This window comes from Panicum virgatum, chromosome 4N (assembly GCF_016808335.1).
Source record: "Panicum virgatum strain AP13 chromosome 4N, P.virgatum_v5, whole genome shotgun sequence".
Classification (NCBI taxonomy): Eukaryota; Viridiplantae; Streptophyta; class Magnoliopsida; order Poales; family Poaceae; genus Panicum; species Panicum virgatum.
In genome coordinates, this window is record NC_053148.1 from 23,482,075 (window position 1) to 23,625,874 (window position 143,800).

Genomic DNA, 143,800 nt, shown 5'->3' on the forward strand with positions numbered 1-143,800 from the left:
ATACGTGTAGCGATACGAGTAATCAAAGAAGTGCACTCAATAGGTCCTGCCATCTTGAAATTCGAAAGCCATTGCTTAACCAAAGCTTGTGCGGGGGAGATTTTGATCTTGTTGACCATGGCATATAGAATGAGCAACTCATCGTTGCGCACGGGTCGGACATCATCTCTTGAAAAGAGAGTGATGGTCAACCACTTGTGCATCAACTGAAGAGTTGGATTATGAATGTTGCCGCACTGAGGTGCAAACTTGGCATGGACAACTTGACCAGAAATCTGGCCCCAAAATTCATGACGATTAAAACCGCGGCAAGCTTGATCGAGAGAAATTGGCCAACGTTTATTGAAATCGAGGTGGACGGCAAAAGTTTTCTAAGAAAGCAAATACTCTTTCCCGAAAATTCGAAAATAAACCCCATTTTCCACCTCCCGAAGAGTGCTAAGAAATTGGATGGTGATGAGTCGAGAACCATACTCCTCAACGGGAATGAAGTTATCCCATCCAATTGCATGCCAAACGTTAGAGAAGTCTTCGTACATACCTCTTTTGATGAGGAGGTCTGGATCGAACGCTCGGGTGTGGACGAAGCTTCGGTTCTTGAGGATGGCGTAGCCTTGTCATTCACGATCAGCCTGCAAGTCGAGGTACGGGGCATCTTCCGCATCAATCTCTATGACCTCGGCTTCCAGTTTGGCTTGCATCTCTTCGTATTGTTCTTCTTCCTCGTAGTCCATCATGCTTGGTGTAGGCGTAGGTTCGGGTGTGTACAAGCTTGAGCCACCCTGAGAACGGGATGAACTTCCACCCGTCATCTTCTTGAATGCACCGAAGACCTTCCGCCCTAAAACTTTCATGATGGGAAATATACGTGCAACTCGAAACGGGTTATGTTAGTGAAACCGAAATGAACGCTCTTACCCGCGAGTTGCTCCTTCTTTCTTGCATCAAAGAAATGAGAAAGCGAGGTCTCTTGAAATCAAATCTTGAGAAAAAATCCAATGGAAACCCGAGAGCAAAGTTTGAGAGAGAGTGAGTGAATGAGAGTTGAGTGTGAGAGCTCAGCACCCACCTCTCGGCCTCTATTTAAAGAGAGAATTGCCGGGCACAATGGCTAGGAGATGAGCACAATGATGACTAGTTGTTGGAAAAAAGTGGCAAGGAGTCCTTGCCAGGTGGGGTCGGCCAACCCTAGTGTTCGGCCGGCCCCCCTGTGGGCCCACTAGCTGATAGCCAGGGCCTAGGGGCTCCCTAACGGCTATAAGTTTTGAAACTTTGGGTGCCCGGCCAAACTTTGCTTCGAAAGATGTTCAAAATTATTTTTTTCTAAGGATTTTTAATGCTCGGAAATATTTTTTTGGATTTTTGTGAAAAACAAAAAAAGTGCTAGAAAGTTTCTAGCATGCATGAGCGTTTTGAAAATTCAAATATGCAGTGGAAAAAATTGAAGAAGTCGAGAAAAGCAAAATGGTGAAAAGTAAATATGAGATACGTACTAATTTACCTTCGGCAAGGGCTCGTCGTTTTGAGTCTGACAAGTGGGACCTTTCTCCTGCTTTGATTACAATTGTTTGGCTTGTCTTGGAGAATTGGACATGGACGAACTTGCGACCTTACGCCACAACTTCTTGGCGCGTCTTTTCTTTGATCGTGTGGTCATAGGTTCTTCTGGCTGGGGTTCAGGTGCACCCCAAAGTGGACTCCCATCGTGAGCCTGCTAGATCACGAACTTCAGCTCCTTCCTGTAGAGGAATTTAAAGAATATGTCGTCGACCCAGATGCAGAAATGGACTTCTCCAGATCCGACATCGATCCTAGCCTTCACAATATTCAGGAAGAGACGTCCGAGAATAAGATCTAGTCCCAGGTCCCCTTCCATGTTGAGGACGACGAAGTCGGCGAGGATGAAGCAGTTCCTGATTTGTACATAGATGTTTTCAACTATCCCTCCGGGATGTCGGACTGTGGAATCTAGAAGCTGTACGAACATACAGGTATGGGAAAGAGCAGGGTACTATAATTGTTCAAAGATTACCTTGGGCATGATGTGTATGCTTGACCCAATGTCGCAGAGGGCCCGTCTATAGGATTGGTCGAAGATGGAACAGCTAATCATGGGCACCCCTGGGTCTCCATGTAGTTTCGCTATCAGCCCGCCCCACGCATTCATCCTTGGATGCGTGGTTCTTCCTGCATGGTTAGTGCGAGAAATTTGCCGGGGAAGATTGCCCCCACTTTCCTTATAGAGAGCGCGCGCACCACTAATGCTAGCGGCAAACACCTGGGCTGGAGGTGGGCGGGCCGGTCGGTGGCAAGGTCGCTGCCGGCTATGGGTTGCGGTGGGAGGCGGCGGCCTTCTTGTTTTGGGTTGTTGGGGTCGCCGGAGTTCCCCGGCTAGAGAAGGAGGCTGGGGGCGGCGAGGCACGGCGGTGGGGGCGCCACCTGCCGGGCGGTGGGGGACGGCGGTTGGGCAGGTTCAAGGCGGGTGCGAGCTACAGCGATGAGGGAGGTCGAGACGGAGGTGATGAGGGAGGTCGAGACGGCGGCGGCGGCGGCGGGGGCGAGCTCCGGCGATTAGTTAGGGTGGTGGAGGTCGAGACGGCGACGGTGGATCCGGCGGCGTGAGCCGCCGAAGACGGGCAGGGCGGCGCCGGCAGCGGGGGCGAGCTCCGGTGAGGTGGTGGAAGAAGAAGTAGCAAGGAAGAAAAAGAACAGTATACTAGAGGGGATTTCATTCATTGGCGGTGAACGCGCGCCCAGCAGTGTCCCCCAGATTGCCCCACCCGGTAGACACCATATTTGCAGTTTCAATGGGAGATTCGGGTTGCCCCGAAATCTTCCCGAACTCAGAGACAGGAATAGCAGCAGGAATAAGAGCCAGTTGTGTTTCTAACATTTTGTTGAAACTTAGTTGGTTTTTAAGAGTAGAAGAAAGAGTTTCAACTTTTGCATTTATACTTTCCAAAATTTTATCATTGCCCGCAAGCATTTTGTTTAGAGATTCGTTGATTTTAGCTTGGCCAAAAACTAGATCTCTCAAGGAGGGTTGGTTTGAAATTCGAATTGAAATTTGAGTTTAAATTGTTACCTCCTCCTTGGAATGGTGGGCGTGATTGACCCCACCCCTAGCCTCCTTGTGGACGGAATCCGGTGTTGTTGTTGTTGACGTAGGCTGCGTCTTCTCAGGTCTCGGGGCAGTTATTCCCTGAGTGTCCACCATCACCACAAACCTCGCACGATAAGTACGAATTCATGTCATGGACGGGAGCAGGCATCTGTGACCGGTTCCCTTCATCAAGTTTCTTCAGTAGGAGGTCCAGCTTGGCGGCGAGCATGTCCGTCTCCTTGACCGCATGCATTCCGCCCTTTGTTCTAGGCTGGGAATGCTCCTCGTTCCAGCCCTAGTTGGAGACCATCTTTTCTGTCAAGGCCGTAGCCTTGGTAATTGTCAGGTCTAGATAGGCTCCTCCAGCAGCAGCATCAAGATGGGCTCTGGATGTTGTCGTTAGCCCATTGTAGAAGCTTTGGAGCATGAGCCACTCGTCCATCCCATGATGAGGACAGGCGAGTATGTATTCTTGAAGTCTCTCCCAAGCTTCTGGGATGGATTCCATCCCTGTCTGGTGGAAACTTTAAATTCTTCCACGTAGGGCATTTGTTTTGCCCAACAGGAAGAATTTGGCGAGGAATGTCGTGGAACATTTGTCCTACGTGCTGACGGCTTCCTTGTTTTGATAAAACCGTTGTTTTGCTTTTCCCAGAAGGGAGAAGGGAAACAGGCGGAGCCTGATGGCGTCAGCCGTAACGCCCCGTATGGTTACGGTCTTGCATAACTCCAAAAAGTTCTACAGATGGGCATTGGCATCCTCATTTAGCTTGCCATAGAATGGGCTAGCCTGCACCATGTTTATGAGGCTGGACTTCAGCTCAAAGTTCACGTCCCCAACATCAACATTGGGTCCAGTTGCCACATTGGCAGCTGAGGGGACGGAGAAGTCGCGGAGAGTCTTCTCAGCCATGGGTTCGGTGATTGTTGATGGTGCTTGGGAAGCTGGCTCACTTGTCGACTGCGAGAGCGGAGGAGGGACAACGCGAGGTCGGATCCTTCTCACGAGCTTCTCGGGATTTTCAACGAAGTTTATCGGCAAGGAGAAGCTAGACATACACTACCCTATTTTCACCCAATCAGGAGAAAACAAAAAGATAAACACATTAGCCTGTATAAGCAGTAGCTACCTCTTACTCATATTGCCTAGTTTATGTGCTTAGTAAAATCGTTACACCTAGTGCCATCCCCAGCAACGGCGCTAGAAATGCTTATTGACATTTCTTAGCGCAATCACTAGGAACGGGGGTGTCCCTAGCAACGGCGCCAGAAATGCCGTGTTGGTACGTCTTAACATTTACAGAAAGATCCGCAAGTGCACGGATATACCGTTGTAGCATTTCACCCACAAGTATTCAGGGTATCGTTATTTATATTTTCCCAAGGGATGGCGAGGTTGTGTAAAGATATTTACTAGTTCCATAACCATGACATTATGAAGTAAGGTGCAGACTACTGACTACACAGGGGTAAATGATAAATAAAGGATAATCAAGGGTAATGTGACACACACAGAACAGCCAACTCTCATGAATAAAGAATAAACAAGCACACCTAAGGTTAGTGGGAGCATAGGCACAGATCCTAATATACTATTCATGCTAGCAGATAAGTTATGTTAGCCACATGCTTAGAGCTGCAGGTGCCGGGAAATTAGGGACATCGGGGAGAATGACCTGCACTGGAGAACATCCAGTCCCGTTTCATCCTTGCATGAACTCCTACACGATACCCAAATGTTAGGGAGTACGCTAACCGAGAAGCAGCTTCCCGGCGGACAGACATGGCTGTCACCACCTGCGGTCTACACCAGTCACACCGTGGAGCACCGTCATATCCGAGGGATCCCGCATACCCGGGCACCATGCCCGCATATGAGGTCTCTACGCTAGCACCCCCGGATCCCCCACCCTTCGGATGGATAGGTAAGATGCTAAGCCAAGCCCAAAAGCACAATGAACCGATATCCTTACCCAGATCATCTGGTCTAAGCAAGCAACTAGTATAACTTGGTAAGGCACAGATCAAGGCTAAGCAAGCTACGAACATAACAAGATAAACAATAACGAACTCAATATGAATAGCATAACGAAAGTCAGGATACAAAGCCATACTAGAGGCCAAGGATTGCTCGCCGACCCCGAGGATGACTGGATTCGCTAAAGAGATGAAGTACTTGCTTAGCTCCACTACCCTCAGGAGCTCAAGTCACAAGAGAGTGTGAGAAAGAGGCCTTCAAGTGGTGTGTGTGGTGTGAGAGAGGAGAGGCCCCTTTTATAGCTTGAGAGGTCAGTTCTCGCCATCTCCTTGTATGGAAACATTGGCCACCGACTTCAGGAGGATCAGAGGAAGCTTCCCCCAAAATGCACCTGGACGGGCTTCAGGGGGGGTTCGGCCGAACCCCTGGTTCGGCCGGCCCCACCTTGCCGCCTCTACCCACCGTCCTTTTCTGGTACACTGCCTGGTGGGCCCTGGTGTTGGTACGTCAGTACCGGGCTTTGTTGGTCGGTTTGGTCTGTCAAGTGGGCCTCTTTTGCATGTGTTACCCAGGATGCGATCTTCTGGGACATTGTCTGCGTATTCTTCGTGTTTTCTTCTTATTCCGGATTTGTGCTCCTGAAAACATAAATCTTCGAAAACAACTGTGGTGCTAGGTTAGTGATACAAATATGTTAGTAAGAGGTATGGTTTTCCTTCTTTTATGAGTAGAGTTGACGGTCATATTTCGCACTTAACGACCGTCAACAGTTGTCAGTGCACTAGAATCGGCGGGGACGTCTTGAGGTACAATCGATGGCTCCTGTATGCCGATTGATGTTTGCTGAATTACAAAGGATTAGTTAAGAAGGAATAACAATTGGGATTAGAAAGAAAATTGAAGATGTTACCTGAGCCAATGGAGAAGTCATTCTGGGTCTCTTGGAAGCTAATCGTTGTATCTAACAGAGTTGAAAGAACACACATTTTAGATAATGTCAGAAAAAGTTGTGAATGATTACGAGCAGATAATTAAGAGAAGCTGGTTACCTAGACGGTTGGAGATGTCTATGCGGTGGTTTCTGGGATATCTTCTTCATCTGCCCCGATGGTTTGATTGGCAGCTGCATCTTAAGAATGCCGGTTGGTGACGTCATTAGAAAATAGAACAAGGATAATAATTGAAAGTTAGATTAAAAGTATTACCTTCTGACGGAGAAGAGGGGGCATCTATTGACACATCGGCATGAGGTGCCGATGTGATGGCCAAGGCTTGACTGGAGGAGCCTTGTGTTTTGTGGGCTAGTGTTTTGGTACTGGTGATTTTGCGTTTTCTCCCCGCAACGACGTCAGCAAGAGACGGTGCACCGAAGCCGATGTGTGGTTTGTTGGTTGGTTGAGTGTAGTTGATCGGCTGGCCGCTTCTGTTGATAGTTGGGGGAGTAGTACTCTCAGCCTGTTGGTATAATTGTTAGAGAAGTGCGAAAAGGGGTGTTATGGATTGAGAAATCTAAAAGATAGTTTTTTATACATACCTCATCATTGGTTCCTTGGTAATCTTTGTTCAGAGCGATGCAATAGATTTTTACTGATTCACAAAAGATATGTTCCAGCCACTCTGACCACCATCGGGCGAATGGAACAGTGGTGAAGGATGTGATTTTCCAATCGGCAAGTTGTACTATATCGATGCTGGGTTCCAAGTTCTTCAGCCGATTGTAGGAGAGAGCGTCATTGGCAGTGTCTCTAGTCTGGATTCTGTCAGCGAAGTAGGGGAGAGGTGGCACCTAGACAAATCCCAGTTGCCTAGCTACTACTGATGGATAGTAGAACTCGAAACTGGGTGTATCCCATCCGGATGTGAAGTTGGCAGGCAAAATTCTGGGGGTGATTATTTCTTTCATGCTGCTTGTGCCATACTCATCATCTCTCCAAGAGTCAAGTTGGATCTTGAATGGGTTTTCATAATCCTTGTCATCATCATGGTATGGAAACTAGATGGTGGAGTCTTCAGTAAACCCAATATAGAAGCATTTGAAGAAATCGGTTGTGCCAAAGACGTCAGGGTCATTGGCAATCATTATAGCAGCTTCACAAAGGAAGTGCATCGGCGGGTAACCATATCTTCTCCCTCAGCAAATTCCTCCGAGGGAAAGGTCATTTCTTTCAGATTGATTCCCATATTCCGGTGCATATACATGTTGAGCCACAACTGGATAAACTACCAAGGACCCCCGAGGTTGGATATCGGTTGATCGGTCCTAAGTTTGACCGATACTTGATGGAGTAAATGGTATACTAATCCAAGGAGGTGTTTGCCAAGAGGGATCGGGTTTCCATCGACTAAGGTTTCGGCCATCTTCAGAGTATTGTTCGTCAGGCCGACAGCTTTCTACAGAAAATAAATTTCTCAGGCCACATGTTAAGGAAAGATGTGTGCTCTCTGACTGATACTGAACTGGTCTTCGTATTCTTAGTGACATAACGTTCCCGTCCGCCGATGGTTCTGGTCTCTATTTTGAAAGAGGCTTTGTCCAGGAAGGTGAAGGATCGATCAGAGGCGGAGATGTTCAAGCCAGACAGCATCAGAACATCTAACAAGGTGGGCGTCATCAGGCCATGGCCGAACTGAAAGGCATTCATGGCGTCAGACCAGAAAAAGGAAGCTGATATGAGCACCGACTCATTTATGAACATTTTAGATAAGGACAGATTCAGGCACTGGCCAGTATCATACTACTCCCAATCTTCTCGGTAGGTGTCCGCTAGTCTACGGAACCAATTTCTCCACCCGGGGTTGATATTTGGCCAAAATCTGAAAGTTTGGGACCAATTTGAGTTCATATTAGAGGCCTTAAGGGGGATTCTGCTAGTTTCCAGATTGATCAAACTGGTTGGATCTGGATTACCCATAGGACCTAAGCAAATCATTCTGGGTTGGTCGGAGAGGGGAATGATGATCTCGTTCCTAAGAGCCTAAGGAAAATGACAGAAAAAGAAGAAGATGCAGAAAGCTATAAGCTGCATACTTGGGAAATCTCGGAGATGGAAGCCATCGGCGAAACCTTGAAGTGGTGGTAGTGCTCGGAGGAGAGTTCGCTCGGATCTGGAGGGCGGCGGAGCAGATGAGTTCTTGAGGAGAGAGAAAGACTTGGCTGTGGGTGAAGGCCGGTAGAGAAGAAAAGGGGAGCGCACTACTATATTTATAGAATACACCCCTGAAAGAAAGACTTGAGGTTAAATGCGTCACCTGCACTGGATACGACGATCTAGGTGAAGCACCGTTTGAAATGACTGTTTGGGAAGATAATCATGACGAGAGAGAATTTCGGAGTAAAGATGTATATCACTCCGAAACTGGGGCCATGTGTTGATGCTGTTTTTTTACACGTGTCAAGATAAAAAAGGAAATTACTGATTTGGGAAGACAAAGGCAAATCTGGTAACGGGATCGGTGGATGGTTTGTTGCCGATTGAAGATTCTGTTGACCGGCGGGAAGATAAGATTGACCATGTTTTGTGAACTCTAGTTTAGAAGGAAAGTTCTTGTTTGCAATTAGTTTTTCTTTTGCATCAAGGATGTATTTGCCGTGATCGGCTAGGACTCGGTTAGCGCAGGGTATAAATATGTATCCTTGGTGTAACACCCGGTTTATAAAAGGACATAAACCGAGCAATCATATACGTGCCAGGATCAAGTCACACGTATATACAACAGAATGAACAGTATATCACAGCACATATCACGTAAAAAGATATAATAAAGCGAGTACCAATGTTATTTATTACATAAATGACAAAATGTCTGATACAAATATGCGGAAGCGTAAAACAGTACGAAACTTTGAATATATGGGCGCCACAGGGACGTCGACTGGGAGACGACAGCCTAGAAGTCCTCGTACTCCTAGTAGCTCCGGGTGAACTCCTCCGTGTCGGCAGGAACTGAGCAGCAGTAGAGTATCCCCAAAAAGAACAAGGAAAAAAGAGTAGAGTGGGCAAGAATGAGTACACAACTTGTACTCAACAAGTATAACACAAACTATGAGGCTCTAAGGTTGGCTGACTCAACTGCATTAGCTTTTAATCTTGGCAAAATTTTATTAAAGCTATTTACTACAAGTTGATGAGTTACCATACCCCAGTTACATTGTAATTATTCAGAATTAATTATGAACTACTGAGAACCAAACAAAACCACCCAGGGAACCCCCCTAATCAAAGGAAGATAACCCCACTAATCAAAAGGAGGATCTGGGCCGCTCATAACCGTGAGCACGGCTAGTATACCAGTTTTACACTCTGCAGAGGTTGTACATCTTTACCCACAAGTCGTGAGCTACGCTAGTTGTTCATCACACTTCCGTAGGTGAGATGACTAGCAAACTCACTACGAGGCCGCTACAAAGGACCACGTTGGTAAGGTGTAACCGCTAAGGATTCAGGCTCCGCAATGATGGGGTCCACCTGGAGGGGGTACAAGATAACACAAACTAAGCCTCATAGCGCAGGGACCATTGAAGCTCGCCCCCCCCCCCCTCTTGCCCCGTCGGTAAGTTACTCCCGAACCAAAATGACCTAATTAGTAAGCTAAGACCGTCCCATTCCAGTCTTGTGGTAACGCTGTTGTCCCAGGTTATCGCTCTATGAACCGGTCCTTATGGAGAGTGGCCAACCCAGCACTAAGCACCGTGCTGGCCCCCTAAACCATGTTTCTAGAAAAACTAATTTTAACGAGACGTGAGCCACTCAAGCACAGAACACAAAGGGTCACTCTCAGAATTAAGTTGCATATACCATTAATCAAATTAATTAAAAAGGACCAAGTGTGTTATAGCGCGGCACCTAGCACAACAAACCAAAATGCAACCCAAGGGATATATATAAAGGATATAAAGTGGCTAGGAAAGTCCTTATAGGCATACAATATTAAAATGCAGTATGAAAATGTATTTAATAGTGATAGGTGGTGTTCATATTATACTTGCCTTCCTCAAACTGCTCCTACTGCTCGAATTGTCCCGCTGAGGGTGGCTCCTGGTACTCCTCCAACTGCTCAACATCTACTCACGATCGCAATGCCAAAACAAAGTCCAGAACATACACATACATGCAAACAAAGGCAAAAGCTAAGAAACAGTACAACAATATAGAAAAATAGCAAACAAAACTGGTCTAGAACTATTCTACGCGTTACAACGATCGCGTGGACATAAAGAACACCTAAAACGGAGCTAGAACGCGAAATCTAGGGCTAAAACAAGGTTTAAGGACTAAACTGCGAGAAAACTAGGGTTCCAGGGGCTTCTGCGCAAAAACTAGGGACTAAAATGTAATTAAACCTTAGTTCTAAGGGTTAACACGTAAAACTGACCTGCCAGGACTGCGGGTTCTATTTTTAAAAAGGTCAGGGGCCTAAACGTTAAAAACTGGGCTGATCTGGAAATTCTTTTGAACTGTCTAGGGCTGCGGGTTGATTCTGCAAAAGTCCGAGGTCTCTTTAGCAAAAACACCAGGGCTGACCATTATCCGCTTGGATTGACTCGGGCTCGGGTGTTTCTGGCCGTTGGATCAAGATCCGTTGGCTCGGGGCGAAGGGAACGCGGGCAGTGGCGCTGGGTCGCCGGAGTCGAGTTCTCGCGGCGGGGATCGCCGGAGTTGGCCGAAATCGGCCATCCGGGGGTCAAAACGGTCAGGATTTGGGTCAGGGAGGATCTATGCGTCATGCGTCATCCACCCGTGGCATCAGCTGGACTCGGGGTGGCTCAGGAGCGTGGATGCGTCGGTGGCAGCGGCTCTGGGTGCTGGGAGCCCACCGGCGTGGGGTGTTCGGGCCGTGCTAGTGCTGGGTTCAGCGTGCAAAAGGGTCAGGGCACACGCGCAAGACGCGACACCCCCGATGATGTGCTCTGTGGGGCTGATCGTGCAGCGTAGCGTTGGCTCGCCGTGGCGCGGCGGTGCTGGGTTGCCGGTGCGCGGGGTCTGGGCAAAAAGGGTGCGCCACGGGCGATGCTAACAAGCGCAAAAGGACCAGGAGGGGATGCTGGTGCTCACCGAGGGTGCAGATCGGGCTGGAAGGCCGGGCAGAGTCGACGGTGACGTTGACCGGCAGCGGAGCGGAGGCGGAGCTCATCGACCGAGGCGCTGCGGTGGTCCTCCGGGCGTCTGGGCTGCAGGGCTCGACTCGCGGCGTCGCTGGGGAGAAGCACAAGGGGTCAGAGAGGTCCATGGTTCCACAGCAGCGAGCAATTCTGGCGGCGGGCCGTGTTACCTGTGATGGTGCTCCGGTGAAATTCCAGCGCAGGCGAGGACCGGGGTCGGGGAAGGAGGCCTCGGGGAGCTTCCTGGGCTCGAGGCAGAGCTTTGGCGGTGGTTTGCAGGGGCTGGGGTGCAGCGTGGTGGTGGGTTCGCAGTGGCGCAGAGCCCTGCGCGGCGGGACAGGGCGGAGCGGGGTGGAGGCGGCGCTAGGGTTGCGGTGGCGGCTGCGGGATGGAGAGGTGAGACGCAGGGAGGGGTCGGGGTGCGTTTAAAGGAGGTGGCCGAGGATCTCGGGGTGCCGTGCCCGGGCGTGATCCCGGCGAGATTAGCGGGGGCCGTTGGGCGCGGGCACGTCGGGGAAGGAGGAACCGACAGGTGGGGCCGCGGAGTCAGCGAGCGAGCGGGTGAACGGGCGAGCGCTCTACGTGCGGGAAAGGTGCGGCTGATGCGCGGGCCAGTTCTGTCAGTGAGCCAAGGAGGGCGCGCGAAAACGGGCTGACAGGTGGGGGCCGGTTGTCAGCGGAAGGGAAAGCGCGCGCGCGGGCGTGCGCTGGCTGAGCGGCGGGGAGAGAGCGTGCGCGGGCTACACTGGCTGAGCGGGCTTGCGGGCGAGCGGGTTGAGCCGCCAGGGAAGGAAGAGGAGGTTTGGGCCGGACTGGGTTGGGCTGCTGCTGGGCTGGATTCTGGGTTTGGTTTCCTTCTTTTTTTTCTATTTCCTTTTATTTTTCTCAAACTAACTCAAGTCTAAATGAATTCGAACTAAATGTTGAATTCAAACCCTATCCACTCAACCAATAAAAATTTATGCACCAGCATGAATGCACAAACAAGTTTGCCCTAAAATAAATTTTAATTACTTTATGAAGCAAAAATAAATTATAAATGAAAGGCTAAGCAAATTAAATCCTAGAAAATTAAATAAAGCCAATTAAATTTATTATTAAATACTGAAATTTAAATTAGGGTGTTACACTTGGCCATTGTAGAATGTTTGATACACATCCAATACAACAACCCTTTATAATCTCCTGCACTTTTTACGTTTCTTTTCGGCGAATTCGCCACCCCTTTTTCTGCGACTTCTTTCGAGGCGATCACGGATGTCTCACATTTGAGTCACTTGGTTTGCTGGTAAGTTTTTAATTTTACTAAATTTATCTAAATTTTAGTTCAACCGGCGCATCATTGTTGCTTCATTTAGATCTATTCACAATTTACCGATATCTGTTAGATCTATAAGTTTTCCTGTAGTTTTAGCTTTTGTCAAACCTATCTTGCTCATAATACGTTTGATCAGCTGTCAGCTCTTGTGTTTTTTGCATTAAATCTTGTAGAGCTGATTAGATCTGTTGTGAGCTTAGATTTGGTTAAACCCACACATTCGTGGCTTTTTGCATTGTTTCTTGGCACGTGTCGGTTAGATCTAGCCGGTTATCGCCACCTATATCGGCAACATCTTGCCGATTCTCCGTAGATCGCTTTAATGCTCGTTTATCCTATCCGATCTATTGTTTCTTGTATCGGCAACATCTTGCCAATACGCTGTGTGAGGATTATAGGTCAAGTAGACTGGCACGCCTTGGTTTGAAGCAGTTAGTCTGAGCTTGGCGAACGGTGCTCTTGGGCTTGGTGTGTCGATCTTTTGCGTTAACAGTTTGTATCATGATTTGAGTTATAAATAAATGATTTGTCCCCTCACATGAGTTACCCAAAATAGTGAGGTTGAATTTAAATTAACTTTAATGCTTTATTTAACTTCTTGCTCTCACATTTATATGGTAATTTAATTTGATTTGCTTAATTGTGCCTTTTAAACACCTAGGGTGTCACAACTTGTACAAAACTTTAGTCTCTCTCACATGACACAAAATCTGGAGCAAGCATGTGGCCTATGGCCCCCAGTGCAATGGGGCTCGCCGATCAGTGCAACCAGTTCCAAAATCTATAGCATCTCTCCCAACCCATCAATCTCTCCTCATCTCCGACCCATCACCCCATTCAACACCTGTGTACCTACTATGCCACTGACATGTGGGTCCCCTGCACACACCTTATTGGGCCCAATATGCACACCGGCCTATCAGATGCAATAATTTTCTGTGATCCATCAAAATATTGCACCCACAACAAAAATAGGGTCAAGAAATCACCTAATAATATTAATGTTTAAACTTGTGAAAACAAAGAATGCCAACTAGCTCATGAAACAAAAGGTAAACTGAGCATGAAACTGTCATGCCAACTAGTTCATCACACGAAACGTAAACTGGGCACGAAACTGTCACGCCAATGCAACTAGTTCGCGATATAAAAGCTAAACTAAGCACCAAAGATCCTCCGCTTAAACCTCTCTACATGAATTTTTATTCATCTTGCGGAAACTTCCAGTGTCCTTACCTCATCTTTCACTTTATAGCAAGCGGGAGCACCTCCGCCTTAGCATGGATCTGACAATTTACAAGAGAATTATTTAGCATAGGGAAATGAGGGACAGATAGCTTAAGGGGAGGACCAATACCTCCTTGGTGTGCAAAACCTTGACATGGCCCTGCTGGCGCAAACTCAGGACGAACACAAAAGAGCACTAGCACGTGCAGCGAACAGAGGCGTGTGTTGCAGCATCGCTGCTCAGGTCCGTTCAGATCGGTCTTTGTCGGTGTCGGTGTTTTTTAGCACCGGCTAGTGATTCTTCGTGGATGTGCATTTAGGGGCAGATGACAGCGCAGGAAGACACAAGGATTTATACTAGTTCGGGCTGTCGGAAGGTATAATACCCTACGTCTAGTTCGTGCTGCTCGTGTATCTTGCACTGATTTGTAGTAGGGGGTTACAAACAGTCCAAAGAGGGAATGGTTTCCTACGTCTCTGAGATCGGTGAGAAGTTGGAGTGTGTGTGGTTCCCGTCTGGTTAGGGCAGTCACCGGCGAGAAGCTGCGCGGAGCTCCGCTTGCCTCTTTCCCAGCAGTGAGAGTGCGCATGTGTGTGGGACTCGTCCCCTGGCTCTCGTGCTCTCCAGAGCCCGATTGCTTGCTCTATGCTTGGTCAGTTTTTCTGTTTGTCCCTCGGCTCTTGTGGCTATTCTCTACCCTTTATATGATAGGGGAGAGAATAGTGTACAATTATAGAGAGACAGAGATAGAGAGAGACACGGAGAGGAGATAGAAATCCATGTGGCCCCTTCTTCATCGTCCCGCTCTCTGTTGGTCGTCGTGGGCCCCCCTGGCTCTGCCGTCGCCACCCTATCCCTCCGCGGCCGGGTCCACCTGACTGGTGGTCTGCGGAGTGGGATACGAGCCGATATCTTCGATCTGATGTAGCATATCTGGCCCGTACCTTACATCGTACTATGTCGTAGGATGCATTGGGAAGTGGTGCTCCACTTTGCATAGTGGCAGCGCAGGCGGCACCAGAGCACGCCTAGTCGCCTGTCCGCCTGCACTACTGTTAGACCCATTTGCCGCGGGTCGTGGTGGGCCCCCGCTACGGGCCGGGCGTGTCTCCTCCTCCATCCATCTTGACCGCCTGACAGGGCATGCCCGTTCGATAGGTCAGGAGGGACGCGCGCCCTTCCTTTAGGTCAGGTGGAAGGGTTTCGCTCCCTTAGGCCGGACGAGGCAAAGAGCCCTTCGTATATGATGGGGTTAACCAATGATGTTATCATATTGGCTGATGAAGCGTCTTAGCCCTTAACCCTTAATCTTTGGATATCTGGTACATTTATAACCAACAGTAGCCCCCAAGCCTCTAGATAAATTAGGGATTTATGTGGAGGGTCACATTGATATGGCTTGGCTCTTCTCCATCGATCAGGCCCTCCTTATGGAGCGGCCAGTCTTCTTCCTCAACTCTGATGGGTGTGCGTGAGCGCACCCGTTGGGTGTAGTCCCCGAGCCTCTGGGTGAGTCAGGGCCTCATTCAGAGGGTGAAGTTCCGAGGGTGTCACTAAACTCGATGCCTTGAATTTGGTCGTCCCGTCCCGTCAGGCTTAATGGTCACAAAGCTCGATGCTTTGAATCCGGGCATCACGTCCCATCAAGGCACTTGATTATCATGTCTCACGCATGGGCAGGGTGCAAGACCTAGGGGATGGCGCCGAACCTGCAGGACGAGGCCATTTGCCTTGCGAGGCTCGGGGCTCCGCTGGAGCTAGAGCTGGTGGACTGGCGGCTTGGAGCCTGCCGTGCCCACTCGGCAGTGCTAGTGCTGTGCCAAGACGAACCACCCGCCTCATGCTGATATGAGGACTGAGGCTGCTGAGGTGTGTTGACGGTCACTAACGACCTATTTTGACCGTCAACTATCGTGCAAAAGTCGAGCAGCAGAAGGAATAAATGTTAGCATAGGATGATTATTTGACGAATTCCACAGATGCTGGTCTGAGAATGTGTGCAGGTGAATTTGGGCCAGAACTGCAGGTAACGAGCATATTATCCAAGGCATAAATTCCTGGGCCATGCACAAGCAAGCCCAAAGGCCAAAGGGGCCCACTTGGCAGCTACACATGAGAGGGAAACTTAGCCCACACGCGTGACACGTCATCGATCCAAAGCAATTCTACCTCGACCAATCAGACGAGAGCAAGAAGATCCATGGACCCACCAGGGCATGCAACCGACATAGTTTCGCACCAAGTCACCAAGAACCGACCTAAGGGCCCACTCATCAGTCACGTGTCCAAAATTGGGGGCGAAAGGCGGTGGCCAGAGGTCGGCCGACCAAGAGGTCCGACCTGGCACTGGGCCCTCTCGCCTCCAGCTTCCATGTGTCACTTCCCTATTGGCTCTAGAAGGCGGTTTGAGGAGGATTTGCTGCATTCCCGAGGTGGCTCCCTCCTATAAATACAAGGGGAGGGGGTGAGAATAGGAACACACACACCACACAACACACACAAAGCACACCACACACAACACATTCCACTCTTCTCTTGAGTCCTTACTTGAGGTGTAGAGTTGTCTTAGGGAGTTAGGAGTAGAGGTACTCAGGAGGGGCGCCGGCAATGGCGCTCTTCTCCAAATTGTAACTCTACGAGAGTGAGGGAGATAGTCGGGGGATGTGCCGGGCTTGTCGGTGCTCTTCTCCGCTTGTACCTCGACGGATGCTTATTCGGTTGTAAGTGTTCAAGACTTTCTTTTCTTATTTAGAATTAAAATTTAGATCGCAAGTTATCATCTCTGCCTTATATTAGTTGATGTGTATGCTAGCGAGTAGCATTTGACTCTAGAGTTTGGCTCCGGATAGAAAAGGATAACCCTGTACGCCTCTAGAGTTAGTAGGGAAAGGCGTAAACGTGGTGTCTAGGCTAGACTATACCACTCCGTTGTCTGATAGTCCCACGGTTTGTAGAGGTAGCCGGCAGGTGGTGACAGCCCTGTTTGAGCCTTTTAGTAATCCTCCACATTCGGATATTGGATAGAGCATCATATTGGAACTATCGGCTTGTATAAGCCGGTCGATACCTTTAGCTCAAAGTATAATGGCGACGTGATCTCTTCTTCTAAACATAGATTCTAGATCTTAGAAAGTCCTCTCTTTCCTATCCCCCGACATCAGTGTGTGTCCTTGGACAGCCTGAACCCGTAGGTAGTGTACTCACATTCCCTAGTGGATACGATACCCTGGAATACTCTTGGGTGAAAGCTACAGTGATATCCGTGCGCTTGCGGATTTTATTCGTGACGTTACAAAATACCAACAAGCTTTCTGGCGCCGTTGCCGGGGAACGGCAGCTATATTATCTTCGGACTCAGTCGTCCTCGTATCTTTTTTCTTTTCTTTCGTTCTACCTTTACCCCCGCTATCCATGGAGCAGCTATCCTTTCCACAACTCTCTACCCCAATGGGTGAGTTCTCTGAGCCATTACCATCTTCCTCATCTAGCTATGAACTTGACCCAGGCTTTATAGCCATGGTTCGGAAACGACCCTTCTCTGGAGCAATCAATGATGATCCCCTTGACCATTTGCGAGAATTTGAGAAACTGTGTTCGAGCTTGGTAATCCCAGGCATGACACAGGAAATATTGCGGTGGAATTTGTTTCCTTTCTCTCATTAGGAGCGCGGAACAATGGTACACCCTCACGATAGGAAGTATGAATGGTGATTGGGAAGAGTTTCGAGCTGACTTTTGTCGCTCGTTTTCTCTCATTAAACGCATAAACTCCCTACCGATTGACATCCTCAACTTCGAGCAATTAGAGAAGGAGTCTATAGGTGCAGCTTGGGCTAGATTTTTACGCCTTTTGACATCTAGCCCAGATTTATCTATACCCGATGATGTATCATTGAACATCTTTTGCTCGGGTTTAGACATGGAGTCTCCCTTAAACTCGACTTCGCCGCCGGAGGTTCGTTTGCACACCTAACTCCAGTGGAAGGGAGAGCAATCTTAGATAGTTTCTTAGAAGACTCTTTCTTCTCTACCGACCATAGTGAACCACGCCGGGAGGAATCCGCGTCGAGCCATGAGAGTCTCTCAACACCCGAATCTGAGCCTTCATCTTCCACATCTCAATATTCATTTGTTGAACCCTCACCCGAACCACGAACACCGAAGGAAAAAGAAATTCAACCTTCGGAGTTCTCTTCCCGATTCGAGGATGACCCTTCAGGGAACATCAAAAACACCTCGAATCTTAGGCACGAGAAGCCTATGGAATTGTTGTGTCCTTATGAGACACTCGATAAAGTTTTCCGCCATACACCCGCAATTGATTGGTCAAAGGAGGCAAAGCGTGCTTCCGAAGCGATTCAAATTAGCCCAACCTCTGCAACCATCACTTGTTGTATGAAGGGAAAAATCGTAGAAGCTCTTCATGACCCTGCTGCTGCGGTTTGCATCTTACCCGAGTGCCTTTTGGACACTCTCGTTGGTAACAAGCCTTTAACCCCGACTGACAAATACTTTAAAAGTCCATCCGGACTGTACTTTGAATGTCGAGGGATTGCAAGGGACGTGCCTATCACCATAGACAAAATCGAGATGCATTTAGATTTTTACATCTACGATATCCTCGATTTTGATCTTCTCCTAGGCCTCCCGCTAGAAAAACTTCTGGCATCTCATGGGAGCCTAGATGAAAAGCTTAGGGAAACCGGCTCGGCCACTGCTACTCCTCATCTAGAAAATCTTCTGGCTAAGCCACTTCCCAAGCAGAACTCGCTCAAGGAGATGATGCATACATCTCCGTTCATATCATCTGAGCCCGTTCTCTTGGGAGTTCTAGAATCCTCTGAAGAATACGACTCAGAAGATAGCCTTCACTTTTGTGAAGAAGAACGTTCATCCTCACCCTTGATCGAGTTTGAGCCTCTTCCCGATGGCCTAGAATCTGATGTTCTCGACCTTGATTGAGATACAACTATGATCTTTCACGATGAACCTCTTGAGATGGAGAATCAATGGGCCATGGAATTTTGTGAGGCACCGACTCTAGAGTCCGAAGAAAAAGATTCCACAAATGAGCATGGGAGTTTCACTTTTGACATACCACAAAAGCCATGCTCATTCAATGCAACTCCAGAGTCAGGCATGTTTAGTGCACCATGCACACACGAGAACTACAACCAACTCAAGGTCCTCCTCTGCAAAATCTTCAAAAGGTTGGTTTTAGATGTATATGTTTATCGTAAATATTGTAGATTTCATGGGTGCACCGTGGCACTAACCTTGTTGCTAGCTTCAACGATTGATGGTGAAACAATGACCCATCACCAATGATGGCTGCAAGAGTTTTCATGGTCGAGCATATGACTAGAAACAAATCACTGTCAGGAGATAGCCCGGACTATTATATATTTACTTATTTATTTTCTTTTTAATAAAAAGCAAGAGCATGTCCTAGGATACAGTTTTCCTTTGGGTATCTTTGGTCACTAACCATTCCAGGTGGAAATCAAAGAGAACGATGGATAGGCAACACCTACGAACATGAGAGCTACACCGACTACAACACCTCGATATGTTTTGATGGAAGAACAATCACTAAGGAGATTTGAACTCCATACAATTGAAGTTTGGCAAACTCCAAGTGTGGGGGAGGTATGTAAGTATTCCGAAGTAAGTTCTTTTTCTCAGTTCATATCTTGTCTTGGAATTGGTGTATGTCCTCGCATCTTGCTCTATAAAAAAATGAAAAAAATGAGGGGAATTACCATGGTGACAACATTGAGTCTTCAACAACAAGACACCATGGTAAGTACTCTCAATGTTCTGCTTTTGGCATTAAACAAAGCCATGCCGAGAGGTCGCCTGAGAATCACCAGGTTCGTGCTCATGCCTATCTCTGTTTGAATAAAGCTCAATCATACTTCATGCTTCCTTTATCTGTCCTTGTATGTATGCTCTAGTTTGAATCTGTGTCCGGAAATACATTCATAGGCATTTTAAATCAAGCATGGTGCTTGGGTTAAAATGTCCTCTTCAGTCAAACTAGACCTTGTGTCAAGTTTGATTGATTAACCTCAGAGTTGATACTTGTATAGATATTGGTTGCATGTGCGGACTAACCCCTGCAGGAATCTTCAAATCCAATTGGGTGAGTCATTAGCTGAATTTGAATGGAAAGGTAAGCAAGGGTTTTGGATTAATGTTTCCCAACATACTCATGTTGATGCAACCTTAATTCAGCCTTTCTTGAGTAAGTGTCTCGGTGAGATTAAATTTTAGTTTCAATAAAAATTCGGAGCTCCCTAGTTCTTAAAACCGGTAGAGCCATTAGTTTGTTTCCACATTTTTGTTTTTGAATAAGCACTAGGTACAAGAACAAGTGTGGGGGAGATCTCTCGGAACTTTCATGCATATACACTCGAGATCTCCCACAACGCGTGCACAACATCGAACGAACCAGAATGCAAAAAGCCAAGACAAATCAGAGCTAGTATTGGGCAGTGGAACCTCAAGTTTGGCTGACTAGCACTAAGCTCCAATCATCTTCATCGTGACGGTTTGTGCACTCTACCCCTCATACTCTCCCTAACCTATGAGTTTAAATGAAATCTTTGATCAATCATTAAAATTAAACTCAAGGTATCCTCTAGTTCTGTGCTTCTCTATGATTGGCTTGCATACCTTTTATTCTTTGCTAAACCTGAGCTTGTGAATCATATCTTAGGGAACCCATAATTGTTAAGTTGTTGACCAGTACGATATGGTTTGATGGAAGAATCCTTGCTTTATCTGCTTATGTGTCTGGAAAATTTTTATCAAAAAGAAAACCTCCATAGCTTTACAACTCCACGTGTTTGTCCTACCAAAGCCATATGCTGACCTTCATGATACAAATCTTACACATATGTGCCTTGTTGTTGCTTTGAGCTTCTTCAAACTTTGTGACCCTAGTGAGATGTCTTTCCATACTTGTTTGATCAAGATCACGTGCACTCCACCAGCTGAACTTCTACACTGGAAGTTAGCTATGCCATTCCATCCATCCACAAAATAAAACTCCATATTTAATGATCTCTCTCTCTAGTATCCTTCAAACGAGGCATGGGCTATCTAAAAAAAAGAAAGATGGCATGCCTAAGAAGCATGACCCAAAAAAAAAGTTGGACACATGAAAGTCCAAGAAAAAAAAGAAATATACAATAATATAACCATGTCCTCATGTTATCCAAATAAAGGAGAGAGAGATTCATAAAAGGAGTATTTCATTTCCATTTCCACCATCCGCCTTCCACATATGTGCACGATCTTGATCAGCCTGTTTGATTTGTTATCTCCATGGATCCGTTGTTTGATTTTGCAATATATGTGACACAAGTGCATGCTTCCATTTTCCCTACCTTGAGCTCCACATAAGCTATCTTTAGAAGTAGGGTGAAAAGAGGCAAAGCCTTGGTGAGGATATATACACAGTGAGCGATATGAGAGATCCCATGGAGAAGTAAAGCTGTGGGTGGTCTTTGCAAAAATATTTCCAAAACCCCAGTCATATAGCAGGAAAGTGGAGGAGACTGAAGTCAACACCGTTCCGCTCTTCAACTTCCCAAACAATTCATGGTAGACACATCAAAATTTACAGGCAAATGTAAGGCCTAGAATAATTTGTATGTAGGTACCATATCATATGAAGTCGGGTCCGCCTTAGTTCTTGTCTTTACTCGAGGATGAGCAAAGAACTAAGTGTGGGGGATCTTGTTGATGGTCACTAACGACCTATTTTGACCGTCAACTATCGTGCAAAAGTCGAGAAGCAGAAGGAATAAATGTTAGCATAGGATGATTATTTGACGAATTCCATAGATGCTGGTCTGAGAATGTGTACAGGTGAATTTGGGCCAAAACTGCAGGTAACGAGCATATTATCTAAGGTATAAATTCCTGGGCCAAGCACAAGCAAGCCCAAAGGACAAAGGGGCCCACTTGGCAGCTGCACATGAGAGGGAAACTCAGCCCACATGTGTGACATGTCATCGATCCAAAGCAATTCCACCTCGACCAATTAGACGCGAGCAAGAAGATCCATGGACCCACCAGGGCATGCAACCGACATAGTTTCGCGCCAAGTCACCAAGAACCGACCTAAGGGCCCACTCATCAGTCACGTGTCCAAAATTGGGGGCGAAAGGCGGTGGCCAGAGGTCGGCCGACCAAGAGGTCGACCGACTTGGCACTGGGCCCTCTCGCCTCCAGCTTCCACATGTCACTTCCCTATTGGCTCTAGAAGGCAGTTTGAGGAGGATTGGCTATATTCCCGGGGTGGCTCCCTCCTATAAATACAAGGGGAGGGGTGAGAATAGGAACACACACACCACACAACACGCACACACAACACACCACACACAACACATTCCACTCTTCTCTTGAGTCCTTACTTGAGGTGTAGAGTTGTCTTAGGGAGTTAGGAGTAGAGGTACTCAGGAGGGGCGCCGAGAACGACGCTCTTCTCCAAATTGTACCTCTACGAGAGTGAGGGAGATAGTTGGGGGATGTGCCGGGCTCGTCGGCGCTCTTCTCTACTTGTACCTCGACGATGCTTATTCGGTTGTAAGTGTTCGAGACTTTGTTTGCTTATTTAGAATTAGAGTTTAGATCGTAAGTTATCATCTCTGCCTTATATTAGTTGATCTGTATGCTAGCGAGTAGCATTTGACTCTAGAGTTGGGCTCCGGATAGAAAAGGATAACCCTGTATGCCTCTAGAGTTAGTAGGGAAAGGCGTAGACATGGTGTCTAGGCTGGACTATAACACTCAGTTGTCTGATAGTCCCACGGTTTGTAGAGGTAGCCGATAGGTGGTGACAGCCCTGTTCGAGCCTTTTAGTAATCCTCCACGTTCGAATATTGGATAGAGCATCATATTAGAACTATCGACTTGTATAAGCCGGTCGATACCTTTAGCTCGAAGTATAATGGCGACGTGATCTCTTCTTCTAAACATAGATTCTAGATCTTAGAAAGTCCACTCTTTCCTATCCTCCTGCACCAGTGTGTATGTCCTTGGACAGCCTGAACCCGTAGGTAGTGTACTCACGTTTCCTAGTGGATACGATAGCCTGGAATACTCTTAGGTGAAAGCTACAGCGGTATCCGTGCACTTGCGAATTTTATTCGTGACGTTACAAAATACCAACAAGGTGGTGGTGTCAGCTCTGCTTCCCTTCTGGCCCTACTTCTTGTGATCCTGCCAGACAAACCAGAAGTGCTATGCCTACAGCCCCCCCTCTCGTGGAACAAGGCAGATGGTTAGCGAATGGCAATTATACAAATGGAAATCCACATTGGGTAGCGAAATCTCATTTGTATAGCCCATGAAGGAGAAAATCGAAGAGTCATCCGGGCCTTTCTTGAGTGTGTGACCTTGAGTCAAATAAGCCTCTTCGATATACGCGCGATCACCTTCAATGAAAGGAATAAAATTCCGTTCTAAGGCACCGACGCATGTAGCGATATGAGTAATCAAAGAAGTACACTCAATAGGACCCGTCATCTTAAAATTTGTAAGCCATTACTTGACCAAAGCTTTTGCAGGAGAGATTTTTATGTTGTTGACTATGGCATATAGAATGAGCAACTCATCACTGCGCACGGATCGAACATCATCTCTTGGAAAGAGAGTGATGGCTAACCACTTGTGCATCAAACGAAGAGTTGGACTATGTATGTCATTGCACCTAGGTGCAAACTTGCCATCGACGACTTGTCCTAAAATCTGACCCCAAAATTCATGACGATTAAAACCGCGACAAGCTTGTTCAAGGGAAATAGGCTAACGCCTGTTGAAGTCGAGGTGGCTAGCAAAAGTTTTCCAAGAAAGCAAATATTCCTTCTTGAAAAGTTGAAAGTAAACCCCATTTTCCACCTCCCAAAGACTGCAAAGAAATTAGATGGTGAGCAGTCGTGAACCGTACTCCTCAACGGGAACGATGTTGTCCCATCCAATTGCATGCCAAACATTAGCAAAGTCTTCGTACGTACCTGTTTTGATGAGGAGTTCCGGATCGAAGGCTCGGGTGTGGACGAAGATTTGGTTCTTGAGGATGGCATAGCCTTTTGTTCACGATCATCTCACAAGTCGAGGTAGGGTGCATCATGTTCATCAATTTCCATAGCTTCGGCTTGCAGCTTGGCTTGCACTTCTTCGTGTTGTTCTTGTTCTTCCTCATAGTACATCATGCTTGGGCTTGTCGTACATTCAGTGGTGTGACGATTGCTTGAGCTACCCCGTGAGCGGGATGAGCTTCCACCCGTCATCTTCTTGAATGCACTGGAGACCTTCTGCCCTATGTCCTTCATGTTTGAACAAGAACGAACACGTACATCTCGAAATCGGTTACTTTAGTAAAACCGAAATGAATATTCTTACCCGTGAGTTGCTTCTCCGCGTGTGTGGACTTTCTTGCAGCAAAGAATTGAGAGAGAGAAAGGTTTCTTGAAATCAAATTTGAGCAAAAATCCAATGAAATCCCAAGAGCAAAGTTTGAGAGAGTGCGAGAGGGAATGAGTGATTGAGAGTTGAGTGTAAGAGCTAAACACCCACCCCTCTACCTCTATTCAAAGAAAAAAGCCCAGGAACAACGGCTTGTAGACAGGGCATAATGGCTAGTAGCCGTTGGAGAAAGACGACAGAGAGCAACAGTCAGGTGGGGTCGGCCGGCCCCCCCCCCTGTGGGCCCCCTGGCTGACAGCCAAGACCCAGGAGTTCCCCAACGGATCTTTGTTTTGAATGCCTAGGTGCCGGGTTCAAAGTTGCTTCGAAAGATGTTCAAATTTATTTTTCAAAGGATTTTGGTGCTCAAAAATATTATTGGGATTTTTTTATAAAAATTGAAAATATGCTAGAAAAATTCTAGCACGCAAGGGAGTTTTGAAAATTTTAAACATGCAGTGGAAAGAAAAAGCAAAGATGGTGGAAAATTAAATATGAGATAAGTACCGACTTACCTTAGGTAAGAAATCATCGTTTCGAGTCTGACGAGCGGGACCTTTCTCCTACATGATGTACCATTTGTCATCTCGTCCTGGAGAAGTGGATGAGGTCGAACTTTCAAACTTTCGCCACACCCTTTTTTCTTCTTTTTGTATTGTGTGGTTGAAGGTTCTTGATTGGGAGAAGTTGCTTCGACTCCTTCAGTGCCTTGTGAGTTCGGCCTAGACATTGTCTTGATCACCAGACATTATTCCTTCTTGGGCCGGAATGGGAACTTCTCTTCCTTTCCATTGATATTGAAGCGGATTTCTCCAGCCCCCACATCGATGTGTGCTCCAGTAGTGCTCAAGAATGGCCGCCCAAGGATGAGCGGTGTTTCTTTTGATATTTCCATGTCGAGCACTACGAAGTCTACTGGGATGAAGTAAGAACTTGAACTGGAACATCTTCAGCGATCCCCTCCGAATAGCGGGCCGAAGAGTCCACAAGGTACAGGTGTGACACCCCGGCCCAGGGCTTAATAGGATTAATAGGATACTCATACCAATAAGTTGCAACTTCTTTTCCGGAAGCCGGTCTCCAAAGAACTCCGAGGTTAAGCCTTGGCCCGGAGAAATTTGGGGATGGGTGACCGACCGGGAGTTCTTCCCGGGTGCGCACGAGTGAGGACAAAGTGTGCAGAAAACACTGGTGTTGGTCTGTGAGGACAGTCTATGTCCTAGAAAGCAGCCAGATGTAAGCGGGCCCGGCCTCGGGGAGGCAGGACGTTACAGAATGGTATCAGAGCCGACTCTCGCGGTTTCATGGCAAGTACGGGCGTATGTGCACGGGTATGAGCAAGGGCGCGTGGGGGCGCAGATGCTACCGGCATGTGGACGGGCGCGTTGCGGGTCAATGCGCGGGCATCTGGGATGCACCGTTGGCACTGGACGCACGGACGTGGCACATGGACCGTTGGCACTGGACGTACGGGACGTGGCCAAGAGAGGACATTCCTGGCTTGGGATTGACCGACGAGGACGTCGGTCTCTTAAGGGGGTGACCATGTGACACCCCGGCCCAGGGCTTAATAGGATTAATAGGATACTCATACCAACAAGTTGCAACTTCTTTTCCGAAAGCCGGTCTCCAAAGAACTCCGAGGTTAAGCGTGCTTGGCCCGGAGAAATTTGGGGATGGGTGACCGACCGGGAAATTCTTCCCGGGTGCGCACGAGTGAGGACAAAATGTGCAGAAAAGACTGGTGTTGGTCTGTGAGGACAGTCTATGTCCTAGAAAGCAGCCAGATGTAAGCGGGCCCGGCCTCGGGGAGGCGGGATGTTACAACAGGTTCATCGGTGTTGGCGTTAGATGAGTGAAGTTGAGCTTGTTGAAGATGACCTTGGGCATTACGCTGACGCTAGCCCCAAGGTCGCACAAAGCGTGGCCGAAGTGTTGAGTGCCGATCGTTGGGCACCCTGGATCTTCCTTCTTTTCTGTTGGTTGGTTGAGTATAGTTGTGTTACACTCTTCCGTGAGCTTAACGACCTCCGTCGTGGGCAGGGGTCGTTTGTTGTTGATGATGTCCTTGATGTAGAGAGCATAAGTTGGCACATGCATTACATCTAGAAATAGGATGTTAACATTTATCTTCTGGATCATCTCAATGAAACGAGCGAACTGCTCGTCCATGGTGGTCTTTTGTTTTCGAGTGGGAAATGGAAGGAAGCTTGTATCGACGAAATTTTGAGGAGTTTCTCCCTCGGGGTCCTCATGTGTTAGGGGGTCTTCTTCCTCTTCCCGTGGTTCTGTTTTTGTCCCTGCTTGGTTAGGATGTGGTGGATCACGAGTGGACTTACCACCCCTTGTGGTCACCGCATTTAACTTTTCTAAGAACAGAATAATAGCAACTACTTGCGTGAGTCGCATTTCAATCATTTTATTGGAACTCGGTTAATTTTTCAAAAGCAAAAGATAGTGTTTCAACTTTTGTATTTGTATTTCCAAAATGTTATCATTGGCCACAAGCTTTCTTCTAGGTTATTCATCTTGTAGCAAGACTTATCGGATTTAAAAAAAAAACTCATGGCATTGTTGAAGAAGCCTATGATGTGGAGTTTGATGAAACCAATGGGTCTCATAATGAACAAGAAAATCTTGATGATGTGAGAAGCGATGGCTTGAGAAATGCAATGAAGAATATGTCAATTGGTGATGTTAGACCAAGAGAAGAAGATGAGGATGAAGATGGTCCTTCTATTTCTATTAGAGTAAATCCTTCAACCTCTATCTCAAATGATCAAGCACAACCAAATGTACAAGACTCAAGTAATGATGATGCTCAAGTGCAAGATCAAGTGGGTTCATCTAGTTCAACCTTCTACATCAACTCAAGAGCCCATTGCTCCTCAAAGAATTCATCATGTTCGTGCAAAGGATCACCCGGTGGATCAAATCATGGGTGATATTAGTAAGGGTGTCCAAACTCGATCTCGCATTGCTTTATTTTGTGAACATTATTCTTTTGTATCTTTTCTTAAACCTAACAGTGTAAATGAAGCATTGAGAGATCCGGATTGGGTAAATGCTATGCATGAAGAATTGAATAATTTCACCCGGAATCAAGTTTGGGATTTAGTGGAAAGGCCCAAGAATTATAATGTCATTGGAACTAAATGAGTCTTTAGAAACAAGCAAAATGAAGATGGAATGGTTGTGAGAAACAAGGCAAGATTGGTGGCTCAAGGCTTCACTCAAGTCGAAGGTTTGGATTTTGGCAAAACTTTTGCTCCCGTTGCTAGATTAGAAGCTATTAGAATATTATTAGCATATGCTTGCTCTCACAACATAAAACTTTATCAAATGGATGTGAAAAGTGCTTTCTTGAATGGCAAGATTAGTGAACTTGTATTTGTTGAGCAACCTCCCGGTTTTGAAGATCCTAAGAAGCCAAATCATGTATACAAGCTCTCAAAAGCTCTCTATGGTCTTAAACAAGCTCCACGGGCTTGGTATGAAAGATTGAGGGATTTTCTTATTTCTAAGGGCTTCAAAATTGGTAAAGTTCATACTACTTTGTTCACTAAAGGTATTGGTAAGGATTTGTTTGTTTGTCAAATTTACGTTGATGACATTATCTTTGGTTCAACTAACCCAAGTTTTTATGAGGAATTTGGTGAAATGATGTCTAAGGAGTTTGAGATGTCCATGATTGGTGAATTGAGTTTCTTTCTTAGACTTTAAATCAAGCAACTCAAGGACGGCACCTTTGTGTGTCAATCTAAATATGTGAAGGATATCTTGAAGATATTTGGTATGGAAGATGCAAAACCAATCAAGACTCCTATGGCCACCAATGGGCATCTCAACCTAGATGAGGGAGGTAACCCGGTTGACCAAAAGCTTAACCGTTCTATGATTGGTAGTTTGCTTTATTTGACCGCATCTAGGCCCGACATCATGTTTAGTGTGCATGTGTGCACGATTTCAAGCCGCACCTAGAGATTTGTACCAGAGACGTTGCTTCTCTTGTTGGGCTTGATGGTTGAATGGTGGACGGTCCGCCACTGGGGCGCGGACGGTCCGCCGGTCATTTTCAAATTGTACCAGAGACGATTTTTGTCTCTGGTGGTGTGGGACATTTAACCGCGGATGGTCCGCCCCTGAGGCGCGGACGGTCCGCCAGGGCTGTAACGGCTAGTTCTGGTACACAATGATTGCACTCTGACTCACTGGTTTATAACGGCGGACATACCGGTTTTTGAACCGCGGACGGTCCGAGATTTCGCAGAAAATAGTGTAACAGCTAGTTTTTGAGGGGATGGCTATATATACCCAATGCTCGGCCATTGGGAGGCTCTCTTGGCTATTTGGATCACTTTCTTGATACATTAGAGCTGAGCCACCCTCTCTCACACACACTTTCTTAGAGATTGCATTCTTGAGAGTGTGAGAGCATCCTAGTGCATTGCATCAAGAGTTTGAGCTTTGTGGCACTAGGGAAACTTCAAGCAAGCGTCATCGACTTGTTACTCTTGGGAGTTGCCGCTCCCTATACGGCTTGGAGAAGAGGATTTCGTGGAGCTGCTCCAAGGAGATTGTTGAGGAGCCCCGATCTCGGTTGTGAGAGGTCTTGTGCTCACCTCACCGGAGTGGTGAAGAGCAACTCTAGTGGAATCGAGGTGTGGAGCGGTTCTTTGATTCAAGCCGGCTCAAGATCAAGATGTTCTTGATAGAGGAGTGGTTGATTCTTGGAATCCACCTCAACATGGATTAGGGGTGACTGGTAAGTCATCGACACCACGGGATAAATTTTTGTGCCAAGCTTGGTTATTCCTTTGCTCATTTCAATTCTTGTATTTACATTTGAGCAATTTACTTCACTAGAGCTTGAATTGTATCTTGTCACCCTAAGTTGCAAATCCAAACTAGAGATAGTAGTGGCATGACATAAAGCTTTCTTTTGTTAGTTATTAAATTTCTCTAGTGTTTGTGTTTTTAGTTTTAAACCGCCTATCCCCCCCCCTCTAGTCGGTGTTCTTGATCCTACAGACACGTAATCCACCATCCCAACGAACTCGATGTTTGTTGTGTTGACGGACTCGGTGTCCATCGGTCTCGACGTCATGCACTGTGCAGCAAGACGCCTTGTGGCCTTCGCATTGTTGCGCAGGCCAAAGAGGAACATCGCGGGGGTATCTCCGTTCAGACTTCCCGAGGGGCCCAGCCATCACCTAGAGAGTTTTGCCGTCATGATGGCAAGCGAGAGCAGGGCCCAACGTGGGTCATCCTGGGATGTTTGATCATCTCGGGAAGCGTCGGATGACCACCGCTATCGCGGAAGCCGCCGTCCCTCCCTCGCACCGCTTGTGAGAAGGTGATGGTCTTGAGGGAAGGTGCTAGCCCCCAAGGCATCCAACCAAAGCCCCCGTAGGGAGTCGACTACAGAATAGGCACCGTTGGTGTCGAGAGAGCAGTCGGAGGAGCAAATGCGCTCCAATCCACCCTCCGAGTTGACGTTGAAGCATAGGCCACCGAAGCGCACGAGTGCAGCTGGGACCTAATCCTCGGCGATGATGGCCATCCACCACCTGGTAGAAAAAATGAATGAAATGCGCAAAGTCCCCTACCTGGTGCACCAACTGTCAGTGTTTTTAGCACAGGCTAGTGATTCTTCGTGGATGCGTGTTTAGGGGCAGATGGTAGCGTAGGAAGACACAAGGATTTATACTAGTTCGGGTCACCGGGAGGCATAATACCCTATGTCCAGTTCGTGCTGCTCGTGTTTCTTGCACTGGTTTGTAGTAGGGGTTACAAACGGTCGAGAGAGGGAATGGCATCCCAAGTCTCTAAGATCGTGAGAGGGTGAAGTGCACGTGGTTCTCGTCTGGTTAGGGCATGCCGGCAAGAAGCTGCCCGGAGCTCTGCCTGCCTCTTTCCCAGCGACGAGAGTGCGCGTGTGTCCTGGACTCGTCCCCTGGATCTCGTGCTCTCCAGGGTCCGATTGCTTGCTCTATGCTTAGTCAGTTTTTCTGTTCGTCCCTCGGCTCGGGGGCCCATTCTCTACCCTTTATACGATAGGGGAGAGAACAATGTACAATGGTAGAGAGAGAGAGAGGAGATAGAAGTCCATGTGGCATCCTCTTCGTCGTCCCGCTCTCCGTTGGTCGTCGTGGGCCCTCCTAGCTTTGCTGTCGCCTCCCTCTGCCTCCGCGGCGGGGTCTGCCTGACCCGTGGTCTGCGGAGCGGGTTACGCAATGATATCTTGGTTCATGACCGGCCCCTACCCTATGTCCTACTACGTTGTAGGATGCGATGGGAAGAGGCGCTCCATTGTGCACTGTGGCAGCATAGGCGGTGCCAGAGCACGCCTGGTCGCCTGTCCGCCTGCACTGTTGTCAGACCCGTTTGGCGCGGGTCATGGCGGGCTCACGTTACGGGCCGGGCGCATCTCCTCGCTCCATTAGGCCGGACGAGGCAAAGAGCCCTTCACATAGGTCGTGGCTTACCGGTGATGTATCATATTGGCTGATGAAGCGTCTTTGCCCTTAATCTTTGGATATCCGGTATATATATGTGTGAGATTGTCACTCCAGTTTACTTCGCCTTGGCCCTCACCACGACGTACTGTTGTTCATAGCATGCCAGTAGTGGCACTGCAGGTGTCCTCTGTTGATAAGCCAATATGATTAAATGGTGCTATCCTGACTGTACCTTGTATATTTAGAGAGATGCAGTTTTATTATAGAAATGAAGCTAACAAGTCAACTATAACGATATTAATTATTGAATGCCTTCATCTTTAGCCAAATATTACTCATTTTGTATATCTAGCATGTGTGAATCTTTTTGTAATGCTTACTGCATGCGTGATACTGAGCCTAGCATTAAACCAAGACATCACATATGAACGTGCAAGCATCTCAAGATATTACTGATGTACATCCAAGCATTCAATCTTAAAAATTAACACCCTCCTCCCTCAACCCCACTTCTTGTGACATTAATCCTCAAGTATATCTCACAATTGGTGAGACTAGCATTACATCAAGACATCACAAATAAACATAAAAGAGTAATATCACCCAACCCCGCTTTTGGCGAAATTAATCATCATGTGCTCTGGTCGAAAAGATCTAGGACTATGGAGATGTTGGAAGGGTCTGGCTCACCTTAGTGCTACGAGTTGCTAAGGGGCCCCCAACATTCATCCCCGGGTTCCTGTAGCGGCCTTAGTCGCTTGCTTGGAAGCCCAATGGAACGTCCAATCCGACGTCGGGCTTGACGTCCTCGTCGTAGTCCACCACATTGATGACCCGCCATCGTCTCGGCTTCCTATTAGATGAGGGGCCGGCACCACTCAACAACGAGCGCCTCAAGGAAGCAGGGCTTCTCGAGAAGCGACCAAATGCGTCGCATGCCTGCCTCTAGGTGATGTGGTTGCGGCAAACCATCGTCGCCCTATAGGTGGGGGAGAAGGATGCGGCCGACGATTGGAGGGGAGGAAGGCGATGCGGCCGAAGATGGGAGGGGGAGGAGGAAAAGCTAGTCTGTGATGGTATGTTTTGGAAAGAGAAGAGGAATAGGGAAGAGAAAAGTGGGATGTGGCAGCGGTTCGGCTTCTTTCGAGGAATTTTTTGGGGGACACTATAGATGTTTCCATCCAAAAGCGAAAGCCCTTTTGCCTTTGACATGTGGGACCCATTGAAGTTATTGCGCAGGACGCGACGCGGTCACTAGGAGGTGCCTTCCTAGAGTGCAGTTTTTTCTGTGCGACTGACATGCATGGGCCACATGTCAGCACCAGGATATCTTAGTAAGTTCTTCATCAGTTCTTCATGAATATTCGTACTTTGTACTTTGATTCATAATAAAAACTTTAAATATGTCTAGATTTCTTATTTCTTGTCTGAATGAGTTGGTTCTTTTGATTATTTCTTGGAAAATGTTTACCTATCTGATGGGTTCCACCGCGTCGAGTATCTCCAGTTTGATTTTGTACCTTAATAGAAAAATATATTAGCATTGCATACACTAAGTTATAACACTCCAATGAAGGTGTAGTTGCCAATGACATTTGGTGTCTAGGCCATCCTAACCTTCTACAGTCTTTTAAAATTGTTAAGTGAATTCTTCTATGAATGTGAGCGGGATGATGAGTACCTCATCTTATGTACATATGGTCCTTGAAGCGAAATTCAAGGAGAGGAACGTACTCATGTGCTGGTTTTTTTAAAGCTGCATCATAAATTCTATGTGCAGGGAGGTGAAAGTTGTGCTTACACACGAAAGCACATTGCCAAAATACAACTTCATTGGAGAGTAATAAATTAGTGACCGAGATAAGGAAAATTATTTTCTAACAAACTACTAAATGAAACTCATGTAACATGATGCAATGGTCTCATGAGATAGATAAACTTCTTCTAAGAAATTAGAAAAAGAACCACCTGATTTGGAGAACAAATGAGAAATCTATACATGTTTGTAATTTTCATTATGAATAAAATAAATGAGGATGAGGAAACAACTGATGAAAAAGCCACCAAGGTGGGACCCGCATGACAATGGTCTCATGAGATAGATAAACTTCTTCTAAGAAATTAGAAAAATAACCACCTGATTTGGAGAACAAATGAGAAATCTATACATGTTTGTAATTTTCATTATGAATAAAATAAATGAGGATGAGAAAACAACTGATGAAAAAGCCACCAAGGTGGGACCCGCATGGCAATCCCACCGGCGAAACCAGACACAAGGAAGGTGCCACCTAGTCAACATGTCGGCATCCCATGCGGTGTAGCATCTTCTATGCATCAAGATCACTTGCTTGTGGGCCCTATCTTGTCGGCATCATATATCAGTGGCCAAGAGATGGGAACAACTGCCATGTCGCCAATTTCTTTTAAGCCGAACCGCCTCACCCCCTACGCCTATGTGCCCACTTACCCCAAATGTCCCATCAAAAACCACGGTTTTCTTCCCCCTCCCCCTCGCCATATCGCCTTCTTCTCCCATCGCCAGCCACATCCTTCTAGCCCAACTGCATTGCAAAGATATCATGCTGCCCCAACACCGCGATGCTGCATTGCAAAGATACCTTGCCGCCCCAACACCATGATGCTGCACAGGATCGCGCATTGCAAAGTGCCGCTACCTCAGGAACATGGCAAAGTGAGAAAACAAGAATGGGAATATAGGAAAATTAAATCAAGCATCTATACAGACATGGTGTGTGCATAAGGGTTAATAAAACATTAAAAACTGATTGGAGCATGTCTGACTTGCGACAAGCAATCTGCTCCTATAAATTTCTAGATCAAACATGAATTACATTGTACTGGCACTCCATGAATCTAGAATCATGGTTTTAAAGGCGTCGCCTAGGCGTCCGGGCACTGCAGCTTGCTGGGCGTCCGGGCGCTGCAGCTTGCTGGGAGTCCAGGCCGCCTAGCTATCCTCGCGTATGGCGTCCGCCTTCCTCTGTTAGGTGTCCGCCTTCCCCTGTTTGGCATCGGCAGGACGGGCGGACGCTCTACTCATGAGATACAAAATTTGTCGCCCACCCGCCCCCAAATCATTCCCGCGTGTGGAAGAGAGGGTTCCCGTGTGATACTTCCCGCCTGTCCGCTGCCACGCGCAAAGAATCAGAGAGGGATAGAGATTAGGCGGGATGTATGGACGAGAAATAGAGAGAAGCAGAGATGAAAAACCTGGATCGACGAAAGGCAGGTGGCTACTTCTCACCGGCGCATCCTTGGGCACCGGCAGCTCTGCATCTCGCCCTCGGCCCCTCCCTTCCAGCCGCCGGTAGCTCTGCACCTCCGCCTCCCTTCCAGCCGCCGGTGCATCCGCATCCCAGCTGCTCCTCGGCGTTTCCCCGCGCGATGCGTCTGATCCAGCTACCTCTGCGTGTCTCCTGGTGGGTCCACGTGTCTGCATCTCCCTCCGGCCATCGGCTTTACTCGTCGCCGCCCAAGACCAAGCTAAGCTGCTGAGTGATGAGGTACGCCTCTCTCTCTCTCTGTTTGTCTGGTTGCATATAAAACAGAGCAGCTGAGTCTATTCCCGCGTCTTCAGGACATCCCCCTACTCTTTTCTTGAAGCCTCTTGCTCATGGTCTTCAATCCCTTAGGAGTACCCTCGCGAATGAATGTGGGACAAATATTTGAAAGCTCGCTCGGATTAGCAGGGGATCTGCTAAAGAAACATTATAGAATAGCACCCTTTGATGAGAGATATGAGCAAGAGGCTTCAAGAAAAGTTGTGTTTTCGGAATTATATGAAGCTAGTAAACAAACAAAAAATCCATGGGTATTTGAACCCGAGTACCCGGGAAAAAGCAGAATATTTGATGGAAGAACAGGAGATCCCTTCGAACAGCCTGTTCTAATAGGGAAGTCCTATATCTTAAAATTAATTCATCAAGTTGATGAAAAAATTCATGGACGTTCTACTGGGCCCTACTCACTTGTTACCCAACAGCCTGTTAGAGGAAGAGCTAAGCAAGGGGGACAACGAGTAGGAGAAATGGAAGTTTGGGCTCCACTTGCTGCTTCTTTATGCATATAAAACAAAAGAAAGGCACGAGTCTACTACTGCACCATTGCGCTGCTTGCCTGCTTGTGACTTTGTCCATTAGCTGCTCTGCTTTGTACCTTTTGTCCATTAGGATATTAGCTGCTCAGTTTTTTATGCTAATTGCTCTTTTTATATGGTAATTGCTTAGTTTATATGCTGATTGCTCTGTTTAATGTGCCAAAGTGATTCATTTTATAAATCTGTCCTTTTCATATGTAAAACTGCTAGCTGCTCCTGTTGTTTTATATGGTAACTTCTCATTTTTCATACATGCAGAAGATAGCACAATGGCGAGTCCACCTTCCATTGCCAGCGAATATGATCCCAAGAATGATCCAGCAAGGAAACCACAAAAGTCAAAGGATCTGGGGTGGAAGTATGGCTACTGGCCAAACCTTCAGAACAAAGATGAGGTTAAATGCACATTATGTGGTACATCAGTTCGTGGAGGGATAAAAATGTTGAAGAAACATTTGGCAGGTGGTTGTGGAGATGCAGCGCTTTGTGAGAGTAAAGAGTTGACCACTGAAATTAGGAAGGAGATGAGTGCTTACTTGGAAGCAAACAAGAGAAAAAGGCCATTATTCTTAGAAGAAGATGATGATGGAGAATCAGAAGTGGTGGAGGTGACAACTGAACAGGCTTCTGAAAATCGATCCCAAGCCCTCAAGGTGCAGCCTAGTTCTGGAACAGCAGCCAAAAGGAGGCAAGCAACCTTACCATTCAAGGATGTTGGCAACAACAACAAGACTAAAGCAGCTAACACTATGTCTATTGCTGAGATGGTTAGAGAAACACCAGAAGAGATGGTAGATGAGAGACTTGCAGGGTCTTATCAGCCCACAATTCAGTCCAAGGTAAAAAAAGCAAGGAGGAAAAGGACTATGTGGATATGCAGTGGGCTTTGTTTTTCTATGAGTGTGGCGTACCTTTTAATGCAGCTGCTGCAGGACAATTTCAGGTTGCAGTTGAGGCCATGGCACGATATGGTTCAGGTTACATGCCTCCAACACCTCATCAACTTTGGGAGTCATTGCTTCAAAGGCTATGAAGTTAACAAGTAACATGAGGGAGGAATATGAGAGGGCATGGAAATACTATGGCTGCACACTCATGTCGGATGGATGGTCTGACAGGAGGGGACGCCACTTGATTAACTTCCTAGTGAACAGCCCGGAGGGGACCTACTTCTTGGAGTCCGTTAATGCATCAAGTGAAGTGCATAGTGCAAACATGCTTGCTGATTTGCTGGACAAAAAAAATTGAGATTGGGAAAGACAAGGTTGTTCAAGTCGTCACCGATAATGGGGCCAACTTCAAGGCAGCGGGGAAGCTTTTAATGGAGAGGATTCCTACAATATTTTGGAGTCCATGTGTTGCACACTGCTTGGATCTCATGTTGGAAGACATAGGGAACTTGAAGGAGTTCAAGAAACCTATTACGCGGGCAAGGCGTGTGACAACTTTTATCTATCAGCACCTACCTGATATATGATTTGCATTTGTTGTTCTAGTTGATTGGTGGCGTTCGTATGGAGGTCGTGCTATTGAGCTACAGAGGTTTACTAGCTGTGTGGTTAGTCTTTGTGCTTCATCATCTGGTTGTGAGAGGAATTGGTGCACCTTTGAATTTGTAAGTTTTTTCCTCATTTGTTTTCTGTTCTTACCAAATATTTCAGCAAGCAGTTATTCATTTTTGCTGCATTGTTTTTCTTATTTTGTAGATTCACACAAAGAAAAGGAACCGGTTGCTGCATAAGAGGTTGAATTCAATTGTCTTTGTTTCCTACAAAAGGAAGATGAAATCTAGATTCCAAAAATTACGTTTGAATAGGAATAAGAATGAAAAAGACAAGGCAGCCTTTGATCCTTTGGTTATTGAGTTGTTTGATTGGGACAATGAATGGGCTGACTCACTGCATACGGCCCCTCAAGGTGCCCGTGGGTGAGTGTGACCTTACTTGGAATCTTGTTGATGAAGCCGTTGGAGCATCTCAATCACTTCATGGTAGATGTTTTCCAAGAGCAACCCACAGGAACCGTGCTAGAAATTCTACAATAGAAGTGGTTCAGGAAGAGTTGGGTTCGGGAAATGAAGAGGAAGAATATCAAGATCCATATGATGATGCAGATGTGACAGATTGTGAGGAAGATCCCAATGGTGGTGGTGGTGGAGAAGCCACAGATGCATCCAATATTCTTGGAGAGTTTGATGATGGTTATTAACAAATGAAAGATTCAGATTTCCTTTTGCTAATTTATATATGTTGAGTGCTAGCAGCAGCACTAATCAAGTTATGCCATTAGGGCTACTAATGTTATGCTATTAGACTATTCTACTACACAACTACTATATGTAGTGCGCAAGTACTCTAGTAACACTACTTATGCTTATTATGGTCTAGATGCTAATGGCAATACTATGCTTGGATTTACTTCAGAATTTTGTGGTGTTTGTATGGCATCGCCTCCCCTGTCGCCTAGTTCGCCTAGGCGTCCGGGCGGGGGTCGCTCGTCTAGCTTCGCCTTACAGCCTTAAAAACCATGTCTAGAATCACACGACACTGCACTCAATCATTAGGTATCAGATATTAAGCAATACATTCAAGAGTCCATATATCAAACAATTTATTAAATGATAATTCAAATTATTATGAATAGGCTTGTCGGAGTTTGCTGCTGTTTTGTATCGCATTCATTCCATCCCATGAAATATGCGGAATCCATTATTGATACAAGTGTTGAAAAATCTCATAGTACATTAAGATTTATAGATTGATCAGTGGCCATATCTAGCTATCAGCTAAAAGGAAACAAATGTAAAATCTTCATGAATAAAACAAGAGCGAAACGAAGGCTGCCCATGATTGCTTTGACAACCACATTTCTCCCAATAGTGTATCTCTTCTTACGTCAAATGTGAAAGATCTATTGCTGAATCTTCAAGACAGGAAAGGCAATAACATCCCTTATGCTGGCAGAGTTCGTCAAAAGCATTACTAACCGGTCGATACCCAGGCCCTAAGGATGTAAAGTTTAAAAAAATGTTAGTTACAGAAGCAACATGTTATTGATAAATTAAATAAATTGTTCTAAGAACAATAGCAAATTAGCAATCACTATAACACACTATTTGCAAGAAATTGATAAGCCATACCATTCCTGATGCTGGTGGCATTCCATATTCTAATGAAGTTAAGAAGTCTTCATCTAAACAAACTTCATAGGAATAATCATCCTCATCTCCTTGATCCTCAGTAAATTTGACCTTAGCCCTTGCAGCACGTGTAGCATTGTGTTGTTTTATTTGATTTTCAAAACGTCTCCTCTGCAATCAAAGATAAAGTGTTCCTTTGAAACTAAAATGATTTATAGTGATCATAACTTCAGATAGAATTCAAGATATGGATCTAAAAAGCATATATGTAATTTCCAGCTATCTTAACGATCATTAGAAAACGTCCTATCATTCAGGGACTGAACTGTATCTTTTTTTCTCTCCCCATTTTCCAGGTAGGTGCTTTTGCAGGTAACTTTGGTACCTATTTTTCCATCACCGGCAGACTGTTGGAAGTTGATAAGAAACCTTGGTTTGGCATTGCATTCTAATTTACAATCTTTAAAGTATGGGCCCACACTTAAAATAACAAACCGTGTCGATTCCCACAAACTGTTTGTTGCAGATTAGGCATTATGAGTGTTCAGCTAGTTTTAGTTTAACCCAAGGTTTTGGAGTTCTTGCACATGGACCCAAGCTAGGTCAGAGGTCAGTGACAGAGATTTTGACGAAAAATTGTAGAGAGGTAGAGATTGGGGAAACACCACACACCCTATCTGGGGGGTGACCTATATATAGCACGATACTCAGCCTCTGCGCTAGAGCAGGAGACCGTGGTCTGGCGTTTGGAAGACCAAGACACCAGATTGTCGCCGAGGAAGATACAGTAGCCTGAAGTAGACCGCCGGGAATCAGGACAACCAGACCAATCTACATCAGACTAAGCTATGAGGCTATCAACTGGTCCAGCGCTGATGTGAAGACCAGTGGACAGTGTACCCTTCACGTAGCGCAAGATCCGCTTGATCATCGCAAGATGAGGCTCGCGGGGATCATGCATGAAGAGGCACACCTGCTGAACAGCGTAGGCAATGTCGGGACAAGTCAGCGTGATATAGTGAAGGGCGCTGGCGAGACTCCGGTACTGTGAAGCATCGTCAACAAGATTGCCATCTGTGGCAGACAGGTTGGCTCGAGTGTCAACAAGTGTCGTTGTAGAGTGACACACGGCCATGCCAGCACTTGATGAAGTTCCCCCCAAATCTGTCATGGCGAACTCCGAGTGCAGGCGCTCGGTGATGCGGTGAAGAAGATCGGCCGAAGATGTCGTGAGGACGATGTCATCAACGTAGAGCAGCATGTAGGCAACATTACCGCCCTCTTTGTAGACAAAGAGAGAGGTGTCTGTGACCGAAGCGACGAAGCCCAACTGCGGATGTAGCTAGTGAAGCGCTGGTACCACGCCCGAGGGGTCTGCTTGAGTCCATACAAGGACTTCTGCAGCAAGCAGACATGGTCCGGCGTAGTTGGGTCGACGAAACCAGGCGGCTGCTGGCAGTAGACCGTCTCTTCCAGATGGCCATGAAGAAAAGCATTTTTCACGTCGAGCTGATGGACGGTGAGGCTGAGGACGACCCATATCGTCGCCGGTTTGACAACCGGACTGAAAGTCTCGTCGAAGTCGATGCTGTGCTGCTGCGAGAACCCGCAAACAACCCATCGGGCCTTGTGACGAGCAAGGGAGCAGTTGGAGTGGTACTTGTGCTTGAAGATCCACTTGCCGGAGACGACATTAGCGCGAGGCGGTCGAGGAACAAGCCGCCAGGTGCCGTTGTCGATGAGCGCCTTGTACTCTTCAACCATCGCAGCGCGCCAATTTGGGTCGTCTAGGGCGCTGCGATAGTTAGCTGGGGGGGAGGCGTGAGTCGCTGAGATCGCCAAGAAACCAAGGTGGTCCGTTCGTGATGGAAGTGAGCCCGTCTGGGCCCGAGTCATCGGGCGGGATGAAGCTGGCGCGCGCAGCACCGTGACCCTTGGCGGCCCAGTGGAGGGCAGGGCATGGGGTATTGGAGATGGAGCTAGAGACGCCATGAGCCGGGGCAGAGTCGGTGGCACCGGGCCATGGATGTGCCCTGGAGAACGCCGGACGTAGACGCAGAGGGGGTGGTGAACACCGCCTGCAGCAGCCGGCTGGTGGCCGGCCGTGGAGCGCTGAGCGCCGGCTAGTGCTGACAACGAACCGCAGGCGCCGGCGGAGATGCGCCGGAAGCCTGCACAGGTCTGTGGAGAGCCGGTGCAGGGCCGACATGCGCCATCGGGGCGTGACGGACCGGACCATGCCAAATAATGGCAGGGTCTAGGTCGGCCAAGTCCGACTGGTCGGTGGAGGCAGACCGCGTTCGCTCAATGCTAGAGGACGGAGCTGGCGTGGGAGGACGACCCTGCATAAGGAAGTTAAGTGATTCCGGAGGCGGCTTTGCAGCCGCAAACGGAAAATTAGCTTCATCAAACATGACATGCCGAGAGATGATCACCCTACTAGTGGAGAGATCGAGACAACGGTAGCCCTTCTGGGAAGAGGGGTAACCGATGACACGCAGGCTGACGAGCGAGGAGCCAATTTGTGTGATGTCGTGGCACTAAGGTTGGGATAGCACAGACAGCCGAAGACTCGAAGCATGGAGTAATATGGCATCTTGCGATAGAGCCGATGATAGAGAATGTCATTGTTGATGGATGTGGAGGGGCGCCGGTTGAGCAGAACGACGGCGGTTGCTAAAGCTTTCGCCCAATGGGTAGGAGGCATGGATTAGGAGGGTGCGAATTGTATTGTTCAAGGTGCGCAACATGCGTTCGGCCTTGCCATTCTGAGCGGAGGTGTAAGGGCACGAGGTGCGGAGTAGGACGCCACGTGCAGCGAGGAACATAGCAGTGGCGTTGTTGCCGTTATTTGCATGAAAGCATCGAATAGGCAGGCTAAACTGAGTGTGAGCGTAAGCAACAAAATTGACAATATGAGTATGAACCTCTGATTTCTGCCTGAGAGCGAACGTCCAACAATAGTGGCTGAAATCATCGATTATCACAAGGTAATATTTAAAGCCAGAAACACTAAGCACCGGAGATGTCCAAACATCACAATCAATGAGTTCAAAAGGAGCTGAAGTGCTAGACGATGAACTGGTAAACGGCAATCGAAAGTGTTTGCCAAGCTGGCAAGCATGACAAAGACCACGAGTAGTATGAAATAGTTGAAATCTTATTAAGCGAAGCTATGGCGGCGGGCGCAGGATGACCAAGGCGTGAGTGCCACAGGGAGGCGGAAGCAATGGCGAGATGGCAGGCGGCTGGGGGCGGAGCGGAGGGGATGGTGTAGAGGTCCCCATCGCTAATGCAGCGAAGAATCACGGTCCTGGTCTTCGGATCCTTGACAGATAAGCCAAAGGCGTCAAACTCAATAGAACAGTTATTGTCGCGGGTGAGTTGTCGAACAGATAGCAAGTTATGAACAAGATGGGGAGCGACAAGAACGTTATTGAGTTGAAAAATATGATCAGCTATAGATAGGGTAGAAGTGCCACGACTACAAATTGATATGGAAGAACCATTGCCGACAGAAATGTATGACGGTGAATGGGGAAGGCGGGAGAGAAGGATACCATCATTGGAGGACATGTGCGATGTTGCTCCGGTATCGAGCACCCATTGGTTGGCTCCCTGAAGAACCATCTGGTTCAGGGCGGCGATGAGACTTGCCTGGTCCCAGCCACCTGGCGTAGGGTAGCTAGCAGGCGCAGGCGTAGGGGACGAGACCTGCGGCGGCACGAAGGCAGTGTGTGCCTGGGGAAGAGGCGCCATGGGAGGCCGCCACTACTACTACTGTGGGCCCCAGGCCCACGGGTTGAAGCAAACCCATGGGCCAGCGGGCTAGACTTCGAGGTGTGCTCCTCCCTTGGAACCCTGGCTTGGCTGCTGCTACAGCTGTTTGCGACCACCATCGCTTGCCGCCACCGCCCTTGCCCTTGCCACTGCCGCGGGGCTGAGAAGCGGGCGAGGACGACGAGCGGCAGGGTGCAGAGGTGCAAGCCGCATTTGTGGAGGCAGTGAGGGCGGTGTTGGAGGCGAACTTGTTGACGTTGGCGAGGCGGAGTTCCTTCAAGCGGACCATGTTCACCGCCTCTGTGAATGTCGGCAGTGGCCTCATGTGATGATGTCGGTGGTGTTGGCGAGGCACGGGTTGATGCCGTTCAGCAGGTTGAGCACCAGCTGGCGATCCAGGATGGGGTGGCCGACGTCGCGAAGGGCGTCGGCAGTTTGCTTCAACTGCGAGGCGTAAGCCTCGATGGGGAGGTCACCCTAGGCCAAGGAGGCGAAATCCTAGTTTAGGATGACGGCGCGCGGCTCCTGGTTCGCCTGGAACAGATCACGAATGGCCATGTAGAGGGCGCGGGCGGTCTAATTTGGCGCCATGGCAAGGTCAAGAACACCATCAGAGACGGAGTCATACATCCAGCTGCGCACACAAGCGTCCGGCTGATTCCATGTGGGATCAGTCGGACGGAACGCGATGGTGCCATCGATGTGACCTAGAAGGCCAAACTTGCCGCACATGGCGGTGAACAAGGCGTTCCACTTGTTGTAGTTCGGCAGCCGGAGGTCGAGCTCAATAGGGACGTGGGTCTTGACGTTGACGGAGGCGTACGGGTTGATAAAGACCGGGAAGACGGAGTCAGAGGTGCCGGGCGTCGTGCCGGAGCCAGAGCTAGGGCTGGAGGACGACAAGGTGGAGTCTGTCGACATGGCGCGGGATCAAACGATCGACGCCGAGAGAGAGGGCAGCTACGCAGCCTGGGAGCGGCGCGGCCTAAGGGCAGCACGGCTAGAGGAGTGGCTCGACCTGGGGCGGCGCGGCCGGATGGGGCGGTGGATGTGCGGGCTGCGCAGTGGCGCACGAGAATTAGGGCAGCGGAAGGGTTGAGAGACGGGAAACTAGGGCCCGGACTCTTAATATCATGTAGAGAGGTAGAGATTGGGGAAACACCACACACCCTATCTGGGGGTGACTTTTCATATATATAGCCAAGACGGCTTGATGTACAAGTAAAAGTCTACAAGACTTGGAGTACAAGACAAATCGGCTATAGATATCTCTAATAAAAATAATTTTCATACTTCATACTACTAGAACATACCGTACCATGTAGTTTTACAGCTTGTCAACTGCAAAAATTTACAAATATTTGCATACAATCACGGAACTTCTTTTCAATGTCCTTACCAAACTTCACAAAGAATGCTTCAAATGATGGCACTTAGGTATGCAGTTTGAAAGTGGCACATTCTTACCTGATCAATTGGGTCTGTGAGCTCAGAAAATGCGTTGCCAATTTCACGACCACATATAAAAAGTTCAAATCGTTCAGTGAGGCCAGCATAACTACAGCAAGAGAAACAAACTATTTTAGTGAACACAACTTCATGGTACATACTCAAACTCACTAAATAAACAACACAACTAATTTGTACCGAAATGTCGCTAGTATCGAGTAAAGAACATTATATAGTCTGGAACTGTGCACGTGTTAAAAAAAAGTTTTTATGTTAAACGAGCATATAACATATTAATGCAGTGGCCTTTAGCACAGATTGCAGCTGCAATCAACTGTTTCTAGAATGATGAGCACAAACATGTGCCAATGTGATATGGGAGTTGGATTTGGAAGACACTTCAAGACAGGTAGGCTGATTTGGCACAAGAGATAAACAAAATCGCCCTCATGATGCAGGCTCTGAGCTAGGTAGGTTTATACTTGCTTACTTTTCCTGATCAACCTCACGCTTAATTTATAGGGTCTGTAACAATTACAATCCCATGAGCTTAAAACTCATCTCCATGTCTATCTGTAATAAATCAACCCGAACAACGCAAACAATATCTGAAGAAACCAACTCTATCATTACCTCAAAGTCTCCTTCCTGCGCATATATTGCCTGCCTAGAAATGCTGCATCCACAACACTTAACCAAGCAAAGGTTTCCCTTCTGAAACAGCTCATCCTCAAGCTGAAATTTAGGATAATGCTCAGTGAACTCCAGCAAAGGTTTCCAGGTAGCATCTTCTGCACTGTGGCCGACCCAATGGACTGAGACTTCCCACACCCCACGACAAAGATGAGCATGAATGACTCTTGCAGACTCAGGCACAACTGCTCTATCATGTGGGGCCCCAAGTATGAGTGATGTGGAAAGCAGCAGCAGCAGTAGAGTCCATTCAGCTAGTATGGCACCATCATACGCCAATTGGTTAGTTGCAGATAAAGGAGGGTAGTTTAGATATTTGGTTTAGTTGTTCAGCTTGTAGAGATAAACTTGTATGAGGGGAAGAGTATGGCCTATAAATATAAAGACCTTGTAACCATGAACAACAAGCAATAGATTGATTCGATTCTCCCAATTCCTACCAATTGGTTGCATCTCACCATCGCTGGCGTCCAAGCTGCGCCCCCAAGGTCCAGGGCATGTCCATCTACCAAACACGATTACGCCTTACGTTGTCCTCCTCTAATCACCCACCTCCATCAAATCTTCCAAGCTTGATCACCAGCAGCTGAACTGGTGCAACTGGAGGGGTGCCCACAAAACCTATAGGAGCTTCAACCTGAAACAGACCGTAGAACCTTCGTGTCAACTTGCCCACAGATGGTATAGACGCAGCCAGATCCAATCTCAAATGTCAAACTAAACGTCCCAACGAAAGCCATCATATTGGACCTCCTGAGCATGAAGAAGGAATCCCATATCTCAGCAAAAAACGTGCCACAATACACCAGGTGTTTGTCCACCCCCAGCACCTTAGACAAATCTGGCTGGTATGACATCAGAGGAGGCTCACACCCGTAAACAACCTGAAAGGGTGTCGCTTACAATGAAGTTTGATAGAAATCGCATTGTAGCAGTACTCTGCCCAGAAGAGCTATTGGGTCGATTCCTGGCAAGACAGCGCAAATAGACACCCAAAATCCTGTTGGCAACCTCAGATTGACCGTGGATCTGAGGATAAAATGCCGTATTGAGACGAAGCATGGTGCTCTGGAGAGAGAAGAGCTCCTTCCAAAAAGGCGTGGGTGCCTGATGAAGATTGGATCACGGTCACTGACATTTGGGCAAGGTACATAATGAAGACGGACAATGTTGTCGAAGAACACCAGAGCAATCAAGATGGCAGTGAAATGTGCATACTGGAGAAGTGATCAACACCACTGACTTGCCTCCGACTTTGGGAAAACCCTTGACAAATCCATTGTGGTGTCCACCCAAACCGAACTTGGCACGCCTCAAGGTTGAAGGAGTCCCGCAGGATGAAGATGCTCAGTCTTATTCCGCTGGCAAACAGCACAACCCTGAACAAAATCAGGGACCAGGCAATTGGCATGAAGTTTGTAGAATAAGGCACATAGACACTGCAATGTCTTTTGGACGCCTCCATGTGTGCCATGTGCTGTGCAAGGATCTGAGAACCCTGAGGGTGTTGGCCTCGACAACCGTCACAAACTTGTCAAGTTTCTCACTGAGAACCTTGAGGTCATCCTTCGCATGGCGTCGCACATTGTCGGATGGAGCACAAAGCGGTGAAGAAAAGGGTGGGTGAGCTCTGGTGGCTGGGATTTTTTTAAGCAAAGCACAGGAGCTTCGTTAAGGTAGAACAACATGATTACAATCCTTGTTTGCTGTGTCCCTTATAGTCTGGGAACGCATCAAATCTGGTGGCTGGGATTGATGATGTCTGATAGCACACGATCAAAAGGATCTCCGATACCTAGTGTTATCCTAAATACTAAACACTAAACAGTCGGTCACCTACCGTTGAGCTCTTTATTCAGGCTAAACAGCCATTTAAAAGGCTAAACGGTCATTAAGGGCCTGATTAGGAGCACTCCACTCCCAAAAATGCAGCTCCACTCCACAAATTTGGTGGAGCCTTGCAGCTCCACTCCACCAACACTAATTTTAGTACAACTTGTTTGGGAGAGCTCTGCTCCAAAAAAGAGAACTCTGGAAGCAGGACCCCACACGTCAGTGTCTTGCTGTGCTTCCGATCCCCACACGGCATCGGCATCACGAGCGGCGGAGGGCAGATCGGCCGGAGCTCGATTGCAGCGGCGTGGGAGGCCGAGGAGCTCTCGGCGGTGGCGGGGAGGCTCGGAGGCAGAGGCTGCGAGCCTCGAGGGCGGCGGCGGCAGCGGCCTCGAGCCCCTGGGGCGGCAGCAGAGACCAGGAGCCTCGGCGGCGGCGGAGGCCGCGAGCCCCGACGGTGGAGGATGTGAGCTCCGGCGGCAGTGGCCGCGAGCCCCGGAGCCGAAGGTCGCGGAGCGGCGGAGGGCCGGCAGGCGGCGACAGCGCGCTACGAAGAGGAGGAATCGTGCGGAGAGGGGAAGCGCCGCGCGTGGAGGGGAGGGCCGGCCGGCGACGGCCGTGCACGGAGGTGAGGAATCGCGCGTGGAGGGGAGGGCCGGCCGGAGGTCGCGGCGCGGCACGGCGGAGGGCCGGCCGGCGACGGCCGCGTGGAGGTGAGGAATCGCGCGCTCGGAGGCGGGAGCCCGACGAGCAGGTGATGGAGGTTTGCGACGACGGAGGAGCAGGAGCTCGGCGGCGGCAGTACCTGCTCGGCGCAGGGGAGGTCAAGACCATGGTCGGGACAGGCGGCAGACGGGCGGCTGGTAGAGGAGGTGCGGCCCGCAGCGTAGCAGCGACTGGCGGTGGAGGTGTGGCCCGCGGCAAAGGTGCATCTGGCGGCGGAGGGGCGTCCCGCATGAGGAAAAAAAAGCGACGACTTTTCTTTTTTCTTCGCGAAGGGGTACGGAGATGTGTAATCAGTGGCACGGTGGGTAAATTTACCCAACTCCAGTTTTTGGTGGAGCACCTCTTGAAAAAGTTGGAGTGGAGCTAGTTTTTGGTGGAGCACCAACTCCATGAAAAAGTTGGAGTGGAGTTAGTTTTTGGTCGAGTGGAGTGGAGCAGTTAGACCTGTTTGGATATTCTTTTATGGAGTGGAGCTAAAAAACATGGAGTGGAATGCTCCCAAACACGCCCTAAATGGCTTGAACAGGTGAGTAAATGGACACGATTCGCTACCGTGTAGCATTTACATGGCTTGTAAACGGGCTAAACAGCCGTGTAGGCGAGCAGTGCCAATACCAGATGATATGGGACTCGGATTTGGAAGACAGGTAGGCTAATTCGGCACAAGAGATAAACAAACTTGCCCTCACGACGGAGGCACTGACATAATTAGGTTTATTTTCTTGCTTACTTTTCCTGTTCAAATTCCCCTTCGTTATATGCGGTCGGCACAATTACAATCCCATAAGCTTACAGCTCATCTCCATGTCTATCTCTATCAAACCAAACCTAACAAGCAGAACAACTCCCCTAAGCAATATCCAAACAAACCAACTAAATCTGTCTATCTAAAGCTGACTCCTTCCTGTACATATATTATCTCCCCACAAATGTGTCTACAACAAAATGAGTCCAATTGGGCAAAGTGCATGGTTCACATAACTATTGTGTATTTGTGTACAGAATTTTCCATTCATTAGATATTTTTTTCACTGAGTTGCATATCTTTCAAAAGCCCCTACAAAGGGCTTAACCAGAAAAACACCCTTCCATACTGAAATAGTGAAATTTAAGTTCTGTTTTGACTTTTAATTCCCCAAAATGAAACTGTCAGTTAATTTCTTTTATGTTATGTTACCAATTACCACAAACATTGGCATAAGGAATCAAACAGTAAGATTAGTGAGAATTGTGTCACTAAAACTTATAAAAACATGTGGGTACCATGTAAACTGAAACAGGGGCAGTATTTACCTCCGATGTGGTTTTGCCAATGGAGATATCTCAACTGGGTAGTCAAGGACAAATGTTGGTTGTACAAGAGTAGATTCAACAAAAGTCTCAAAAACCTGGCATGAGAAGTAGAATTGTTAAATGAGCCTCTTGACAGCAATGATATATAAAGTACTAAGACACATTGAAATGTTGCAGTTTCGAGGATTGGGTGTCATGTTTGATTACAGTATGCTACTTAGTACTTAAAAAATGACCAAGCACGCCTGCAATATTACAGTCTGAACTTCAAGGCACATAGCTAGATACAATTAACAGGGAAGGTAAACCAAGAAAGCACAATTCTCACTGTAACTTTAGGTGTGCATATCCATTAAACTACACAATATGTAAACTTCATTGGTAAATTCTTAGTGAGCAAATTATTAGATATATTCTAGACAAGGTTTCAACATGCGATCCATATCCATGATTAAATTTGCAACAACATATTGACATTTATAAGAAAGTAAGGAGATAATCCTTAAACACAGAAAGCAGCAACACACAATAACTAATAGAATGTTTACTCAACACACTACTGCCTCTGGTTCCCATAACCAGGAAGCATGTCAGATGGAACCACCTGCAAAATATGAGATTGAGAGCTATATTGGCTGCTGGATTCCATTAGAGGTCTTTGGAGTTTGGTATTAAAAGGTCTTGTGTGTTCTCTCCCATCGTATTACTTGTTCCTTTTCTTTGTCTTGACCTATTTTTACCAGCTTTGCATATAGTAGGACCCTTCCTAATGATTTCAATAAAAATTAGAATCTAAATCTCACCTATATAAAAACTGGGCATTTAGGTTGTTAGAAGCTCAATTTTCACTCTCATTGAGCTGAGAGGATGACACTCAGTGTTGGGGTAATTTTCTGGGTGTTTTTCATTCACTCAAACACAATGCCATGCCTTCCAACGGGAGGGGTGGCCACATATATATACAGCAAGCTGCTGGGCAGCCAATAATGCTAGTCTAAAGCTAGTCTAACTACTGTCCTAGAGAGGACACTAACTGCTGTCCTAGAGAGGACAGTCCAAAATGCTAAAGAGTGCTGCTATGGTCCATGCAAGGACCATGTGCTGCAGCCCCACAAAGACCAAGAGGACACAAGAGTTATACATCACTCTCCCCCTAAGTCTTGTGCGTCGCCTTGTGGGAAAGTTGGACCATTCCGGTCCTGGAGCATAGAGCTCAAGGAACTTGATCCTCCCAAGGGGCTTGGTGAGCAGATCCGCAAGCTGATCCTTGGTGTTGATGTAGCTCGCCTTGATGCTTCCTTCCTCCAAGCAGCCTCGGATGAAGTGATACCTCACCCGGATGTGCTTGCTCCGTTCGTGGAAAACGGGATTCTTCGCCAGGGCCAGAGCGGACTTGCTGTCCACTCTAAGCTACACCGCTTCAGTGTCTCTGCCGAGGAGATCACCAAGCAGTCGAGCGAGCCAGAGCGCCTGAGTCGAAGCAGTGGAGGCCGCTATGTACTCGGCCTCGCAGCTGGACAAGGCCACCACCTGCTGCTTGACCGACTGCCAGCTAACAAGGCACTCGCCGAGGAAGAAGAGGATCCCGCTCGTGCTCTTGCTGGTGTCGATGTCGCCGGCGTGGTCGCTGTCGCTGTACCCGACGAAGTGTGCCGCTCCAAGGCACCTCGGGTAGTGAAGACCATGGTCGAGAGTCCCCGCAACATAGCGGATGATCCTCTTCACGGCATGCTAGTGCTTCGTTGTCGGTCGCTGCATGAACCGACTAACGTAGCCGACGGAGAACACCAAGTCCGGCCGTGTGTGGGCGAGGTAGCGGAGGCTCCCCACAAGGCGCTGGTACTGCGTAGCGTCCACCTCCTCCGCCGTGCTGTCACGGCTCAGCTTCAGCCTCTCCTCCATCGGAGTGAGAGCTGGGTTGCAGTCGGTGAGCCCAGCAAGCTCGACGACACGCATGGCGTAGGTGGTCTGTCGAAGTGTGATCCCGGAGTCGTCCTGGTGCACCTCGATCCCCAGGTAGAAGGAGAGAGGCCCCAGGTCGCTCATCTGGAAGGTGGCCTTCATCTCCTCCTTGAACGCCACCACCTCCGCATCCTTGGTGCCAGTGATCACCAAGTCGTCGACGTAGACACCCACCAGCAGGGCATTGCCGCCATTGCCCCGCCGGTAGGTGGCCGCCTCGTGCGGGCTTTGCTCGAAGCCCATCCCCTTGAGCGTGGAGTCCAGCTTGGCGTTCCACGTCCTCGGGGCCTGCCGCAAGCCATAGAGGGCCTTGCGCAGAAGTAGCACCTTACCCTCCTTGCCGGGGATCGCAAACCCCGGCGGCTGGTGCACGTAGACCTCCACCTTCAAGTCACCGTTGAGAAACGCTGACTTGACGTCCATGTGATGGATGTGCCAGCCCTCCAGGGCAGCCAGCGCAAGGAGAAGTCAGCACGGACTCCATCCGTGCCATGGGAGCAAAGGCATCGTCGAAGTCGACCCCCTCCAGCTGCACGAAACCTCGTGCCACCAGGCGAGCCTTGTGCTTGACGATGGCGCCGACTTCATCTCTCTTCAGCTTGAACACCCACTTAAGGGTGATCGCACGATGACCGCGAGGGAGATCGGCAAGCTCCCAAGTGCGGTTCTTCACAACCGCATCCATCTCCGACTGCATCGCGGCATGCCATGCCACGTGTCCCCTGGCCTCTGCGAAAGACCAAGGCTCGCCGTCGTCGCACGCGAGGTGCAACTGCGCCTCCAGGTCGTGAGGCACCAGACCCGGCGTCGGTTGATCGCCGAGAAGGTCCTCCATCAAGCGGTACCGTAGCAGCTCGCCGTCGTGGTACGCGTCGATGCGCTCCTCGCCGTGAGAGAGCGGAGTAGCGAACTCCACCGGGCTGTGCTCAGCATGAGCAGGTGCTGTGCTAGAGTAGACGTGCTCGGAGGAGTGGCAGTCGGTGCTGGAGTGCATGGCGTCGCCGGCTGTGGTGGTGCAGCCGAGGAACTCGGCGCAGCCGGAGTTGTGGCTGAAGAGCGTGGTGCCGTCGGTGTAGCGGGCGCCGGAGCCGGTGGAGGCTCGGGGACCAAGGTAGGCACGCTCGGCGAAGAAGAGCTGCCTACTCCCCCAGCTCCCTCGAAGTGGACGTACTTGACGGTGAAGTCGTCGTACGTTAGAGCCGAGCCGTCGTCCACCGCCTTGTCCCACGCCCATCCTCGCCCTTCGTCGAACACAACGTCGCGCGCCGTGCGCAAACGCTGTCTCCGGGTCGAGAATGCGGTAGGCCTTCGAGCCCTCCGCATAGCCGATAAACACTCCCGGAGGGCTCCTGTCGTCGAGCTTGCCGATGTGGCCAAGCTCCTTGGCAAACGCGAGGCAGCCGAAGACCCGCAGGTGGGAGACCGCCGGCTTACGCCCATGCCAAGCCTCATACGCGTCATGCCGTCTAGTGCCTTGGTGGGCGAGCGGTTGAGGATGTAGACTGCCGTCACCACCGCCTCTCCCCAGAAGACAGCCGGCATCCCCCTCTGCTTGAGGAGGGCCCGGGCCATCCCCACAACTGTCTGGTTGCGCCGCTCGACGAAGCCGTTCTGCTGCGGGCTGTACGGCGCGGAGTAGTGGCGCTGGATGCCCTCATCCGCGCAGTACGCCGCGAACTCGGCCGCCGTGAACTCGCCGCCATTGTCGGTGCGCAGCACGCGCAACTTGCGGCCGCTCTCCGCCTCTGCAGCAGCCTAAGCACGCATGATGGCGTCCGCAGCCTCTCCCTTGCTGCCGAGGATCATCACCCACATGTAGCGGGAGAGATCGTCGACGAGCAGCAGGAAGTAGCGTCGTCCTCCTGGTGTGGCCGGTGTCACCGGGCCACACAAGTCCCCGTGCACGAGCTCGAGCCGCTCCCTGGCTCGGAAGCTCGCCTGCTGGGGGAAGGGGTGCCGCCTCTGCTTCATCAGCACGCAGACGTCACAGAGCTGCTCCACATGGTCGAGGCACGAGAGGCGGAGTAGGGTGGTGGCGGACGGTGCCACCGGGTGCAGCTCCATGGCCCCGTGGAGCAGGAACAGAGCCGCCTCGTCATCCGGCTGGGCCTCCGCGACGTGGGCTTGGCCCCCATGCCTCCGCTGCGGGCAGTCCTCGGCCCAGTGGCCGGGCCTGCCACAGTTGTGGCAGGCGTCGTCTCGTGCCGCCTTGGGCCTGTAGGCGGCGCCGCCCTGAGCGCCTCCACGGGCGCCGCCCTCGGCGCGCCCTCGTGTGCTTCGGCCTGGGCACCTCCGCGCCCCCTGCGCGGCTTGCCGCACTTGCGGTCACCAGCCGAGGAAGAGGGCTCCCCCCTCTTCCCGTCACCACGCCGGGCCTCCCACTGCTCCTGAGTGAGGTGGAGCTTCCCGCCGATAGAGATACCTCCCGAGGGAGGCTGTGGCTCGTCGCTGTCGACGACCTTGAGGCGACCAATCGCCTCCTCGATCGTCATGGTGGAGAGGTCCAGCAGAGACTCGATCGACCGAGCGGTCTGCCTGTACCTCTCGGGGACGCACCGGAAGAGCTTCTCGACAGCTTTCTCGTCGTAGGTGTCGTCGCCGAACGTCACCATCTTCTGCAACAGTGTTAAGTCGGAGAGCAAAGTCATCGACGTCTTCACCTGGCTGGAAGGCCAAGTTCTCCCACTCCTTGCGAAGTGCCTGCAGTGTGGACTTGCGGGCGCGGTCGCTGCCGATGCGAGCCGCAGCGATGGCATCCCAGGCCTCCTTGGCAGTCACCTCTGAAAGCGAGAACTGCATCTCGGGAGGGACTGCGGCGATGAGCGCATTCAGCACCCGACGGTCCTCGTCGTAGTCGACGTTATCGTACTGGACGGCATCCCACATGTGCCGCACCTGGAGCCGCACCCTCATCACCGCAGCCCACTCGACGTAGTTGGACTTGGTGAGGGTTGGCCACCCGCCACAGGGACCAACGTCCCGGACCACCGCCTGGAGGCCGTGGTAGCCGGGGGCGCCGCCGCACACGCCCCAGCCAGGAGCGCCGCCACCGCCCTGCGCACCGCCGCCAGGGGCGCCGCTGCCTCTAGGCACGCCACCTCCGCCCTGCGCGCCGCCGCTAGGCACGCCGCCGCCGCCGGGCGCGCCGGCCTCCAGGGCGCCGCCTTCGGGGTGGGCTGCTGCCCACTGCACGGCCCGCTCCCGCGCCCTCTCCCTCTCCAGCTCCTCAAGGTCCCTGTCGGCGGTGGTGTCGCCGGCGATGGAGCCACTGAGGCTGCCGCGCAAGGTCTCAACCTTGACCTCCGTCGCACGCGCTGCATCCTCCGCCTCCTCTGTCTCCACCTCCGCCCTGGCCGCCGCCAACTCCGCTGCTGCGTCGCCGCTGCTTCAGCGGCTTGCGCCGTCGCTCGCTTGCGCTCCTCTGCCACGGCGAGCTCAGCGTCTCGCTGACGCCGTGCGCTCTAGACAACCGAGCGCCGAGACGGTGCGTCGGACATGGCGCGCCTCCAAGGGGCTACTGTGTGGAGAGGACGTAGCTGCTCGTCTGCTCGGGTGAGGAAGAAGGAATGGGGGCTGCAGCAGGTGCTGCAGCGCTAGCTGCTGCTGGTGCTGCAGCAGCTGCTACTGCTGCTTGGGAGGGAGAAGAACAAGAGATATCCAGTCTACAGTCTACAGGAAAGTACGGCCCTGATACCAGATGTTAGAAGCTCAATTTTCACTCTCATTGAGCTGAGAGGATGATACTCAGTGTTGGGGCAATTTTCTGGGGTTTTTCATTCACTCAAACACAATGCCATGCCTTCCAACGGGAGGGGTGGCCATATATATATACAGCAAGCTGCTGGGCAGCCAATAATGCTAATCTAACTGCTGTCCTAGAGATGACACTAACTGCTGTCCTAGAGAGGAAAGTCCAAGATGCTAAAGAGTGCTGCTATGGTCCATGCAAGGACCATGTGCTGCAGCCCCACAAAGACCAAGAGGACACAAGAGTTATCCATCATAGGTTCCCCAAACTCTAACCAGTGCATCTAATATTCATGCTACCTGCAGTTCTCGGCTTCAGCCTTCTACTGATGGGTGATGGCAAGGCAACAGCTAACAGAATATTGTTTTTTTTCTCAAACGAGCAGGAGAGCTGCGCATCAATATAGTAAGAAGAAAAAGGGGTTGGGGGGGTAAAGAGCCCCAAAACAAAAAATGTTACAGGATTAAAGGGTCTGTAACACACCCTGAAAACACACCCAAGCTGTCTCTCTAAGGAAAAAACTGAGCAGGACCAGACCACCTGACCAACTCAGCTAGGAGGTAGGAGCCAGAGCAAGGAGTTAGGAAACTCCTCGAACCCCTGCTATAGACCACTGCCTTCTGCTGTCTTCTGTTTATGATAAATAAAACTTCACCTTCTGTTTGCAGGAAAGCTATTTAATCCCACTTGTTAAAAAACCAAAGGATGACTCATTACCTTTATTGGAAACTAAAAAAAATTGTACAAAAAGACCCTAAAGATACCTCATTAAGAACATGTCCAACAGATGAACAGGATTGCAGTGAAGTACTTCCCCTGCTTCCTGTGTTGATCCCTGGCAGTCCTCTTGCAGCACTTTTAGCAGATTCAACATCTTGTCCGAAGATGTTGAAGTCGATTCCAGTTGCTTCTTTGACAAGAGAATGCATGGTCTCCCTCCTCCATGGTCTTTCAAGAGAAATTTCAGTTCCCTGTGTTTTATTAAACAGAACTATGTTAACTAATAATGGATATAAAGGCAGAAATATAAAGCTGTGTATGTCACGGCTCTGATCAGGGAGCCGTGCAGAGAGAAGGGGATTGGGGATTGCAAGGGTAAATAGATGCTGAACCAGACACTTGAGATCAGGCATGCCCACGGTGGCTGCGCGAATCTCAAGGCAGGTTAGATGAGGATCTATCCTGATAATTCTTCCTTGGTTGTCTTTATTGGTACATCTCTCTTTGTATAGAGAGTCTTTACTTGACCCTCAAGTAATATATCCAATTCTATGTCTAACCTTAACCCTAATGGAGGCCTAATAGGCCTAGTGTTGGTCCAGCGGACTGCCCATGATGTTGGTGGCTAATTTCCAACCATATCTGCACTAAAAGGTCAGGAAATGAAAATTCAATAGTAAATTGGTGAAACGGCACAATAAAAACAGATTTTAGGAAATATAGCTGTGATGGCCAGGTTGGCCCTGGCTTTGTGGTCCACTGGCAAGGCCCTAAAGGATAGGGGCGTACTGTTCACGTGGTCACTGTAGCGCTTTGGCTTGTTGGCTCTGCCAGGATTAGATCGAGTTGTTAGTTTGTTAGGGTTATCTGTTAGTCTGGGCAGCTATAAATATCTAGTTGCATCATCGGATACAATCAAACAAGAAGAACCCTAAAAGTAGTCAGAGCCTCCAGAGGGAGGGCCACGAACAGGTTCTTCATGCTATCCCTAGTTCTACCATATCAATAGCGAATCGGGATATAAGCAACAAACTACAGCATGATTTTTCTGTGATAAAGCATGCATGTCCACACAAATCTAATAAAAAAAACATGTGATGTAAGCTGAGAACAAATGTCACGATAAAGATGGATTACCTGATAATCAATCTTAAGCTTGCCATGAGTAGCCATAGTACATCGAACAACAATTTCTTCAGCCATTTTCATCATGCTTTCATAGTCTGAATATGCTTCATACATCTAGTTTGCAAATACAAACTAACAAATCAGATCCAATTTAAAGTAGCCCATTGCACATTTCATTAATCACATGCATATTTGGAGAGGGATGTGTGTGTGCGCAGGGGGCACAGGGTGGCGCTCCTACCTCAATGGTGGTAAATTCAGGATTATGACGAGTAGAGATGCCTTCATTCCGGAAAATTCTTCCAATCTCGTATACCCTCTCAAGCCCTCCAACCTGAACACTTTGTCAATGGTACTCATAACATTGAAAATAAGAAAATGAATGGTGCTGAGGTAAACCAGATGTACAACTCAATGGAACCTTGGCCCAGTGCATGGTCTCATTGGCACCCATCAAATACTTAAGAACAGGAAAAAAGGTGTGATACACCACTGCTATAGCATAAAATCTCAAAGTGTTTCCTCTAAAAAGAAACATAATATGCCCCAAAATGTCCGATTTAGTATTTTAGAAAAAAATAATTGATTTCAACCAGTAGAGACACATGTAGCTAATCTGGAAAAACTACAAATCTTATTGATTAATAGTTGCTTTAACATGCTAAATTAAGACCAAACTGAAATTAACAGAATACCATGGTGTCTGTTATATATGACTTCCCTAAATTTATGAAGATACTACATGCAGCATTACCTAGTAACAGTCTTATCAATTTACAAGAAAGAAATTGTATCACATAAAACGATATTGTCATGGACTGGTTTGAGAATCTACTATGTAGTTACCGAAAACTAAAGAACAAAACCTGAACTGTAACCTCACCAACATCCTTTTCAAATGCAGCTCTGTTGCAATCCTCAAGTAAAGATCTCTTTGAAGTGAGTTATGATAGGTTATGAAAGGTCTAGCTTCAGCACCACCTGCTGCTCCCTGTTTTTACCATTTTGATGTGTAATATTGTAAAAAATACAGTAGTAACAATTCAAGCATAAGCATACAAAAAGGACCTAATTCTTTTATAATCTTATTATGCAAGGTTGCATCACAGCTGCATAGATGTGCTAGCATTGCTTGAGAAAGAAAGACAAGTATATGAATGATATGTCTCTACTTTTCTGATCTTTGGCTTTACAGCCTATGTGCATTATCAAAGATGATGATTCCCACAGTTGGAATCCAATATGCCAATGTTTGAAGCTAGTCAGCCCTGAATAAATTCCAGGCCAAGCAATCTAGTGAATGTAGTTGGTGAAATCCTGCGGTAGAGAGACAGAATCTGGGGGGGGGGGGGGGGGGGGGCTTTCATATATATAGCCAATATGCCTTGGTATACAATGATATAATAAAGTATACATGGCAAGCTACAATCATGGGCTATACATGCCTAATACCCACCTGCAGTCACAACGGGAGGACCACAAACACAAAGACCGGACCTAAAGTCATGAACAAGTAGGCCTTTGGTCATGATGTCCGCATACTGATGAGATGACGAGACATGGACACAGACTTGCCCAGAGCGACCTTCTCGTGCACAAAGTGAATGTCGGTCTCGATATTCTTCGTGCAGCAAGGGTCAACAGGGTTAGCTATCATGTAGTGGTGCTAACATTGTCACCGTAGATGACAGTCGCTGTGGAGATCGAGACATGGAGCTCCTGAAGCAATTGGCAAAGCCAACAACACTCGGCCACAAAGCAACTGCACAGTACTCTACCTCAGCACTGGAGCACGAGACTGTGGTCTGCTGTTTGGATGACCAAGATACCAGATTGTCGCCGAGGTAGATGCAATAGCCGGACGTGGAGCTTTTGGAGTCAAGGCAGCCATCCCAATCCGTGTCGGAGTACGCAATGAGGGACAAAGTGGACTCGGTGCCGATGTCAAGCCTGGGGGAAATGGTGCCCATCAGATTGCGTAGGATGCGCTTGATCAGCAGTTGCTGTGAGGATCATGCATGAAGAGGCGCACTTGCGAATTGCAGATGCCAAATCGGGTTGAGCACCAAGTACTCCAGAAAGACTACTATACTTGGACGGGTTGGCAATAGTTGCGCCATCAGAAGTCGAGAGCTTGGCCCGAGTGTCAACAGTTGTCATCGTTGAGTTACACTCGGCCATGACAGCACACTGCAGCAAGTCGAGGGCATACTATCGCTGGGACAAGAACAGGCCGTTAGAGAAGCATGTGACGACGATGCCCAAGTGGTCCAGGTCGGTCTGTCATGGCAAACTTGAAGTGGAGCCACTCGGTAATGAGCTAGAGTAGAGCCGTCGACAAAGCGGTGAGTATGATGTCACGTAGAGCAGCAGATAGGCTACACAATCACGAAGCGGCAAATACAATGTCGAAGGTCAAAGCAGTGAACCCAAGGTGGCGAAGGTAGGTAGCGAACCACTGGTACCACACTCTGGGTGCCTTCTTCAGACAACAAGTTCTCTGCAACTCCTCGACCATGGCAGCTTGCCAATTTGGGTCGACCAACCTACTGTGGTAGTTTGCCATGAGTGGCGTTGATGCGGAGTGGTTCATGATCTGAGCCTGATGAAGAGTACTGGTTTGCAAATGAGTCATAGGGCAGTGCTGGACGGGAGCCAGCCTAGGAGCAGGATTCGTCTAGTTGTGCTATAACTACCTAGTCGAGGGGATTCGTCTGCATATGTACCTACACCTGTACATTACTCTGATTGGGACATGCAAAAGAGTAGAGTTGCACCTCTAAGAATTTTCACAGGAATAAACATAAAAAATAGCATCAGTTAACCCAGAGAATTTCAGTATACACCTGTAGAACTGGAGTTTCAACTTCAATGAAACCAAATGATTCCATTGTCTTGCGGATTTCAGAAACAACCTGTCAAAAATGTAAATATCCAAGTTAATAGTAAAAGAAGTTGTCATGAATTACCTATTTTGGGAGGACCTAAGGACTTGTTCTTACAATATGATAACATACACATTAATTTCTTTCTCCATCCCATAACCGCACTTTAACATCTAAAGAAACATGTGGTCTATCTCACACGCAATATTTGGATGATATAGGTCCAAATTAAATGATAATAGTTCTAGTTAATAAATAATAACCCATCAGTTATATATATATATAGAGAGAGAGAGAGAGAGAGAGAGAGAGAATTACTGATATTTCATCCTTGTGAGATTGACAATTTTGTACCAAAGGTGTATTTTGAGTATACTGAATTAGTATAGCTATCCTTCCTATGGCACAGCAATCCAATTTTGCTTGGTCCCAAAACAGAATTCCTTTTTTCTCTACTTTGTTCCTTGTCTATAGGGAAATTACATGTTATTCAAGGCATCAATAGAACCCACAAGTTTTTGGGTCCTACTTATTTTCATTGTCTTCAGAATAGTAGAATAATTTAATTTTGAATAGCGGCTAAGATCTTGGTAAAACCTAAGTTAGATCAATAAGATAACTGTATGAGCTATTTGTATTTTTGTATTGCTCTCCAGTTGTGTTCATATTCACTAATTTTTCTGGCACTACTAAACAAATATTTTTTGAACCAAAATTATTAAACAAATATTTAATAGGAGAAATGTGGTAACGGCAAGGCTAAAATGCAATAAGGTGCATTCTCTGTACAAAATGCACCCACCCTGCAATTGCAATCGAGAGAATACATCAATTGCAACTAGGTGAATAGACCAATTGCAATTTGACGGAACTGATTGCAACTGGGTGTGAACTAGTTGCAACTGGACATGAACTAGTTGCAACTCAGACTGACCCGGTTGCAACTGGACGCGACCCGCTTGCAACTCGGACAAAATGCAACCGGTTCGTGTGTAGTTGCAACTGGTCGGTCTGAGTTGCAACTGGTCGCATCCAGTTGCAGCCGCATCGGTCTGAGTTGCAACTAGTCTGTCCAGTTGCAACTAGTTCGCGCTCAATTGCAATTAGTCCCATCTAGTTGCAATTGGTCTATTCTCCCAGTTGCAATCGGTGTAGTCTCTTGGTTGCAACTTCAGGGTGGGTGCATTTTATACAGAGAATGCACTTTTTGGTGTTTGGCCAACTATCTACAAATCGGTAAATAGAGAATACTTTGGCTTTTACTTCACATCTAGTTCACAAGTTTCCGAATGAAAATTCAGCAATCCATGTATACCTTTGCTCTAGTGCGGAATACATCAGCAACCTCAGGATTTGCGATCATGTCAACATACCTGTCATGAATCAAAGATGGCTCAGATGAACCTTCCATTTCACATGAAAATCTTGCGATTGAAAACCAGGACCAAAGAAATAGAAATAAAGATGCTGAAGCGAGAATTCTGAAGGGGGGAGGGGGGCATTTATATCAATTAGTCAAGCTTGTACACTAATTGCACATATTAGAGTATTAAATGGCTACTGGTTACAAAATGAAGAAAATCTAACTTGGAAGGTAGATGAAGCAAGGTCAAAGCCAACCTTTGACGATAACGTTTGTCGACATCAGTTAACCCATGATACTTGTCTGGTAGTGGGAGTAAGGATTTTGTGAGGATCTCAAAATTTTTCGTATAAAGAGATAGTTCCCCTACAGCGAAAACCAACATGTCAAGAATACAAACAATAGGTAAACAACAAAATAAGGATAAGCAATAAATCAATACTATGATATCTAAGATTAAACACTGAAATCAAGCACTATAATCAGGAGTATAGCCCTGGACTCTAGAAGCCCAGGTTGATTAATTGCGCAGTCTGTTATTTAGCTGTTTTACTAATTCTGTCTGCTAAGTGAACCAGGTAAGCTTAGCTATAACTTTTCATTATTCAAATTTCATTTCCATCAGGTGGTAATACTAGGAACCCAATCGACACAAAACAAATTCTCCACAAAGTTAAAGTTTAGGCAGCATAATGCTGAAAAAAAGGGAGTCTAAGAGCAAACTTGATGTTTCAATGTTTACTCGGCCAAATAAGAACAATACTGGCAACTCTGAGCAAATTACTGTAGCTTCGCGAAATTGATATCCTGTGCTTCAAAATTTAGATGAATACTGAACAGCAAAGACATAGAGAAATTAAATATTTAGTTACTGAACCTTTCTCTGTCTTCTTTATGGATCCACTTGCACCTATGATATCACCAATATCAATAAATGCCTTCAGTTGTTCAAATTGGTCCTCCGTCAGGTTGTCTTTCTCGCAGTAAAGCTATCAATAGCCAAAAGAAAGAAATGCTCAGAAACACACAATCAGTACCATACAAGTTATCATATTTGTCTAGCTACTAATAATAATAAATTCAATTAAAACTGCAGAGCATGATCTACCACATTTACATAGTGCACTCGAGAAAGAAGATGCATGCTGGCATAATGAAGACTGTTGGACATATATGGTGGACTGGTTAGGTCGGCCCTTTGGGTTGTGGGGTTCCTGGCTGCACAGGCCTATGTGCCGTGTGCCGGCCCCTCCCAGGATAGCTTTTAGGTCAAGTATCTAGATTAGGCAAGCATTTCCTTGATTGGTATTGTTTCCATAAACCCTAGGACATCCTTGCCTATATCTTGTACATGCGCTTTGCACCAACATCAATCAATTATCCCGAGCCATACTTGCTTTCATGGTACCACGCTCCTTGTGCTCAGCCTGGGCGGTGGCCTCGAGGGTGGCGGCGTCGGGAGGTAGAGTCCCAGCCAAGCACAAGGCCGCTGTTGCTACTGTTCCTGATCCTGATGGCGCCGACGACAACGCCAAATGTCGCACAACTAGGATCAAGACGCCGTTAATGACGCCATGCTTCTTCATGAAGCCGCGGCCCTCCGAAACCTCCATGCTCAGGCCGTCGCCGTTCAGAACATCTAGAGCCTCGTCCATACCGCCCTCGACGTCAACTCTAGTAGCTACTCCCGGTGACACAGGAAGATCCTCCCCGTCATCAGCAAGTACTCCTTCTAGGACCACATTCTCCTTGACGCTCCTACCCTAGTCACCCTTGACTAGGTGCACATGGACTATGTTGCCCGGCCCTAGATCTCCGGATCGACCTCCAACAACCTTCGACGCCGTCCTCGACCGTGACTCCACCGCCGGCAAGGCCTAGCTTGCGATGGAAACCCGGTTCCATGAGAACCACGAGACGCGTACCTTCTTTCTCGACGCAGAGCTCCAGAACTTCATCCAAGGTGATCTTTCCATCACCGATCACAACAGGCGCTTCAAGCAAATGGCAGACTTCCTTCGCGAGCTCGATGAGCCCGTTACCAACAAAACCCAGGTGTTGAACATCCTTTGCTGCCTCAACGAGCGATACACCACTCTCGGGCTGCATCTTCGTCACGGACGCCTGTTCCCCTCGTTCCTGGCATCGACCTCCTCCTAGAGCAACTAACCACAGCACATCGTCCCTCCACCTCCTCCACTTCGCTGATCGCCACTTGGTGCCCCCAAACCCCACCCACCCACCCCCGCCCCCACCAGCCTCCGAACTCCGGCGGTGGTTCCTGTGGCAGCTCTGGGGGTAGCTCCAGCAGGTCCTCCCATCCTCAGCAAGCAGCCGGGATGGCGACACCCCATCCTCGTCATATAGCAACAGGACAGGCGATCCTGCACGCCCTCCTGCCCCAGCGCTAGCGCGTCGGCTCCCCTTGGGACTTGGGCATCCCTCCTAAAACCGCAGACTGAGTCCATCTAGATGTGGCCCGGAGGGCTACATCACATGACCAGGCCTGCAGCTGCAGCAAGCCCTGCTTGCCCAGCATGCACACGCCTAGGCATTGGTAGGCTTAGAAGCCCAGCTACAGGCGCCAAACAGCTCTAGGCGTAGGCCTAGCAAGCTCAACTCCAGGCGCAGTAGGCTGCATGGCCTCAGGCGGTACTGTGGGGTGCTCCCAGCGTCTACAGTCTGATTGTTGGCTTCCCTTCGGGACCAGCAATTCCTGGCATCTACTCTCGGCACCATGATGTTGAACCCTCCACAGATTAATGAATCGTACTTTAGGTGCTTCCTCTCTCATGACCTCTGACACCAGTACTCTATCCTCTGCATCATTCCCATGGTATCCTTCACCGTCTTCAAATGTTGTTGGTAACAATTATGTGATTCCTGTTACCGCCACTGGCACAGCACGGCTTACTAGGATCTTCTCTCTTAATAATGTTCTCGTTTCTCCGAATCTTATTAAGAATCTTAATTTTATTCGCCAGTTTATCTCTAACAACAATTGTTCTGTTGACTTTGATCCGCTAGTTGTTCTGTGCAATAGCTCTAGGCCGCTCTACCCCTTGCAGCTCCCTGCAGCCACCTCTCTTGTCACTAGCAGCACCTTGTCTCTCTGGCACTGTTGCCTCAGTCATCCCTGTCATGAAGCCCTCACCAAGCTCGCTCCTGCCATTCTGTTCTATAATAAAGACACTAGCACCTCTCTCTATCGTACGTTCCAGTTAGGCCGCCATATACGCCTACCTTTTCATACTTCTACTTCAAGTGCATCTAGTCATTTTGATCTTATACATTATGACCTATGGACCTCTCCCATTGGCATTGTTTAGGGTTATAAATATTATTTGGTCATTCTCGACGATTGCTCGCACTATTTGTGGATGTTTCTGTTATACCTTAAGTCTGACACATATTCTATTCTTGCTAATTTCTTTGCTTATGTGACCACTAAGTTCGGCACCACCATTAAGGCAATCTAGTGCGACAATAGTCATGAGTTTGATAACTCCAACGCTACACATTCCTCTTTACGCATGTGGTTCATCTCCGCATGTCCTACCCCTAGACTTCTTCCTAGAACGGTAAAGTTGAACGCATTATTCGCACCACTAATAATGTTGTTCGCTCGCTCCTGTTTGAAGCTAGCATGTCGTCCTCTTACTAGGCCGAAGCTCTTGCCACGGCCACATATCTGCTCGAGATCATGCCCACCAAGTCCAGTTCGCTATGCCGCATTTTGCTCTTTGTGGCACCTTGTCATCATATGCTCATCTTCACATCTTTGAATGCAAGTGTTACCCCAACCTCTCCGTCACAGCTAGCCACAAACTCACTCCATGTTCTACTCTTTGCGTCTTTCTTGACTACTATGCTCACCACAAACGATACCGCTGTCTTGATCTCGTTTCCAACCGGGTCATCATCTCGCGTCAAGTCACCTTCGATGTGGCAATGTTTCCCTATGTCGAGCAGCATACACCACCCGACCTAGCGGACTTTGATTTCCTAGATGATTTCACTAACCATGCGCCAGCCCCATAGGACTGTGACATCGTTTTCCCCCTGCAGTACACATTGGTGGCAACGATTCTGTCACCGCCCTGCCACGCTCGGCCCCCGACACCTACTCTTCACTGCCTGCGCAAGGCACGGCACGGCTGGTCCTCTTGCACGAGTGACCGGCCTGCTGCCACACACGGCCCCCCGATAGGCGTGCCTGCAGCCGACCTCGGCTTCGGCCGGCTCTCAGTCGGGAGGTAGCCAGCTTCGATCGGCCATCAGTCAAATTTTTAGCTCAAAATTGTATAGGATTAGAGCCTGACCCTTGAATTATCGAAGCCAAATTTCAAGGCCCTTTACCACCCCTTGTTCCGCCACATCTACACCCACCGCGCAGTCTGCTCGAGCACCAGTCCCCCACCCTCCCAAAGGGCGCAGTGCCGGTTCCTCCTGTGGTGAACTGGCACTCCATGACCACAAGGGCAAAGCGTGGTTTTCATCTTCCAGCTCTGTACCACACCGCGCCCTTGTCGCCCATTCCGAAAACCTTCTGTAGTGCTTTGTCCAATCCTAATTGGCGGGCTGCTATGGAGGAAGAACACACTGCCCTGCATGAAGAACATGGGACTTGGTTCCTCACCCGCCTCGGATTAATGTCGTCATCAGCAAATGGATCTACAAGCACAAGTTCCTACATGATGGTTCCCTTGAGGGCTACAAGTCTCGGTGGGTTCTTCGCGGCTTCACTCAGGGACCCGGTGTGGATTTCGCCGAGAACTTAAGCCCAGTTGTGAAGATTGCTACAGTTCGCACGGTTTTGCCCTTGGCTCTATCTCTCGAAGATGGTCAATTCACCAGCTTTATGTGAAGAATGTATTCTTCATGGGACCCTATACGAGACTGTCTACTTTGCCCAGCCTGCAAGTTTTGAGGATCCTCTTAACCTATGGGCCGAAACAGGCTCCTCGTGCTCGGTAGAGCAGCTTTGCTGCATATCTACTTAGTTTGGGATTCGTTAAGGCCAAGTCAGACACATTTGTTTGCCTACCGTCATGGCACCGACATCATTTATTTACTGCTATATGATGATGACAATATCCTCATAGCCTCCTCATCAGATATACTCTGGCGTACCATTTTGCAGCAATTCTCTAAGAAGGATCTTGGCGAGCTTCACAACTTTCTGCGAATGCACATTCAACGTTGTGGCCTAAAACTATCTCTCAGCGGCAGTATATGCTTGACATACTAGATCGCACTGGCGTGGCTAAGAAGCCATGTTCTACGCCCGTGGACACCAACCCCGAACTGGCGGCAGATGATCCATGTTCCAGATGCTTCAGATTTCCGCAACCTCAAGTACCTCACTTTCACCGGGTCGGATATTGCTTATTCAGTTTAGCAGGTTTGCTTACACATGCACGATCTGTGTGAGCCCCATCTTGCTGCATGAGAGGAACTCTTCACCTGGGCTTGCTTCTCCATTCGTCTTCGCAGAGTGAGCTAACTATGTACTTAGATGCTGATTGTACCAGTTGTCTAGCCACTCGCAAATCCACCTTAGGTTATGTGGTGTTCCTTCACGACAACTTGTTTCTTAGTCGTCAAAGCGTCAGAACAGTCTCCTGGTCCAGTGCAGAAGCAGAGAATCACGCCGTGGCTAATGGGTTGCAGACACAACCTTGCTGCGACAGCTTCTCCTCGAGCTCCACAATCCACCTCTGCACGCTTTGTTGGTCTACTGCCAACATCAGCATCGTGTACATGTCCACCAACCCCGTACAACACCAACACACCAAGTTCATTGAGATTGATCTTCACTTCATCCGGAAGCTTGTGTTGTTGGATGTCCTCATCATGCATGTTCCAACATCATCATAGTATGCCGACATCTTGACCAAGGCGCTTTCGTCTTCAGTGTTCATGAAGTTCAAATCCAGTCTGAACATCTACCGACAATCAGACTGCAAGGGCGTCTTAGATATATACGGTGGGCTAGTTAGGCGGGCCCTTGGGTTGTAGGGTTGCTAGCCATAGGGTTGCTGGCTGCACGGGCTTGTGCCGTGTGTCGGCCCCTCCCAGGATAGCCTCTAGGTCAAGTATCTAGATTAAGCAAGGATCTCCTGGATTGGTATTGTTTCCATAAACCCTAGGACATCCTTGCCAATATATCTTGTACATGTGCATTGCACCCTAATCAATCAATTATCCCGAGCCTTACTTGCTTTCAAAGACTGTCATTACCTAATAGGTTTGGACCTTTCGTGCCTAATTTTTTTCCTCGGACATGCAAGAGGGCTCTATATCTTTATATTAAGAAAAAAAAAGTAGACAACCCGTACAACATACCCAAGACCACACTTGTTTGCTAAATATGAAAGCTATCACGACCAGACCCAAAATTCACTGATATCCAGCGGTAGGGCCGTTGGTTATGAGATACTTTGGCCCCCCGGGCCAGCTGCCCCCCCCCCCCCCACACACACACACAAATTAGCCCAATTGTCACGGGTACCCAAGGTTACAATATCATCCCCAAACTGCATCAAGCGGCCCTTCATCCAACAATTCATTGTTCCGTTTCCCAATCTGCCGATCGGCTCTCACGTAGACGTGCCAGCAACGCACCTTCCCTTGTGGCCCTACCCTTCTAGTGTTTTTCAGCTCCATTTGCTCACAAATCCAAACGTAGTGTGCTGGCAAGCAAGTAGAGGATGTCAGCACCAATGACTAACGCCCAGCATGTGCCCCTGCTACCTGATCGGCCATGTTGACTCTTGCTGTCTCGAGAGTCCAACCGTCCAAGCCATCTCATGCATTTTGTTTTCTTTCATGTGTTTTGTTTGGTTATTGAATATTGATTAATGCATCGTTTACTTTTGTTAATCTAGTGTTCAAATTTCAAGGAACACTAAAAAAATATTGCTTTTTCAAGTGATGATTATGCATGCATATAATGCTTTTTCAAGTAAAAATTATGGTAATATATGCACTTTGGTCCTTCAAATTTGCTCCAAGGGTCAAATTAATCCCTCAACTTTCAAAAAGATCAATTTGGTCCCTCAACTTATGTTTTTAGGTCAAATTTGTCCCTATACTTATGTAGTGCTCCATAATACCATGTGACTAATGCTATCGTTACCCTTGGCTATTTCCTCTCCTTCACAATCTGCATGTTTAGCAGTGGTGCAACAAGTAATCAAACATGTGCATGATATTCTTATGTGATCTAGACTAGATTAAATAATAAAGGGCATTTCAACAAACACGAGAGACATCAAATCAGCCGACGGAATAATAGATCTATTGTGATCTATTATTGATTGATTACAACTATACAATAATAAAAATTGAGTATGAGAAGGACCTAAGGGTAAAATTGACTTTTCACATCTATCTCATGGTATTATGGAGCATCACATCAATATAGGGACAAGTTTGGTTTAAAAACAAAAGTTGAGAGGCCAACTTGACCTTTGGGGCAAAGTTGAAGGATCAAAGTGACTATTTTGCCTATTTGTGCAATACTATAATTCTTATGTTGCTGTAAACTTATAGTATGAATGGTTATTGTTTCATATTAGCACTTATGTTTAGGCATTAACTAGGATTTTGCACAGGGCCTCAAAATTCTCCAGGATGCTATTGTTTTGTGTCCTTATAAATAAGGTTGAAATCACCCATCACAATCCAAGGTCTTTGACAGGCATCTCAGATATCTCTTAGTTCCTGTAGGAACAGCAGCTTCTCCACATTGCTTTGAGGCCCATACACAAATGTGAGCCACCAATCTTGGGTGTTGGGATGGAATTGGGCGGTCCTAAAAGAATCAACTCTACATGTGCTAGCAGGCCCAATGCAATGCACCAAGCGACAAGGATTACAACATCGAGGCTGGTCTGGGGATCAATGACTAATTGTTGTCTTCCATAAACTGACGGATGGATAAAAGATTATGCACTAAAGAAGGGACAACGAGGACATTGTTCAAGGTAAAGTTAGACGGACTAGTGGGTAAAATGGAATTCACAAGTTAGTGTGACCATTGCTGAAGCGACAAGGATTACAACTGATGCACCATCTGATGGTAGCGCTACGTAATTATCAAAATTTGAACCAAGTCTGGATAGGATAGTTCCATGAGAGACCTCTGTCATTGTTGTCTCCTGAATGCACACCACATCAACCCGGATGAACTCACAGGAGTGTGCTATGTACAAATGGCTTAAAAGTTCAACACTATCAAGCAGCATATCCACTTGATATGAAATTCTAAGGTGAAATAACCATGATAAGTTAGCACAGTACAAGAGAATGCTAGACAAGATCGCATTATATGAGTGTTGACTGCAAACATTAAGCTGACTGAAAATCAAGTTGGCTGATGAAATGAGGCAAGTCAGCTGCAAGAAGCCAAGAACCTACCTGAATAGTCCCAGTATCATCTCTTATAGTCATGAAAACAAGCTTTCCAAATGCCCTTCGGGCAACAATCCTGCCGGCAATGGAGACCGCTACCTCCTCAAAGATTTCACCATTTTCAAGATGGGTGTACTCTTCCTGAAGCTTCTTAGTCGTGTGAGTCCTATCCCACTTGTACGCATATGGCTCATAACCCTTTCCTCTTAGCTCCTCAACCTAACAACCAGACAGACGAACGACCCCAAGCATATCAGTAGCAACACCGACCAAGAATTGGGGGTAACAGAAGTACAGAACGCTCGCACCAAACAATGCAGAACTGAAGACGCACAGCAAAGGCAAACCTGACCTTTTTGAGGCGGATGGCGCGGATGGAGTCGCGGTCGGAGGTGGAGGTGGAAGCATTACGGCGACGACGGTCCTGAGGCAGCCGCGGCGGCGGCGGCGGCTGCTGCTGCTTCTGGTTCGTCGTGGCGGCAGCTGAAGAGCAGCAACGGAGGCGGAGGCGGAGTGGCCTAGCCGCGGAGGCGGCGGTGACAACGCGGGAGGCCGCGAAGCCGAGGAGATTGGAGGCCCTCCATGCCCGCAGAGCATCCATTACTCCGGGCCGGATGGGTGGCTGGAGTCTCCCGGACGACCGAACGAAACTAATCTGGTTGCGCCGGCGGCTAAGCCGCGGTGGGAGAGGGGCCAGTTCACCGCAACGGACAGACAACGCGGGCCCGAGTATAGGGCTCCGCTGGCGCCGTGGGCCCGTGGCTATGGGTGCGTTTGGTTCATTGTCTTATCCTAACATTTAACAGTTAGTTAGTGCGGTTGACGATCAAAATTAGCCGTGAGTCGTGACCTGTCTGACGGGTGTAGTTCTATGATCTGTCCAGCAGGAACCCGATCGGTCTGACCGGTGGGTTCGACCGGTCTGACCGATCCAAGAGGAGTCCGAGTAGATTTAGATTTTTTGTAGATCCAGATCTGTAAAAAAGATTTTTTTGATGGATAAGTTCATCTCACCCTATAAATATAAAAGGTTACGGCCGATTGAGTCATCATCCAATCGATCAAAAACATATCAATCTATTACTTTTCATTACTTTGCATTGTTTTTTGTCTTCCTCAAACCCTAGCTCTTCCAACCCTTATCTGTTATTCTTCTTGCGTCTCTACGACGTTTGAAGGCGTTTTAGATGGCCTGCCGATCCTAGAGCAATCTTACGCGCGCCTGCCCTGATGGGGTCCCTCCCGGGCGAGCGTTCGTCGGACTTCGCCGTTCTGCATCGGCAAACCGGTCTGACCGGTTACCCTGACCGGTATGATTGGTCTAAGCATCGGCGCCGGAAATCGTGCCGTCGCTCGCTGCGCGATCAAGCGCGTTCTTGTGTTGGCCATAAATTTGCGCCAACATATTTTGGCGACTCCGCTGGGGAAGAAAGATCTTGCTTATTATAAACCGATTTAATCTACTCCATCTATTACCATGGTGAAGTTGTCAAGTGGTGACGTTGATGCCAGCAACATTGTTAGGCCGTCTGTTGATGAATTGTCGGCTGAAGATCGTCAAGCGTATGAAGCCTTCATCAAGGAGTGCGAAGAGGAGAACCAACGGCGCAAAGAGAAACAAATCGAAGATAAACATTTGTGGTTCTTATCTCACTTGTCTAGGAACCGGAAGGGTGAAGTCTCCAAGGACAAGGAGGTGGTCATTCTTTCGGATGAAGAAGAACAAGCCAAAACAAATAATAATGTAAGTGCTTCAGCATCGCCTGCTATTTTGGAGCAATTTACTCAATTACTGGTTGATGGTCAAGAAAAGATGCTTGCTACTGTCCAAAACATGATTGATAAGTCATTAGGAAAGCAACCTTTGGCCAATGATAGTAGTGCTCCTATGTCTAGTGTTGCTGGTACTTTTCAAAATCATACTATGCTTCCTGAGTCATCGGCAATACCTGCACCACAGTACGGCATGCCGATGAACTTTTATGATGGTCAGAAACCTCCAGAGCAGTACAATACGAGTGGAGCGGTCAGATCGGTTTCACAAACCGGTCAGACCGGTTACCCAACCGGTCAAACCGGTCTTGGTGCTCTGGTGGCGTATCAGTCATCTCCTGAACCGATTACTAGTATGCTCCTGTTTCAGGCTGATTTTAGCCGAACAAATGGATTTACTGGTTATTGCATTCCTCCATACATCACTATGACTTATAATCTGTATACTATGCCTCCCCAAAGTTCGGGCTATTCATATGGTGCAATGCCAAACAATGGTTATTCGCAGCAAACACCATATACACAGCCGAATCATGTACCACAAATGCCGAATAATTCTAGTACCAATGTTCAAAGGCCAAATGATTCTTATTTTAATCAAATACTTGAGAAACATAAGAAAGATTTGGTTGTTATGTTTAAAGAGTCTTTTGGCATAGAACTAAAGGACAAGACTCTTGTCTGTCAAAAGCCTTATCCTGAGAGTTTTGATTCCATACCATATCCTCAAAATTTTAAGGTGCCAGAATTTATTAAATTCACTGGGGAGGATAGTAGAACTACATGGGAGCATGTTAGTCAGTTTAATGCACAAATGGAAATCTATGGTAGTCTTGATCATTTAAAAATTAGAATGTTCCCTTTGTCATTATCTGATACTGTTTTTTCATGGTTTTCGGCATTATCTCCTAATTCTATCCACACATGGTCTCAATTAGAGCGTAAATTTCATGAGCATTTTTACAATGGTGATAATGAATTGAGACTATGTCATTTAACATCGGTTAAACAAAAGCATGATGAGTCTGTTGCTGAGTATGTTAGAAGATTTAGAGATACAAAAACTGATGTTATAGTTTGGTTATTTCTGAAAATGATCTTGCTGAATTAGCTCTTAATGGTTTGAGATCCCATATTAAGGAAAAATTAGAAGGATATGAGTTTCTAACCGTTAATCAAGTGTTGCAGAGGGCTTTGGCTCAAGAAAGACGAAATAAAGATGCAAAGTTTAAACCCGATCGTCTTAGTATGCATGTGCTACAAGGAGAATCTTCATACGATGAGGGTAATGAAGTATATGCTGCTGAATTTGTATGGTCGTCTAATGATAAGCCCAGCACCTGTGCTTCTTTAAAGCCGATTCCTAAAAATCGGCATTGTCGTGGTGTGGCAAACCATAGCCGGGTGGCGGAATGCACCCGCCTCCGCCTAGAGGGTGAGTACTCGGGGGATAGCTAGCGACTAGTTCGATCTCGCTCAAGAACACGATGAACACAGCAGGTTTAGAGTGGTTCGGGCCGCCGGAGCGTAATACCCTACGTCCACTGTGTGTTGTATTGCCTTGCCTCGAGAGAGTCTGCGAAAGCTTGTGTGTCCTTGTCCTGTGCAGCGAGCGCCTCCCCTTTATATCTCAAGGGAGGCGCGTACATGGCTGCTGGGTCCCCGACAAGTGGGCCCAACGATGTAGTATAAAATAACATACTGTTCATACATTATGGCGTCGCAGGCGAAGGAGATATCTCTCCCGGATATCCTTGCCTGCTCCTAGAGTCCCCCGTTCAGCATGTCCAGGCGCTGTCTTGTCGGAACGGCGCCAGGCGTAGCTAGCGGCGTCGCCTGCCACATAGCTGAACAGGCCGTGTAGCTTGCGGCGTAGGTGGCATGATGGAAAAGTGTCGTGCCGTCGTATCCAATTAACGCGGCAGACGGACGCTGCGTCGGGTGCGGCGCAGGCGGCTGCACTGTGTACCTTGGTAATACGCGGTGCACAGTGAGGCCTGACAAAGGCTGCCCCGCGTGCCGCGGTGGCAGAGTACGCCTCAACCACCCGCATTGAATGCGGTGGTGGGCGAGTCTTCCAGCGGAAGGCTCACGCACGAGCCTGCGCCCGTGCCTTTGGGACACGTGGCGGCTCCGGATCCTCCGGCGGTATGTTGGTTCTACCGCGTGGGAGGTCCAGATGGGGGGTCCGGGACCTCGGCTGTCAGCTCGGAGCTTCCCTTCCTCAGGGACACGTGGCGTCTCCGGACCCGTCCCCAAGCGGGGAACGGGTCCGAGGCCATTGGCCTGGTGAGGTAAGGGCCTGACCCGTGGGGCCCGGCTGCTCCGTCCTTTGGGCGTAGCTACGGATAACTACGCGGGTCCTGACTTGCGGCAGTAGGAGTGGGTATCCCTTCTACAGGGTACCGACAGTGGCCCCCGGGCCCACCTCTGGGGAGATACGAACCCGCAGGTGGGGGCACTACTACGATTTGGCTCTGCTTAGCTTGAAGCTTCTTACTGCAGGGGTCTTGACCGGCTTTGACCATCCATCGGGTTGTTTGCTACCTCATCACATCGCAACGGCTTACTGACTCATGGTCCCCACGCACAGTGGTTCACCTAGTCACGCGCGCGACGCTCGGCATTGTTGCGGCCGGAGTAAATGGAATATTTACTACTGGCGCAGTTCCCGAAAAGCTTGGCCACGCCAGCGCTTAATACGCGCACGTCAGCTCAACTTCCGCCTCGCTTCGCGCGCGGGCGACGGTTCAGATCCCGCCTTTTCACACCTTTGTTTGTTACCCACTCTCCCCGACATGTGGGCCTGGGCCCCCTTGTCGTGGACTGGGCGGTTAACACCAGGTGCGGGCGTCGCTTGGGTTTCAGCGACGGTTTCGGGGCGCGCCGGTTGAGTCAGGCTTTATAATGGGGCGAACCGCATACCGCGGTTACTTTCCCGCATTCGCCTTCTTCCTCCCAACCTTTGCGCCCCTTTGCCTTCGAGCTTCCTCGCCCCTTGCTCCCCCGCGAAGATTGCTCCTCACCTCTACAGAGAGATGGCATCCCTTGCTCATCCCCACCGTTTCCAGTCCGAGGAGGAGCTGAGCACGGTGCGCCGCCTGCTAGGGTGGAGTGCAGAGGAGACTGCTTGGGGGATCCGAGCAGGCTCGGTTCCCCTCGGCAACCTGAGCGCCGGGGAGTTTGTGCTGTTCATCTCGCACATCTCCACCGGCTTGGGGTTGCCGATCTCCTCCTTTTTCCTGCTGCTGCTGGAAGATTTCGGCCTCCAACTTCAACACCGCACTCCATCCTCCTGACGGCCATCTTCGTGTACATGTGCAAGATGTTCGTGGGGGGTGCGGCCCTGCGTCATCCTCTTCCGCTACTTCTTCCAGTTGGTGAAGTCCGGGAAGAGCAAAGACGAAGTGGGGGCATACTATTTCCAAACGACCCCCTCTTGCGTCATACTATTTCCAAACGAGGAGCGACCTGCAGTCGCCGTACATCCCCGGGCTCCATGGCAGGAAGTGGGAGGTGTGGCGCAAGGAGTGGGTCATCGCCACCACTGAAGCCAACGAGCGCCTAGTCATGCCGACCGAGGAACCCGCCTCCGACCGGGGATCCTGGAGGGCCAAGCCATCCCTGCCGCCGGATTTCGACTCCGTGCTGGGCAAGATCAAATTGCTGGCGGAGAGCGGCCTCACCTCGCTGCACGTGCTCGGAGATTTCCTGAAGCGCCGGATCGCCCCCCTGAAGCAGCGGTCGCGCCCCGCTTGGAGCTTCACCGGCCTCAACGACTACAGTAGGACCCACCGCGGAGAGGGGAGCGACCTGACCCAGGAAGCCTTGGAGGTCCTGGTGCGGGCGGTGATGGGGGAAACCTTCGTCCCGGAGCACCTGATTCTCCCCCAGGGCGTCGTCCCCCCTCTGCGAGGACTCGCGCCTGAGGACGGCGGTGCTGGCCACCCTGCCGACGCTCGACGACGGTGGGCTGGCCGCACGCCAGACCGGAGGCGACCCGAACCGTGGGCTCCGGATCCCTGGTGTGTCCGGGGATCAAGCTATGCCGAGCACCGCGGGGTCCGGCCCCACTACGAAGGGCAAGCAGGCTGTGGCAGGCAGCGCCGCCACAAGAGGTCCCAGCCTGGTCCGGAGCAGTTCCGGTGTGTCGTCGGGAGATGCAGGCCGGCGCAGGTTACTCAGGGGCGACGGGACCCCAGTCTCGGAGCCCGCCGCGAAGCGTCAGAGGACCGCTGGGGGCGCGGGCCAGGGTAGCTCCCGGCCCACCGGCCCTCGCGGGTCCTCCGGGGCGACCGTGCCGCCACCATCACCGCCGAGAGATAGCTCCCTCTGGCAGCAGCAGCAGCAGCAGCAGCGGTAGCCGAGCATCAGCAGCAGCAACAACAGGAGCAGTAGCAGGAGCAGCAGCAGCAACAGCAGGAACAGCAGCAGCAGGAACAGCAGGAACAGTCCCGGGCTGCGCCTTCGTCGCCGCCACGGGAACTGCGACAGCAGCAGAAGCAGTCGTCAAGCCTCCGTGGTCGCTGGACACCCGGCGCTTCTGGGTTAGTGTTATTCTGCTTACTCCCCTTGTTCTTGGTGCTCTGTTTTTTGCTGAAGGCTTCTTCTCTTTGTTGCCAGGGCTCCTCGCCCAAGCATCTCTTCCACCATCGCCGGCTCGACGGCTGGTGCCCAGGCGACCGGGGCCTCGGCGGCGATAGCGGCGGCGACGACGGGTGCGGGAACCTCGGGTGCAGCGACCTCTGCTAGCCCGGTGGTGCCCGATGCGGCGGGGACAGGCGCGCCGTCATCAGGCTCAGCAGCGCCCAACGCTGCAGCGGCGGATGCGCCTGTGGCGGACGCGGCGGATGCAGCGGCGGCGGAGACGCCGGTGCTGGGCGCAGCCGTACCCGACGCAGGGGCGGCGGAAGGGCCGGTGCTGGGCGCAGCCGCACCCAACGCAGCGGCGGCGGAGGCGCCGGTGACAAGCGCTGTAGCGGCGAGCACAACGGCTACTGAGGCCCCGATGCCTGCATCGGAAGCTCCCACCTCCAGCTCCGGTCCTGTTGCAGAGGAGGAGTTGGAGGTGGTCTTTGGCAGGCAGTTCCTGCAGCTCCAACCCCCGGAGGAGGAAGCGACTCCCCTCCCCCAGGTGCTGGTCCAGGTCTGGCGGTCGATAGAGGAGGCAACCTCCTCCGCCGAGGCGGCCTTCCGGCGGGAGTGGGCTGCTCTGGAGAGCGAGAGCCAGCGCCTCTCCGACTGGCACACCCGCCTGGAGGCGCACACGAAGGCTGAAGCCTCCCATGCTGCGGAAGCTCGGTCCAAACTCAAGGCCGACCAAGAGGCCTACCGAGCCAACCTTCGGAAGGTGTTTGACCGGGAGTTCGCAGTATCGAGCCGGGAAAAAACCCTGGCGCAGCGGGAGGAGGCTTTTGCGCTGGAGGTTGTTGGCTTCGCGGCTCAGAGGTCGGACCTTGAGACTCGCCTTGCGGCGCAGCGGTCCGAACTCGAGACTCGCAGCCCGGGTCTCGAGGTCCGGAGGCAGGAGCTCGACAATCTCTCTGCAACTCTGCAGGGATGGTGTGAGCAGCTGCAGGAGAGGGCCAGCAAGCTAGCTGTTGCCGAGGCGGAGCTGGAGGACGACAGGAAGTCCCTTGATAGGCGGGAATCCCAGACCGCCAACATGGAGAAGCTGCTTGGGCGCCAGCGCGACTCCCTCAAGAAGCAGAATGAGTGGGCGGAGAAGAAGAAGGCCGAGCTCGAGGAGAGGTCCCGCGAGATAGAGGTGGCCAAGGCAGCTCTGGACACCCGGGTGCAGGAGGCGGTCCAGGAGGCGGTCCGGAAGCACCAGGAGGACCAGCGCGTGGGAGCCCAGTGAATCGCTGACTGGGCAGCCGAAGCGAGCTTAGCACTGGTGCCACTTGGAATGAGCCCAATCCAAGTGGCGGAGCCGCCAGCTTCGATAGCTGATGCCCTCCCAGTGCTGAACTCCGCTTCGGATAGGCTCCGGCATCTGGAGCCGGTCCTTGCTGGCCAGCTTGAAGCCGAGGGCCGCGAGCTGATTCGGATGGTGGCGGAGCACATCCTGACTTGCCTCCGGAGCCACGACCCGGCTATCTCGCTAGCGCCCGTGGTCGATGGTCCTGTGGCGGAGACGGAGGCCGCCGCTCGGGACAGCGTACGGGAGGTCGTCGACTTCGTGGCCGCCTACTTCAAGCAGGAACTTGCAGACTCCTGAGCTGCACATTGTACCTTTGTTTTTCCTTTGCGTTATGTAACAAACATTGTACTAGTTGAAATTTTAAATAGAAGGAAATTTCAACTTAGCTGTTTGTCAGTTGCTGGTTTGCGGTATGCAGTACCCCGGCGCCCTGGCCCCCTGGCAGATAGGTTCAGTTGTTTGGACCTATCTGCCACCCGAGCCGTAGAAGACACTCCGGACCTCCTTGGGCATAGGTGCAGCATAGTTTGCAAGCCGAGCAAGCGTCTTATTGCCTTCCTGTGTAGCAAAAAGAAATACAGAGAGGAGAATCAAACTTGCTTGCATGGTAGTAATGATACTGCAACTTAGCTGTTTCATGCATGCAGGATCGATCGTTGGTGTCTGGCTCAAAGCAAACGGCCCGGCCCCATGGGAGATAGACTCAGTTGTTTTGAGTCTGTCTACCACCAAGACTGGACCTCGATCTGCATGAAACCTTTAAAGCGGATGCCGGGACCTCCTGGTAGGTAGGCTCAATGGTTTGAGGCTGGCTACCACCAGTCAGGGCTTAACCTGTGTACCACTTCAAAGTTACAGCTTAGTAGCAAGCCCGCGGGACCTATTCTGGTCCAGCCCCAGGCTAGTACAAGGTCCGTAGCTCCAGATGCACAGGTCCAGTCAGTTAAGTGTTTGTCACAGATTGGTGGAGTGTGTAGGCTTAGGGTGCGGAACCAGGCTAAGGTGCTACACAGGGCTCCGGACCATTCCATGAGACAACACGATTTTACCGGACCTGGCTCGGACGCTCCAGACCCTTCGTAGCAGTGGGTGGGGTCATCCTGTCGCGCTCGATCCTTTGAGATATGGAGCTGGACATGCCGTGTAGGACTTAGGAAGCCAGCCCTTGAGCTTAGAACGAGGTCTGGGCCCCTAATTACCCAGGTCCGGGTACTAGGGCACTCGTTACAGGGTGGTGGAGTGTGTAGGCTTTGGGTGCGGAACCGGCTAAGCGGCTACACAGGACTCCGGACCACCCCAGGAAACAAGCACCCCCTCTCCAGAGCAGGTCCCTAGGGGTCCGGACCCCTCTCCAGTAGCAAGAGGGTCCGGATCTGTACGGCAGTCCAGCAACTCAATACAGATCTTAGATGTAGCGACAAGAGTGGAAGTCCGCGTGGGGGTTAGAAAAGTAAAATCTCGAGAATTGAAATGTGAAATTAAATTTTGACACAAAGACAGAACTGGGGTAAATTTTTTCTTTGCAACTTAATATACATGGCTTGCGCGATGGATGCCAGAGGCCGGGTTTACGAGGGTGGACCTCTACCGCTCTGGGCCGTGCGTTAATGCTAGCCGACGGTGCGATGGATGCTAGAGGTCGGGTTTACGGGGGCGGACCCCAACCGCTCTGGGCCGCACGCTGATTCTATCTTATTACAAAGGAAAAATTCATTTCCCTGCTCTGCCTAAGTGTAAAACTTACGCAGATGCTTTATGTTCCATGGGTTGGGCAGCGGCACTCCTTCTTCCGTGGCGAGGCAGACGCACCCGGGGCGGCATACCTCTGTAACCTTGAAGGGCCCCTCCCAGCTGGGGGAGAGTTTGTGCAGCCCTGCTCGGTTCAGGATCCGCCTCAGGACGAGGTCGCCAGCCCGGAGCTCCCTACTGTGCATGAACCGTTGATTATATCGCCTGAGCGTCTGGTTGTAGTGTGCATTTCGGATTGCTACTCGCCACCTTCGTTCGTCGACGAAGTCCACATCGTCACGCCGCTGCTGCTCCTGCATGGATTCGTCAAAAGCCTGGACCCGTGGTGAGCCCAGGTGAATTTCTGGGGGAAGGCATGCTTCAGCCCTGTAGACCAGGAAGAATGGAGTCTCCCCGGTGGCTCGGCTAGGTGTGGTCCGGTTGCCCCATAGCACGCACGGAAGCTCATCAACCCATTTGGCACCATGCTTCTTCAAGCAGTTGTAGGTGCGGGTCTTGAGTCCCCTGAGGATCTCTGCATTTGCTCTCTCAACCTGTCCATTGCTGCGGGGGTGTTCTATAGACGCAAAGCATAGCTGGATGTCGATGTCCTCGCAGTACTCTTGGAAGAGTCTGCTTTTGAATTGGGTCCCGTTGTCTGCGATAATGCGGTTTGGGACGCCAAATCTGCACACAATGGACTTGAGGAATGCGACTGCTGACTTTTTAGTGATGTTCACCACAGGGGTAACCTCCGGCCACTTTGTGAACTTGTCGATGGCGACGTAGAGGAACCGGTACCCGCCGACGGCCCGGGGGAATGGCCCCAGGATATCCACACCCCACACAGCGAATGGCCATGAGGGCGGAATCATTTGCAGAGCTTGTGCCGGTGTGTGTATTTGCTTTGCATGGAATTGGCATGCTTTGCAGGACTTCACCAGCTCAGCCGCATCTTGGAGTGCTGTCGGCCAGTAGAAGCCATGCCGAAAGGCCTTGCCAACAAGCATGCGAGATGTGGAATGACTTCCACACTCGTCTCCATGGATCTCCGCGAGCAACTCGCGGCCCTCTTCCTGGGAAATGCACCGCATGAGGAGACCATTGGCGCCACGGCGGTAGAGATCCCCTTCTACCACAACGTAGTGTTTAGCCAATCATACTATGCACTCAGCGGACACATCGTCATCAGGAAGGATATTGTCTTTCAGGTAGTCCCGGATCTCGGAGATCCATGCATCGGGAGCTCCCTGAGCAGGTGGGAGTGGCTCTACGAGGTCTCCAGGATCCTCGACAGAGCTCACAACCCAGAGCGGGCACCAGAGGTGGTACGCCGCCGGGACCGCTAGCTTCGAGGTGCTAGCTTGATCCCCTTCACCCAGTTCTGCAGGCTGGGCGGTAGGTCTCAGCAGCCGTCTTTCGAAGATGCCCTCGGGCACGGATGCCCAGGTAGACGCTCTCGTGGAGAGATCATCTGCTGCTGAGTTGAGTTCACGGGGAACATGTTGCAGTTCCAAGGCTTCGAAGTCCTTCTCGAGCTTCCTCACGTGGATGAGGTATGCCGCGAGCTGGGGATTGTTGCAGCTGCAATCCCCTCGGACCTGCTTGATGATCAGCTGAGAATCCCCCTTCACCAGAAGCTGCCGGACCCCGAGAGACAGGGCTTGTGTCAGGCCAAAGATCAGGGCTTCGTACTCCGCCATGTTGTTGGTGGCCTTGAACTCAAGGTGCACCATGTACTTCAGCCGATCTCCGTTTGGGTCGATGAGGACCACACCAGCTCCGGCCCACTTCTTGCGGACGGACCCGTCGAAGAAGAGTGTCCAGTGGGGCTCGGTGAAGACTGGTGTCCTGATTTCCGGCTCCGGGGGTCCGGCGTTGAAGTCCGGACCCCCAGAATTGCTTCGGGAAGGAGTCCATTCCGCTATGAAATCAGCCAGGATCTGGCTTTTGACTGCATGGCGAGGCTGGAAGTCCAGTTGGAACTCAGCCAACTCTGCTGCCCACTTGGCGATGTTGCCCGTGGCGTTGGAGTTGTGCAGGATTGCTCTTAGCGGGTAAGAGGTCACTACGTCAACTCGGTGTGCCTGGAAGTAGTGGCGCAGTTTCCTGGACGCAATAAGTATCGCATAGATAAGCTTATGTGTATCAAGATACCTGGCCTTCGCCTCGTGGAGGACTTCGCTGACATAGTAGACTGGCTTTTGGATGGTCCGGACCCTGGTGAGCGGGTCCAGCTCGCCTTTATCCACCACGTCAGGTCCTTGGGCCCCCAGCGGTTATGGGTTCCCACTGGTACAAGGCTGCTCCGGACCCCCTTGTCCGGGGTCCGGACCTTCAGGCAGAGGTGAGGCTGACGGGCCCCCGTGTCCGGGGTCCGGCTCGCCATCATTGGCCGGGGAGACCCTGGAGTCCCCCTAGCGAGCTTGCTCCGTCCTCTCGGCGACCAACACCATGCTGACCGCCTCCGCAGATGTAGCAAGATACAAAAACAACGTCTCACCTGGCTCTGGAGCCACCAATTCTAGCAGTGAGGTAAGATGCTGCTTCAGTTCCTGGAAGGCTTGTTCAGCCTCTTCGGTCCAAGAAAATGGACCGGACCAACTCAATAGCTTGAAGAAGGGGAGGGCCCTCTCAGCCAGCCTCGATATGAAGCAGCTAAGAGTGGCGAGAGATCCAGTAAGCTTCTGGACGTCCTTGATGCGGCCAGGAGGCCTCATCGCCTCGATCGCCTCGATCTTGGCTGGGTTTGCCTCGATGCCTCGATGTGAGACCAGGAAACCTAGTAGCTTCCCTACCGAAACGCCGAAGATGCACTTCTCGGGGTTCAGCTTCGTGCACGTGGTGCGCAGCCGGTCGAAGACGAGGGACAGGTCTTCAACTAGTGTGGACCCTACCTTGGTCTTGACCACAATGTCATCAACATACACCTCAACAATATCTCTGACTAGATTACAGAAAGTTTTGTTCATAGCTCGTACAAACGTGGGTAAGACATTCCGTAGACCATATGGCATGACAATATAGCAATAAAGCCCATCTACTATTACAAAAGCAGTATGCTTCCTATCCTCTCTAGACATCTGAATCTGGTGGAAACCAGAGTATGCATCTAAGAAAGACAAAAGGTCACACCCGGAGGTGGAGTCCACGATCTGATCGATACGTGGAAGAGGATAGGGGTCTCTAGGACATGCCTTGTTGAGGCTGGTGTAGTCGATGCACATCCGAAGCTTCCCGTTGGCCTTTGGGACGACGACCGGGTTGGCCAACCACTCGGGGTGGTGGACCTCCTCGATGAAGCCAACGTGTAGGAGCTTGCGGACTTCTTCACGGATGAAGTTCTGCCGCTCCACGGATTACTTCCGAGGCTTCTGGCGCACCGGCGTGGCGTCGGGGTAGATCCTCAGATTGTGCTCGATCACTTCCCTGGGGATCGCGGGCATCTGTGACGGTTCCCAGGAGAACACGTCGACATTTGCCCGGAGGAAAGTGATGAGCGCGTCTTCCTATTTCTCCTCCATGTTCCCCGCGATGCGGGTGGTCCTGGAGGAGTCCGCTCCGATCTACACCGTCTTCACGGGAACATCGTCCGGATCAGACGGCTGAACCCTAGGTGCCTTTGCAGGCGCCCTGGGTTGCGAGGTGGATGGGTCCTCCTCGGAACGTGCAGCCTCTGCCGCCAGAGCATGCAGTCTCTCAACTGCAGCGACGGCAGTGGTGCGGTCACCCCGCACGGTGAGGACACCGGCAGGGGAAGGCATCTTCAGGACCAAATACCCGTAATGGGCAATGGCCATGAAGCGATAGAGTGCCGGGCGGCCAATGATGGCGTTGAACGGGAGGTTCAACTCCGCAACATCGAACTGAACGCTCTATGTGCGAAAGTTCTCCTCGGTCCCGAACGTGACCGGCAGTGTGATGCTCCCCAGAGGGAACACTGGATGTGGGCCCACTCCAGAGAATGGGCGAGAGGGAGTCAGCTTGGACTCCGAGATCTGCAGCTGCTTGAATGCTGCATAGCTGATGATGTTGAGGCCAGCCCCACCGTCGATCAGCACGTGATAGAGCCGGACGTTGGATATGACAGAAGCGGTGACTAGAGGTAGTACACCGGCCCCAGCCATATTCTCCGGGCAGTCGGATGGCCCGAAAGAGATGGTGGTGTTCATCCACCTCTGGTGCGGCGCCGCCTTCGGGACCCCCGGCTTCACCGAAAGGACTTCTCGGCGAAGGGTCTTCACGTCTTGCCGGGAGACAAGCTCCCAGCTTCCGCCGTACATTACGTACAGCTTCTTGCGGCGGTCGTCGTTGTCGGAGTCGGAGTTGTCATCGTGGTACACTCCCTTCTGCTCCCGAGTGGGGGATTGGTACCCCAGCTACTTCTCCTTACCAGGCCGCTGGCGAGGAGGGGGTGAGCCGTCCTTGGAAGACTGCTCACGCCGCCCACTGACCCGCTTCGCGAGCTTCTGGATCTCGCGGCAGTCAGCGGCACTGTGCCGTTTGCCAAGCGCATTCTGACCCCCAGCCGCTGCCGCAGCAACTGGCGCCGCTGCTGCAACGACTGGTCCGCCAGGATGTGGATCCCTGCGACTCCGATTCTTGTTCTTCTTCTTCTTGCCACCGCCCTGAGCGGTAGCACCGGAGCCACCAGCTTTGGCGTCTCCGTCTTGGGGGGCTGAGTGCCATGCGCAGCCCTAGCACACTTGTCTGCCAGGGAGAAAAGCGTGGTGACGCTTTCCACCTCGTGCGTCGCCAGCTTCTCGAGCATCTTCTCGTCACGTACCCCCTGACGGAAAGCAGTGATAATAGATGCATCAGAGATACGAGGAATGGTACCCCGTACCTTGGTGAAGCGCGAGATGAACGCCCAGAGCGTCTCTCCGGGTTTCTGCCTCACAACGTGGAGGTGGGCCTCCACACCATGCTGCTGGTACGCACTGGCGAAGTTCACAGTGAACCTCGCACAGAGCTCCTCCCAGGACTGGATCGCCCCAGGAGTAAGGTTCATGAGCCAAGTCCGGGCTGGCCCGGTCAAGGCTACATGAAAGTAGCTCGCCATGACGGCGTCGTTACCACCAGCTGCTGTGATGGCGGTAACGTACACCTGTAGGAATTCCGACGGGTTAGTGGTACCGACGTACTTCTCCGGCAGGTGCGGGCGGAACTTGGACGGCCATGCCACCGCGCGGAGGTGCTCCGCCAGCGCAGCACAGCCCACCCCAGCCACCGGGGCGCCCGACTGTATCCGGGCGTTCACCGGAGGCTTGGGTGCCACCACGTCCAAGTCGGCGTTGAGGTTGCGGCCCTCAATGTTGAGATGGCGCTCTCGCGCCCTCTCCACGGAGATGCGGGCATCCTCACCAGCGCGCCTGCGGTTGAGCTCTGCCCGCAGGTCTTTCTGTTCGTGCACCCCTTACTGTGGGGGAGCGCACGGATGCCGACGCACCGCCCTGGCGCCGGTGGTAGGGTACCACCGCATTGCCAGGCGGAGGTCGTTGCCCAGTTCTTGCAGAACTGGGGGAGGCCTGAGCCAGATGGAGGAAACGGTCAACGTCATCCCGCCACTGCCTCAGGGCGTCTGGCGAGGCTGCAGCGGCCGGGGGGTTGCGAAGCAACTCCCTAGCCGCTGCCAGTGCTCCGCCGCTCGCAGCTTGTGAGGGGGCTTTCGACGGGCGCCCCGACTCTTGCTGACGAGCAGCACGCGCTGCCGCTGACGGTGGCTGCTCCACAGGCACGGTTGCCCCTGGCGCAGGAACGAGGGAGGCGTGTGGCGTGGAGGACGCCACACCCTCCGTCATCTCCACGTCGTCCACCCGAACCATGGAGACAAGCAAGAGATGAACCGAAACCAGCTACCACCCCCTACCTGGCGCGCCAAATGTCGTGGTGTGGCAAACCACAGCCAGGTGGCGGAATGCACCCGCCTCCGGCCAGAGGGTGAGTACTCGGGGGATAGCTAGCGACTAGTTCGATCTTGCTCAAGAACACGATGAATACAACAGGTTTAGAGTGGTTCGGGCCGCCGGAGCGTAATACCCTACGTTCACTGTGTTTTGTATTGCCTTGCCTCGAGAGAGTCTGCGAGAGCTTGTGTGTCCTTGTCCTGTGCAGCGAGCGCCTTCCCTTTATATCTCAAGGGAGGCGCGTACATGGCTGCTGGGTCCCCGACAGGTGGGTCCAATGATGTAGTATAAAATAACGTATTATTCATACATTATGGCATCGCAGGCGAAGGAGATCTCTCTCCCGGATATCCTTGCCTGCTCCTGGAGTCCCCCGTTCAGCATGTCCAGGCGCTGTCTTGTCGAAATGGCGCCAGGCGTAGCTAGCGGCGTCGCCTGCCACGTAGCTGAACAGGCCGTGTAGCTTGCGGCTTAGGCGGCATGATGGAAAAGTGCCGTGCCGTCGTATCCAATTAACGCGGCAGACAGGCGCTGCGTCAGGTGCGGCGCAGGCGGCTGCACTGTGTACCTTGGTAATACGCGGTGCACAGTGAGGCCTGACAAAAGCTGCCCCACATGCCGCGGCGGCAGAGCACGCCTCAACCACCCGCATTGAATGCGGTGGTGGGCGAGTCTTCCAGCGGAAGGCTCACGCACGAGCCCGCGCTCGTGCCTCCTGGACACGTGGCGGCTCCGGACCCCCCGGCGGTATGTTGGTTCTACCGCGTGGGAGGTCCAGATGGACGCGGGAGGTCCCGGACCCCTATGGGGGGTCCGAGGCCTCGGCTGTCAGCTCAGAGCTTCCCTTCCTCAGGGACACGTGGCGTCTCCGGACCGGTCCCCAAGCGGGGAACTGGTCCGGGGCCGTTGGCTTAGTGAGGTAAGGGCCTGACCCGTGGGGCCCGGCTGCTCCGTCCTTTGGGCGTAGCTACGGATAACTACGCGGGTTCTGCCTTGCTGCAGTAGGAGTGGGTATCCCTGCTACTAGGTACCGACAGGCATGACGAGGTTAAATTCACTTTTGATGTGACGAAGTGTGATAGAATTTTTGATGAGTTGGCAAAGCTTGGGAAAATTAAGTTTTCTCACATTATTCCATCAACAGATGAATTGAAGCGGCGCACATATTGTAAGTTACACAATACTTTTTCTCATGCCACTAATGATTGCAATGTTCTTCGTAGACAGATACACTCGGCCATAAATGAAGGACGATTGGTTGTTCCCGCAATACAAATTGATCAAAATACTTTTCCCGTTCATACACTTGAGTTGTCAAATCCAAAAGTGTTGATTCGGCCACATCAAGCCGAATCGGCTAAAGGGAAAAATGTGGTCATTGGTGAGGAAAGGCATGAGAAAGAGGTACTGCAGAACAAGATTCCTCGAGTTGTAGCAAAAGCTTCAACGCTTGGGGGGCAGGACAAGGAAAAAGGGGCCGACAGCAAGTCGACCGGTCTGACCGGTGCAGATAGCGGTCTGATTGGTCTGACCGGTACTAAGACCGGTCTGACCGATGCACCTAGTAAGTCTGGGAATTCCTCCAGAAGCAAGACAAGGCCGAGTTTTAAGGAACTCTTGGGTAAATATGAGAAGGAGGGGATTACTCAGATGGGGCGATCAAGCAAAGTCAAAGATATGAAGCCCTCATCGAAATGTCAGGAGCAATCAGATTCTCATCCAAGACAAGGTGATACGCCATCCAATGGACAGATTACTCCGTGGTATTGCTGGTTTCCTTACTCTTATATGTCTATGCATTATAGTAGGATTCATATGCAATCATATTATATTCAATATCCTCCTATGTATCCAAATTATGCTTTACCACAAAGACCGGTTATTTCTAGCGACGATCTGGTCAAACAGGATATTGATTGCAGCAAAGCGAATGAGAAAGGCACAAAACAAGACCCAAATTATTTTTAGCCGAAGTGGTGTCCTTCAGGCTTGTCTCATACCCAAAAGAGAAGGCTGCAACGGATGCGCAAGAAGGAGTCCATGGAAAAACAAGTGGAGGTTATACCAGCAAGGTCGGCGACCCTGAAGGAGGTATGGAGGCCTAAGCGAGTTGTTTCATCATCAGCTTGAAGAAGAAGCAAGATATGGCCGATAGAGTTTATAGCCCTTAGAACAAAATATGGCCGATGCATGTTAATCATCGTCCTTAGACAATTTTGGTCCAGCAGGTTGTTTTTTGGCAAGCAAGCTTTACCAAAAAACAGGGGGGCATATGTTGATGACCAAAATTGGTCGTGACCGGTCTGACCAAGCGGTCTGACCGGTCTGGTACTGTGACCTATCCGGTAGGAGCCCGACCGGTCCGACCGGTGGGTCCGACCGGTCTGACCGATCCAGGAGGAGTCCGAGTAGATTTAGACCTTTTGTAGATCCAGATTTGTAAAAAGGATTCCTTGCGAGATAAGTCCATCCCACCCTATATATATAAAGGGTTACAGCCGATTGAGTCATCATCCAATCGATCAGAAACATATCAATCTATTATTTTTCATTACTTTGCATTGTTTTTTGTCTTCCTGAAACCCTAGCTCTTTCAACCCCCATCTGCTGTTCTTCTTCCGTCTCCGCGATGTCTAAAGGCATTCTAGGTGGCCTGCAGACCCTAGAGCAACCTTTCGCGCGCCTGCCCTGACGGGGTCCCTCCCGGGCGAGCGTTCGTCGGACTTCACCATTCTGCACCAGCAAACCGGTCTGACCGATTAGCCTGACCGGTCTGAGCATCGGTGCCGCAACCATGCCGTCGCTCGCTGCGCGATCAAGCGCGTTCATGTGTTGGCCATAGATTTGCGCCAACAAGTGCAGAGTTTTTCTAAATTTCACTCTCTCCAACTTTTCTAGCTCCATTCTATGAACTCGCTGCTAAACACATCCAGCTGCAACAACTCTAGATACGAAGACTCCAGAAAAGATGTAGAGTTGGGGGCTAAGTTCATGTTTTCAAAGAGCTCCTTAAAGGGTGCTCCATGAAAAACCTGTTAGACACTCTCATAGAGTTGAGGTGAAATTACCCACTATTTACAACTTACCGGTTGGGAAAAAAAATGCGACCCTTCTTTCTCCATGCACTGTCCCCATACCCCCTTCCTTCTCTCCCGGCGCTGGCCAAACCCTGGGCTTGCCCTCTGGGAAACGTCATCGGCGGTCTCCTCTCCCATTCGGAATGGATCTCCAAGATGATGCTCTCCCTTCCGGTACAGGTATTGTGGCCTAATTCTTTGTGAATACCCTTCAATTTTCTTCTTCTCCCCTCACGATTTCTTCAAATCCAGCTTGGGGGGTCGGACCCCGTTCATCCTGCTGGTGATTGGGAGCCTGGCGGGAGGAGTGCGCTGAGGACTGGTGTCGAGGTGCTTCTCAAAAGCATAGTTGCTACTGGAGTCACAATCCAAGCCCCTCCTCCTCAGCCCAATCGCGACGGCTTGCAGAGCAGAGGTGAGTGTGATCCGGAGCTTCAGCTTGCAGAAGGCACAGTGGTGAGGGGATCTTACTAGATGCTGCTACTAATGCAACGTCGATGGAAGTATATGGAAGCATGTTGTTGGGTATAATATTATGGATATCCAAAGGCAAGGGATTAGCAGTTAAGCAACCCGGTTAGGCTGACTGATAATTGTGGCGGAACCGGCCGATCTGACTTGCGTGGGAGGACTCTGCCTTGCCCGACCGAAGGAGGGACTCCGCCTCACCTAACCTAGGGGAGGATCCTCCACCTCGCCCAACCTATAGGAAGGGGTCCCACCTTTCCAGGCTGCTGGCCGGGCGAGGAGGACACACCCGACCTAAGGGAAGGGCCCACCACGACCCACACCGCGCGGGGCTGATAGCGGCGTGGTCGGACAGGCGACCGGACGTGCGCTGACACGGAGTACGCTGACACAGTGTATAGTGGAACGCCCATTCCCATCATGGCCTAGAGCGACATAGACCATAGGGTAGGGCATGCTGTGCCTCGACGGAGGCGCCGCCACGTTCCCCGCACCATAGACCGCGCAACAGGATGGACCCAGTAGCAGAAGAGGATGGCGGCGACGACAGGGCCAGGCGGCCCACGATGACTAGAGCGGCGGAAGATGTGGGGACTCTCTCTCTCTCCCTCCCTCTCTCTCTCCCTGTCTCTCTATTGTACACCGTCCTCCTCTCTATGGTATAAGTAGGGAAGGACGGGCCCTGCACAAGGGATCGACCCCAAGATTGCCAACTAGACTCTCGAGCAGCTCCAGATACTCCACACACACACACACACACACACACACCAGAGACTTGGGATGCTTGTCATTCTCTTGCCCGTTTGTAACCCCCTACTACAAGCGAGTGCAAGATACACGAGCAGCACGAACTAGACTATCGGTGTTTTACCGTCGGGTCTACCTAGGGATACCCTTAGGTAGAAAGATGATCGTGGGAGATCAGCAAGATCAAGAACATGATGGTACAAGCAACATAAGGGTTAGACAGGTTCGGGCCACAGATGTTGCGTAAAACTCTATGTCCTGTGTGGTTTGTATTGCCTTGGGTACGCGTAGAGAGGAAGTCTCTATGCGTTGGAGGTTTTAGCTAATGCCTAGATGAATGGAGGGGGTCCCTGCCTGCCCTTATATAGGCCGGGGGAGCAGGATTACATGGAAATCTTAGGTGGGTAGGACCTAAGAGCTTATCCAAATACTACTCGGGTGGTTCTACATACCTCCGACTAGTTCTAAAGCTATCACGACTGGTTACAAGACACGCGAGTACAAGGCGTGATACATCTTATACATGGTCCTGATCCGTGTCACATCAGGTACAATGTGGCTACAGGTCTGACAAACCCTCGAGCTCTTCGTGGCCGAGTATCCGCAGGTCTTCGAGTACTTCCTAATCATCCAGCGATCCCTGAAACTTAACACAGATCGTGACCTTCAAGTTCTATGCGAGCTGCGCCGAGGCCGTGAGGTGCTCCTGCCCGAGTGGTCTTGGAGTTTTTTGAAAGTCTTTTATATATATGGGGTGTGACGAGTAGTCGCACTCCATATGGAGTAGCCCCCGAGCCTTAGGTTGAATCGAAGAATCAGGCTGAGGGTCAACTTTAAATACCTGAGATCAGCCATTTTACCTTCCAAAATTATGTTTGAAAAATAGATCCCTGATGACACGTACCTAGTAGCCTCCGAGTCTTGAGTCCAAATTCCCAAATTTGGTAAAAGGGATTCAAGAATATCGTGGCATACTTGGTTTCATGTTTAATTTTGAAATGCCTCTTTTTTCAGAACAAATTTCTGAAAAAATGACTAATTGACTAACCCGCCCTTAATGGGCTGGCGAAATTGATGTAACTGGTGATGGTTCTTGCAATTTCTCAGGATTTACCCTTTCCACCACTCGGTGGGCTATTTAGCCAAATCGGTAAGCTAGGATTTGGTCACTGGCCTCTTCGTTTCTACCACCGCCATTTCTAGATCTGTGCCCTTGGCACCTTTGCTCTTGCCCACCCCTCTCCTCTGAGCCCCCGAGTTCGAGATCCAGTTGCCGAGTAGGAGATGGCCGGCAAGAAAGGCGCAAACAAGGGGAAGGCGGAGGGAACTGCAGCTTCGAGCACGGAATGGAATAAAAGTAAGTACTCCGAGTCCGATCTTCTCCAACTCGTAGATGAAGGTTTGCTTCAAGCTCGCGAAGTAGTTCAGAGGAGGTAGTCTGGCTGACATGTGGCCCCCTTTGAAAATTGTAACAGTCCGTCCTTTTAAGAGTATGGATTAACCCTAAGTGACTAGGGTTAAGAAAATAAAGAGAAGATACAAGAGAAACAGAGGGAAAGAAGATAGGAAAGTCAAACTTAATCAAACTTGGTCAAAATTCATCCAAGTTTGAAAAGTTGGCAGGTTAAGCTCTCTAAAGAGTGTCAAACAGAAGATTAAGTTAACAAGAAGTCAAACTACAGGTTTGAAATTCAAATTCAAAGAACAAGAGTGAGTATTGACTCAAGCACATGAAAGATGAAAATGGCCAAGTAGCCATGTTTAACAGCCAATAACTTGACATTTTGTTGACTAAGTCAACCTTGGTTTGGCATGAAAAAGATAGTGCAAAGTATCTACTTTGCAATGATGCTATGTTTGGGAAGTTTAAATGATGCTTTGAGAATGTTAGAAAGCTTCAAAGTTTGAAGAAAACAAAAATTCAGCAAAGACAAATTCATTCTGCTAAGTCTGAAAACCGTGATAAATGGCCACGTTTGGAAATGAATAAAATGATATTTTGTACAGAACCTTTGGATGACAAGTACCAAAATGGTAACTTGGATGTTCAGGATTTACAGAGGTACCATTGGTTTCCATGGGAAATGGGAGTAAGATGTTCAAAATCAAATCCAAAAAGGTGTAGTTTGAAAGAGCTTTGCTGAGTATTCAGAAAAACAGCTTAAGCGCTATCGGTTCAGAGCAATAATTGGATAGGTTAGAGTCCAAATCAGCAAAAGTGCCTGAAACAAAAGTTGTAGAGAATTGTCAAACCTAAAAATTTTATTCTTTGAGATTTTGAAGTTCAGTGGAAGAATTTGGAGAAAAAAATACAATGCAAGAATAAGTTTCAGAAACATTCAATTTTAACTCTGTGCAAACAACAATGGTTAACCAAGTTTGGATCCACTTTCTAAACAAATTTGTATGCAGACTTTGAGATGTGGTGGAGTGGAAATAAAATTGGAGTACTAAGAATTCCCTTGGTCAAGTAGTTCAGCAGAAAATGTGAAGAATCATATTTTTAATCAAGGCTCCAAGTTGCAATGTTGAGTCTATCATTGACAGATTGGGTCTGTCATTGACAGATTAGTCTGTAAAAGTTGACTGAACCATCTATGTTCAGAGCAGTTTTTGGCTATGATGGAGATTGAATTTGAACTTGTGCCTGAAAACAAAAATATATCCAAATGTCTGATCTACAACTTTTATGTTGGGCTATTTTGCATTTTGTGAACATAAATATGAGAAAAATCGATTCAAATTCGCAGGTTTGATGAAGTTTGACTGAAAACAGCCTAAACCTAATATATTCAGGTCGAATTTTGGACAACTTAGAGGCTGAATTTGAGGAGGTTCCTGAAAGGAAATCTTTAGATAAATGTTAGAGCTACAACTTTTATTTTGGACGATTTCAAAGTTTTGTAGTGGAATTTGGAGAAATAAAGGCTCAAAGTATGGAGTTTTTCACTGAACAACAATAGATTCAGAACATTCAGTTAGGAACAGAGAAGGGTAGAGCAGAGCAGAGCTGCGCCACGCAGCTACTTGCCGCCATTGAGCAATGGCAGCAGCGCCGTGCCACGTGCCGTGCGAGCACCAGGACACCGCCGGACGTAGCAGCAGGAGGTGGCATGGCGTAGGGCGGTAAGTGTTTGAATAAATACCGAACTTCCGTCACGCGCCGTTTAACCGCCGCCACCAGTTTTACCGTTCCTCCGGTCGCCGGTGAAATCCACCGTCGTCTGGCCACCTCTGCCTGATTCCCTTCACCCAAACCTTTGCCTTGAATTTCTCTACCACTTTCACCAATCCGAACCTCGGTCATCAACAACAGCCGAGTCTTGGCGTGGTTTTCCTTTGCCATTTAGCCGCCGCTGCCGTCCAAGTCACCCAAGGTGAGCTCATGCTTCCCTAGCCGTTCTTTCTTGCTTAACCCCACCTTTAGGTGTTCCAGTACTCTTTGATGCCCATGCTCTTGTTAGTTAGTCGAGGGCAAGCTTTCTCTGCCCGGAACGCCGAACCCTAGCTGGTGCGCCGCCCGCCATGGCTGCCGCACGTGACTGGCCCGGCTCGGGTCATCTCCGTCCGCATTAGCGAGAGCATGTGGTCGCCCTAGGTCCGGTGATGCTCTAGGGCAAGAAGAGAGCCGTCGCCTCGCTGCCGTTGGGCCGGTCGCTATCGTCTATCTTTGCGCCGCCGCCTATACCGCCGCCGACCATCGCTGGGGTTCCTATTTGATGGGAAAAGTAGGGGTTTAGGTTCGCGGGGTGTTGGAGGTGCATTTGGTAGCCTTCCCCTCATCGGAGGAGCTCGCCGCCGGCAAGTTCACCACTGGTCAAGCCCGGCGGCCGCGGGTCAAGGCAGCCCTCTGTTTTTGAACGTGGGTAGGACCGCGGGTGCGGAGAGAGAGAGAAAGAGGGAAGGGGTGGAGTTGTGAGAGTTGGAAAGTTTAGGGGGTTTTGTGCAAATAAATTAGTTTAGATTTCTTTTAATGCTTAACTTGTTTAATTTATTATAAATTGTAGAAATGTCCAAAAATAGTAAGACCAATTTTATTAGGATGGTGTGATTTTTCTTTATGCATTAAAAATGTAAAAGCCCTAGGTTAATTTTAAGGATTTTTATTTATTTATTTTCCTTGTTCATTAAGAGATTTAAATAAATATTTAAATCCTTATTTCATTTAATAGTAAAATTTGGATAATACTTAACCCATTATTATAAATAATTAGGAATAATAAGAAATAGGAAATTAGGGTTTTTTTCTTAAGTATAATAATTCAAGTAGCCTTATTTAAATGTTAAAAATTTGTTTAGGTTTAAATAATAATTAGGATTAAAGTGTGGTGAGGGTTTTTAAGTATGTGAGGTGTTGGATTACAACTTTATAGGGGAGTAAAGTTGTGCTTCAACTCATCAAAAATACTTGCATTCATGCACTAACACTGCATATCATCGTGATCAGAATTCAATCGAGGTCGTCCGAGCTGAGTTCGTCAAGTCGCCGTCCGAGGCTTCAAAAAAAGGAGAAAGAAAGTTGATCAGTATAAAGCTCGTACAAGAACTTCAAGTTGAAACTTCACCTTCCAACTCGGAGAAAGGCAAGCACTGGAGCATCTACGCCTACTAATTTTAATTAACTTGTATTATTACTTGTGTACTGCAATTGAATGCTTAAGTCTAGAAGTTGCTTGAAACCCATTTGATGCATGTTCAGCCTCCTTGATTTAAGGACATCTTTGCCACCTTCTCAAATAGTTAGATCAAACCGAAGTGTTTAAAAGAAACCCACACTAAAAGCAACCAAAGGTCTAGGTTTTACTCAAAGGTTCACTCGATATATCAAGGCAATGGTTGGTAAGTATGGTGATTGTAAGCAGAAGAGGAGTTCTGGCTCTGTCCTCACTTTCAAAGAAAGAAATAAGGAACTATGGTATGTTTGACCGTAGATCAAGCGTTGAACAAACTGGTCATATGCTGACATATGGAACCATTATGCCTGGTAGCTTGGTTGACTTAAATTCTTGAACCAAGTTGTACCCCACTCGACGTGGAATTGGTGGCGGGGTCATAGCCCGAAACTCGTGTTGAGATCAGGCCCGAGGGGGGGGGGGTCCTTCACGGGGATGCAAAGCCGGGTGTTGGTAATCTTGGTTCAGGGTTTAGTTCCTCCTTGTGAAAGGTTGCTATGTGCAGTTTACCTGAAGCTGTACGTGATGTGTGGCGAGTTATCTCCTGCAAGATGTAAATCGATTCGAATCGCTGCAATTCTCGGATATGAATGCCATTTGATCCCTCTTAAACATCGTAACTAATTACGATGCAACCAATATAAAAGTTATTGCTTGTGAACCTAGAGGTATCTTGGTGCTTGTATATTAGAGTTATTCTTGAACTAGTGTCTTTTTGTAAGTCCTTAATTAGGTATAGTCACTGTTTTGGAGTCTAAATGTTTGTAAAATGAACCAGTCCACCAAACACAACCTTGCATACTCCTTGATCCTATTTATTTATATATTATTATTTTAGTCGGTTAAGTCTTGCTGAGTACCTTCGTACTCAGTGTTTGTGCATAACTATTTTTAGCAGCTCAAACGGCCGAAGAAGCCCAAGGGTGATGCCTCAAGGCCCGAGGGTATCTTGAGTCCATACACCTCTAGATGTTTCAAAAGATTATTGTAATATAGCTAGTTTTAATTTTAAACCCTATGACTGTAAGATCCACATGTTTGAAACTCTATAGCCCTGGCTTGGATTAAGGGTTGTGCTTGTTATGTAATAATTCTTGTCTTGTTCTATAATCTATATTGAACGCATGCATTTAATATCTGATGCTCCAATGCAAATTGGTCCTTTATGTATATCTGAGACAGTTGTTCAGTGGATGATTCGGGTGAAACCCGACGGATTACCAAATTTGTTATACCTTAAGAGCGTTAGCGAGATTATCTTTGTAAAAAGGTGATCTGGCGCTCTTAAGCTGGGATAAATTGGGTGGTTCCACCACAAAAATGTCGATGAACTGGTTCCAGCAATTTATCATCGAGCTCGGTCTTGCTCTCCCTATTTCTGAATTTCTTTGTAATTTGCTTTCATTTTACGGGATTCAGATCCATCATCGTCCCCAATTCCATTCTTCATCTCTGCATCTTTGTTCATCTCTGTGAGGCCTTCCTTGGCATTCCACCTCAGTGGAATCTCTTTCCTTATCTTTTCCATCTCAAACCCCAACCCAACAGTGCTAATCCTAGTTTGATTGGAGGCTGTGGGTTCTAGCTCAACCAGGGTAGGGGGTCGGAGTATATAGAATATGATACACCGAGTAGTTTGTCTGGGTGGAAGAATTGCTGGTTCTACATCGGGAACCACGCACCCTCCCTACCTGTTCGGACTCATGAAGCCCTCGTGCCCGAGGATTGTTGGAAATATGATGTTTCGGAAGAAGATATGGCCCAGGTCTGGGGTCTCCTTCAGAAGATCCAGGACCTGAGGAAGGTCGGCATTACAGGCACCACCATTCTGTTGTCGTGGCTGTGGAGGCGTATACAGCCTCTGCAACTACGTACACATTTCGGGTATGAGTATGCCGGGGTTGGTGAACCTTCTCGCATCACCTCAGAAGAATTGGTGATAGGCTGGCCCTGAAGATGCTCAATCGTGCATTTCTCAGGGTCCTGGCGTTGCCTGTCATCCCCGAGTTGTTCAGTGTCGAAAGGCCCCCATCTCCTGTGAGTTCTTCGCTGAAGTCTGAGTACTTTGGCACTCGACTTTCATCTTTTCTTTTTTTGATTTCGGCTTTATTGTATGTAGGAACACCTTGCCTCTTTTCAGAGTCATCCCCCTCACGCTGATTCATCCCATGCGTATTTCTTGAATACGACTACTTTTCCAGATGGGTGGGATCTTATACTCTGTGTTCCTTGATAGGTGGTGTGGAGAAGATATCAGCCGAAGAGGCTGAGACTCGTTCTGGTGGGCGGCCGTCTTCTCGTCCTCCCAAGAAGAGGAGGACCTCCAGTCGGCTTGCCACCGGGGAAGATAATAAGCAGACGGATAGGTTATTTCCCTCCTTGATTGCATTGTTTGGTCCATTACCTTTGCATTTACTAAGTTTATGTTTATACCTTAAGCTCCGGTGGTGGAGGTGGTGCTGCTAGGGCTATTGCAGCCCTCGCCACTCTTTTGAAGCCTGTTTTGGCTGTGAAGCGGTCGTCACTATAAGTTGCTTGTTCCTCTTTGTTCCCCATCCTTCAGGTGGATGTTCTTTGTGCTAAAGTTTTGGAGCTCTATTTCAGATCTGCCGCTTCGGCAAAAGTGACAGTTGCTTCCTCTGGCCAAGGGCGGAGCACGGCCTCTGCATCGGGGACTTCGATCCCTAATGCTATCCCTATTCGTGATGATGGGGATCAAGCCAATCAGGGTGGTGCTCCTACTGGTAATGTTGATCCTAACCTTGGTAGTGAACAGCTGGTGTCAGAGGAAGACTTTACCGAGCTGAAGACGATGTTCCGCCGTATCTACGGCTTTACCATTGTGAGTTGTTCTGATGCATCCTGCCCAAGTGGGATTGGATGAAAAACCCGACACAACGATCCGGATTCCCCGAATCCCGCAATCTTAGCACCGACAGTCGAAAATACGATGCACCGATCCGGCCTTAGGAGTCCACTAGGGCCCAACGACCTGAACCTTGGTAATCTTAGTACCGTACTCCGGCGCACCCCTCGGGGAAAGTCTCAATCACCCCAAAAGACTAGTCCGATAGGGGAAGGGTGGCTCTCCCTTTTAAGGTGGTTTCCTCCTCCCAAGCTAAGCAAGGTGGGATTATTCAGAGGCTCACACGGTTGCCGATAGATTACAACTGGGCCACTTGGCCCATTTTTGTTGTGTCTTTGCCAGCGAGTAATAGTGGAGGATGTCCTCATCATTCCAGCCCCTTAACAAGGGCCCAGCTCTGATACCACTTGATGTAGACGCGGCCCGATCTTTCGAGAGGTTGGGTAAATTCGATTGGTGGAGTACGTGATGTTGGCGATCCGGCTTCTAATCAGACACGAATTCGAAGCCTGCAACCGTTACACCACCGCTCCGTTGGTTATCAACCAAGCACAACTTGATTCATCTTTAGCCACATTAGGGTTAGGGTTTTGTTTAGTTCTAGTTTTTCTTGCGATACTGAGATTGATTCGTTGTAACTGTGGCGACAAATCCTTGTACAGTGATCCAGGGCCCCCGTTCTTGATCTCCTCCACTGTGTCAATTAGTCCTTTGGAATTGAGTTCTTGAACCCCTACTTTACCTTCGCTTCATTCATACTTGCAATTTTAGATTGCATGTTTATACTTTCTTGCTTGTGTTCTTCGATTTGCTTGTAGGAAAAGCCTTCTTGGCGAGGGCAATCAAGTTGTGCTTGGTTGATAACTAACAGAGCGGTGGTGTAACGGTTGCAGGCTTCGAATTCGTGTCTGATCAGAAGCCGGATTGCCAACGTCACGTACTCCACCAATCGAATTTACCCTACCTCTCGGAAGATCGGGCCGCGTCTACACCATGTTCTCCTTTTGAGCTTCGCTGTCTTTATTATTTTCCCTACTAATATCTTGGATTGCCCGAACAAGATCTGGTCGAGGAGTCCGAAAGGAAGTACTTGGACCTCCAATCTGCAAAGGCAGTCTTTGTTGAAGAGCATGAGAAAGTGGTCCGGGAGTTGAAAGAGTTGCAGGATCGCCATCAAGAGGAGCTAAAGAAGAGATCCAAGAGTGGCATCTTGCTGAACTCCAGAAGCTCCAGGACACCAAGCGCAAGTTCCTGAAGGAGCAGAAAGGTAATCTATTCGGCTACTCTGCGGCTCTTCTTATCAAGTACTTGTTGTCATTGTGAAAGTAGTCGCGTAAGTTTTTTCTGCGTCTTGGCGAAAGCTCAAGGTGCTGATCGAATCCAAGGAAAGTTTCCTTCTTGACTTGGAACTTGATGTATATCGTTACACAGATGCCAACAAGGTGCTGTAGAAGAAGCTGAAGGATGCTGATCTTCAGATGGTGGAGTCCATGAAGAAGATTTAGGAACTATCAGCTGAAGTCAAGGACCTCAGGAAGATCCGGTATGCGGCTGGGAGTCTGATTGATTTGGTCGATCCTGTTACTGAGGACTCGGCGGTGGAGCGGTCCCTTTTGCAGGAGGCTCCTAGAGAGATGTCGGCATACATGACGGAGACCACGAAGTCGTATGTCTCGATTGCATTCGGTTGCTGAAGTCCTGATACGACGAGATTGACTTGCAGTTGCTCACCGGTGGGATGGCAGCTGACTGCTCGGACGAGCGCTTCGAGGAATACTTGAAGGAAGCCTGGTCTTTTGCTAAAAAAATGTAGATGATATTGAACAACAAGAGTAGGTCCTGTATTGTACTAAACCATTTCCTTGCTTTTAGTTGTTTTCGTCTCCAAAAATTGTTGGCTGGTTTCTCTTTTGGTTTGAGAGTAGGTCCGGTACATTTACTCGTGGGTCATGCTTAGAGTAACTGCTTTTGTAACTTATCGGTTGTGTGGCGCGTCGTGTACTTGGTTCGTGATAAGTACTCGGAGCCTACCTGATAGGGGTAGTATTGGTATTTCAACAATCTTAGGCGTGCCCGGGTGCCTTGTTCATGACAAGTACTCGGAGCCTAGTGGGAAAGAAGAGTTTAGGAACTTATTTGGCATAGACGTGCCCGGACGCCTTGTTTGTAACAGGCACTCGAAGCCTAGCCGAAGGGGGAGTTTGATAACTCGTCGGGCGTAGGCGTGTCCAGGTGCCTTGTTTATGACAAGCACTCGGAGCCTAGCCGGAGGTGGAGTTTAATAACTTGTAGGACGTAGGCGTGCCCGGGTGCCTTTCTCGTGACAAGCACTCGGAGCCTAGCCAGAGGGGGGGAAAGAGTTTGATAACTCGTCGGACGTAGGCGTGCTTGGGTGCTTTGCTCATGACAAGCAGACGGAGCCTTGCTGCAGGGGGAGTTTAATAACTTGTCGGATGTAGGCGTGCCCGGGTGCCTTGATTGTGACAAGCAATCGAAGCCTAGCCGGAGGGGGGAAAGAAAGAGTTTGATAACTCGTTGGACGTAGGCGTGCCCGGGTGCCTTGCTCGTGACAAGCACTCGCAGCCTAGTCGAAGGGGGAAGGGAGTTGAATGCTTACAATGAATTCTTAGGAACTGGACTTTATTATCTTCTGAAGTGTGTCTGTACATCCAGATGTAGATATTATTACTAAGGATAGAATCGACGTAAGTGTTCTATATTCCAAGAATTTTGGACCTCAATTCCATCTGGGTGCTGAAGGTGATATGACCCTGGCCTTGTTACTCTTGAGATTATGAATGGTCCTTCCCATCTTGAATTAAGCTTGTGAAGTCCTTCATTCTGAATGCGACACAAGACCATGTCGCTAATGGTAAAGGATCTTTGTTGCACATTTGTTGATATTTCGTAATGTCTACTTCAGAAATAAGGTCGTTCAGCCTGGTTTTGGTTAAGGCTTCAGAAATGCCCGGCATCGGCGCCAACAGATGCCTCACATTTTATATAGCAATTACTAATAACCAAACTAATGAACCATGAATTATTCTGCAAGCGGTCGGAATAACCGGCGCAATATTTTACCCAGTGAGTATACCGCGGTGTCATTTATAATTCCGCAGGGAAGGAGTCGACTAAGTTGTGTAGGTAGGCAACATGAACTTATCTCAATGGAATATTTAAATGCATAAATAGGGGTAAGATAAATATTGGATAAAGGTAGTGGGAGAAGACAAGCAACTCTTATTTCTAACAAAAGGGTAAAAGAAGGCAGGGAGCTAGGTAGAAGTTAGTTAGTTAGTCAAGTATACATGACTGAACATTACAAAAGAGATCTAGCAGCGAACCCATACCTATTCCCTGATGAATGTCCGACGACCCGACAACTACTTCATCTAAACTCCACTAGCCTTAGAACTACTCAAGAGAGAAATTGAGAGGAATGCTCTTGCTTGTCTTGCCTTCTCTACCTCATTCTTACCCCCCTCTCATATGTATAGGGGGAGCTCGATGGGTGTCTGGCACCTAGTTGGACGATGCGTGGCACCCTGAACTGACCCTAGGAAGCTGCCACAAAGCTGCCTGCAAAGGGGGTAAGGCATTGGAGCCCGGGCCCACTCGGCCGACCTTGGTGGTAGGCCGCCATGTGTCCCCTAATCACTATTCCATGTGCATGGACCTCTGGTATGTCGGTTTGGTGTTGCATGTGGGCCATTTGATCCTTGTGAGCCTGAATTCTACACTCCGATTGATCGACGATTTTTCCCGTGGATCATAAGGTCCTCATATCCTGCATTTTAGTCCCATTTTCCATCTTTGCATATTTTCTAGGGGCATAGTGGATTTCTTCTTTGTTTTAGATAAAAATGCATATGAATTATTTAAACTAAAGATTTTCTTATCAAATTGACGCTTGAAATTGGTCGTTAGCAAGCGTCAACAAGATACCCCAAGCTGTCCTTTGCTGATCCCGAGCAAAGCAGGACAAATCAGTTGTTGATCATAAAATTACTCTAAGTCATACTTATCTATCATATCAGAGTTTATAACAGAATAGCATGTCTATGTATTTGAATAAGTTGGCTCACATACCTTTGCTTTATCTTGTACTCATCCAAGGGGCTTTTAGCCTTCTCCTCGTCAAGAGCTGTTGAGAGTTAGAACAGTGAATAGAGCTATATTCCTTTATTCATAGATCAGCAATCCATCTGGAGGTTTTTCATAAAAAGGGTTTTGAAAACAAGGCAAAGTTCCCCAAATGACACTCTCGAATCACTCAATGATTATTTTCTTACTTGGGCAATAAAGCCTTTTCCTCTCCTAATAAAGGGCTTTTTGTGGAGCTCAAAAGGTAAGATAAAAGAAAGGGCATACTTGCACTTCATGTATTGTAAAGTCAAAAAGCAGATCCTTGAAGAAATCAAATCATACAAGTGTGATCAAGATCTGTAGGTGTGTATAGAATGGAATGATGGTATGACTAATTCTTTACCATGGATCATTCCTTCTCCTTTATTTTTCATGGATATGAGCTATACTCTCTTTATGTTTTTACATGCTTTGTGAGCATGTGGCATACCTTCTTTGGGCATGCATCTTTTCATTTTTTTACATGCCTTTTGGGCATGTGGCATACCTTCTTTGGGTATGCATCTTTTCATTCATTTTTTTATAGCTCATACCGTTTGTAACATGGAGAGAGTGATCATGGACCAAATAAGGAATTTTTATTGCATGGATGAATGTTGGATAATGCTAATTCCCATTTTAGGAATTTCGCACATGAAATGGATATGTACGTGATCTTGATCACAAAGTATGAAAAGACTCTTACTAGGGTCACAAAATTTGACAAAACTCAATAAAGTAACAAGCAGCATATGGATAAAAATTTGCAACACTGCTCATATGGCTCTGGTAGGTATTTATTATCATTGAGCAACTTTCCTTTATTATTTTGTTGTATTTTGCAAAATGAAAACTCCAGATTTCAAGCATCTCTTAGAAAAAAATGATCATATTGCTCCAATTACCATATCAAAACTCACAACAACCTAGACTTGGATTAAGCACATTCTATGTGGCGGAAGCATCCAAAATAAATTGGGCCCGAGTGCACTAAACATTGTTACTAGGCAACTCTGATCCAACTCGTACTACAACGGTAGTTCCTCGAGTAAAGTCTCGATTAAAGCCACACTTTCCAGGATCGAAATAGACAACACCCACACGAAGGTGAGCCCAGAGATTACAACATAGATTATTTCATACATGTCAGAGTTGTAGCAGACGATGCAGGTTTGCCTAATCTACTTCATTCTTGCTATTCTTGTGAGAAATGATATTCTTGAGAATAGGGCCCAGAGAGTGCCAATCTATGAAGGGAATTCTTCGATTCTGGGTCGGATCATGGGTCAACTTAATAATAGGCACACATCTTCACGGAGAATTCAATTTCACCGGGTCCATGTTGGAGATAGGGGCAATATCTTCTTTTCACGGGTCATAGAACCTAGGCGCGTGCGAGCAACACAAATTTATTCAAGTCTCAACATTGCAGCAGAAGAGGTAAAAGTGACATCTAGCAAAACGATGGTGCCTCGATAAAGCCCGTACGAGACATCAGTCAGTGGAAGAGGTGTCAGCACCAGCTTAGGGACCATCCCACTCAACAGATCAGCCCGGAGGCAAAGTACACGGCCAAATAAGACTCGCAATCATGTCTTCAAAGTTAGTACCTAAAAATAGTGCCACAAGCAAGGCTGAGTATACTAATACTCACTAAGGCTTACCCGCCGATGGATATACTTAGTCCATTTAACTAGACATGCAAGGCTGATTTGGCTCTGGGTTTATATTGCTGAAAAGCAACAAAGGGTAGGTCCTTAATTTCATGTTTTTATCTTTCAAATTCTATGTGGATTAACCATTCTAGGTGAGCACCTATTTCTAAACATACATGGTTGTCCAAACATTTAATCATACAACTTTAATTCTTTTCCTCGTGTCCCACTTGTTACTCTATGTGACAGAAATTATTAAGCAGTCTCAAACCGTGAGAGGCAGACGATTCGAATCGAGTTTTTTAACCTTGCATGGCAAACCCAACACACACATATGGGGAACTACGCCACCCATACGACTTTTCCCCTTTCTTTTCAGTCCATGGATCCGGGGCACTCCCCTCGACTACAAAGTACGGCTACTCTGCATCCGCATGTTGCGCTCATCTTGGACAAAGTCCAAAAGAGAGTGCAAGGTTGTTCCACTCGCTGGACCAATCAGGTACTTAAGCTTACCGATTACCATATTTCTCGGCATGTGGCTAGTACTTTAAATAGTTTAATGAAATGTGCCACACACCGCGATCTTAACCAGTTTCAACTATATCGACGAGGTATCACAACTACACAACCCCGCCCGTAGTCCTTATATTGCAACAGAAAGTAAAGTCAGTCAACTCCTATAATCTCGCGAGAGACATGAAACCACTCGACTTCTACCGTTCCTAGTTACCGGGGTAACTAGTTGACGTGAACCGGGATAACACTACATAGGATGATAGGAACCTAGGAGCATGCAACTACGGTTTCAACCAACTCCAAAGAACATAAATGCGCAAATAAAATTATTACAACAGATAACGAATAGTTAGATATAATTATGCGCGAAAATAATGGGATTGATGCACCGGGGCTTGCCTTCCTAGGCACTATCATGGACAACCTTGGGCTCTTCCGGACGTTGGTCCGGGTCTTGGTTCAATTTAGTTAGATTTAAAGAACACCCCTCAACAACAGAATCGCCGGCAGGAATTAATTCGTACTCGCCGTCGGACATATTGGTAGCCTCTGTATGAATGCAAGATGGTCTTTTTTACAACATGATATAAGTCATTTATTTCCTTCACTATAAAGTTGTAATCCAACAAATGTGCGAGTTTAGTGACGATCTTGTTTAATTCAATTTACATTTACCTTAATTCATAAAATGAGCCGGGTGGGGGGTTTTCATTTTCTACTCAATAAACATAAGGATACTTATGAAATCCAAATCAGATGCTAAGGACATGATCTGGTGCTAAAAATTTTACACAGTGCGGAACATATATTCACGAACTTATGGTAAAATTTTCAGCTAAAAACAGTAAAGAATGCAAGCATGAAAAATGATTAAAACAGAGCATGCTAGAATCAAACTAAATTTGTATAGAATGATATACTATGATTCTGAAGGTCAAAAATTTAACGTAACTCCTACACATGATATTCTTATTACTGTAAAGTTTCCAGAATTTAACTAAGCATATACCAGGAGTAACAAATTTGACAAATTAAGCATGTGCATGGCCAATTTAATTTCTACAGGTGTTTCAAAAGGTTTCTGTGTACCAAAATTTACCAGAGATAATCTTCTCCTACACATGCTTCAGCAAAAAAATATCAGCAATTATTTCAAACAATAAATTTAGCATTGCATTAACTAACATGGGCACATGCAAAATTATTTGGGCTACTTGTTATTAAGTAAATCATCTCAAAATTTCTATACAACATGATGATACAGAATCCAAGCTTTAGCATAAAAATCATAAGCATATATGGAGTATTTTGACCAGAGCTAAAATAACAAAACTAGCCATGTGATAGCATGAACAAAATGTAACTCCAGTTCTACTCATCCTCTGGATTTCAAACTTTTTGGGCAAGTTCATATGACAAAACTGAAGTACTACAAAATTTACCAGATTTTTCTAGGTACAGGAACTATTTATCACAAATAAGTGCTACTTAACATGGATTAATTCATAGAAAAAGATTCTCAGACCTAAAAATTTCCAAACTTGCGCATGAGTGAGCATTTAGCAATCCTAACACAGGGAACAAGTTTCATGCACGGCACTCAAGTAGATCTACCCGAAATAATTCCTCAAGATTATTACTACTTGATCGAGCAAGAGGTGGGGTTTCATCTAGCTAGAGTTGTCCATTGGTGCTACAAATTTTTCACAGAGCTACATTTGGCATGAGGTAACACATATCTAAAAATCAGCTAGATTTGTTGAGTAGAACTCCTAGAACATTTATCCGCTATTTATTCTTGCATTTGACTTAGAGGTAAAACTATTTAGTTTCAGCCAAAGTGGATGTTAACAAAGTTGTAGATTTTAGTTCAGAGAGTCCAAAACATTTGAATTTGCATTTTTAGGACTTTTCTATGATTTTATATCGATTTTATAAGTTCACTGATTCAAATCTAAGAAGCTCATGTACATTTGCGTTTCGACCCCTGGAAACAAGTTTTATAATTACAAATAGGTCCTTGGCCCCCGGATCTCTAGCAGAGCTCTTCTCACCGGCGTTGTTCCAACGAGGTGGGGCCTCGGCGGTGTGGTCGGGGTAGGGGAGAAGCAAGAGGGGGTCCATGCGCACCTTTTTGTGCTCAAAGTTGGGGCTGTGGTGGTCTAAAATGGCCGCTAGACATCGTGCGGTGGCGCACCGGCAGCGGAGTCGACAGCGAGGGTGCTCCTAGGGCTCAGGGTGCCGAGCTTCGAGTGCCTGAGCTGCGCGAAGGCTCGGGGAAGAGGTTGGTGCGGTCGGATTGGGAAATGTGGGTTGGGAATGAGCTCTCCACGGCGAGGTCGAGCTCGCCGGCGTTGATGGCGGTGGCGGAAGGGAAATTGCGGCGAGCGCGCGCGGGCTCGACTTGGTGGCTTATTTATAGGATAGAAGGCTTAGTAGCGAAGGAAGTGAATGAACGGAGAAGGTCTATTCGGCTTGGGAGCGCCGACTGCGAGGTGGTGGCGCGGCGGACAGCGGAGGCGGCGTGGCTGGTCGCAAGGGCGTCCAGGGCACGTGTCGTGTGGGGGAAGTGCCAGGGGTGAGTGGTTTTGGGCAAACCGTGGGCGCGTGGGCCACTTGGTCGCCCAGCTGGCGCCTGAGGACGCTCCCCCAATGTGGCCGGCATACGGCGCCATGGAATAGAGAGGAGGGAGAGAGAAAGGAGGCGCTGCGGACTTGGTTGCAATTTCCAAAAATCCAGGGACTGAACATTAAACTAAGATTTTCTCCCTCTTCCTGGACTCAACTGAAAAATTTGTGAATACCATTTTTGTTCAATTTTTCAAGATCTACAACTTTTGTTTCATGAACTTTTTTATTTGAGCTAAGGTTCGCAAACTAATTTAAATATTCCAATTTGCATAAAAGAGCTCCAAATTTGATATTGTATTGGGATGGAATTTGGCTGAAATCTATTTGAGCACATGTTACTAAAGGTACTAGTTTTTAGCCACATTTATTTTTGTGACTTTCTTGGAATTTGTTTTAAATTTGATACATTTTTATTTAGCCCCTTTACATGAATTACTTACATTGGGAAATTAAGTTTAAATTCAAATGAGTTGACTCCCTTAATTATTTGCTCTCACTACTATGGTGCAATTAAATTGAGTTGGCTTAATTAGGCCTTTTAGACACCTAGGGTGTCACATTCTACCCAGAGGATTGACAGGTTTTTAGCAAAAAGTTTATCAAGCCAACCAACTCAAATTTAAGAAAGCTTGTAAAGTTATAAACTAGACCGATAAAACAAGCAAAACAGAGCAAATTTTCATCCTTTCAACTCTAAAGAGGTTTAAACAGATCATAAGCATATGATAAAAAGGGAAATAAAATTTTAATTTTATTATTTTATTTTGACTATAAAAAGCAGTAAAGAATAATTGACTTGAAGGAGGGAACCTCCCCCAAGCTAGCTCTTGGTTTAGGGTCCGATGAGCAGGACCTTTCTCTATACCTGGTTAGGTTGAGGTCAACTCGTACATACCTGGAGAAGTGGTGGTGGACGACGACGTCTTCTTCTTGCGCCACGCCTTTTTGGTCTTCTTGGGTGTTGTAGGCGGCGCGCGAGAGAGATCTTGGGACGGTTGGCTGTAGGTCTTCCAAGCTGCCTCTTTTGTTGATTCATGAATCTCTCCTTCCTCCCATTCTGGCTAGGTTGGAGGCTCATGAATTTCCCAATCTTCCCAGGCTAGTTTTGTCGGAGGCTCATGGATCTCCCAATCTTCCTAGCCGGGTTCAGCATACAACTCATCTCTCTTGCCATCCTCATGAATTAGGTGCAGTTCTTGTTTCTTGTTTTGGAACCTGAATTTCATGGTCTTTCCCATGATGAGAAGGCTGATCCTTCTAGTTCCAACATCAATGATAGCTCTGGCATCTCTCAGAAATGGTCGCCCAAGAATGAGAGATATCCCCAGATCTCCTTCCATGTCGAGGATCACAAAGTCCGCAATGATGAAAGTATCTTTGACTTGCACTATAAGATTATGAACAATAACCTGCGGGTACCGTATGGTGAAGTCAGCCAGTTGAACACACATCATGGTAGAGGAAAGAGCAAGATAACTGGCTTCTCGAATGTGGCCTTTGGCATAATGTTGACACATGCTCGAAGTAACAGTCGTAGATCGAGCAACTGATCATCGGTGTCCCGATGTCTCCTCCGACTGATGCTGCTAATTCTCCCCACGATCGTCTCTTGGGTTGTGTGAGGTCCTCTATATAACTGGAGTGGGATGTCTTCCGTGGCGGCTTCCCCCATCTCGGAGTTACTACATCGACACTTTCTAAGGTGGACTCTAGTTGTCTAGGAATAGCAGGAGTAGCAACGGCCAACTGAGCTAGTTGAGTCTCAAGCTTTTTGTTGAAACTAAGCTAGTTCTTGATGGCTGATGGACATCCAGATTGGCCTGAATGGTCTCCAAGGATTTGTCATTGGCAGCCAGCTTCTTCTGGATTGTGTCATTGATCTTTGCCTGATCATAGACTAAATCCCTGAAGGTAAGCTGATTGGGGTTGAAATTTGTATTTCCATTGCCTCCTTGATAAAATGGGCGTGGTTGATTCCACCCCTGACCTCCTTGTGGACGAAACCCATTGTTGTTGAGAAATATAGCTTCGTCTTGGGTTTTCGGGCAGTCATTGCCTAAATTTCAGGTGTTTCCACAGACCTCGCATGTCATGTGAGCATCCAATACTTGAAGTGTATGCATCTGAGCCTTATCTTGTGGATACCCCTCAAATTTGTTGAGGAGGAGATCAATCTTGGCAGCTAGCATGTCGGCTTTCTTGACGGAATGCATGCCTCGCTGATGTGATTGGAGTCGGTCATCACTCCAACCTTGGTTGGAAACCATCTTCTCTACTAATGATGTAGCTCTTTCAGTGGTCATAGAGAAGGAGGCTTCACTAGCACCAGCTGCAAAGCTCCAGGAATTGCTGAAGGTGAGCGCTGGCATCCTTATTGGCCTTGCCACAGAAAGGGCGGGCCCGCACCATCGTAATTAAGCCCGTCTTGATCTCAAAATTTTCTCCTCCAGTACTAACATCAGGCCCAACAGGGACATTTGTAAGGATCACCGGGGTGTCCGACCCTAGAGGGGGAGGGGGGTGAATAGGGTCGCTAATCGCTTTTTAACCTAGGGCTCAAACTACTTGCATAAGATAAACCTAACACGTCCTACGCATGCTAGTTATGACTAAGGTTTATCTATGCTACTCTCTACTTACCCCTAAAAAGACTTGCAACCTAGCTAATCCTAAACAAACTTAACTAGGAAAGTAAAGGTATGCGAGGTAGAGTAAGTGCGGAAACGTAATGCGGTAAGTAAAGAGGTAAGTGCAAGAGGGATGCAAACTCCCGAGTAGACACGGTCATGTAATGTGGTTCGGCATAAACGCCTACGTCCACGGGACACCGAGGCTCTTCTGATCACCGTCTTGCACTACGCCACCAATGGCGATGCCGGCAAGCAAAGGCAAGTGCCCACAAGACACCGAGTCTCGTGCACCGCCACCGTCTCTCTCGGTCACCCGGCCGAAATCCACTACGGAGCTTCTCCACCAAGGAGGGGGCCTCCTCTTCCCCCGCACAAAGTGTCGTTGCCACTCCACACCAAGACGGAGGGTCACACGACGGATCACAAGTTGCTTGCCGCAGTAAGACTTCTCTCAAGGGAGCTCTCGCAAGAACTAATCCCTATTACAAGCACTAAGCACTCTCACAAGTGTGCTTAAGCTTATATGATATACAATGAAGCTCTGTGGTGGTTGGAGATGATCTTTAGCTCTTGTATACTTCCTTGAACTCCAGCACTCTCAAATGACCCGGCCTTGGGGGTATATATAGGCAGCACAAGCAAATATAGCCGTTGGAGAAAAGCTGCCAGAAAACTGCGTAACGCCGGTTAATCCGACGTACCCCAAAAGCCATCATCGGTTTAACCGGTGTATGTAAACTGCTACGTGAAAAACTAGCCGTTAGCAATTAACCGGTGTATCGCCGGTTTAACCGATGCAATCAACCGGTGTATGTAAAATTGGCGTCGGTTTAACCGGTGATTGTTACTTCTTCACGTTCCTCCAAAAACCACCTCTCTGGACAACTGAACCGATGCAATTGACCGATGCATCGTCGGTTCAACCGGTGTATGTAATTTCCTCGGTCTTCATCTGCCAATGCACCGACGTATACATTTTCTTCAACGTCGGTTAATCCGGTGTTAAACCCTAGCCCGCAGACCTTCTCTGTGATTGCACCGGTGAGTTCATTTTGCCCTACGTCGGCTTAACCGATGATAGCAAAATGCCTCAATTCTTGTCCCTTGGACCGCGGAACCCCCATAGGGGCGGCCCTTCGGGCCTAGCTACGCCTATCTTCTCTTTGTCATCACTTGAACCTAAAAGTCTGGGAATGTTCATCTTAACAATCATATTAGTCCAAGTGTTGTGTGTGTCATCAATCGCCAAAACATTATATTGAAATATGGCATGAGAGGCCATTTTCGCTACAACATTGTTGGTAGAAGGAGCAGAGAAATCCCGAAGAGTCTTCTGAGCCATGGAGTTAGAAGCAGATGGCGCACTAATGACTGGTTCTGATGCCGAGAGTGTACGCTGAGGAGGTATGACACGAGGCCGAACTCTTCTTAAGAGCGACTCTGGATTCTGCATGAAGTTTTGCGGCAGATCAAAACCGGTCATACACTACCCTATTTTCATCACAACAAAGGAGAAAACAAGCCAAGTTAGCCTGTTTAGCAAATGAATATTCCATTTCCTTTTGTTCATGACCTTGCCTACACAATTAAGCTATGCCTTCCCCGGCAACAACGCCAAAAATGCTTGTTGGTATTTCGAAATGTCAACTTCAGAAACAAGGTTTTTCAGCTTGGTTTCGATAAAGGCTTCAGAAATGCCCAGCATCGGCGCCAACAAATGCCTCGACATTTTATATAGCAATTACTGATAACCAAACTAATGAAACATGAATCATTCCGCAAGTGGACGAAATAACTGGTGCAGCATTTTACCCAGTGAGTATACCGGGGTGTCATTTATAATTCCACAAGGAAGGCGGCGACTGTCAGACCCGGGGCAGTGGGACTGCTTATAGGCATTGAATGTTCTAGAGTAAGGGATAGCACATTATTGTACCTTACCTCTCTTGTAACTACCCGAATAGGCGTAGAACTAGCTGCAGTACAAGGAAACTATCCAACCATATGATTCTAAAGAGCAAATGTGCCACAAGTAATTAATCATCACTAGAAGTCTATGCCACGACATATATAGTATTCTCAACATCTAGTGCTTCGTGATTCAACCATTGATCATTTCAACCTGCATAGTGCAGTGGAGTTGTAAAATTAATCACTTGAACATGCATGAGGTAGCTAGCTAACACTACATATGAAGAAAGATAACTGTAACATACACAAATCAAAGGCCAAGCAATTGGCACTCCTTTGGCATGGGCATCACCAATGGTTCTAAAGCCGGTCATGGGCCTCACTAATAGCTCCTCTTGTACAGTAGGGTGATTGATACGCACTTTGTAGAATTGCTTTCCTATCTCAACTCCACCAGCTTGTGCTTTTGGACTAGAGCTCAGAAGGGTTGCATAGGCCACAATTGTCTTATTTGGATAGTTTGAAGTCTTAAGTAGCACAGTTGATCCAACCTACATTGAATTAACATAATCATTCAATGACCAACCAAGAATCAGTTGAGGTAACAAAATCAGAATACTTTTCACTATGCTTGTCCACCTTGATTGGAGGTTGCTTGTCCACCTTATAGCCTGCACCCTTATCTAGTGTGAGCACTTGTCGTGTCATGGCTGTAGTATCTCGGAGCACTCCTTGTTGATTCTTAGTCAGCTGAAATGAGATGTGAAATAGTCACAAAACCATGCTGAGTATTGAAAAATATATTGCTGAAATAGATGGAGAAGCCTGATTCCTAAGTACCTTCATTTTCTTTATTATTCTACCATCAGTTGGATTCCTTTTACGGGCATCAAGCTGAAATGAAGTGAAATTATTATTATATTCTGATACAGATTGCAACTTGCTTTCCATGACTAATATCCATGACTGAAACAACATACCTTTTGTTGAGTAGATTGATTAGTAGAGAATTGTGGGGATGATGGTTCTGCTCCTTGATATGATACTTCCTTGTAAATAGGATCTTCTTGACAATGCTTCCAAAATAAATACAAGTAATTTAAAACATGAGACCCATGTAAAAACATATAAGCAACTCAGAGTATAGTGTCGTTAAAAGACAAGAAAAAATCATGATAACCTTTTCATTGGACAGGAATAAGTCATCATCCCCATTGTTTTCAGACTCACATGAATTTTTGTTCTAACAAATAGAATAAGATGAATAGCCAGAGTTATTATAATGTGGAGATGAAATGTAATACTTGTACAGTACTGGGATTTACCAATTCATTGCTTTGTTTATTGAAAAGGTCCCCACAATTTGGCAATGCACATTGAACTCTCTGCAAATTTCAAACAATATTCAAGCTAAAAAACAACTAAGTTATGTGAAATTATGAAAATAAAGAAAATACCTTTCTGTTAGAATGCACTACATGGCTCTTGATGTTGCCAGGATTTGTGGGTACCAAGTTATCCTAAAACAGAATACAGAGATTAAGTAACAATTCAATGTAGGGCTAAAAAAAAGGCATTGATACCATTGCTGGTTCTTCACTCTAATGTTTGTTCTTGTGTATGAGTTCATCAATAACTTTGTCTTGCTTTCTTGCATGCTCCTTGAGTTGCTTTATTTCTTCTAGCATATGAGTCTCCACATCTGATGATGATCCATCTACTGTAATTATATTTATGTCCTTGAAATGCCGTGTTGTTCGACCATAGACTTGTTTAGGAACTGGGAGCAATCCCATGCCATGAACTTGTCCAGGTTTCTCTTCTCCCAACACCTGATGTAATGCATCACCTTCCCATGCCACTTTCCCTTCAGTATTTTGTGCCAACTCTGGTTGTTTATCTATGATTTTTTTCTAACTGAACCTACATATAAAAAATACAAATATATAAAATTGTTTTTTTATATAAATTAAAACAATCTGAAAATTGGAAACATGATGCTCATATCATTGTGCATAAATAGCATACCGCAGCAGTAGCCTCATTTGTCCCCTGGACCCTTTTCCTGTGAGTTGCTAAGTAAACCTGAGCTCTATGTGGTTGTTTTTTTTCGGGATCTGCTTGTATCTAAAAATAATACCAATACAACAATGGTGAGAAAGATATACTACTGAGAAGTATTGATCTACCAATAGGGCTCACCAAATCTTCAGACCAATGAGCATAGCTCTTTGTACCCGCAGTATGTGCTATCTTTTTCATTTCACAACTTATTTTGTTCTTCTCACTAAGGGCCTGTAGCAGCAGTAAATGAGTTATATATTGAAAGTTGTCTATTAAAAAAGATATTAGAATAAACATTCATGCGATATTCCTACCTTTCCTTCCACAGACTTCCAATATCTTATTAGATTATCCCATTGGTCTTGATCAACATCATGTGGACAGAGCTTGTACAAATAGGATCTTTTCTTCTTTGGGTTAAATAGTCTCTTTTTTAATGTTGTCTTGTATTTTCTCCAATCGATTTCAAAATCCAATTCTCACATGTACGAGGATACAAAAACTTTGTCTACAATCAGATTGAGAAAATGAGTTATTTTCCTCCTCATGTACTTATAGAGTTCATAAAAGAATATCTTGTGAAATCTTACAAACCTATAGTGGGGATTTCCCCTGCTGTTTCTTTTTTTTAAAAAATAAACTTGCGAACCTGAATGAGCTGAAGCATGGTTGCAGCATTATCCTTTTTGACCTTTCTCCAATCTTTGATATCTACAGGACAATAACCACCATTTCGTGCTACAGTGCCTAAAAATTGCTCTAGCAGACCACCTTCTTTTCCAATCGGCTGACCAAGCTTGTTGCATTTTACTACTATTCGTTTCCCTTCTTGCAGATTCCAAACTTGTGTCAAAACAGTCCCCTTTCGCATATGTAATTCATCACCATCCCCTACAGAAAATAAACAGACAGTAGTAATGCAGCCCACAATATTTGTATTACAATATATTGCAACTACACCTATACCTGATGGTTCTTGGATGTCATCATCATGTTGTTGGTCAATATCATTGGCATATTTTGATTTAGTTTGAATAACATGCAGACACTCCTTGCTCTTTGCACCACTTTTTCCTATGAATAAATGTGGGGCCAAACAATTATCAAGCATTAAAAAAATATAACATCATTTGGTAAGTTATACTTGCAGACAAATCGAAATGAGTAAATGTGAGTTGTGTCATACTCCTTTTAGTTTTAGTTGGTGCGGACTTGGTTGATGCTTTCTTCGACTTAGATGCCATAATGGCCATTCTCTGTTTTGTCACAAACAAGCTAACTTCCTTTGTGGTCTCATTGTCTTTAAGCATTTCCATGACATCATTCTATAGCAACCAAACTATCTCTTCTCTTGTAATACAAATAATCGATGGATGTGTACCCATTGTCTTTGACAAACTCCATCAAGTTGAAGAAACATATCATATCCTTGTCCATTTCCCTTTGCACATGTTCCTGTCCTGGAGCTGCCCCCTCGCATTCAAGATGGAGAGTCCAAACATCCGAAGCCATGGTAGCGCAATCTAGTTAAAATTGAACACGAAGATCAGATAATATGGTTAGTGAAATCTGACTAACTAAAATTGATAATTCTTTTTTTAGATTTGGATGTAATCTGAAAATTAACTATCAAAATAAATGAAGTACTTCGTTCAGATTTGGATCCTTTATCTCCTACACCAGACTTGCTCGGAAACTTGATGTATCAATGAAAGAAAAGATTGGTGAAAGTTTGAAACAGCAAGATGCATTTTTGTGGGCAACTGCATAATACAGATTTCTTTAGATTTTGTACCAAAACAAAGAAGATTAAAAAATATATATATAACAGATGTTCTATTATAGTACATAGGACACCTGTCAAGTAGAAACTATTTTCTTGAAAAAGGCACACTATACAAAGCAAAGCATTTTGATTGGTATGCTTTATTGATTTCAATTGTCAATGTTATCTGTGCAAAACAAAATTGGCATTTCTTTGTTCTAATTTCAGTGTAGATAAGAAGTACTTGGGGCCAATTCATCCTCCATAGATGAAGCCTGATCAGATTATTTCAGTAGTTCAACTACAATGAAGCGGACTGTGGAAGCTACTACAAGTTTCTTTCTTTTCTGCGCAAATCATTGTGGAAACTAATGAGGCAGAACAACCTACCATATGACTATTTTTCCATGATCTTCTATGTCCATGCAATCTAACAACTTCAGTTTTGAAACCAATGATAGCTTTTTAGCTTACAGACAATTGATTTACAGACAATCTAACAACTTCCTGTTTTGAATAATTGGAATAGTATTTTTGAATATGACTTACCGGAAGGGATGATATACGCCCTATGATTTTAGTGCCTCCAGGTAAAAACAAATTATATCAAATATTGATGCATATAGCTCTGCTCCAAATATGGTACTGATTTAATTATGTGTATTGGATATGCTCATTTATATGCTAATATCTAGCTATGCAGTCTGCACATGCAATTCTACAAGGATTATAAATATTGGATATGCACATTTATAAAATGGCTAAAGGATTAAGGACTCCCCATCATGCTCTACAGGACTCCACATTCTTTTTTACTTACGATGCAGATAATTGATCTTTAAGCAATAACGGTTTATAGTTGATGCCTTATTGGAATCCTCATTTGCTCGCTTATTATGTGAATATCACTTCTTAGTCTGATAATCAGCATTTAGGCACTAACAATTATGCAAATGCTCCATAGTAGATTTCTTACCGGGGGTTTGTAATTTTGGGGTGCAGAGGACTTGACTTGTTAGCTCTGAACTTGCACTGTAACTTTTCAAAATGCTGAATAAGCTAAGAATGCATTGTCTTTGGTCACTATCTCCCTTGCAGTTACATCTTCAGGAGACATGCTAGATATTAAATTTTGAGGATGCATGTAACGACTAGCCATCCAATTGAGAAGGGCTAGGGATTGCATACCGGTGGGGAAGATGCCACTGATCGTCAGACGACCTGACTGCCTGCTGAACCTGGGGGAATTGAAAGCTAATACATCAAGAGCAGCATGACCAGATCCGATGGAAAATCTGGTACTCACCTTCAGAGGGGAATGGAGTCGGAGTGAGGCATCACAGGGGAGAGGGGATCAGAGTCCGAGAGAGGAGGTGTCGCAAGGGAGATGTGAGTCCGAGGGGGGAGTGGGGTGGGGCGCAGGGGAGATGGGAGTCCGAGGGAGGAGGGGTCGCAGGGGAGATCGGAGAGCTGGGAGTCGAACTGCCTCCCTTGAGAATCGGTCAAAATATTTTGTTCTGGTGTTTTTGGTGGCGGGAATTTTTGGTGGGAACCAATTCCGTGGAAAAATTAGTGTGAACCAACCACATTGAGAAGTAAAAAACTTTAACACAAAGGCTGCATGCAAAAAGGCACGAGCGTAATCAAATTTTACACACACTTTGTGAATGTTCATGTATAGTAAAAGTATTATTTCATTAAAAAGTCTTTATGAAAGGATCCACACTATTTTTTGGGCACGGATTGTATGAGATCCTATATTTTTAAAAATCTAGATTTTTGTGGTGACCGGCACGGCGGTGACCGGCCGCACGCTCATCCTGCTGACTACGCCCAAGTGCACAGGGACCCACGCCGGGGTACTCAAGGACCCACACACTCGGTCCACCGATCGTGCCTTGGTGTGATGGGATCCGTGCATAGTTGGGGATGGGTCGTAATGGCGGCCCGAGTGACCACACGTCGGTCGTGTTGGGACTAGTGGTAGTAGCCGGGGACGGGTGACGCCGACGTGGCCGCACGAATGGAATAATGGGGAACATAGGATCCCAGCTCCTATGTTTATAGCCGTTCATCAAGACAGTGGATCTGCGACATGTGGAGGAGGAGGAGGCAAGACTATGGAGAGAAAAATAGAAAGATTAAAAAACTCAACTATGTTTATTATTCAGATCGAACGGCTGCGCAAATAGGAGCCGCGGAACATGAGTTCCCAATTGATTTAGTGTGGCGGGGCTAGACGCGGTGCACCTGGCAATCACACCCAGGGATTGGGACAAAGCCAGGGTCGGCTTAGGAGAGAGTGTGTGTGGGGTGGGGGGGGGGGGGTGTGCAGCCAGTGCAACTGCCGGGGCCACGGAGATGGGGTCCAGACCATATACTCCCTCTGTCCTGTTTTAAATGTCGTTGAAGCGATAGTACGATGTCCTGAAATAATAGTCGTCGCCTATGAGCATAGTGTACGTCCGTAGCTCTAGCCTGTACCACAACCATCGTTGTCGATAAAGCAGTGTTGTCCCTCCCCTCCCTCGTAGTCTCAACACCACACACAAAAAAAGAAAAGAACGTCATTCATTCGTACGTTGATGAGGACATGCCCCTAGAGGCTACTCAAGTTACACATAAACATGTTTATGATGGACCAATTACACGAAGCCGTGCAAAACTACTCCAAAAAGAGGTGAGCTCATTCCTATCTAAAACTAACTTCAATATATTTGAGGATGTTATACTGCCTAAATGTTCTACTTTGATTCTACTTAGACATGTACATAAAGAAGATTGAAACATCAAGCAATTAGGCAACCAATACACGTCAACCAATTCGGACCAGTCCGAACCAGGTCGGACCGCCAGATCGGACCAACCAGATCGGACCGCCAGATCGGACCAACCAGTTCGGACCGCCAGATCGGACCAACCAGATCGGACCAGCCAGTTCGGACCACCAAAAGAAATGTCTCCTAATTCCTGCAACATCTGAAGGCCCATGAGTACCCGTTGGAAATCTTATGAAGTCTACTTTCCAACCCAACAAGTTTCACGTCATTTAGACTTCCCAATAAGGATTTATGATCGAATCATTGAAGACTGCTCAGAATGTCAAGAGTCTGCCTAAGGATTTATCTTGCTCAACTTAGCGTGCAAGACTGTACCATTCTACAATGTCTCATGGTGCATGCCACACATGGCTGCAAAGCTTATCAAGTCTAGTTTCACACCCAACAAACGACTTATCATTTCGACTTCCGAGTAGGGAGAAATGGTCATTTTACTAAAGACTGCGCAGAAGCCCCGGAGACGCGCGGGATTGAAGACCATCTCGTGAATGATTCACATGTTGGCCTTCCATCTTCCAACGTGGAGATTTCAGTTCATACCTATCTAGGACGGTTGTTCCTAGTATAAATATCCCCTATGTGCACTCAGAAAAGAACTTTTGATCATTTGATAAACCGATATGGTATTCCAGCTGATTTGCTGATGAGTGTCTTACATCTTTGTTCTTGCGAGTTTTTCTTGGACTTGTGAGGAAGATCTCTCTGAGGTCCCCTACTTCGTGCTTAACAGTTGCCAGTTCGACTGCGCCGTTTTGTGTGGATTAGTCCCGGTTTGTGGTTCTGCAATCGTTCAGAGATCGAGTCGAAGTCCTCAAGGTTCCGGTGCCTCTCTCCCCGTCGCTTGGTCGCATCCAACCTTGGCAGGTATAAAGCTATTTACCCGCTATTCGCAGGAAAGTTATCCTTGTTCTTGAACCTACTGTCGTGAAGATCAGGCCATCCTTGTGCTGAATCATATCGGCACCTATCATGTGGTAATCAGAGCTATTATTGTCACGGTAGGTTTGTTTATCATCCACTTATCTATCATTTGTTTACCATCTATTACTGTTTTCATCCATCATATATATATATTTGTTTTACCATATCCTATAGTCCACAGAAAAGCCATACAAAAAAAATCCTATAGCCTTTTGTTGGTACTGATTATCTTGTGTTGTTTGCACTCATCTTGTTGCTTGCTACTCACCATCGTTGTTCTTCCACCGTACTCTTGTTAATTTTTTTCCCACCCACCCTCCTCATATACTATCTTGTGTATGCTGAAAAAAAGAAAGAAAAAAAAGAGAAAGGAAAAAAAGGGAGATAAGAAAGAAAGAGTTGAAAAAAGTAAAAAAAAGAAGAAGTTGAAAGGGGTTATATTGTGAATTCTGTAGCTGCAAATTTAATTTCAGATTTTCAAGTTTGTGGTGTCAGTGACAGCAACATTTGCATCTTTTTGAGGGCTTACACACTTGAATTTTCAGTACCATAAGCCTCCCTTGAATAGCCACCTATAGCTCCACAAAACCTGAAACCGGACCTCTCGTCTTGTATCCTTTCGATCGCTTAATCACAGTTACAGTACTTCCACATTAGCACACTCGTATTCCTTGAGAATGAGTAAGAACATTGGTAAGTAAGAGGTGAGATTGTGTGACTCCACAAATTTTACCTATTCCACTTTCCATTGCATTTTTCTAACATGGCAGGATCTGATTCGAGTGTTCGTGGTGGTCATCACGGTGAGCAAGAACTTCCTAATGCACGGGCTGAGCTACACCAACTACAAAACTCATTGTTGGAGGCCATGGAGAGGATGTTCAATGAACGTCTTCCCGCAGCTGGTGGTCGAGGTCCACATCAAGAAGAATCTAGAGATGAAAATTCTGGTTTTGGTAATGGATTTCATGACCGTTTCGGCAATGGTCATGGTGGTCGTGGTGGTGGACGGCGTGCTGATTTTCGTGATCAGCGTGGAGGAGGACATGGACATGATCGTCATGTGCATTTTGATGATGAAAATTCAGGTTTTGGGGATGGATTTCATGATGATTTCAGAGGTCATGGTGGTGGTAGGTGTGCTGGTCACAATGATTGGCGTGTTGGAGGAGAACGCAGACATGGTCGTCGTGTTCACTTTGATGATGAAGAGGAAATTCATAGTGGATCTGAAAATGGGGAATATGATGATAATGACAACCGTTTTGCTGACCATGGGTGTTTTGGACAGCATCGTGATCGCCGTTGAGGTGCTGGTCATGATGGAGGACATCATCGTGGTCGTCACAATAGGGATGATCCGGATAGCATTGCTCGAGTCAAGTTGAGTGTCCTCAGTGGTAGAGAAGATGCAGATGCATATCTTGAGTGGGAAGAGCAATGTGATCAGATTTTCAGAGTGCATAATCTCTCTAATCAGAGATGTATAAATCTTGCTTCCGTTGAGTTCTCTGGTTATGCTCTCACTTGGTGGAATCAAATTCAAGAAAATCAGCTTGTGTTGGGACACGATCATATCAACACATGGGATGAGATGAAGAGAGTGATGAGAAGACGATTTGTGCCATCAAGCTATTATCGTGACCTTCGCAATAGGTTACAAGCATTGAGACAAGGATCAAAATCAGTTGATGATTATTTTAAGGAGATGGAGTTGCTCTTGGTGAGATATGGAATTAGAGAAGATGAAGAATCAAAAATGGCAAGATTTTTGAATGGTCCCAATGAAGAAATTTCAGGTTTTGTTGAGATGTTTCCATATAATAACTTGCAAGCTCTTGTGAAGCAAGCCATGCGCACTGAGAGAAAAATTCAGCAAGAGGGCTGACGGAGGTCATATGGTAGTCAATATATTTCAGCTCCATGGCGTCGACAACCTACTCCATCTATTGGTGCTGCAAAGATGGCGGTTTCTACTGCATCTTCACCTGCAATTCAGCAAGAAAAACGATGTTCTAGTACAAGTACAGCAGCCCCCTCTGTTGCATCAGCTACTGCATCATCTTCACATAGCCGAAGCATTGTTTGTCACAAGTGTCAAGGTCGTGGACATGTTGCTGCTCAATGTCCTAGTCGAAGAACCATGGTTGTAAATGAGCTTGGTGAATGGGAATCTGAAAGTGAAGAAGAAGATGGACCACGCTATGATGAGGAAATTGAAAATGATGAGAATGAGATCCAACCTGAAGAAGGTGATGATAAATGCTTTATTTCTCGACAAGTGCTTAGTGTTACTGCTGTGAAGGAGAAGAATGTACAGCAGCACAATCTTTTCCATACTCAAGGCATGATCAAGGATAAATTATGCAGAATTATTGTTGATAATGGCAGCTGCAATAATATTGCAAGTCAAGAATTAGTTGAGAGATTGGGATTAAAGCAGTAGCGCCATCCGTCTCCATACAAAATGCAATGGTTGAATGAATGTGGTGCGCTGCGTGTGACCAATATGGTGACCGTTCCTTTCTCTATTGGAAGGTACAATGATCAAGTGGAGTGTGATGTGGTGCGTATGCAAGCATGTCAACTGCTTCTAGGTAGACCATGGTTGTATGATAGAGATGCTCAGATTTATGGCCGTTCCAACAAAGTTGTTCTCATGTACAAAGGAGAGCATATCACTTTGCTTCCTTTGTCACCGGAGGAGATTTTGAATGATGATATAAAAAGAAAATAGCGAGAGAGTGAGAAACAATTACGAGTGACCCACAAATATAGTGAGGGAGTATTTCCAAAGCCAAATAAAACTCCACAGCTGCAAAGAACCGAGCCAAAGGGAAAAGAGGGTTTAGTGATGATGGCTAGGAAAGGGGATTTAAAAGAATTGAGTGAACCCAATGCCATGTTCTTTGTACTCCTGTACAAGGACAATTTTCTTTCCACTAACGACTTACCCTCTACTTTTGCCTAGTGCTGTTTTTGATGTGCTACAAGAATATGAAGATGTTTTTCCCAAGAAAGTACCACCAGGGCTGCCACCAAAGAGAGGGATTGAACACCAAATCGACCTTGTTCCTGGTGCTCCACTTCCTAACCGTGCACTATACCGCACCAACCCTGAGGAAACAAAAGAAATTCAGCGCCAAGTGCAAGAGCTCATCAACAAGGGGTATGTGAAGAATGCGTGTTGATTGCCGAGCTATAAATAACATCACAATAAGGTATAGACACCCCATACCTAGGCTTGATGACATGTTTGATGAGCTTAGTGGTGCTATTATCTTTATAAAAATTGACTTAAGAAGTGGCTATCATCAAATCAGAATGAGAGAGGGAGATGAGTGGAAAATAGCTTTCAAAACCAAGTTTGGGCTCTATGAATGGTTGGTAATGCCTTTTGGATTGACTAATGCACCTAGTACATTCATGACATTGATGAATCATGTGCTTAGGAATTTCATTGGCAAGTTTGTTGTTGTTTACTTTGATGATATCTTGATTTACAGCAAGTCTCTTGATGGACATGTTGAACATATAAAATGCGTGCTTGCTGTTTTGAGGAAGGAATGCTTGTATGCTAACCTTGAAAAGTGCACCTTTTGCACCGACAAGGTAGTCTTTCTTGGCTTTGTTGTTTCAGCTCATGGCGTGGAGGTGGATGAGGAAAAGATCAAGGTTGTTCGTGAGTGGAAGCCTCAACAAAATGTGAGCCAAGTGCGAAGCTTCCTTGGACTCGCCGGCTTCTATCATCGGTTTGTGAAAGATTTCAGTTCCATTGCTGCCCCAATAAATGAGTTGACAAAGAAGGATGTACCATTCCAATGGGGTGAAGCACAAGTGAAGGCATTTAAAGAGCTGAAAATGAAGTTGACAACAGCCCCACTCCTTGCACTTCCAGATTTTGGTAAGACCTTTGAAATTGAATGTTATGCAAGTGGTGTAGGGATTGGAGGCATGCTCATGCAGGAAAGAAGGCCCATTGCATACTGCAATGAAAAGCTAAGCGGTTCAACTCTAAATTATTCTGTTTATGACAAAGAACTTTATGCTCTTGTGAGGAGTTTGGAAACTTGACAACACTACCTTTTGCCCAAAGAATTTGTGATACATTCAGACCATGAATCTTTGAAACATTTAAAGGACCAACTAAAATTGAACAAAAGACATGCTAAATGGAGAGATTTCATTGAGTCTTTTCCATATATTGTCAAGTATAAAAAAGGGAAAGATAATGTTGTTGCTGATGCTTTGTTTAGATGCCATGCTTTGCTGTCCCAACTTGATGCTAAAATTCTTGGTTTGGAAAGTATTAAAGATTTGTATGCAACTGACACATGCTTTGCTGAACCATTTTCTAAATGTTGTGATGGCAAGGGCTGGGAAAAATTCCATTTGCATGATGGATTTTTGTTTAGAACTAATAAACTTTGCATTCCAGATTGCTCAGTTCGTCTAAAGCTTTTGCAAGAAGCTCATGCCAGAGGACTTATGGGCCACTTTGGTGCCAAGAAAACGGAGCAAGTGCTAGCTGATAATTTCTTTTGGCCAAAGATGCGTCGAGATGTGGAGAGACATGTTCTTCACTGCGAAACCTTCCACAAAGCTAAGTCACGCTTGAACCCTCATGGTCTATATACCCCATTGCCTATTCCTAGTGTTCCATGGGAGGACATTTCTATGGACTTTGTTCTTGGTTTACCTCGAACTAAGAGGGGGAGGGATTCAATCTTTGTTATGGTTGATCGTTTTAGCAAAATGGCACACTTTATTCCTTGTCATAAGAGCGATGATGCTTCACACATTGCAGAATTATTTTTCAGGGAAATTGTGCGTCTACATGGAGTGCCACGTACCATTGTATCGGATCGTGACACCAAGTTCTTAAGTTACTTTTGGAAGACTTTGTGGGGTAAACTTGGGACAAGGCTGCTGTTCTCCACAACATGTCATCCACAAACTGATGGGCAAACCGAAGTTGTGAACCGCACGTTGTCAACAATGCTGCGAGCTGTTCTTAAGAAAAACATGAAACTATGGGAAGAAAGCTTGTCTCATGTGGAATTTGCATACAACAGGGTGGTACACTTGACCACTAAATTTTGTCCATTTGAGATTGTATATGATTTCAAACCTACTGTGACACCTCTGGTGTCTGTGTACTAAAATCCAGATCATTTAACTCAAATAAATTATAGAAGGGGTTTGGAATTTAAATTCAAAAAGAAAAGGTTGAATAAAAGTCAAACTATACATTTGGAAAATATAATGGGGAGTCAAGGGGTTAAACACATAATCAAACCCTATTAAAAAATATGCACAAAAATAAGATTGGGTTGTAATTGGTACTTTAAATGACATGTGCTGAATTCAACTTTCAGCAAAATCCCATAAAAATCAAATAAAAATCAAAGCCCTTTTGTGCAAGTTTGAAATTTTAAAATAGTTCAAAATGTGGACATCAAATGAAAATTTGCATAAGACAAAAGTTGTAGATCTCGAAAAGTTACACTAGTTTGGTATTCAACACTTTTCCATTTGAACCCAGGAAAAGAGAGATAATTTTAGTTTATCGAGAGGTCCCTAAGATTTCAAAAATTGCAGAAAGGTCCCTATCTCCATCTACCCCTCTGTTTCCACCGCCGCTCGCCCCTACGCCGCCGGTGGACCTTCTCCACGGCGCGTCCGCGGCCAACTGGACCCAGGAGGGCCCGTTGAGGACACCTGGCTGGCCTGTTGGCGTCTCGTCACGCCTACACGCGTCCCTGGCCACTTGGGCGCTTGCCACGCCGCCCGCCATGCGCCGCGCCGCCTCCTCCGGCCTCCACCTCGCCGCCGAGCGCTCTTGGCCCAGTCCGACGTCCCCCAGGCACCGGCATTGGTAGGTAGCTCTCGAACTCCTCTACCCAGCGTGCCTCCCAATCGCAGCCCCGGTAAGCCCTGCCTAGCATAATACCAGCGGCAAGATGCGGCTGCGGAGAAGGCCGACGAAGGACCCGGTTGTAATTTTTCTTTTTCGCTTAAGGGCCTGGATGCAAGTTTCTCTGAGTTCAGTAGTGAACTTCAAAAATGCATAACAAATCACAGAAAAATCGTAAAAATACAAACTCAAATGTTCTGGAACCAATACACTGAGATCTACAAGTTTTGTTACACTCAAATCTTCAGAAACCATACCCATTTTAAATTATGAAAAAGAATAGCAAAAACACCTAATGTTTGTTCTGGAAGTTCTGCTCACAGAATGACCTTGATTTTCGGATATGTTGGTTCTGGTAGAATATTAGACTTATGGTAAAAAGGTGAGACCTGGTTGAATCTATTATCTTGCCTATACAACCCTAGATTCTCAAATCTTCTACTGAACTTCATGATTTAATGCTGGAAAACATGGACATGATTTAGCTTTGTAATTTTTCTTGGATGCATATGTAACTGAAATCCTGTTGATCCAAAAGTTTAAGAAGTGTTGGAACTAGTTTACTATATATCATGTTTAATGCTTGTTTAATCAACTTAATCCACCATATATAGTTGTGGTGCTTAGAAAAGTCTAGATTTATTTCTGGAGCCTTGTTTTAGTTCTGGAATCATGACTGCAAAGTTTGGACTCTATTTATTGAGTATTGCTTCATTTATAAATCATGCTTAGTATATCATGGCTAGGTTTGTTATTTTTGTTTTGGGTAAACTAAACCATATTTGATCATGATTTTTGGACATGTTCTTAGTTAGAGTACATGTTTCCTATGGAAAAAGTTTTACATGCAATACGGATCATCTTAAGTCTTGAATTAATATGCAAGCTCATGGAAAGTTAAATGCATAATTAATTTATCTGGTAGAAATAATACTTGATAATTTTTTGGAACATGTTTAGACCATATCTAGGTTCTGGTAAAATTTTGAGATCCATAATTTGTACAACTTTATGTGGAATTTACCTTTGATAATAGCTTGATGATTTTGTTAATTTTAGAACTCCTGATACGTAAGTATATAAAATCTGGAAAATTTACAGTACTGAGTAGATGATGTCTAGATGTTCCTGTAAATTTTGTAGCACCAGGATCCATGCCCATCATTCTGTGCAAAATTGTGAAGTCTTATAGTGATCTAATTGCATGATTTTATATGACTAAATGCTTAATGGTTAGATGCTGAAATTTATACAGTAGATGCTAGATTATCTGAGTAGTTCTACCTTAAATTTTCATCCCTAGTTCATGAGTAGATTTTCTGTTATGAATTTGTGAACAAATGCTATGTTTTGATGCTAGAAATGGAAAACAACCACACACTCATTCATGAAGATACTTAGTTACAAATACTACTCCATAAATGACTGCCCAGTAAATAAACTCACAAAGATTATCCTTAGGTTAATTTTGTTGGACTGCAACTTTATCGTGAAGGAAAGAAATTATTTATCCTATTGTAACCATGAAAATCTTGCATTGCATATAGACGCGGTTAATCTCGCCGACGGAGATTATGAACTGGTTCCCGCGGACTCTCTCGTTACTTCGGAGGTTAATCTTAATTGTGCTAACATGAATCAAGACCTGGGCCAAGCCCCAGAGGACTCTCAGACTGACAGTGCCCAGGAAGGCAAGCCCCGGTGCATAATCCCAGTATTTTAAGTTTTATATTCATCTAACTATTGGTATATGTTGTAATAATTTTATTGTGCATTTATATTTTCTAGGCGTTGATCGAAAACCTTAGATGCATGACCCCTAGGTACCTATGCTTGATATCCGGATCTTTTTATCGACTCGTTGCCCTGCTAATTAGGAACGGTAGAAGTCGAGTAGTTTCCTGCCTCTCGCGAGCATATAGGAATTGACTGACTTTAAATTACTCCTGAAATATAAAGACAACGGGTGGGGTTGTGTATTTGTGATACCCCGCTGGTGTAGTTAAAAATGGTTAAGGTCGCGGTGCGTGGCTCATTTCATTAAGCGTTTGAAAGTACTAGCCACATGTCGAGAAATGTGGTAATCGGTAAGCTTAAGTACCTGATTGGACCAGCGAGTGGAACGATCTCGCACCCTCTTTGTAGAAGTAGGTTTTATTTTTGTCCGGACGTATGGGTGCAGAGTGGTCGGACTCTGTAGTCGGGGAGGGTGTCCCTGATCCACGGACCGGAAAGAAAGGGGAAAAGTTGCATGGGCGAAAGCGGCATCGATCCCCATGCGTGTGTGTTAGGTTCCCCTGGCCAGGTTGAAATTCGATTCGGAATCGTCCACCTCTCACGGCATGAGATTGCTTAATGCTTTCGGTCACACAAAGTAACAAGTGAAACATGATGTTGATAATACTGCTGTATGATTAAATGGTTGCTCTTCCATGTTTGAGTAGAGATAGATGCAAAACTTAGAATGGTTAATCCAACTAGAAAATGGCTAATTTAAAATTTGAAATAAGGATCAAATCTTAGTGGCATTTTTTTTTGGCAAAACAACCCCTCAAACCAAAAAGCCTTGCATATCTAATTATCGGACTATGGTATATCCGGTGACGGGTAAGCCTTGCTGAGTATTAGTATACTCAGCCTTGCTTCTGGCACTGTGTTCAGGTACTAACTTTGAAGATTTGATTGCGAGTCTGACTTGGCCTTGTACTCTGCCTCCGGGCTGGTCTGTTGAGTGGGATGGTCCTTCGGCTGGTGCTGATCACCATCCTACTGAGTGACGTTTTCATACGAGCTTTATTGATGCGTCACTTCCTTTCGTTAGATGCCTTTTACTGCTTCCGCTGAGACAATGACACTTGAATAATTTGAGTAGTTGAACTCTGTAGTACTTTACTATTCAGAACATGGTTTGTAATAAATTTACCTTCCGCTGCAAAACTCTGAGATGTATGAGATGTTCTGTGTTGTAATCTCTGGGCTCACCTTCGTGTGAGTGTTGTCTGCGTGATCTTGGAATAGCGTGGCTTTTATCGAGGCTTCACTCGAGGAACTACCGGTGCGTGCCGAATTGGGTCAGAGTTGCTTAGCAACGAAGATCAGTGCACCCGGGCCCAGTATTTTGGGTGGTTCCGCCACAGCTGGCATCAGTGCTCGCCGACAGCCTACCAGAGATGGCAGCCACCATTTTCTAACAACAAATTAAATCTTGACTTCAAAACTACTAAGTTTTCAAATAGTTTAGGATCTCCAAGGACAAGTCTAGAACGTAAAGCCCTAGGGGATCTTATGGGTATAATCAGGTGGCTTATATTGTATGGCTAACTTCCAGCACATTACATTCAGTATTTAAATTCCACAATTTAAATTCTGCAACTACATCATCGCCACAGAGGTATGCTTGCTCAGTCAGCTGAGGGAGTCTGACCTTCCTGTCGGTGATGCGAGCCGAACGCTTGTGCTCAAGCAGTGGCCTACTTGAGCTGCTACCCATATACCAACCTCAATTGATTATATGGGGAGTAATGGTTCGAAATTGGAATTCAATTCCCCGTCAAAGACGGTACTCGGTCAATACATTGTTTCGATAACGTATGCTTAACGTTGTCCATAAGGCGGGAATTGTATGGATGCCGGTTCTATAGTGATCGATAATATATGGGAACGCTTTCGTGAGTGCTGGCACGAAAGGTTTATTTTATATACTGTCAATTTTATATCGAGTAGTTGTATAGCCAGAGACGTATTATGTATGCCACCGAAGCTAACTGCGTAAATCCAAGGTTACTTGGCAATTCTTTTCTTTGGTGAGGACGAATAGGATTAGCATTCATCCTCAAATCTTCAGCAAGAAACCTTTGAAAGAAATCGTAATCGAAAAGTTTGAAACACAAGTTCTAAGGATCATCTAGAAAATCTGTGAAATCTGGAAATATTGTTTTTCTCGAATTTTTAGTGTATGAAGATCTTCTCAAATCAAGTTTGGCCTGGAAGATAAAATGAAACTACATAAATTTCCAAACTCCTGTAAAAATTTGGGAATTTTTGAAGCCCCCTACCCTAGTGTTTTTGAATTTATAACAACCTTCTGCAAACCTGTCAACTTGGAGCAGTCTGTCTAAAGTGAATTTTTCGACCATTTTCAGTTGCTCATTTGTAAAATCATACAACATGAAAGTTTTAGGTAACTGGATGAAGAACTTACCATAAAAATTTGAATTATCTTGGTCAACTGGTTTGGTAGTTCTGGTCAAATTTCACCCTCTCTGGACAAACTGATTTCTGGTGTGACATCACTTTGAAAACCTGAGCATATCACTTTCTTAGGATTTGAATTGGTCTTAGGGATGACTAGATGAAATTTTCCTCACTACCCTAGGTATCTTCTGTAAATTTTTGAGAATTTTCGGAGCATGTTATCTATCGTTTCGGTTAATTTCTTTAGCTGTCCAGAATCAGCCATTCCTTGTTTAACTATCAGCTGATCCATCAGTCTTTTGCTGGGACAGATGGACGAGCTGGTGGTGATCGATGCACAGGGGCACGTGCACTCGGCTTGTTTGCACTAGGACGGACTTCCTCGCCGTCTCTGGGAGCTCTTGAGTGCAGCTGGTTACCCCCAGCCACTGCTCTACGATGGCCACAACTTCGTGGAGAGCGGGGTTCGCCGTTGCAGCGTGACGATGGTGATCCCACAGCACCCGCTCAACGGGTGGGAGCTGATCGTGACCCAGGTGATCGGCCACCGCTTGCTGGACACTTGGGAGGCCACTGCTATGAGGGCGATGACCACTTTCTTCTCTCAGCACCCGCTGGAGGTTGTTCTGTCCGCGTTCAGGTTGTTTCCCGCACACGACCCGGCCGACCCACTTTGGCGTGACAGGATGGCCAACGTGGACAAGGTTGTGACACTCGACCAAGTCGGGGCACTCCGGATGACTGTGTTGTGCTTGGACGGCCTCTACCATCTCCAAACTTTCCAGAGTCAGGCCACCACTCAGCTTGTTGACTTGGCTCAGGATTTACACCTGACCGTCTAGCTGAGAGACGAGCAGCTTCGTGAGGCCAGTGACGAGCTCGTGAGCAGGGGTGCTCTGATCACCCAGCTCCAGAGCCAGGTCTAGGAGCTTCAAGACATGGTGATGGACCATGACACCACTCTCCACTTCCTCAAGGATCAGTTCCACGACCTTTATCTTGACATCGACGACGCCCAGGAGCAGCTCCACCAGATGCAGGTTGCTCTTCACGCACCACCCGGCCCGATGCAGGTGGATGGTGAGGAGGAGCCCCAGGAGATCCAAGGTGTCTCAGAGATGGACCTTGAGGAGCAAGCGCCACAGCCCCTGCCGGTCGAGACACTCTCTTCTGCAGCGAGCGAGGCGTCGGTCAACATGTAGACCGAGACACACTCTCCCGCAGCGAGCGAGGCGTCGGTCAACATGTAGACCGAGGCGCTGTTTCCTAACTTTTGTAGACTCCTCTTAGTGTGGCCTAAATTTTGGATCATGGGCTACTAGGCTAACTCAGAGTTGAGTAACCCCCTTAGTATTGATGTTAGAAGCACTCAAGTAGAGATGAGAAGTTGATGGATGTAATGAACCTTTAATGCTACTTATGTAAGATGTTGGCAGACTGTGAAAAGCTGAATGCAGCAGCTAGTTCGAATTTTTATCCTTACTTCCTTCCCGAATTAGCTCGTGCATTGAATACAAAATTTGTTCCAAATTTCGTCATCTAAATGCTCACAAAATTTCAGCTCAAACGGATGTGTACAGCAGGAGATATCCGCAAAATATAGAGGCACTGTTTGCTGTAAGATCAGAAAACCAGATAGGAGGAGTAATTGAATTTTTCAACTAACTTACTCTGGGAATCTGACTTTTCATTGACTACCAAAGTTGTAGCTTATGAAATTATATATCTCCTATAAACATTTCAAGTCCATATCTTCCACATAACTCCTGTTATGCGCTTTTTTGTACCGACGGTTTTCTGTGTAACACGATTTATGCAATTCATATTCTTCCATTTATGTCTTGAGTTGTATATTCCCATTTGAGATGACGAAAATGTTGAGCCTAATGCGAACTACTCATGTTTCAGATGGTTGGATCAACTTGAGGCAGTCCCAGTGGTTTTGGAGCAGGAGGGAATGGCAATCCACCTCCACCTCCTCCGCCCGCAGGTATCGCAGAAGTTCTTGCCGCTCAAACTGAAGTTTTGCGTCAGTTGGTGCAGGCTCAGCAACAGCCGCGAGGTGGGCATCACGCTCATCAAGTGCAAGAGGTGAGCTACCAGGACTTTCTCAGTACGTAGCCCCCGCTATTCACCAAAGCGGATGAGCCACTGGATGCGGATGCTTGGATTCGCATGATCGAGTCCAAGTTTTCTTTGTTGACGGTTCCTTGTTCTGAAGCAAACAAGACTCGGTATGCCGCACAGTAACTTCGTGGATCAGCTCGTATGTGGTGGGATCGTTACCACGGGATGCTACCGGCTGATCACGTTGTGAATTGGAATGAGTTCAAGGATGCCTTTCGAGCTCATCATATCCCGGCTGGACTTCTTGATCGTAAACTCAATGAGTTTTTGGCTTTGACTCAGGGCACTCGAATCGTACTCCAGTATGCCCAGGCTTTTAATCACTTGTGTCAATATGCTGGTCATGATGCGAATACCGACGCTAAGAAGCGTGAACGCTTCCGTCGAGGCCTCAGCACCAAGTTGCAGGAAAGACTCAATCTTGTCCGTGCTGATTCTTTCAATGATCTGGTGAATCTGGCTATTACTTAGGAGGATCTTATTTCGGCACATCGCGCTGAAAAGAAGCGCAAGGCACCTGCTGGACCCTCGAGTGCCTCTGCACCGAGGTATCGTATTGTGCAGAATACTTCAGCTGCACCCTGTCAGAAGGCCCCTCAGCCAGGGCGTTGGGTTATTCGGCCTCCTCAGCAGCAGCAGCAGGCTCGGTTTGTGCCACCTCAGCAAACTCGCTATGCTCCACCGCAGCAGCAGCAGACCGGTCCTAGGCCGAATTTTCAGCAGGCCGCTCGCCCTGACATTAACAACCGCTGTTTTAAATGCGGGAGCCCAAATCACTTTGCAAAGATGTGCCCTCAAGCGGGACAAACTCAAGGGCAGGCTTCTCGCAGAAATGATCAGAACAAGGGCAAGAACAGACCATTCAAGTCAGGCAAGGCCGACTTAACTTCACCAATTTGGCTGATCTTCCAGAGGGAGCACTAATTATGTCGGGTACATTCTCTATAAACCATCACCCCGCAGTTATCTTATTCGATTCTGGTGCATCTCATAGCATCATTAGTTCCAAATTTGGAGCAAGAATTGGGTTAGATTTTTGTGACACAAAAGGGTCATACATGATCTCTACTCCGGGTGGTAAATTCGCATCGAACCAAATCGTTAAAAACGCACCACTTAAGTTGGGTAGTAAAACAATTCCCACCATTTAATTCTATTACCACTCGAAGGGATGGATGTTATTTTAGGAATGGATTTGATGAATAGACATGGGGTACTATTAGATATCTCTTCCCGAGCTGTCGAAATCAATTCACCTACCTACGGCCACTCGGTTCTATATTTACCTCAATCAGAACATGTCAATTCTTGTGCTTATGCCATGAAAGATGTTCGTATCAAAGATATTCCCGTAGTCCGTGAGTATGCCGATGTATTTCCGGATGATCTGCCTGGTATGCCACCAGACCGGGATATCGAATTTGTCATTGAACTACAGCCTGATACAACACCTATTTCAAAAAGGACGTACCGAATACCGCCCAAAGAGCTAGCAGAGCTGAAAATCCAATTGCAAGAACTTTTTGACAAGGGTTTTATCCGCCCAAGTGCTTCACCTTGGGGTTGCCCAGCATTGTTCGTAAAGAAGAAGGATGACAGTATGAGGTTGTGTGTCGATTACCAGCCTCTCAATGTGGTAACAATCAAAAATAAATATCCACTTCTCCGCATTGACATACTATTCGATCAGTTGGCTGGAGCAAAGATCTTCTCCAAGATTGATCTTCGTTCGGGGTATCATCAAATAAAATTTAGACCTTGTGATATTGCCAAGACCGCATTCTCAACCAGATATGGTCTCTATGAATATTTGGTTATGTCTTTCGGTCTCACAAATGCTCCCGCTTATTTCATGTATCTTATGAATTCGGTATTCATGCCGGAACTTGACAAGTTTGTTGTTGTTTTCATCGACGACATTCTGATCTATTCCAAGAACGAGGCAGAACATGAACAACATCTGCGTATTGTTCTTCAATGCCTCAGAGATCATAAACTGTACGCGAAATTTTCCAAGTGTGAATTCTGGTTGGACATGGTAAAATTTTTGGGTCACACAATATCCAGTGAAGGCATCTCAGTTGACCCCAGCAGGGTACAAGAAGTGATGGACTAGAAACCTCCTACTTCAGTTCATCAGATTCGCAGTTTCCTCGGCTTGGTGGGATATTACCGCAGATTTATTCCATACTTCTCCAGAATTGCAAAGCCAATGACGGAACTGCTAAAGAAGGACGTCAAATTTAAATGGGATGCAAAGTGCGATGAAGCATTCCATACGTTGAGAGCACATCAAACGACAGCACCAGTCTTAGCTCAACCAGACAACAGCAAGTCCTACGATGTGTACTGTGATGCATCGGGTACTGGTCTTGGCTGTGTTCTAATGCAAGACAATCAGGTTATTGCATATGCTTCCCGAGCCCTACAACCACACGAACTCAATTATCCCACTCATGATCTCGAGCTAGCAGCGGTTATTCATGCTCTCAAGATTTGGAGACATTATCTTATGGGTAGTCATTGCAATATTTTCACCGACCATAAGAGTCTCAAATATATTTTCACTCAAAGTGAGCTGAACATGAGGCGACGAAGATGGCTTGAATTAATCAAAGATTATGACCTTGAAGTTCATTATCATCCGGGCAAAGCCAATGTCGTAGCCGATGCGCTCAGTCGCAAGGATCACTGTAATTGCCTTTCAGCAGAATCGTACAACGACTCATTGTGTGCTGAAATGCAAAAGCTGAATTTAGAGATCATTTCTCAGGGTTCGTTGACTCATATTTCTGTGGAACCGACACTCCATGACCAAGTCATCATGGCACAATTGCGTGAGAAGAGTGTCGAAATCATCAAACAGCAAGTATTAGAAGGCGAAAATAAATACAAGTGTTTCCGTGTGGACCATAAAGGAATTTTGTGGTTCGAGGATCGCCTAGTCGTTCCCAAAAATCATGTGCTGCGGAAACAAATCTTGGACGAAGCACATCTCTCTAAATTTTCCATTCATCCGGGTAGCACCAAAATGTACCAAGATCTCAGATAAAATTTTTGGTTGACTTGAATGAAGAGAGAAATTGCTAAATATGTCGCAGAGTGTGACACATGTCAGAGAGTGAAAGCTAGTCACTTGAAAGTTGTTGGAACTCTCCAACCGCTGCCAATTCCGTACTGGAAATGGGAAGATATCAGTATGGATTTTATCGTGGGCTTACCCAATACCTCTCAATATCATGATTCCATTTGGGTTATTGTCGATACGCTCACAAAGACTGCTCATTTTATTCCAGTTCATACTGAATATCGAGCTAAGAAGTACGCTGAAATCTATATCGATCGAATTGTCTGTCTGCACGGTGTACCTAAAACCATTATCTTAGATCATGGTACTCAGTTTGTGGCACGGTTTTGGGAGCAGCTCCAAGAGGCTCTCAGAACTAAATTAATTTGAAGCTCAGCTTACCATCCACAGACTGACGGACAGACCGAAAGAGTGAATCAAATTCTAGAGGACATGCTTCAGGCATGTGTCATCCAATATGACAAGAATTGGGACAAATGATTAGCCTTAGCTAAGTTTTGTTATAACAACAGCTATCAGGCCAGTCTGAAGATGGCACCATTCGAGGCCTTGTATGGTCGACGGTGTCGAACTCCTTTGAGTTGGTCCCAGACTGGAGAACGCAAATTATTCGGACCCGAATTAGTGGTCGAGGCCGAGAAGAAAGTAAAAATAATACAAGCAAATCTCAGAGCAACCCAGTCTCGGCAAAAGAGTTATTTTGACAAGTGGAGGAAACCTTTGAAATTCAGCATTGGTGATCATGTTTATTTACGAGTTTCACCAACTCGGGGCGTTCAACGCTTCGGAGTCAAAGGCAAGTTAGCACCTCGCTATGTCGGGCCATATGAAATTATCGAAGAATGTGGACCCGTGGCTTATCGACTGCGACTTCCTTCATGACTCGCAGCCATCCATGATGGTTTCCACATATCTCAACTCAAGAAATGTATCCGAGTTCCGATCAAAATCATCGATCAACAGGAAATATTGGTGGAACCCGATCTTTCTTATACTGAATATCCACTCAAAATCTTGGATAAAAAAGAGAGAGGTACTCATCAAAAGGTGGTAAGAATGTATAAAATTCAGTGGTCTCATCACACGGAAGAAGAAGCCACCTGGGAGACGGAGGATTATCTCAATCGACAATATCCGGGTTTTCTTAGCTTCACCTCAGGTATCCTATTCCCTGTTCTACTTCCAACCATACAATCTCGGGACGAGATTCTTTTAAGGGGGGTAGGTTGTGACACCTCTGGTGTCTGTGTACTAAAATCCAGATCATTTAACTCAAATAAATTATAGAAGGGGTTTGGAATTTAAATTCAGAAAGAAAAGGTTGAATAAAAGTCAAACTATACATTTGGAAAATATAATGGGGAGTGAAGGGGTTAAACACATACTCAAACCTTATTCAAAAATATGCACAAAAATAAGTTTGGGTTGTAATTGATACTTTAAATGACATGTGCTGAATTCAACTTTCAGCAAAATCCCATCAAAAATCAAATAAAAATCAAAGCCCTTTTGTGCAAGTTTGAAAATTTAAAATAGTTCAAAATGTAGACATCAAATGAAAATTTGCATAAAACAAAAGTTGTAGATCTTGAAAAGTTACACTAGTTTGGTATTCAACAATTTTCCATTTGAGCCCTAGAAAAGAGAGATAATTTTAGTTTACCGAGAGGTCCCTAAGATTTCGAAAATTGCAGAAAGGTCCCTATCTCCATCTCCCCTTCTGTTTCCGCCGCCGCTCGCCCATTCGCCGCCGGTGGACCTCGTCCACGGCGCATCCGTGGCCAATTGGACCCAGAAGGGCCCGTTGAGGACACCTGGCTGGCCCCTTGGCCTCTCCTCGCGCCTACAGGTGTCCCTGGCCACTTGGGCGCTTGCCACGCCGCCCGCCATGCGCCGCGCCGCATCCTCCGGCCGCCACCTCGCCGCCGAGCGCTCTTGGCCCAGTCCGACCTTCCCCAGGCGCAGTTTAGCTTTGCCTCGATGCCCTCCCTCCTATAAATAGGACCAGAGCCCCGCCGTCGCGCGACCCCTCTCATTTCCCCTTCCTCCGCCGCCCGCCATCACCGACGAGCTCGAGCTCGCGCGGACCGACCATCTCTGACGCACATTGCCCCCTCTGACCTCACCAGCAGCCTCACCCAACTCCTGTGAAGCTCACGCGGGCCCAGAAACCCACACAAAGCCCTCCAATCGCGCCGCCGCCGGTGAGCTCGAGGCTCGCCATGGACCGGTTGATTCCGGCACAGACCGAGCACGAGACCTACCCCAGAAACTTCCTCACGCTCTCGCGGTGCTCGTGCTTGACGTTCGACCACCTCGAGCTCTCCTTCAACCACACCGCCGGCGACCCGAACGCCACCGGCGCCATCAACGCCGACGACCTCGATTCCGGCCACCCCAGCCCCGAACACCGGCATTGGTAGGTAGCTCTCGAACTCCTCTACCCAGCGTGCCTACCAGTCACAGCCCCGGTAAGCCCTGCCTAGCAGTACACCACTGGCAAGGTGTGGCTGCGGAGAAGGCCGATGAAGGACCCGGTTGTAATTTTTCTTTTTCGCTTAAGGGCCTGGATGCAAGTTTCTCTGAGTTCGGCAGTGAACTTCAAAAATGCATAAAAAGTCACAGAAAAATTGTAAAAATGCAAACTCAAATGTTCTGGTACCATTACACTAAGATCTACAAGTTTTGTTACACCCAAATCTTCAGAAACCATACCCATTTCAATCTATGAAAAAGAATAGCAAAAACACCTAATGTTTGTTCTGGAAGTTCTGCTGACAGAATGACCTTGATTTTCAGATATGTTGGTTCTGGTAGAATATTAGTCTTATGGTAAAAAGGTGAGACCTGGTTGAATCAGTTATCTTGCCTATACAACCAAGATTCTCAAATCTTCTACTGAATTTCATGATTTAATGCTGGAAAACATGGACATGATTTAGCTCTGCAATTTTTCCTGGATGCATATGTAACGGAAATCCTGCTGATCCAAAAGTTTAAGAAGTGTTAGAACTAGTTTACTATATATCATGTTTAATGCTTGTTTAATCAACTTAATCCACCATATATAGTTGTGTTGCTTAGAAAAGTCTAGATTTATTTCTGGAGCCTTGTTTTAGTTCTAAAATCATGACTGCAAAGTTTGAACTCTATTTATTGAGTATTGCTTCAGTTATAAATCATACTTAGTATATCATGGCTAGGTTTGTTATTTTTGTTCTGGTTAAACGAGACCATATTTGATCATGATTTTTGGACATGTTCTTATTTAGAGTACATGTTTTCTATGGTAAAAGTTTTACATGCAGTACTGATCATCTTGAGTCTAGAATTAATATGCAAGCTCATAGAGAGTTAAATGTATAATTAATTTATCTGGTAGAAATAATACTTGATAATTTTTCTAGAATATGTTTAGACCATATCTAGGTTCTGGTAAAATTTTGAGATCCATAATCTTGTACAACTCTCTATGGAATTTATCTTTGATAATAGTTTAATGATTTTGTTAATTTTAGAACTCCTGATGCATAAGTATATAAAATCTGGAAAAATTTACAGTAATGAGTAGATGATGTCTAGATGTTCCTGTAAATTTTGTAGCACCAGGATGCATGCCCATCATTCTGTGCAAAATGGTGAAGTCTTATAGTGATCTAATTGCATGATTTTATATGATTAAATGCTTAATGGTTAGATGCTGAAATTTATACAGTAGATGCTAGATTGTCTGAGTAGTTCTACCTTAAATTTTCATCACTAGTTCATGAGTAGATTTTCTGTTATGAATTTGTGAACAAATGCTATGTTTTGATGCTAGAAATGGAAAACAACCACATACTCATTCATGAAGATACTTAGTTATAAATACTACTCCATAAATGACTGCCCAGTAAATGAACTCACAAAGATCATCCTTATGTTAATTTTATTGGACTACAACTTTATCGTGAAGGAAAGAAATCATTTATCCTATTGTAGCCATAAAAATCTTGCATTGCATATAGACGCGGTTAATCTCGCAGACGGAGATTACGAACTGGTTCCCGCGGACTCTCTCATTACTTCGGAGGTTAATCTTAATTGTGCTAACGTGAATCAAGACCTGGGCCAAGCCCCAGAGGCCTCTCAGCCTGACAGTGCCCAGGAAGGCAAGCCCCGGTGCATAATCCCAGTATTTTAAGTTTTATATTCATCTAACTATCGGTATATGTTGTAATAATTTTATTGTGCATTTACATTATCTAGGCGTTGATCGAAAATCTTAGATGCATGATCCCTAGGTACCTATGCTTGATATCCGGATCTTTTTATCGACTAGTTTCCCTTCTAATTAGGAACGGTAGAAGTCGAGTGGTTTCCTGCCTCTCGCGAGCATATAGGAATTGACCGACTTTAAATTCCTCCTGAAATATAAAGACAACGGGTGGGGTTGTGTATTTGTAATACCCCGCTGGTGTAGTTAAAAGTGGTTAAGGTCGCGGTGTGTGGCTCATTTCATTAAGCGTTTGAAAGTACTAGCCACATGCCGAGAAATATGGTAATCGGTAAGCTTAAGTACCTGATTGGACCAGCGAGTGGAACGATCTCGCACCCTCTTTGTAGAAGTAGGTTTTATTTTTGTCTGGACGTATGGGTGCAGAGTGGTCGGACTCTGTAGTCGGGGAGGGTGTCCCGGATCCACAGACTGGAAAGAAAGGGGAAAAGTTGCGTGGGCGAAAGCGGCATCGATCCCTATGCATGTGTGTTTGGTTTCCTTGGCCAGGTTGAAATTTGATTCGGAATCGTCCGCCTCTCACGGCATGAGATTGCTTAATGTTTTCGGTCACACAGAATAATAAGTGAAACATGATGTTGATAATACTACTGTATGATTAAATGGTTGCCCTACCATGTTTGAGTAGAGATAGATGCAAAACTTAGAATGGTTAATCCAACTAGAAAATGGCTAATTTAAAATTTGAAATAAGGATCAACTCTTAGTGGCATATTTTTTTTGCAAAACAACCCCTGAAACCAAAAAGCCTTGCATGTCTACTTATCGGACTATGGTATATCCGGTGACGGGTAAGTCTTGCTGATTATTATTATACTCAGCCTTGCTTGTGGGACTGTTTTTAGGTACTAACTTTGAAGATTTGATTGCGAGTCTGACTTGGCCTTGTACTCTGCCTCTGGGCTGGTCTGTTGAGTGGGATGTTCCTTCGGCTGGTGCTGATCACCCTCCTGCTAAGTGATGTTTTCATACGAGCTTTATCAATGCGTCACTTCCTTTCGTTAGATGTCTTTTACTTCTTCCGCTGAGACAATGACACTTGAATAATTTGAGTAGTTGAACTCTGTAGTACTTTACTATTCAGAACATGGTTTGTAATAAATTTACCTTCCGCTGCGAAACTCTAAGATGTATGAGATGTTCTGTGTTGTAATCTCTGGGCTCACCTTCGTGTGAGTGTTGTCTGCGCGATCTTGGAATAACGTGGCTTTTATCGAGGCTTCACTCGAGGAACTACCGGTGCGTGCCGAATTGGGTCAGAGTTGCTTAGCAACGAAGATTAGTGCACCTGGGGCTAGTATTTTGGGTGGTTCCGCCACACCTACTGCTCCCATCGATCTTTTGCCTTTGCCTATGCTGGAAAGTGTGAACTTTGATGCAAGCAAGCGAGTTGAATTTGTCAATAACCTTCATGATCGAGCTAGAGCCAATATTGAGAAGATGACCAAGATGTATGAGAAGCGCGCCAACAAGGGTCGCAAGAAGATATTATTTGAAATAGGAGATTTGGTTTGGGTGCACCTATTTAAGGATCGTTTCCCTGAACAACACAAGAACAAGTTGCAACCCCGAGCTGATGGTCCATTCAAAGTGCTTCGCAAGATCAATGACAACGCATATGAGATTGATCTTCCCAGTACTTATGGTGTGAGTTCAAGCTTCAATGTCGCCGATCTGTCTCCATTCTTTGGAGTACAAGAGTCGAGGACAACTCCTTTTCAAGAGGGGGAGGATGATGAGGACAAGCCTCTAGAGGCAACTCAAATTACACATAAACATGTTTATGATGGACCAATTACACAAAGCCGTGCAAAACTACTCCAAAAAGAGGTGAACTCACTCCTATCTAAAACTAACTTCAATATATTTGAGGATGTTATACTGCCTAAATGTTCTACTTTGATTCTACTTAGCCATGTACATAAAGAAGATTGGAACATCAAGCAATCAGGCAATCAATTCACGTCAACCAGTTCGGACCAGTCCGAACTGGTTCGGACTGCCAGATTGGACCAACCAGATCGGACCAGCCAGTTCGGACCACCAGTTCAGACGACCAAAAGAAATGGCTCTATCTCCTAATTCCCACAACATCTGAAGGCCCATGAGTACCCGTTGGAAAGCTAATGAAGTCAGCTTTCCAACCCAACAAGTTTCACATCATTTTGAATTCCCAATAAGGATTTATGATCGAATAATTTAAGACTGCCTGAGGATTTATCTTTCTCAACTTCCCGTGCAAGACTGTTCCATTCTACAATGTTTCATGGTGCATGCCACACATGCGTGGAAATCTTATCAAGTCTAGTTTCACACCCAACAAATGTCTTATCATTTCGACTTCCGAGTAGGGAGAAATGGTCATTTTACTGAAGACTGCGCAGAAGCCCAGGAGACGCGCAGGAATTGAAGACCATCTCGTGAATGATTCACCTGTTGGCCTTCCATCTTCCAACGTGGAGATTTCAGTTCATACCTATCTAGGAGGGTTGTTCCTAGTATAACTATCCCCTATGTGTACTCAAAAAAGAACTTTTGATGATTTGATAAACCGATATGGTATTCCATCTGATTTGCTGATGAGTGTCTTACACCTTTGTTCTTTTGAGTTCTTCTTGAACTTGTGAGGAAGATCTCTCTGAGGTCCCCTACTTCGTGCTCAACGGTTGCTAGTTCGGCTGTGCAGTTTTGTGCGGATTAGTCCCGATTTGTGGTTCTGCGATCGTTCAGAGATCGAGTCAAAGTCCTCAAGGTTTCGGTGCCTCTCTCCCTGTCGATTGGTCGCATCTAACCTTGGAAGGTATAAAGCTATTTACCCGCTGTTCGCAGCAAAGTTTTCCTTGTTCTTGAACCTAATGTCGTGAAGATAGGGCCATCCTTGTGCTGATTCATATCGGCACGTCAATCATTTGTTGCCAGGGGTGTTGGCTCTCTTCTTAATTCCTGGGCCCTCCTCCCAACGACACTTAGGGCAGCTCCAATGTGTGCAAAAAGGTGACATTATGCAATCAATGCTGCTACAAGAATAGACCATAAGCATTGTGGAGCAGCACCACAAGAAAGAATCTCTTAGAATGCACCTCAAGCTTAAGATGCACCACAAGCAAATAAAAAATTATTCAATCTCTCACTTCTGTCCAGCATGTCCCTTCTCTCCTCTCTACTAACGCCACCACCAGAATAAATTCTTGGGAAGTTACTATTATTTATTATATAGTGGACCTATCTTAAGATCTATACATTTGCTGTGTTGGCTGTGGCCAGTGGTGGAGCTTGAACACTGAATTAGGAGAGGCCAGACGTGGTAATTAAGCTGCTAATATGATGAATAGTGCCAAAATACTGTTCACCTAGTGGAAATTTGCATAGCCAGGGGAGGCCATATGACCCCCTTTGGCCACAATGTAGCTCCGCCAGTGGCTGTGGCTGATGGATGGTGCTAATTTGTTATGAGAGAACAGTACTGCTGACTGGCTGGTAGCTGGTGGTTGGTGCTGATGTATTCTGAGAGAACAGTACTGCTGGATGGTTGACTGACAAGCCAAGCGAACACAGCTTGTGGACTAGGTAATAACTATTGCTGCTTTATTTGGTGTCAGCTTATGACGCAGCAACATTGTGCTTGCCCTTAAAAAGGGACGGAAGGAGTAGGTAACCAGTACATATAATTTTGTATTTGGTATAATAAGTCTTTGTGAGCCCTTCACAATTGTTATTTTTATTACACTATTAATATAATAGATCTAGCATAGCACTCGTGCATTGCAACAACTAATATAAGCAACAGTAATATAATAGACCTACGTAATACGAGTAATATAATAGATCTAAATAAGATCATCATCTTTGTACTTTTTTGCATCGTGCTTGTCGACTCTCCTTGTAACATACCAAATAAAATAAAAATAATAGTGTGTTGACCAAGCTAATTAGAAAGAGTGAAAGGTTGACTTTTGAACGGCAACTCGGATAGTCGATCGGGCACCGTGGATGCATAGAGCTCATCGAATTGATTCCGTTTGACTACTCATTTGTTACGTTTAGAGATCGGGTGAATTTATAGCAAGCAAATCAATCGAGACCGTCGGATGACATTAGGTTTGATGGTTTTCCATTGATAATTTCGTTTGATGGTTTTCCAGTTTAAATTTGATTTGCATTGAAAGTTTATAGATTATTATAAAAGGTGTACTTTAGTGTCTTATTACCACTCTTGTCAAGTCAAGTTTAAAAAGTATGCCAGACATTGTTTTTCAAACACAATGCACTCAAACACATACACACATACATTTACACATAGGTTTACAAAAATCAGATATAGGGTTCTTATTTAAGTTTTCTTAGCTCATTTGTATATGAGGTTGTGCTAATTGTCCTTCTTTAGCTAAACTGACACCTAGGGTGTCACATTCTTCAAGGGTACACTAGCTAGAAGATCGTTACACCTTCGTTCCCTGTGAAAATACGATACCCTGAATACTTTCCGGGTGAAGTGCTACAACGGTATTTTCCATGCGCTTGCGGATCTTATCTGTGAACGTTAAGAAATACCAACATAGTTCCATTGGCGACCCAAACCCAACCACCTTGATCAATCTAGAAACCAGCAGGATTCCCTTTAAAGCTTCCAATATGAACCTAGATTGGTCTCAGGCTTCCAGATCTCGGCCAAGCATCACTCTTGGGTTGAGAAATTGGTTCCATTGGGTAGCGAATACCTATCGTGCAGATTGCGTGCAGTTGGACATCATCCAGTGCCTGAACTTGTCTTTATCGGAAATGGTTAGGAACAAGCCGATGCTCACATCGGCTTCCTTTTTCTAGTCAGATGCCATTAATGCCTTCTCGTTTGGCCATGGACCGATGACGCCCACCCTGCTGGACATCCTCATGTTGACTGGTCTTAACATCTGCGCTCCCGACCGATCCTACTCTTTCCTTGACAAAGCCTCCTTCAAAGTCGAAACTAGGAATATCGGCGGGTGGAAGGGTTATATTGGCAGGAACATGAAAACCGGCTCTGTATCGGTCAGAGAACATGCGGCTTTTCTCAACATGTGGCCTGAGAAATTCATTTTCTGTGGCAAAACCATCAGCCCAACGACCAATAAAACTTAAGATGGCTGAGACCTTAGCTGGAGGAAACTTAATTCCCCTTGGCAAACACCTCCTTGGATCGGTTTATCATTTGCTTCATCAAGTATCGGTCAATCTTAGGACCGATCAGCCGATTTCCAACCTTGGGGGACCAGGTCGTTTATCCAGCTATGGCTTAACATGTACATGCATCGGACCATGGGAATGAACTTGAGAGAGATGACTTTCCCATCGGAGAACTTTGCAGAGGGGGAAGACTCTGAAACACGCCGATGCACTTTCTTTGGCGAGGCCGCAGCCATGATCGCCAATGATCCTGACACCCTGGGCATAGCCGATTTCTTCAAGTGCTTCTACAATGGTTTTTCTGAAGACTCCATCATCTGGTTCGCATACCACGATGATAACAATGATTACGAAAATCCTTTCAAATTTCAACTTGACTCCTGGAGAGATGATGACTATGGATTCAATAGTACGAAGGAAATTATCGGCCCAAGAATCCTTCCTGCCAACTTCACATCTGGATGGGGCACACACACTTTTGAGTTCTATTACCCATCAATAGTAGCAAGGCAGCTAGGGTTCGGTCAAGTGCCATCCCACCTTTATTTCGCCGATAAAGTCTATGCCAGAGATGCTGTCAACAGCAGTCTTGCCTACAATCGGCTAAAGAGCCTGGAACCCAGTACCGATACAGTGCAGCTCGCCGATTGGCAGATCACATCCTTCACCACAATCCCATTTTCTCACTGGCGGTCATAATGGCAAGAGCATCTCTTCATTGAATTAGTGGGGTCATATTGCATCATTCTGGACGAGGATTACGAAGGAGCCGATGACGAGGTTAGTAGAAAAAATTGTCCCTCAGAATTTTCAATTCATAATATTTCTTCCTATATTCCTCTGACAATTATTCCAACAGGCTAAGAGCACCAACCCTCCGATCATCAGCAGGAGTGGCCAACCGATAAACTATGCACAGCCAACAAACAAACCAAATATTGGTTATGGCGCACCGCCTCTCGACGACATCTCTTCTGGAAAGAAACGCAAGGTTACCAGTACTAGGGTACCAGCCCACAAGACACAAGGCTCCTCTAGTCAACCTCTGGCTATCGCATCAGCACCACATGCTGGTATGTTAATAGATGTTCCCTCCTATCTGTCGGCAGGTAACTTCCCTTAATGATTTTCCAATCCTTTTTCAATAGTTGATCTCCATTCCGCTTCTAATGATGTCACCAATCGGTATTCTCAAGGTGCAGCTGATGATCAACCCATCGGAGCAGGAGAAGAAGATATCCAAGAGACCATTCCTCGATCATCTCTGATTTTTCAAGTAGCCCCTTTTACAAATTATTGATTTGCAATGTTCCTCTAAATTTCTCCCTTAATTTGCATCCTTTTTGTGATTTCTAGATACAACGCCTGATCCCAGCTTTCAAGAGGCTTAGGATGACCACTCCATTGGCTTAGGTAACATCTTCGACTTTTTTCAATTCCGATCATCATTTTTCCCTTTAACTAATTCGTGTGATCCAATAAACATCAATCAGCACTCAGAGCCAGCTGATCATGCCTCAAGATGTTCCTGCTGATACTGGTGCCCCGACACTGACGACCATGCCTTCCTCCATGCTAAACATCAATGAAGTCCTTTTGAAGCAGGAAAATTAATTTTCTCAACCAACCCGTAAATAAAAAATGATAATAAACTAACTCCTTTTTTCTTCTCTTTTTGTCAGGCGCAGGACGTTCCCGACAATAGCATGTTGTCCTTTCAATTCGGAGTGACTGCCCTAGAGGAGGAAGAGGCATCGTCAACAGAATCGGCAGCACTATCAGAAGATGTCAAGGCCAAACTCCTGGACATCTTGCAGCTTCTGAACCAAGACATTGGCCATCTTGTTCAAGATGCTGAGCCGATTTGTGTCATCTTGAAGTCCTTGAAGGGTCAGCTCCCGAAGCTGCTCGAGGAAGCATTAATCCTTGCGACATTCATAGAGAGCCGCCAAGTACAAGTCCTTAGAGCATAGAAAAGACTCACCAATCGGCTTCGGCAAGAACTGGCCATCAAGAAGAGAGATGACCTGAAAAGTCTTGTGGACTCAACTCATGGAAAGTTTGACTCTCTGACTCAATCCCAAACGGAGATGGAGAAGACCAAAAGTGATCTGGAGTCCAGGGGTGAACTCCTCACCAAAGAGCTCGAACAAGTTAACCAAGAGATTGCTAATGTGAGCAACAAATTGTCCCAGCTTCCATCGGCACTCAAACAACTCGAGGTGGAAAAACAAGAGCAAGCCCACCAAGTCTACCAGCTTCACAAGAGCCTTCAGCCGATCCCGGGCTCCGCCGACGCCGATAGCAAAGATGTCCAGGAGGCTGATGACATTCGCCTGCGTGCGATGATTGTGATCCAGAACATTCTTGGACCGCTGTAAGGAGCTTGATACTTTCATGTAGTAATGCTGGAAGTTGTTCATCGTGACGCAAATAATGCCAACTATTGGCCCTACAACACTATTTTGCTGTATATATACTTCGTAGCGGCAGTTGTCTTCATTCCTTCAACCTTTCTTTGTTTGTTTGGTTCTTTATTGTCCTAAGGTCTATGCAAATTGCATCGACCATATAGAAACCGATGCTTCTAAAAATACCATTTGCTCTAAAGGCGATACTTATCGTATCAGCTATTTCTTTAGAATCAACCGATGCTTGCTCCATCGGCTACATATCCACCCATATACTAGGATAATATTTCTTCAAATACTTCCCATTAAAGGGCTATGGAAAATTCTTCTCCTTCTAATGTTTCCAGAATATAAGCATTACCAGGAACACACCGATTGATTTTATAGGGCCCTTCCCACGTTGGCGACCATTTGCCAAATTTAGAATCCTTAGTCCCTATCGGCAGAATCAATTTCCACACCAAATCCCCCTGGGCAA

At 47.1% G+C, this 143,800-nt stretch overlaps 2 protein-coding genes, 5 long non-coding RNA genes and 1 other non-coding gene across 16 annotated transcripts; 4 read left to right on the forward strand and 4 right to left on the reverse strand.

Annotated features, from left to right (window-relative positions):
• The first annotated feature begins 3,543 nt into the window (after positions 1–3,543).
• On the forward strand, positions 3,544–3,650 carry LOC120671659. The gene has a single exon (XR_005673758.1). It is a non-coding gene; the product is annotated as a small nucleolar RNA R71 (small nucleolar RNA).
• Positions 3,651–33,369: 29,719 nt separating this feature from the next.
• Positions 33,370–34,062, reverse strand: LOC120669792. Its single transcript, XR_005672813.1, has 2 exons — positions 33,902–34,062; positions 33,370–33,818 (listed from the first exon to the last, which is right to left on the reverse strand). It is a non-coding gene; the product is annotated as an uncharacterized LOC120669792 (long non-coding RNA).
• Positions 34,056–37,212, forward strand: LOC120669790. The gene is made up of 3 exons (XR_005672812.1): positions 34,056–34,194; positions 35,046–36,402; positions 36,494–37,212. It is a non-coding gene; the product is annotated as an uncharacterized LOC120669790 (long non-coding RNA).
• A 174-nt stretch (positions 37,213–37,386) lies between these two features.
• LOC120669789 (lysine--tRNA ligase, chloroplastic/mitochondrial-like) lies at positions 37,387–68,625 on the reverse strand. 8 transcript variants are annotated; one of them, XR_005672807.1, is made up of 16 exons: positions 68,277–68,625; positions 67,931–68,143; positions 60,384–60,495; positions 59,764–59,872; positions 59,459–59,516; positions 58,462–58,611; positions 58,105–58,173; positions 56,142–56,249; positions 55,500–55,592; positions 55,268–55,372; positions 54,175–54,381; positions 47,701–47,795; positions 43,174–43,264; positions 43,020–43,047; positions 37,927–38,097; positions 37,387–37,790 (listed from the first exon to the last, which is right to left on the reverse strand). XR_005672807.1 is itself a non-coding variant. In XM_039949629.1 (15 exons), the coding sequence occupies exons 1-15, from the start codon at positions 68,523–68,525 to the stop codon at positions 37,698–37,700; spliced, it is 1,923 nt and encodes a 640-aa protein (XP_039805563.1). In that variant the 5' UTR covers positions 68,526–68,624; the 3' UTR covers positions 37,387–37,697. The 8 variants fall into 8 exon arrangements, 3 of the variants coding, with proteins under 3 accessions (XP_039805563.1, XP_039805564.1, XP_039805565.1); XR_005672810.1 differs by lacking the exons at positions 37,387–37,790; positions 43,020–43,047 and adding exons at positions 43,789–44,102; positions 44,307–44,485 and having other exon boundaries at positions 38,076–38,097; XR_005672809.1 differs by lacking the exons at positions 37,387–37,790; positions 43,020–43,047 and adding exons at positions 43,789–44,102; positions 44,289–44,485 and having other exon boundaries at positions 38,076–38,097.
• A 17,693-nt stretch (positions 68,626–86,318) lies between these two features.
• Positions 86,319–95,486, forward strand: LOC120669793. The gene is made up of 3 exons (XR_005672814.1): positions 86,319–86,511; positions 86,584–86,746; positions 91,994–95,486. It is a non-coding gene; the product is annotated as an uncharacterized LOC120669793 (long non-coding RNA).
• A 192-nt stretch (positions 95,487–95,678) lies between these two features.
• LOC120669794 lies at positions 95,679–97,146 on the forward strand. Its single transcript, XR_005672815.1, has 2 exons — positions 95,679–96,352; positions 96,517–97,146. It is a non-coding gene; the product is annotated as an uncharacterized LOC120669794 (long non-coding RNA).
• Positions 97,147–108,428: 11,282 nt separating this feature from the next.
• Positions 108,429–110,455, reverse strand: LOC120669795. 2 transcript variants are annotated; one of them, XM_039949633.1, is made up of 9 exons: positions 110,140–110,455; positions 110,014–110,076; positions 109,882–109,941; positions 109,737–109,799; positions 109,537–109,632; positions 109,397–109,450; positions 109,196–109,306; positions 108,862–109,107; positions 108,429–108,767 (listed from the first exon to the last, which is right to left on the reverse strand). In XM_039949633.1, the coding sequence occupies exons 1-9, from the start codon at positions 110,140–110,142 to the stop codon at positions 108,747–108,749; spliced, it is 717 nt and encodes a 238-aa protein (XP_039805567.1). In that variant the 5' UTR covers positions 110,143–110,455; the 3' UTR covers positions 108,429–108,746. The 2 variants fall into 2 exon arrangements, with proteins under 2 accessions (XP_039805567.1, XP_039805566.1); XM_039949632.1 differs by having other exon boundaries at positions 108,429–109,107.
• A 1,350-nt stretch (positions 110,456–111,805) lies between these two features.
• Positions 111,806–113,932, reverse strand: LOC120669796. The gene is made up of 4 exons (XR_005672817.1): positions 113,692–113,932; positions 113,574–113,639; positions 113,362–113,489; positions 111,806–112,143 (listed from the first exon to the last, which is right to left on the reverse strand). It is a non-coding gene; the product is annotated as an uncharacterized LOC120669796 (long non-coding RNA).
• Positions 113,933–143,800: the final 29,868 nt, after the last annotated feature.

Coding starts and splice junctions, on each gene's coding strand:
- LOC120669789 (XM_039949629.1), bottom strand. CDS start 68,525: ATGGATGCTCTGCGGGCATGGAGGGCCTCCAATCTCCTCGGCTTCGCG. Junction 54,382..55,267: donor AGCTTAAGATTGATTATCAG/GTAATCCATCTT, acceptor AATAAAACACAG/GGAACTGAAATTTCTCTTGA. Junction 38,098..43,173: donor TCACAGACCCAATTGATCAG/GTAAGAATGTGC, acceptor CTTTGATTGCAG/AGGAGACGTTTTGAAAATCA.
- LOC120669795 (XM_039949632.1), bottom strand. Junction 109,451..109,536: donor ATCAATCTACTCAACAAAAG/GTATGTTGTTTC, acceptor ACTTCATTTCAG/CTTGATGCCCGTAAAAGGAA. Junction 109,307..109,396: donor GAATAATAAAGAAAATGAAG/GTACTTAGGAAT, acceptor ATCTCATTTCAG/CTGACTAAGAATCAACAAGG.